General features: G+C 44.1%; 6 protein-coding genes across 10 annotated transcripts; 2 read left to right on the forward strand and 4 right to left on the reverse strand.

Moving 5' to 3' along the window:
* Positions 1-9,913: 9,913 nt before the first annotated feature.
* srp19 (signal recognition particle 19) lies at positions 9,914-18,359 on the reverse strand. Its single transcript, XM_080765991.1, has 5 exons — positions 18,192-18,359; positions 16,561-16,636; positions 15,832-15,903; positions 14,715-14,823; positions 9,914-11,943 (listed from the first exon to the last, which is right to left on the reverse strand). Exons 1-5 carry the CDS (start codon positions 18,227-18,229, stop codon positions 11,816-11,818), a joined length of 423 nt encoding a protein of 140 aa, XP_080622117.1. The 5' UTR covers positions 18,230-18,359; the 3' UTR covers positions 9,914-11,815.
* A 562-nt stretch (positions 18,360-18,921) lies between these two features.
* mfsd10 (major facilitator superfamily domain containing 10) lies at positions 18,922-29,715 on the reverse strand. 3 transcript variants are annotated; one of them, XM_080765585.1, is made up of 13 exons: positions 29,545-29,715; positions 28,794-28,962; positions 27,374-27,470; positions 26,679-26,782; positions 25,995-26,153; positions 25,038-25,226; positions 24,079-24,178; positions 23,513-23,624; positions 22,903-23,011; positions 22,187-22,277; positions 21,220-21,267; positions 21,015-21,104; positions 18,922-20,408 (listed from the first exon to the last, which is right to left on the reverse strand). In XM_080765585.1, the coding sequence occupies exons 2-13, from the start codon at positions 28,941-28,943 to the stop codon at positions 20,305-20,307; spliced, it is 1,353 nt and encodes a 450-aa protein (XP_080621711.1). In that variant the 5' UTR covers positions 28,944-28,962; positions 29,545-29,715; the 3' UTR covers positions 18,922-20,304. The 3 variants fall into 3 exon arrangements, with proteins under 3 accessions (XP_080621711.1, XP_080621710.1, XP_080621712.1); XM_080765584.1 differs by having other exon boundaries at positions 28,794-28,965; positions 29,545-29,714; XM_080765586.1 differs by lacking the exon at positions 29,545-29,715 and having other exon boundaries at positions 26,679-26,750; positions 28,794-28,938.
* A 462-nt stretch (positions 29,716-30,177) lies between these two features.
* LOC308317571 (uncharacterized protein) lies at positions 30,178-47,683 on the reverse strand. Of its 2 annotated transcripts, XM_080766692.1 has the most exons (12): positions 47,581-47,683; positions 45,522-45,589; positions 40,857-45,413; positions 39,546-40,511; positions 39,150-39,439; positions 38,217-38,335; positions 37,127-37,273; positions 36,592-36,844; positions 35,339-35,481; positions 34,044-34,267; positions 32,587-33,346; positions 30,178-32,353 (listed from the first exon to the last, which is right to left on the reverse strand). In XM_080766692.1, the coding sequence occupies exons 2-12, from the start codon at positions 45,522-45,524 to the stop codon at positions 32,226-32,228; spliced, it is 7,590 nt and encodes a 2,529-aa protein (XP_080622818.1). In that variant the 5' UTR covers positions 45,525-45,589; positions 47,581-47,683; the 3' UTR covers positions 30,178-32,225. The 2 variants fall into 2 exon arrangements, with proteins under 2 accessions (XP_080622818.1, XP_080622817.1); XM_080766691.1 differs by having other exon boundaries at positions 39,546-45,413.
* A 1,641-nt stretch (positions 47,684-49,324) lies between these two features.
* Positions 49,325-53,581, forward strand: LOC308317397 (4-hydroxybenzoate polyprenyltransferase, mitochondrial-like). The gene is made up of 8 exons (XM_080766368.1): positions 49,325-49,383; positions 49,898-50,281; positions 50,413-50,579; positions 51,088-51,209; positions 51,811-51,896; positions 51,981-52,114; positions 52,405-52,593; positions 52,986-53,581. Exons 2-8 carry the CDS (start codon positions 49,957-49,959, stop codon positions 53,139-53,141), a joined length of 1,179 nt encoding a protein of 392 aa, XP_080622494.1. The 5' UTR covers positions 49,325-49,383; positions 49,898-49,956; the 3' UTR covers positions 53,142-53,581.
* Positions 53,582-55,730: 2,149 nt separating this feature from the next.
* gldc (glycine dehydrogenase (decarboxylating)) lies at positions 55,731-89,720 on the forward strand. The gene is made up of 25 exons (XM_080765625.1): positions 55,731-56,168; positions 56,333-56,411; positions 61,904-62,039; positions 63,606-63,770; positions 65,936-66,013; positions 66,560-66,707; positions 67,554-67,750; positions 68,310-68,406; positions 69,535-69,640; positions 72,163-72,302; positions 72,919-72,999; positions 73,097-73,194; positions 74,077-74,161; positions 74,299-74,340; positions 77,320-77,462; positions 78,222-78,297; positions 80,959-81,084; positions 81,960-82,109; positions 83,621-83,733; positions 84,777-84,918; positions 85,288-85,399; positions 86,102-86,197; positions 86,455-86,627; positions 87,558-87,638; positions 88,753-89,720. The coding sequence occupies exons 1-25, from the start codon at positions 55,800-55,802 to the stop codon at positions 88,891-88,893; spliced, it is 3,174 nt and encodes a 1,057-aa protein (XP_080621751.1). The 5' UTR covers positions 55,731-55,799; the 3' UTR covers positions 88,894-89,720.
* A 3,405-nt stretch (positions 89,721-93,125) lies between these two features.
* On the reverse strand, positions 93,126-132,527 carry jak2b (Janus kinase 2b). Of its 2 annotated transcripts, XM_080766004.1 has the most exons (22): positions 132,251-132,527; positions 128,998-129,243; positions 124,614-124,737; positions 123,411-123,528; positions 120,966-121,111; positions 116,389-116,680; positions 113,084-113,206; positions 109,620-109,777; positions 109,070-109,181; positions 108,308-108,497; positions 106,721-106,845; positions 104,053-104,275; positions 101,340-101,467; positions 99,880-100,018; positions 98,843-98,997; positions 98,057-98,207; positions 96,851-96,990; positions 95,265-95,454; positions 94,870-94,994; positions 94,353-94,643; positions 93,939-94,052; positions 93,126-93,445 (listed from the first exon to the last, which is right to left on the reverse strand). In XM_080766004.1, the coding sequence occupies exons 2-22, from the start codon at positions 129,227-129,229 to the stop codon at positions 93,338-93,340; spliced, it is 3,384 nt and encodes a 1,127-aa protein (XP_080622130.1). In that variant the 5' UTR covers positions 129,230-129,243; positions 132,251-132,527; the 3' UTR covers positions 93,126-93,337. The 2 variants fall into 2 exon arrangements, with proteins under 2 accessions (XP_080622130.1, XP_080622131.1); XM_080766005.1 differs by lacking the exons at positions 123,411-123,528; positions 124,614-124,737; positions 128,998-129,243; positions 132,251-132,527 and adding an exon at positions 123,183-123,204.
* Between the last annotated feature and the right edge of the window lie 11,652 nt (positions 132,528-144,179).

The following is a 144,179-nucleotide window of genomic DNA, read 5'->3' on the forward strand; positions in this document are numbered from 1 at the left end:
TCTCTCTCTCTCTCTCTCTCTCTCTCCCTCCCTCTCCCCCCTCTCTCTCTCTCTCTCTCTCTCTCTCTCTCTCTTCCATATTCTTCCTTGTTTGTCTTTAGTTCAATGTTTGTTTTGTAAACGACATTGACAATGAAGGGAACAGACGTGCCTCATTACATAATAATTGTTTCTTTATTGTTAAATGGCGTTTAATGTTTGTGTTTGCACCGTTTGTTTCTGTTTCACATCACCATTACATCACCTAATCAATTAACTTGAGTTAGACTTTAATATATTAGTGAAAATAAATAAACAATGGGCCTATAGTAATAAGGAAATAGGCAAGACAAATTAACCTGGATTGTTGACAGAAAGTCGTCATTCCATACCTGAATTAAGAGAGTTACAGTATGCAATCACAGTTGTGAAATGACACTGATGTTGTGCAGCCTATCAGTGGTTTTCAACCTGTGGTCCAGGGACCACCAGTGGTCCTTGAGGTGCAGGTTCCAGGTGGTCCCCAGCTAAATGATGGAGAGTTGGTAACCAAATGGACCCTTATAGATCTCTAACTCTTGATTTAAAGATCCATGCGTTGGAGGCAAAAGAGCATGGCCAACTTTTCCCAATTTTTCAATTATGTTGACTGGAACACATTAAAAACGTATTTCTTTTCACCTGCAAGCTAGCCTGCCTCCTGTTACAGTCTGTCATGTAAGGGTTTTTGAAGCAGCCAACACACAATCCCACTTGGAAAATGTCTGCATATAGAATGAAAGGAAGTTCTGTACACTCCATGTAATCAGAGATGAGGTCGGCTTTGATTGGCACTGCTGTATATAATGAAGACACACAGCAGTATGTCCTGCAGATCGACAAGCATGAAGTGAATGCATCATGGTTAGAGAGCGAGAGAGATCACTGCGTACATGTCCAGCCTTTTCATCTGAATGAACTCGATCCTCTCACAGACTATAATGCATTCAACACTTTAGGTGTGATCAGGTTTATTTCCCAGTGAAAAATATAAAACATCTCATACCATGGGTTTCACAGACATTTGTCCTCACCATTGAGGCCTGGCCTAAGGGATAATTGCGAATGCAGTGAGCACTTACTATGAGACCTAGCAGATCATGTCTGTCTGTCTGTGTGTCTGTCTGTGTGTGTGTGTCTGTCCCGCTATACGTCCAAATATGGAGTGTGTTGCATCAGCAATCACTCAGCTCCATATATGGGCACAAAAGGGGCCAGGTCCACATATACAGTAACAGCGGGACAGACACACAGACAGACAGACATGATCTGCAGGGTCTCAGCTGCGTTCGCTTCCCGCGTTTGCGCGTCTTACTGGTACAATTCTGTATGAGAGACTTAATTGGAGGTTTAAATTAAGGGAACAGAGCGGCATTCCGACGCATCGCCATTCCGACCATTGACTTCTATTGATTGGAATGGCGTTGGGGTTTCTCCACTTTGGTATAAAGACCCCCGCCACTCCGACGATTAAACACACCGCTATTCCGACCCGCTATTTCGACAGCTATGTGTGCATGACGTGCGTGCGTGTTGTGCGTCACTACAAAGTCACAAGGCCGCCCGGCCTATCTGTCTGTGCGTGCCAGACTCCTGGACTTCCTGGACTACATGTCTCAGTAAGACAGCTCTCCCCCCTATCCACAACGAGGAGCAGTGCACCAAATAATTATGGGAATTGTAGTCCAGGAAGGTAGTGAGACCAGTGTCCATGACATCAGAGACAGGCTCACTGCTAAAATCTAAAATATCTAAAACCACATATTACACACATAAATACCTCCAGGAAAGTGATCTAAAGCTTCTAAACGTCATTAACATATATTTTTTTGCAAAAAGGGTGAAGTGTCCCTTTAAATATAGTCACTCATAGATGTTTGCAATGAATTGAAAGTAAATTGAATTGTATTGAAATTATCTTTAAAGTAACTATACTCCGGCATGGAATCCTCTCTCAAATATACCCCCATGGGTGTCCCAAGGTCAGAGGTCACTCAGGTCAGGTCTGTTTAATTATATAACAATTTGGATAGTATCATCTTTTCACAGTACCTTGTGTAACTATGGGTCTTTCATGTGATGTGATGTTTACTCTGTGTAACAGTGGGTAGTGGGTGGGCTATACCGAGTTGCTCACATTGAATTGGCATGCCCGTCTGCCTGCCTGTGTTTACTCAATTGCTGGCTTGTGTTAACACCATGCACCCTCACTCCTCCTGCCCACATCACCCCTCCCTTTTCCCCCTCTCAGCTTTCGAAGTGACCCGCAAGGTCAGTGTTTCTAACATGTTCTTCTGGCCTCTGTATAAGCAACTGGATTTGGCATTCTGTTTAATTGCATTATACATTTAAACACCTGTTCACTATAGCAGCTTGTAGGTCTGCTATTTTTGAAAAAATCGAAGAACCACTGACATAGAAACATAGCTTTTTCAGAAAACTGTCAGGATGTATAGAAGACATTTTTAGAATCTGATCTCAGGTCAGAATGGGATAAATATCTATGGGTTACTTATAACATCAGAAGCAGTGGTGGAAAGTAACTAAGTATTAGTTACATTTACAGTACCCGAGTACTGTACGTATCCCCTCCTATGCCCAGCTTTGTCTGTCAAGAGGTCGGCAAGAATGCACCTATAGACAGGCGTCTCCCATTCTGACCTGAGATCAGATTCATACGAGGTTTCCACTGGACACACTGATGAACACTCTGATGAACCCATTCTGACCTGAGATCAGATTCTAAAAATGTCAGTCGTTCTTCGATTTTTCTAAAAATAGCAGACCTACAAGCTCGTAGCGCGCCACTCGGTGGCGCGCTATGAGCTTGTAGATCTGCTATTTTTCAATAGCTAAAGCACGACATGATGCTGACACCAAAATGGGTTCCCGTTCAGAATGGGTTAAAATGTTAAATAGCTGGTGGATGGAAATGAGGCTTGCGCGTTGGCTTCAACTTGCAGCGTTGGCAAAAGAAACGAAAATGCCACTGGGACGTACAGTATGCACTATGACCCTTAGCAACTACAACATCGTGTATAGATCTAGGGAATTTGGGCCCTTTGAACGTAAACGAATGAAACGCTCAGTGACTGTTTTAATCTCGAATCATGCAGCATAACCCCATCATGCATATAATAATATGACATCTTCATATTTAGAAGCAAACCTCAGGCTTTTTAGGGCAGACTGGTGGTCTGGGACCCTGCAGGGCATTTGGTCATGCATGCACAGCTTGTAATCCAGGCATTGTCCGTGTGTGTGTGTGCGTGTGCGTGTGCGTGTGCGTGTGCGTGTGCGTGTGCGTGTGCACACTGTGTGACATGTGCACGCTCCACAGAAAACTTAGTCTGCATATAAGCCCTTTCAAACACAGCTGTTATTTCCATAATTGTGCTGCAGGGACTCAGGGAGAGAGCGATAATACAGTTTCATATAACTTTCATATATCTGCTAAAATGATAAGCTGGCTGCTGGACGGCAGTCATAGACTTCATTCTTTCAAAGTACATCCAAATCCAACTACCCGGTATATTTCTCATGAGCCTATATGTAGGTATTTTAAACCATTCTGAACGGGAACCCATTTTGGTGTTAGCATCATGTCGTGCTTTAGCTATTGAAAAATAGCAGATCTACAAGCTCATAGCGCGCCACCGAGTGGCGCGCTACGAGCTTGTAGGTCTGCTATTTTTGAAAAATCGAAGAGCGGCTGACATTTTCAGAATCTGATCTCAGGTCAGAATGGGTTCATCAGACCAGTGTGTGTCCAGTGGAAACCTCGTATGAATCTGATCTCAGGTCAGAATGGGTTAAGGACTCTGGGAAGACTCTGTGTGTGTGTGTGTGTGTGTGTGTGGACGGACGCAGGTGGTGATTGTAGGCTCCCAAGGCCTGAAATCACCAGAGACCAAAAGAAGAACATTCTTTACCTCTCTTCTCTTCTCTCTCTCTCTCTCTCTCTCTCTCTCTCTCTCTCTCTCTCTCTCTCTCTCTCTCTCATTTACTGATTTCTCACTCTCTCTTTCTTCCTCTGTCCATTTCTTTCACTTTTCTTTTCGCCCTCCAGCTCTCCTTCTATGGATTTTTCTTCCATTTCCCATTTATTTGATTTTCATTTTTTCAATTCCACACAAACTGTGGGCAAGTAGCTACCCCTAGTGGCAAAAGACTTACATGCAGGTTAGGGGCTTTGTTTAAGGAAAGACAAGACAAAAACAAAATACATACAGACAATTCTTATAAGGATGCACATCAGGCGTGCTTCACAATTTGGAATGGAATGACCCTAAAAAAAATCTAATCATATGAATTTCATTTGAAATTAAACAAAAAAAGGTTACTTTTCAGGATTCAAATTCAAAAACAGCAAAACAAATAAATAAATCAGGATTTCAATTCAAATATAGCAAAAACCATGAGCTTGTAGATGGAAACTATAGTAGGTGGCCCTCTCCATCGTCAAATTACAGCAGATCTGCTAGCTCACAATGTTGTGAGCTTGTAGATCTTCTCCATTCATATATAGGCAATGTACTGTATGTAAGATTAAAGGTTATTATAGCCAGGGTTAATTATTTTTAGATGTGAGAATTATGTCATACTGTGCCAACATGACGGAGATTGGCTATTTTTGCACATTTCTGAATGTAGCCTACATAGAAGAATCTATAACAACTGTATGTTTTATGTTTTATTCAACTTTTCAGCATGATCACAGGTTTCAAAAGACAGGTACGTGCCATTAAAAACACTGAATTATTTTGCCGATCACAAGTATAAAACTTCAAATCTAAAAATGCAATAGCCTATCTAAAAATCTAAATGGTGAAAAAATCATTTTTAAAATCATTTAAAAGTCCGCACATATATGGGATTGGGGGATTTTCTGTATCTCTCAGTTCTGCATGATGGGGTGTCCGTCCAGGTCGTCTCCATTTCTAGTTTGACGTCCAGAGATCCCTTTCCTGAGGGGAGGTATAGCCAGTTCCTGAAGTTCGATTTGAACAGCTTCCTGGCGAAGTCAAGGCATAGGTGGGCGCGCGCACAATGTGAGGGTGCAGAGAGCTCCTGTGTATCCTGACAGTATACCTCCTCAATGTGAGGGTGCAGAGAGCTCCTGTGTATCCGGACAGTACCTCCTCAATGTGAGGGTGCAGAGAGCTCCTCCTGTGTATCCTGACAGTATACCTCCTCAATGTGAGGGTGCAGAGAGCTCCTGTGTATCCTGACAGTAGGCTACCTCCTCAATGTGAGGGTGCAGAGAGCTCCTGTGTATCCTGACAGTACCTCCTCAATGTGAGGGTGCAGAGAGCTCCTGTGTATCCCGAGTACCTCTCTGCCATGCACAATGTGAGGGTGCAGAGAGCTCCTGTGTATCCTGACAGTACCTCCTCAATGTGAGGGTGCAGAGAGCTCCTGTGTATCCTGACAGTACCTCCTCAATGTGAGGGTGCAGAGAGCTCCTGTGTATCCCGAGTACCTCTCTGCCATGCACAATGTGAGGGTGCAGAGAGCTCCTGTGTATCCCGAGTACCTCCGGCCGAGAATGATTCTGCATTTTAGTTTGACGTCCAGAGATCCCTTTCCTGAGGGGAGGTATAGCCAGTTCCTGAAGTTCGATTTGAACAGCTTCCTGGCGAAGTCAAGGCATAGGTGGGCGCGCGCACAATGTGAGGGTGCAGAGAGCTCCTGTGTATCCTGACAGTATACCTCCTCAATGTGAGGGTGCAGAGAGCTCCTGTGTATCCGGACAGTACCTCCTCAATGTGAGGGTGCAGAGAGCTCCTCCTGTGTATCCTGACAGTATACCTCCTCAATGTGAGGGTGCAGAGAGCTCCTGTGTATCCTGACAGTAGGCTACCTCCTCAATGTGAGGGTGCAGAGAGCTCCTGTGTATCCTGACAGTACCTCCTCAATGTGAGGGTGCAGAGAGCTCCTGTGTATCCCGAGTACCTCTCTGCCATGCACAATGTGAGGGTGCAGAGAGCTCCTGTGTATCCTGACAGTACCTCCTCAATGTGAGGGTGCAGAGAGCTCCTGTGTATCCTGACAGTACCTCCTCAATGTGAGGGTGCAGAGAGCTCCTGTGTATCCCGAGTACCTCTCTGCCATGCACAATGTGAGGGTGCAGAGAGCTCCTGTGTATCCCGAGTACCTCCGGCCGAGAATGATTCTGCAAGCCCGTTTTTTGGACTCTTTCCCAGACTTTTAGTCTGGCTGGCAGTCAAAGGAACTGTGCCAGACTGGGGCTGCATATTCCAGCGCCGGGCAGCGCACGCAGCCTGTGTAGATTGAAACCAATTCAGGGTCTTATTGGACCACACATTTCTTCAGGCGACGTATAAGACAAAGAGCTTTCTATTGGCTGAGGTCAACATATGGTCTCTACCTGGATGTCCCTTTTCCAGTTTGCTTGAATGGTGACCCCCCCAGAACCTTTACTGAGTCACACACTTGTGATTGTACTATAGCCAGCTTTATAGTTTAGTTTATTCGCACAATAAAAACAGTACAAAAAAAGGTAACATCAATAAAAGAGAAGTGTGTGCAGGTGAGAAAAGAAACCCAGGGAGGGCTTATATGTGGTTCTCACCAAAGATAATATACAAATAGTAAGACAAAGTAATCAAACATAGGTATGAAAAAAACAACAAGCATTGCAGAGTGCAAATCTCTGCAACGCTAACCTTGCTGTGTCATGACTCATGTTTGTCTTGCTGTGTCATGTTTGTCCTGCTGTGTCATGTTTGTCCTGCTGTGTCATGTTTGTCCTGCTGTGTGTTAATTTCAATTCAGTCAGACAACTCACAAATAGATTTACCAACATTTATTGTAGAATGAGAAAACAAGTGTGCATACATTTTTAGGTCGGACAGCCTACACTGCTCTAGACTGCTGCTGCTGTGTGACAGCTATTCATGTGACTGTATTGCATCCATGTCATTGATTTAGATGTCTTCAATAAGTTCAGTTTGAACTCTGATGCTTACTTATGATGCATTTCATTACATACATACAGTAGTAACAGTACAGTACTAGCCTAAACATGTCAGTACTGAAAAAATGTATTGATTTAGCTATCTTTATAGGAAATGTAATGGTGGTGGTGATGATGATGATAGAATAGTAAGCATATAGCTCTGGTACTCGGAATGAACAGCTTTGATAGCTGTGGCCATTCCTGGCACTTAATAAAACAATAGATGTTGTATCCTTGTGTAAAATTAGGGGTAGGCCTATCTGGATTTATGAGAATCGATTTGCACTGTAAAGTCAAGTAAATCGAGTGCTATAAGTACCATTCATTGTTATTTAGCAATAACAAAATAGCTATACCCGCACACATTCTTCAATGCCACTGGTAAACATAATTCTGGCTTCTATTAAAAAGAAAAGTTTTAATTCTTAGCTAAACTTGCTGATACCCTGTACATTGGCAGTATAGGCAAATAACGATGATGTATACAGCACTGTATACAGTTAATTGATTTAGCGATAATCCTCTCCTCCTGCACTGACAGCAAACAGCGAATAGCTGTTATGACAGGTGAAATTATAAAGCATAATTCAACTTAAAGCTACAGAACTGTGGGCTAATAACATCACTTGCTTCAGTATAATAATGGTGTGTGTGTGTGTGTGTGTGTGTGTGTGTGTGTGTGTGTGTGTGTGTGTGTGTGTATCGTGTAAGCATTTACTGATGTGTGTGTTCATGTGTGCATATAGGCTTACAAAAGGAGCATATAGGCTTACCAAATGACAAGTCTGCAGCCGAGCATACCTCTCACAACAACGCATGAACGTTACGGCGTTTGTGTGTGAGACCCACAACTGACGTCCTGTCATTTGCCTGTCCAGAACACCCTTAAATATACGTCTCACTTAGGACTCTACTACCCTCTACAGACTCAGCCTGCCTGTCTGTCGTTGCCGTGGTCGGCGCGTCTATCATGCGCTGTATATTGACTGGCTGTTTTGATTGCAAACTGTTTTGTGGTGTCTGCGCCCGCACTCTTCACAGTGAATGCCCTGCGTTCTACAATTACGCGCGACATGTCTGCCTACCAGTCCAGACGTAGGCTACAAAACACCTGCCTTGTTTCCTCAGTGTTTCTCTTCTTAGTTCAATATAGGCCTAGCCTACTCCATTGTGGGTTTGAGCTGACGGGCCCTTTTTTGATGTCAACCCAATCAAGTCACCTTAATTCAAGTGGCGGATGCCAAAACCAAATTAAATTAAATCTTATTTAGGGACATATCATGTGATCTACCTGCAAACCCTTTCTAGATCGCGATCTACGCACCTTTTGGGGCACCCCTGGCCTGATAGACTAAAGAAACCCCACTTTGCTCTAGTGACTAGAGTATAATATAACGTAGTGAAAATGTTTATTTTATTTTAATACCTCTAAAAACGTGTAGTCCTACTATTTTCCACCAACATGTTTGTTTCTCGTTGTGGCCACTAGGTGTCTCCCTTCTCCGCCATTAAGACACTTTTAGCCGTTAAGCAGTGAATCACTTCTAATCAGACCCGAATAGTTATGATGATCCTCATGGGGGCTATCCGCAGCCCCGCTCATGATGGCAGTATTAGAAGGATAATTAGATTATTATTAATAATAGCTCATGGTGTCAGTATTAGAAGGATAATTAGATGATTATTAATATTATCTCATGGTGTCAGTATTAGAAGGATAATTAGATTATTATTAATATTAGCTCATGGTGTCAGTATTAGAAGGATAATTAGATTATTATTAATATTAGCTCATGTCAGTATTAGAAGTTCTAATACTGACATCATGAGCTAATATTAATAATAATCTAATTATCCTTCTAATACTGACACCATGAGCTATTATTAATAATCAACTAATAAATTATCCTTCTAATACTTACATCCTGAGCTATTAATAAGACCGTTGATCCAGTGATCAATCACTCATGTATCTCTATGTGGAAGCATGTTGACACCCGTGATATGATGACCATCAGGCCACTTTTATCAGACACTTGGGTTTAAAAGGTTTAACTAGCCAATCTACAGTGACAAGTTGTGAGCTTGTCAGATGAGTAAGACTGCATGGGGCCCAAGGCTATGAGTTTGTAGATCAGCTATTTAAACTATTTTAAATGGGTTTTTTTAAGGCAACGGCAAATAAGTGTTGGGATAAGAAGGGGTAGCACGGGATATAGATTAGCTGGAAATATGTAGTGAACTGTCTAATGTTGGGTGGAGAGAGAAAACCGTTATGATCTGAACAGAAGTCATAAATGCTCTCATTGGATTACGTACTAGCTGGTCTAATTATTTTTTAATCATTTTTATCCCACGATTTTGTAACCCATTTTTCACCCGTGTCAATTATCTAATCCTGGACTCACCCTCCGCCGACCTGGGGAGAGCAACGGACTTGAACTCATGCTTCCTTCTATTCATGAGTGTCCAAGTTGCTCCTTTACACCTGACAGGGGGGAGTTTCCCTGGTTGGACGTAGCGCGTGGAAGGAAAACGTTATTCCAACCAGTTCCTTTCCCCTCCATCAGGCACCCCGGCTGGCCAGGGGGAGGCAGTTTAGAGACCAGGATTACTGCATGTTTTTTGTGAGGGTATACCTACCCTAGGGGACACGGGGATAACATGCAAACTCCACACAGAAAGGCCCTTTCGCCAACCCCTATAGCTGGTGTAATTATAATGAAGTTAAACCCTTTCAACTTGGTATCCATACTTTGTTCGTGTCATAGGCACAATATGTAAAAAAAAATATATATATAACACAATATTTAGAAATATATATAAAACACATGATCTGACACAAACTTTTGTTTGTAATGAAGTTGTTTAAACGGTTCCATCACTCTACTTATCAAGTCTCTCCACAGGTAGTCTCCGTCAAAAAAACAAAAGTTTATTAACAGATTCCCAACATTACATTTGTTTCTTTTCACACTGCTGTCGGAGGCACAAATACACACAAATACGCATCAAGAAAGCAGCCTAGTGCAGGAGTCTCCAACTGGTGTGTAAACAGAGCAAAGCAGCTGTTTAAAACCCAGAAGAGATGCCTGCTTTATAGGCGCTTTCTTGACGCGACAGTGTAGTTGTACCCAAATCCTTTTTCCCCCCCTCCTTCTCCCCAACCCACCTCTCTTGTACAACCAATATGAGTCACTCACATCACACAGGCACACGTTTAACCAAAACACAGATTAGATAATGAAAGTAAAACAGGTGCATTTCTTCCTCTCTGGAAACTGCCCTCGGTTGAGGCAGTGGGTGCTCAGCCTTTATTGAAAATAACTTAACTCATAAACCAACTAAGTGGAAAAAGCGGCACTCCAAAATAAAAGATGCACGAAATGGCTCCGATGCAATTCCATTTGCGTTCGCGAATAAACATGAGAAATTGCATCAGAGCAATCTAGAAGAGATGACAAATAAACATGAGAAATTGCATCAGAGCCAGTCTAGAAGAGATGACAATCTTGGTTCTATTCTGTGGGTCCTGAATCAGTCTTAACATAAAATGGATCATCTTTCCAGTCAAGTAAAAAAACAGAACATTAAAAAGTCAAACTGAGAGTTGTGTGATGTTCTGAGCAGAGTTTTAACAAAATAACCATAAGGATCCATAGAAATAGTTTTTTTTTCCCTTTTTCTTTTAGCTGCCAGTGTTAGTCTGCCATACATCTCTACCGTACAGACAGTCTGGCCTCTAATAGCCTCGATACCCAGGCTTTCATTTCGTCTGCGCGAAAAATGAAAGCCTGGAGGAACGCATTGGCTGCCTTGGTCTAGAAGTGGGAGTCAACGCTTCCGGGTGGGCGTCGCTCCAAATGATGTGACGTAGCGCTTCACTAGGTGGGAGAGGAGTGGCCAGGGCCGACGGACAGATCGGTGAGATCCAATCAGGGCGTGCGCAAATCTCAGCCGCGACCCACCCCTATAGACCAGAAACTTAACACGTTATAGCTCAGGCTAGGCCTCTAACTTCACAATGACGCGGACCGCTCTGGGCGCTTCAAGGAATTCAACAAACGGTTCAACATTTTGGTTAGCTATAGTTGAGTAGTAACTATAGCTAGTTAAATGTGCGTTAAAGTATTATGCAGTTATGTTTAACAATAATGTAACTCTTGAGAGCGTAAAAATGAAACCATTTCATTTTTACACTCTCAAGAGTTAAAGGTTCTCATACATAAGGGGGTCCATTTGGTTACCACCAACTCTGCATCATTTAGCTGCAGGGGGACCACCTGGAACCTCCTCAAGGACCACCGGGTGGTCCCCGGGACCACAGGTTGAAAACCACTGGAGCGAGGTCATGTGTAACACAGACGGCACAGTCGTTCGAGCAACAACAGGTTGATATGTTCGAAACGTAGCGGGGCGTCAATAAACCCAAACATGGTCCCAAAAGCGCTCCTTCGCTTAACAAATAAAAATAAAAATAAAATTGGAAATAAAATAAACACTATTTCTGTGGACACTAAGATGTTTTAACCCATTTTGGGGCGGGAACCCATTTTGGGTGTTAACATTACATTATGCTTTAGCTATTGAAAAATAGCAGATCTACAAGCTCATAGCGCGCCACCGAGTGGCGCGCTACGAGCTTGTAGGTCTGCTATTATTTTTTTTAAATCGAAGATTTGAAAACGACTGACATAGAAACATAGTTTTTTCAGAAAACTGTCAGGATGTATAGAAGGACATTTTTTAGAATCTGATCTCAGGTCAGAAATTCAGAATGGGGTTAATTTGTATTGGAAGTGTTTTTTTTTCCTTCTACTTCTTCTTCTTCTTGCTCTTCTTGCCCTCGCCCTGCGCGGCGCTGCTCTCCCCTCCCCCGCTCTTCACCGTCCTCGTCTTCAGCTTGGGGATCATCTCCGCCACGTAGAGCATGACGTCGGTACCTGATGACATCATCACAACACATCACATGACATGACATCACCACAACCAACACAAACCTGAGATCACAAACACAACAATAACATCTCAAGACGTGAACATTTAACCTAAACCTATATATAAACCGACCTCTTTGCTTTTTTATTTGATTTGATTTATTTAGAAAAGCAATCATAATACATTATAATCAGCGATTCAAGGATTTCACAGTAAAGTCCGAAGACTTATTTCCACTGAGATCCTCTCACACTGAACGGAACAATAATATTTAAAAATACATCACAAACACATAACCAACCAGGGCTGCACAAACCTTTTTGGTCTAGTACTCAGAGGAGCACCTGGAGGAGTTACTTGGTCTAGTACTCAGAGGAGCACCTGGAGGAGTTACTTGGTCTAGTACTCAGAGGAGCACCTGGAGGAGTTACTTGGTCTAGTACTCATACTACTCAGAGGAGCACCTGGAGGAGTTTCTTGGTCTAGTACTCAGAGGAGCACCTGGAGGAGTTACTTGGTCTAGTACTCAGAGGAGCACCTGGAGGAGTTACTTGGTCTAGTACTCAGAGGAGCACCTGGAGGAGTTACTTGGTCTAGTACTCAGAGGAGCACCTGGAGGAGTTACTTGGTCTAGTACTCAGAGGAGCACCTGGAGGAGTTACTTGGTCTAGTACTCAGAGGAGCACCTGGAGGAGTTACTTGGTCTAGTACTCAGAGGAGCACCTGGAGGAGTTACTTGGTCTAGTACTCAGAGGAGCACCTGGAGGAGTTACTTGGTCTAGTACTCAGAGGAGCACCTGGAGGAGTTACTTGGTCTAGTACTCAGAGGAGCACGTGGAGGAGTTACTTGGTGCTCCTAAAATGCGGCGACCCGTCTCGACGGATAGATAAAATAGGGATGCATGAATAACTTATAGCAAAACGATATTTATTGGATAAGTGGGGACTGGGGAGTCAATGGAAAGTATTGCAAGTCTAGATTCATCCCATTATAAAAAAAGATCTAGAGTTAATACTTAATACTTCCTAAGGATAATATGAGCATCAAAGCAATATTTAGATACTTTTATTTTATTTTTTTTAAATAGCCGATCTACTAGCTCACAACGTGTTGCGGAGGCGACACGTTGTGAGCTTGCAGATCAGCTATTTGTTTAACATACGACACGTCGTACGGTGAAGCATACGTCTGGCTTCCCTTTTGTTTTTAGCCGAGGCGACGTACAGTGCACAGTCAACACAGAGTCAGACAGTCAGACACACATGGCTCCTCGGTGCAAAATAAACAGTGTACACTACCCGACTTCACGATAATAAGGGACAGTATGTCGGGACACGCTGTTGTCATGTTGATAAGCTTCAGCAGCAGTGCCAGTCCGCAATGCTTTGCACTCCTCCCACTCCACTATTGTTACGTTAGTTATTAATTGTTTCAACTATGTTGACGTGCTCTTTGCTTTTCTCGTGCTTATCAAAAGCTGGGTGACTGAAGTTCTTTGTCCCTGTATAAAAAGGTGCCGTTCTTATCGGCCAGATTGGGACGCTCACAAGTCACAACATATTTTGCACCACATCTCGCTGCGCTCAGCATTAGTTTGGAGCCAGCCGACGTCATCCAACCACTTTTCCGCAAACACACGTTTTCTGTGCGGTTCAGGTGGTGGTTCCGTTTGGCGTCTCTTTGGAGGTGGTGGTGCTGGAACACCAAAATAGTTACTTAATGGCGCTTTGCTTCTTGGACATTTTGACGAGAGTTTGGCTGTAATACTGTAAGAATAATGTGCCAGGTAACTTTTTCTCCATAGTAAACTCCGTAGCATGGTGAGCATGCATGGATTTGGAAGACTGTTTTTCCAGGCTGTTCTTTCATGACATTTCTTAGACCTTAGATCATGTTTCTGGAAGGTGCTTCTATACTATTGCTAGTTTGAACTAATGGACTCGGAGCTTTGGAGATGGGATATTTTCGGTGCGCACAGCATGCTTTCACAGGAGACACACTGCATGGCTTCTATGGAATCCACATGAGTGAAATGAGTGGTGGTGACAGAGAACTTTAATCCATAGAGATATCCTGACACTGAGCCAACAGTGGAGGGTGAGTTTCCCAACGGTATGGTGGTGACACTCAGCCAACAGTGGAGGGTGAGTTTCCCAACGGTATGGTGGTGACACTCAGCCAACAGTGGAGGGTGATCTTCCCAACGGTATGGTGGTGACACTCAGCCAACAGTGGAGGGTGAGTTTCCCAACAGTATGGTGACACTCAGCCAACAGGGGGCCCTTGAGGGACTTCCAGGGAGTCCCCCAGCTAAATGATAGTTTTGAACCAAATAATGAACCCTTATGGGTCTGTAGAGTTAAATTAACATTGATTTTACAAAATAAATTGGGGGTCCCAGAGATGGAAATGCCATTAAGTGGGGGTCCGTAGGGTTGAGAATCACTGCTAGAGCCGTACAAATCTTCTCTTGTGGGGGTCCCTGGCAGTACACATCTTCTCTTGTGGGGGTCCCTGGCAGTACAAATCTTCTCTTGTGGGGGTCCCTGGCATATATTATGAGGTCCCAGGCCTCCTAGCATTTTCTGGGTTTTTTCCCCCCTATGCATATCCTATTTCTTTGTATTGTTTCATACTGTGCTAAATAAATCAAATACATAATTTCTAATGGGGCGGGGGGGTCCACAGGATAATGAGTATCATTTTGGGGGTCCTTGACGTGAAAACGTTTGGGAACCTCTGTCCAATATATGACCTCTGACCTCACTGACTTACGCGTGGAGAACTTGTCCAGACAGAGGCTGCCGTCTTCCTGCTTCAGTTGAACTCTGACCCTGCCCTTGAACTGGACATCTCTGTTCCACTCCCGAGGATGCATCTTGTTCTGGACACACCACACACACACACACACACACACACACACACACACACACACACACACACACACACACACACACACACACACACACACACACACACACACACACACACACACACACACACACACACACACACACACACACACACACACACACAGTTAACGATGGATATAATGTTTTGTTGAGCAACGAGTACATGTTTTATTATACAAAAAAAATGTGAATATCGTGCAAAAGTTCACTTTCTTCCGAAATCTAATTCAAAAAGGAGAATCTTTCATATATTCTCAATTCATTGCACATAACGTATATTTAAAACCTGTTTTTGTTGTTGGCATACAGCTCATGAAAATAAATAAAAATCCTATCTCAGAATATTTGAATATTTTACAGGACCACTAAAAAGTAAAAACATATTTAATCCAGAAATGTATCTGAAAAGTATATTAATGTATGCCGTCAATACTTGCTCTGGGCTACATCTGAACAAATTATTTCATCAATGGGGCGTGGCATGGAGGTGATCAGCCTGTGGCACTGTTGAGGTGTTATGGAAGCCCAGGTTTGCTTTGATAACAGCCGTGAATTAATTTGTATTGTTCAGTCTCATGTCTCACACCTTCCTCTTGACAATACAACCTAGATTCTCTGTGGGGTTCATGGTCAGTACACCAGTTACCGGTACTAGTAGTTTTAACACAGTAATACCATGGTCGGTACACCAGTTACTAGTAGTTTTGTATTGTTAACATACTGTAGTTTTGTTTTGTTAACATACTGAACCACCATGTGCTGTAAAATATCCTAATAAGACGGTTGTGTTGAGACTCTGGACATGATAAAAAACAAAGTGATGATTTAGGCCATGTTATCTGCATGGTGTTGGTCCACTGACAGTGACATAACTTCACACTGGTTTGACCAATATGGGTTTACTGTGATTATTAGGCAGTACTGCCGTCGCTTCCATGCCCTGAATGATGCCGTTCAAGTAAATCTGTTGTTATGCATACCTCGACATAGACGTTCAGGCCAGCCGCGGTCAGCACATCTTTGATCTCCGCAACCGATGGATTCTCCACCCCCTGGATGAGTGCGCACACACACACAAATATTAAAACATGATGGATTCTCCACCGCCTGAATGAGTGAGTGGATACACACACACACACACACACACACACACACACACACACACACACATCCCAACGTTATCACAGACCTCAGCATCACCACAGCTACAGCTAGGATCGTCACCATCGCTCAATTTTGCTCGATTATAAAGTAGATTTCGAGCCTGTCGTTAATATGTTCTCCCATTACAGAATAGTTCAAAGTGAAGTTTGGTACAATCAGCTGTCAGCACCGAGTGCCGCGCTATCTACAAGCTTGTAGATCTGCAAATTTTTTTTAATCTTGAAAATGTGGCACAAATCATTGGATATATATTCTTTCAGAGATAAAGTTTTTAACTAAAATCTTTGCTTCTGGGGGGGTCCCTGGAAGAACATTTTTTCAGATGGGGGTCAGCGGCCAAATTACAACTTTTGGGGTCCTTGACAGTTGACATGAAATATATTTTGAGAATCACCGACATAGAAACAGTTTTTTCAGAAGACATTTTGTAGAATCGTCCTCAGGTCTAAATGGGTCTAACTGGGATCATAGTAATCATATTATTTTGGTAAAACTGTACGTGGTGCAGTTACAGTATCGCATTAAGTAAACACTAAAAACGGTACCTTCACTGTGGCGATCCTACGGCCTTCTGCTAGCTTCTTCTTGCTGTTAATGTACACTGGATAGATGCAGATGAACCTACACACACACGTGCACACACACACACACACACACACACACGTTTAATACAAGCAAATCGGAAATGCAATTTGAATGAGTCAATGGAGGCATTGGAGGGTATTGCAACTCTAGATTCATCCCATTACAAAAACAAATCTAGTGTTGCGAATTGCGGCAAGAGAGTTGGTAAGCAAATGGACCCTTCTTAGATCTTTACAGTAAGTCTTGAGAGTGTAAAATAGACCTTCACACATGACAACAAAATGTATTTAAATTTGGGTCCGAGAGGCTAAATGTCATCAAAATGGCTCAAAATGCTGAATAAACAATGGACCTTGATGTGAAAAGGGTTGATAAAACCCCTGGTCTGGGCCATAATTATACATTACAGTACATTAGCTGACTAGACAGTCGGACAGATTAATTAGGTAGATGGACATACATACAGTATAATTATCCCTATCCTTTCTGATTAATTGAAAATGGACGACCCTGATGTAAACAAGTCTTAGTAGCAGTTCGGCTTTCGTTTGAAATGTACTACGTATTCTACAAAGAAAAAAAATGCAATCAATCAATCAATCAATCAATCCCCCACACAACAGCAACCATTTCTACTGAGAAAACTGATAATGGAACAGGCCTATAATATAGATGAGCTGTGTAAGAACATATATTACAAACTTAAACACGTTCACGTGAAGGATAAATACATGAATCCTGAAGTATTCGTTGTTTTGCTGCAACCCAGAAGTTAGAATGATGCTTTTTATTAAAAAATCTGTTGATGTTAGCCTAAGATTTAGACTCTCGTAGATGCATTCATCGATTCTGTATGTATCTATGAGAGTAGACCAGTGGTTCCCAAAGTGGGGTCCGGGGACCCCTAGGGGTCCTTGAGAGAGTTCCAGGGGGTCCCCAGATAAATGATAAATTAGGAACCAAATATGGACCCTTATGGGTCTGTAACTCTGAGTGTACAAATGGAACCATTTGTAGACTCTTGAGTTAAATTACCTTTGATGGTCTCAGAGATATAAATGTCATTAAATGGGGGTCCGTAGACTAATTCATGTCAAACTGGGGGTCCTTGAAATGAAAATCGGTGAAAATCTCTGCCAGAGCTGTAAAACTCTTATCTTATGGGGCTTCCTTGGCATATATCTTCTCCAAATGGGGGTCGGCGGGCTAATAATGAGTGTCAATTTGGGGGTCCTTGACAATTGACATTAAAACGTTTGGGAACCAGTGTCTTAAACTAAAGGCTATGTTGATGTTAGTTCCATTTAAACTACCGTACACAACGTCACGACGTGAGTCCAAACGAAAACAATTGGCTTCGTTTAAACTTTAAACTCTCTACTGGAAACCACATCGATCTAACGTATCGACAGACAGTCACCTGGTATCAATAACTGATCCGATATCGATATGTTATTAATGATCGTGTCAGTAATAGGCAGCCTAAATACAGTAAAAAATAAGCCATATTAAAGTGATGACGAGCACGTTAGCTTAGCCACACCGAGGCTAGCAGGCTGTAGCATTTTAAAGATTATAAATGAATACATACCTCTCCTTGTCGGCGGGGTTGGTGGTTAAATGAGCCATAATTAATATTAATATAATTGTGTGGATGTGGTTGTGTTCAGCAGGATGTTTCTTATGGTGTTTAGCAGTATAAATGGTATGTTTCCACACAGACACAGATGTCTCTACCAGGAGGCAGCCATACTTGTTGTTGTCACTGTTGCCAGGTTGTGTGAGAGAAACAAGCAACCAGCAGCAGGTCTATGAAAACAAGCCCAGAAGAAGCAAGTGGGACTTTACTAGGCCAGTTTTTGATTGATTGATTAACAGTTTGCAGAATTACAGTACATTTCAGTCGACACCATAAAGTACTACACTTGTTTACAATTGCAATAGGGCCCACCATTTTCAATTCATCAAACAAAAATGGTTGTGGTTGGTTCCCAAACGTTTTCATGTCAAGGACCCCCTCCTTGACCCCCTCAAGGACTATAAGTATTATCCCGCGGACCCCCATTTGAAAACATTATTCCAGGGACCCCCATAAGAGAATATTGACACGGCTCTAGCAGTGATTCTCAACCAGTTTAATTTCAAGGACCCCCAGTTTGACATGCATTAGGCTACGGACCCCCATTTAATGGCATTACCACGGACATGGCAACAATGAGTGCAACAGTGCAACCGCGAGGTGGGGATCTTCAGCGGGTGTTGACAGAGCCACTATGTGGCGGAACGGCGCAACTACCTTTAACAAAAACTCTAGAAACTGATGTTACAAAAAGTTGTTTATGGAATGCTTGCTTCATTGCTTGACAAATATTTACAGTAGTGAACAATAACGGATTAATTTACATTCATTTGACACATTTCAAGTAGCCTTTTTTTTGGGGTTTGTTTTACAAAGCATTTAAAAAAAACTAAAGAAAATAGGGTTTTATCAACATTTGTGTTAAAATATTTTTCTTATAGAAATAAATGTACCTTTATATATATATCTGAGTACTTTGCAGCAAAATAGGATATGCATAGCATAAATTGGTGATAACATTGCATACTGAAATTACCTACAGTACCAACCAAGCATAGTAAAGATGATTCACAAGTAGAAAAAGAAAAACATTAAATAATCTCCCATCACTTATCATGTGAAGTCAGTGATTAAGAAGAGAGAACAAATATATCTCCCTTGTCTTTGCAAGCAACAAAGACCCACTTCAGTGCTTCTCAAGCAGCTGTAAACATTACTACTGTTTAACAAAGCAACACAACTATGGCATATCTACGTTCTACAATCAATGTGTTTTAACAACCGTTAACCTGGCCTCCCCATTTTGACCATGTCATTATAGGCATAACTTAAGGCATTTTCTTTTCGATGCCAAAAATGTGATGCACTGTGAGCTTGTAGATCAGCTAATGTTCGCTATTTGTCGCATGGTGACGTATATTATAGGACTTAAATAGACTTGTAAGTGATTAAAAACAATATATCCCAAGAATCTTTTGTTCACAGACACAATGAAGAATCGCGATGGTTTTGTTTTAAAACTAGGATTGTTTTCACTAGATTTTGTGGTTAATTTCTGGTGAATTTGAAGATCCCGGTCCCATCTTTTTTTTCTTAATTCAAATACTATATAGTAAAATCCAACATGACATTTAAAAATGTAAAAGAAAATGAACATTAAAAAGCGAGTGACTTTGATACCCGTCTTAACTCAGTCAACGAGGAGACTATTTTTTGGAATATCATTTTCCTAATCAATGAAGCAACTATCAAGCTAACCACACACAACCCAAATATAGAGGGCATTTTTATTTTGCTACACGACATATAGTGAAAATAGCTGATCTACAAGCTGACAACACGCCACATCATACATTTGGAAAAAACAAAACAAAAATCCCCAAATAGGGTCACCAGGGTTAAAGTGGATAAAGGCCAATGCATGCTCCATCCAACAGTGAGGTTCGTACAGGCTTTCCGAAACTAGTTCGGAGAGTCAGGAGTTCTTAGAAATTCGGAATGACGCCAAATGTGTAGTTATATCATCTCCCGTTTCCGAGGAAAGGTTGGGACGTCGGATGAAGCATGACGTATTGGGCTTAAGAAAAAGACAGTGTTGGGCTCTTGGTTAGTTGGCGCTGCCTCCTCAGTCCTCCTTGAGTGTCCTGGCCTTGCTCAGTAACGTTAGGGGTATAACGAAGGAGGCCGAGGTCAGGATGAAACACACCTTGGCCCCGGCTATCCAGTATACTGTCAAAACAAAACATGAGTGGTTACGTGACAGAGGCCACCATCGTATAAGCAAAGCTGCGGCCTGTGCGTTTTATGTTCTACACGGGACTGGGATAATTATTTTATAGTAAGAATCCAAACACCTAGTACCCACCTACTAGTACCCACCTAGTACCCACCGCTGAGCCAGAGCGAAACCCTGGCTTAGCGTGGCCCAGTGGCTTCCAAACTGTGGAACAAGATTGCCTCAACAACAGGGTTTACATTTCTCAATAGAAATAGAAGGAAGGAGACCACGTCCAGTCACTAGTAGTACAGATGTCTGAATTATATTGTATTAACATACTTTACCATGCTGATGAATTGAATACGTTGTTACAATGCAAACAAGGATTTTTTTTGTGTGATTCCTTCTTTTTTTTTTTGTGTGTGATTCTGACTGTACCTCGTGCTGCTTACATGTTACACTAATAAAGAATAATTAAATCACTCAACACCATTCAGATTGCTTAAAATAAATAGAAATGTTGATTGAAAGAAGGATTGCATCTTTGACTCAATTCTCAGAGTTACAAATGGATATTAAAGGAACAATGCAGATTTCTCTGCGTGGGCAGTACTTACCAGAGGATGCGAGGATTGGACCCAGTGCTCTGGCCAACGCCCCCAAGCTTCGTAGGATCCCCATGACTGTGCCTTTTTGATTCGCCGAGCCTGGATCAATTTGCATCCACAGATACATAATTAGTGATAGGTATAAGCCATCCATTTGTATGCAATGCTATGTGTCTATGATGTGCACAATTAACATTCACATTAAGCTTCTTACCGTGGTCGGCAACAAGTGTTGACAGACATGGAACGACAATTGCTGCGGCTAGAACAAGGAAGAAACAAACGACATTAAACACTTAATTAAGCCCTATTAAACGTCATTGCATGACAAATAGCGAAACAGTCGATCCACAAGCTAGGTCGGGGCTGTTTCTCGACAATATAACATGCCCAAAAAAAAGGAAGGGACACCAGGTTGAAAAGTGGTTAAGCAACACAAAACTATGAAAATAATAATAAACTTGAATAATTGAATCTTCAGTTCCATCTAGCGATGAATCATCATCTTACCCGCTTATCTATTCATGCATCTATCTATCAACAAAAGCTCAGGCTGTCAATCTGATTTAACGGCACGATAACCTGATTTTGGTGGTCCAGACAAATATCAGTTGATACATTTTATTAAATTAGGATTAGGAACCCTTGCTGGTTGACAGACGTTCCGGCTGGAAACGTCTGTCCATCGATGTTGCACTCACTTTTTCCTTTGCCCAAAATAGGGTTGCCTAGGTTTCAACTTTGAATGTGACTATATACACTGTAGAAACATCCTCCCTCTCTGTCACAACTTTCATTAATCCTTCTGACAGCTAACCCATTCTGACCGGGCACCCATTTTGGTGTTAGCATCATGTTATGCTTTACCTATTGAAAAATAGCAGATCTACAAGCTCATATCGCGCCACCGAGTGGCGCGATACGAGCTTGTAGCTTGTAGCTGCTATTTTTGAAAAATTCAAAGAACAACTGACATTTTTAGAATCTGATCTCAGGTCAGAATGGGTTCATCAGACCAGTGTGTGTCCAGTGGAAACCTCGTATGAATCTGATCTCAGGTCAGAATGGGCTAAATTACGCCATTCCAACTGCCTGTTTGAACATGTTTCGACCACAAACCACATGTGCTGGGATAATGAAGGCTGACCTCCTCCAGGGCCGCAGACTGTAAACTGACTCACCGAAAGAGTATAACGCCAGGCCCATGTAAAGCATCTTCAAATTCCACGCTAGCCCGATAAGAAGAAATGCTGGAATCAGTGCTGCGATTGCCTGAAAATCAAGAGACGAGGTCCATTAAAGCAAGTGTTCCTGCCATATGTATCATCATGTGTGTATGTGTGTGTGTGTGTGTGTGTGTGTGTGTGTGTGTGTGTGTGTGTGTGTGTGCGCCTGTGTGGCTTCAAACATACTGCGTTCAATTTGTCACTCACTTTTGTCATACAAGTAGCGAAATGTTAGCTCACAATGTGCTGCAATGCACCGTGCTTGTACAGTAGATGAGCTATTTTAGATACGTCACGCATCTATCTATGATGCTTGTCTGGCTTGATGAATGTTCAGTTGACTGAAACGTTACATTAAAACTGTTTAGTAGCCAAAAACGTCAAGACGTCTAATTGCCTATTATGTAATCGGGATGCCACGGGCGTCAAGACGTCTCTCCCTTGGGAATTATTTTTAATTCTTAATTATTATTATTATTTTTCATCCATATTTAGAAAATTCCTCTAATCTGGTGTACAGGTGGTGACATGCACATTACATGCATAATAGAATTACAAATTCTTTCTTTCTTTTATAATGGGAGAATTGGCACTCAGAGCCTAAACTGGTGACCACCAGGTGGCGCTGAAAGAATAATAATAATAATAATCTTTTAAATGACAGCACCTACCATTCGAACAGTCTTAATATGTTGTCCTGGTTTGATTCTGCGAGCATATCCCCCTTGGATTAAAGCCATGCTGATGCCAATGAAGAAAAACATCTTTCCTTGCTGCATGCTGAGGGAAGAAAGCAGACAGGCTCTATGAGATCAATGGTAATAAGTTCAGAACTTGCGACAGAAAACCTAGTTCAAATCCAGGGTAAAAGAGGAAAGTTACATGGTGTCTAATAATATAATAATATTTAAAACATTGAAAAAATATTTAAAAAAATACTAAATCAGTCTGTAACAAGCTAAAAACCAGCAAGTTCTCTTGAAATTGTTCCTTTGAAACTGTGTTGCCTTATTGTAAACTTGCTTGCTGTAGTGGTTATTCATATTTATTGTCATGTCACTTATTGGTGTTTGTAAATCACCTACCCAGTCAACATCAGTCACGTGATGTGACGACTTGGATAAAAGGGAGGTGTCAGATACTAACTATTATCACCTGATGAAGGCCGAAACGTTGTGTGCCTTACTTAACTAATGGTGTTTTAAATGAAACAAAACACCACTGGAGCAGAGCCTGTGTGCGGACTTCTTTCCTCATTCATGTCTAATAATAAGGCCGTACCTTGTGAACTGGAAGCGCTGATGGGTGAGGAAGCTGAGCGTGAACTCCAGCCCAGAGAACAGGAACAGGTAGGTGAAGTAGACCAGGCCCAGTGTCTTTAGCTTCTGCATTCCTGGAAATCCAAAGAGACATCCCTGTTAGTGCCTTATTATTATCCCACCAGGCTAGATAGATAGATACTTTATTTGTCCTTTCGGAAATTTGTTTTGTGCACAGCAGTCATCAGGATATACATAAAACATATACAAACAAACAGGTCACATAGTACATAGACAATAAAGAAACAATGCCAACAGAAGGCCACCAGTCATAGTTCCAAGAGGCATCACATCACACTTTATGCACCGAACTGAGACGGGGCGGGCCTGCTTGTTCATAAGTCCTATACTTATGGGAACAAACGATCTTGAAGCCCTATAGCCTGCAGGGAAGGTACCATGTACTGTCGCCCCTGATGGTAAAAGATGGTATTGGCTGTGTAACGGGCTAAGCGTAAAATTAATTCCTTATCAGTCGAATGGACAGCTATAGCCAACTAAACAAACCCGTATTGCACTGATACTCACGTTCTTTGGAAGGTGGGTCTTCTGTCCTGGCAACAGCAGAGAAATTGAACAAATCCAGGGGGTTCAGGAGGTGCTCAGCATCCTGAAAGCCTTCAGAGACCTGTGACGAAGCAGCTACAGTTATTCAGCAGTGGTTCTCAACACACATGATTTTTTTGGTGGGGTCCCCAGATTACAGTGAAGTGACAATTCAATTAACCCCTTTTAAAATGTGTTGTTTTTATGCAAATGCTGTTTTATGCTGTACTGTTTTCAAATGTAAAGTGCAATGTAAATCAAATGTATTATTATTATTATTATTATTGTCAGAATATAGTGTGTTAACCTTTTGACAAAAACCTTAGTTTTTTTTTTTTTAATATATTTCTTATCCCACGAACCCATTTTTCACCCCTGTGTCAATCGTCTAATGTGATCCTGGGCTCTACACACCCTCCACCAACCTAGTCCCCATATATGGGGGACAAGGGGAGAGCAACGGACTTGAACTCATGCTTCCTTCATGACTGAGTGTCCAAGTTGCAGGTTACACCTGACAGGGGGGAGTTTCCCTGGTTGGACGTAGCGCGTGGAAGGAACACGTTATTCCAACCAGTTCCTTTCCCCTCCATCAGGCGCCCCGGCTGGCCAGGGGGAGGCAGTTTAGTGACCAGGATTACTGCATGTTTTTTTACATGCAAACTCCACACAGAAAGGCCCTTTCGCCAACCCCGCCTTCGGGTATGGGCACTGATGACGTGGAGGATGAAACACAACCGCCAGCACCCACAGCGTCCTGAGCGGGAATATCGTTTTAACCCAAAAATATTCACTTACCCCATCTTTAAATGGTTATGTTGTGCATTGGGATCTGATGATCACTTTGTATTTTTTTAAAGCAGGTGGCTTGCACACATCCAGTTCCTGGCTGGTGCTGGACTAAAGGTAGATACATACATGTTACATGTAGTATTTTTTACCTTGTAGTCTTTGGTGAGGGTCTCTGGGAGAGCGAACCAGATGAAGAGCAGGTCGGCCACACTGAAGGCCAGGGCCAGCAGAGCTGGAGCCTGATAGAACACCTCCCCTTTAGCCGAGCCGGCTGCGAAGTACGCGCCCATCAGCGGACCCGCCGTGAACCCCAAGGAGAATGCGACGCCAATCATGGCCTGGGGACATAATCGTGTAAATACACAGAAAAGAAGGGGAAAATGTACGTTTTAATATATCCTATCGGTGCTATACAGAGTTTTGTTCAGTCCCCGTCTCTCCACCTCTTTAGTGAACAGAAAATTACAGCATACCTATTGTATCCCCAGAGGGGAGAGAAATCAATCACGATATAGGATGAAATTAGTAATATTGAAAGTGTTTCAATATTGGTATCTTGGCCTGAAAATATGTCTTATGTTTGCTAAAGAGCTGGCATGGAGACATGGGGAGTCCCGGTTTACTGAACAAACATTCTATATATATCAATGATTCTTATATCAGAATGTAGAACATAGCTGTATAACTCTGAGTGTACAAAATGGTTTTATTTTTTTGAAAAATATAAAAAGATACTCCTGTGGAAAGGCTATATTATATTACTTATATTGACCCTATAAACAATTTAGTATTATTTAGTATATGTAAGGTTTTGCCCCCTCAAATGGTACCTCGTCAGATAATCCCCACATATCCTACAACAACTTCTGTGAACAGACTTCACTGTAGTAGCTTTTCATAAATTATATAGGCTGTCTGCTTTCATGAAAGTTTATAGTTAGAGAAATTCTAAATCCAGCCGTCTGCTGTCCAGCCTCTCCCACCCCTCACTGGGGACATTTCAAACGAGGAAACGAGGAACGAGGAAAACAGAAACGGGGTGAGTCTTCTTGTTACCTTACTGTGTAATAGCATCTTAACAGCAGGACAAAATAGTGATTGCCTACCATTCCACGGTTCCGTGCCTTGGGACAGGGCAAGTCAGCAACAATAGCGGTGCAGAGGCTGACGTTCCCCTTACAAATGCCACCAATTACTCGGGACAAAAGGAACATGCTGAAGCTCCGCGAAATGGCCCAGACCGCGTAGGAGGACATGAGCCCCAACTGGAGAACAACAACAACACACATGAAGGCACTCAGTTAGAACCAAACAAATTAGGGAGCAAACTGTTCCAGTTTATGCTTATACTGTATTATAAACACACTGGTAGTTCAATACTTCAATTCCATGATTTATTAAATAACTCCATAGTATGCAGTGCTACTTATATTAAGTAAAACTAAAGACTAAGGCTTCACTCACACCTTCACATCTAGCATACATACATGCTACTCGCAACTCCTTGCAACAAAACAAACCACACCAATGCAACTCCTTGCAACAAAACAAACCACACCAATGCAACTCCTTGCAACAAAACAAACCACACCAATGCAACTCCTTGCAGCATGCATTAGTTGCACGTTGCAAGCAATTGCATGTCGACCCTCTGCTGTGGTTAGGGCTTAAAATAAATAGTGTCAACTGCAGCAAAAAATGATGCACTTATGCACTGGTGAACAACTAAAGAATAGTTAGTTTCAGAAGTGGTGTGTTGAATGATTCTGATGTGGCACAGCAGCACTCACTGTGGTCAGGATGAGCAGTGGCCTTCTGCCATGGTGGTCTGACAGGGCCCCCGTCAAAGGTGACGCCAGGAACTGCAGCAGAGAGAAGAGCGATCCAATCAGACCTGAAAAGTAGATTGAGAAGAGTGCAGGAATCCAACTTTAAAGCTCGGAAAGAATCACTTGCAATTCATCATTCAGTAGTTTTGTCATTCTATGAGAATTCTGGGAAATGCTGCGTTTGAGTGCTTCCCTTGATCCCTTCCATCCTATGAGGCACTGGGAAATGCTGCGTTTGAGTGCTTCCCTTGATCCCTTCCATTCACAAAAAAAATCACACCCATGTGAAGTAAGTGGGGGTCCCTGGGGGGGGAGGGAGTTCCAGACCCACAGGAACGCACCCAGAGTGCCGGCCCGAATTCCGGCGAGCCGCCCCTCATCCGAAACGGTTGAGAAATGACAGTTACCGTGTGGGGGTCCCTCTACTGTACCCTCTACTGTACTGTACTGTCACTGTACTGTAATATGTTAATATGTGTGTGTGTGTGTGTGTGTGTGTTAGGTTGCACACAGGTGGTGAAAAACAACCATGCTGTTTTCGTGCTCAGACGCACACACACACAACCACCCACACACAGTCACTTAAGGAAGTGGTTTCACCACTTAAAAATGAAAACGAAAACCTTGAATCGCATTTAGGAGTTCATAGTATATACCTCCAAAAAGGACACTGTTGTATTTCCTGTCCATAGGAACGCCGACGACCTCTCTGAACCAGTCCACCATGCTTTGGAGGGACTGATACACGTTGTCCTGTACAAGACGATAAACAACAACAAAGAAAGCATTTTTACACTGGCCAATATGAACAGCAGCATCATGACTCAGCATTTAGACCGACATAATGTACACACAGCTGATGCTAGAAGTTCAGGACTGAAGATAGATGCTATATGTGCATAATGTATGCTGGTGGTTTACTTGTTCAAATGTTACTTAGGCAGACGTAATTATACTGTTCGCTTGACCACGCATGCCAAGAATGTTATTTAGATAGCATGACAGATGCTAGGCCTAGGTTTGATCTTGATGTTAATACCTTAACTACAGTAGTAGTTACTTTGCAGCACTTATGTGTTTTCTTTACACTCTACTTGCATAACCATTTACTTTGACGTTTTAACGGGGGTTTGTGTCATTTACTCTGATCTTGCACTTTGTAAGAGGAGTGTCTGCAAAATGCCCAAATTGTTTGTCTTTCGGTGACGGTGTTATAATATGGAAGGGGAATAAATGTAATCGACGCGAAGCAACCTACTCTGAAATGTCAAGATGTGATGAAATGTCCCGCTCTGTTCATGTAACTCCTCTTGAGAAACCAAATCTAATCTAACCAAAACTAAATCTGTTGGTGTGGGACGGCTTCTAAACAGAATGTTTTAAATCATGCTCTCTAGCTAGCCCATACATGGGCAAATGGCGGCCACATGCGGCCCCCACTATCACTTAGTGCGGCCTGCCGGTTATTAATAACGTTCTGCAGATTTGAGCAGACGGCTATTTTTGCTACATAGAATGATTAAGTAAAATACAGAGATAAGAGCTAGGTTTCTGCCCGACAGTAATATGCAATGTGGCCCTTTGGAGTGAGTGTGGAAATATAGTGGCCCTCTGGAGTGAGTGTGGAAATATAGTGGCCCTCTGGAGTGAGTGTGGAACTATAGTGGCCCTCTGGAGTGAGTGTGGAAATATAGTGGCCCTCTGGAGTGAGTGTGGAACTATAGTGGCCCTCTGGAGTGAGTGTGGAACTATAGTGGTCTACACACACACTCAGGTTCTCAAAGTGTGGTCAGGGGACCCCCAGGGGTCCTGGGGGGGGGGGGGGGGGGGGTTCAGGGGTCCCCAGCTAAATCGCTGATAGTTAGGAACCGAATGGGTCTACAAATTAAATGGAACCATTCGTAGTCAACTTCTTGTACACTCTCGCTAAATTAACACATAGATTTCAGGGTCCCATAGATTAAAAAAAAGGGTGAAATGGCCCAGGTGTTCTGTGGACTGAGTCATATAAGCTACATCAAACTGGGCCGCCCTGGAAATAAAACAAAAGCTGACAATCACTGCACTGTCTCGAACCTGTGTTTGTCCATAGTGGTCCAGTATGGATGGCAGCAGAGGGAGGATGAGGGTGAAGCCCAGCAGGTCAAGCAGGAGGCTGACGAACACCACCCGGATCACCCTGGATGAGTACGAGACCTCATTCTCTGGGGATTTCTCATGGGACATTCCTTCCTCTGAATACTGGCTTCTGTCCAAAATACAAATAAATAAGGGGGGAGTCAACACAGATTTTATTTTTTATTTATTTTTTATGCTCAATCTTTATATCCTGGTCACTCACAACAAGCTGACAAGACACAGGCTAAATGCTGTATTCATACTCATTATGACCAAAGGTGAAAAGAAAACGTCCTTTTTAACTTCCTTAAAGTCACAACAATGACTAGGTATTGCTCAATGGAGCATGCTGATTGCTCTTGAGGAAGAAGGAAATATTTCAGAAGGTGAGACAGCTACTCCAACTTCTCAATGATACTTTCTTTTCGGTCACATTTAACACTTTAATTGTTTCAGTAAACATGTGGCACTGTCTGTGGCACATTGCACTCGAGTAATCAAGTAATCATACAGATCGATTAAATAATGTGTATTTTATTCAAAAAAATGCTAGAAAAAAAAGAAGTGAGCAATTTAACAGACAATGAATAAAGCTCAAAGTGATCGATATACTGTAACAGAGATGGTGAATGTTTATACCACCATGTACATAATATTAAAACAAAACATCAACTTAATGATACAACGAGTAGGCATTGTTTGTACTCACACAGACGTAGAGGTTTGTAGTGTTATGTAGAGGTTGTAGACTCATCTGATCGCATCCCCAGCTCACTTTTTATGCCTCTCAGCAGGCGTAAAGAGGGTGTCCCTCGACAAAAAGATAACGCAGATCTACAAGCTAGCAACGCGTCCCGGTGCAACGCGTTGTTTAGCTTGCAGATCTGCGCTTCTGGGGCGAGCGATTTTGGACCAGGAAGAAGTGTCCCGTTTCATTTAGGCAGGAATGTGACGTATGCGTAAAGAAACGCCCCCGCTTCAGGGGGAACGCCCATTGGGGATGGCCCGGTCTTACCTCTTATGTGATGTAAAACTGATCAAAATGGCTTTTGGCTTTACATTTTTAAGTTGTAAATATTAATCACTACAATTAACACTACAATATATAATATTCAATATAAACCCCCCTATTGTAAGTTCTTACTGTACTTACACTATGCTGCTTTCAGTTTTATTGCATTTCTCCATCTTTCTCCCAGCATTAAGAACAGTAGGCACTAGGCAGCACCCCTCTCTCTCACACACACACACACACACACACACACACACACAGAAAAATAGGCACTCAATAAAGTATAATTATAACATTTATTACACATTTCAAATAGACAATAGTTGGTTAATTTGCTTATTTGGACTGTATAGGCACCATTGGCAGTTTATTTTGATGAACTTTGCATCTGCAAAATATTGTAGTGTTCAGCCGTAACACGATTTATTAAATTCTGAGTAGTACATGAAGCAGATGTTTCACCTCCTCCGAAGTTTCACCCTAAAACTAGTGATGCACCGGTGTATCGGCCACATAATAAATCGGTATCGGACAATATTGCTGTTATCGGTCAATATCAGTATCAGCAAATTAGACTGACATTAACCCCCATGGCATACAGTATACAGTAGCACTGATGTTTATCTGTAGTTAAGCAGCATATATTTAGCATTGGCTATGTTGGCATGTTGGTTATCTGTAGTCTACCAAGCTGTGGATTCTGAACATGTATTTCCTGCATTGAATTCTCTGGCACAAAAGGGGGAAATAAAAACAAGAAAAACGAAATAAAACATATTGGTATCAGTATCAGCCATCGGCAAAATTGTTATTTTAAACAATCGGTATCGCTATCATTTCCATATCGGTGCATTTCCTACCTTAAACCATTTTAAACATTATAAAACGCACACAGATTATATCAATACAGCTATAACATATGATGGTATTTTAGCTAATGGTTTAGTGAAGTGCATGCATTATAGTAAAGGGGGCTTACTCGTTGGTTCAACTATCATTTTAAACCCAACGATGTTATGGATGTATTTGTATTAGTAAATACACTTTGACATTAGTCTACGTTTAGGGCCGATTCATACTCCTATTTTAGAGCCGAATAAAAGTCGGTTCGGCTCTGTAGAGCCTACAATTTGACGTCATTCGAGGTTCGGGGGGGGGCGGGTACCGTCCTAAAGTCGGCTCTTCGGTGCTACTGAAAATTTCTGACGAGCCGAAATAATTTCGGCATTACAGTGCCGAAACAGCAGTAAAATAGGAGTATGAATCGGCCCTTAGAGTAGCCAATGTATCCCCCTATTTTCTCCCAATTTCTCAAATGAATTCCGCCACAGACATTCGTGTAGCGCCCTACCCTACCGGCTCGTCTGCCAGTCCATCCTACTCGTCCCGTTCCAGTCCTGAATGGCAGGCGTCTCAACCAGCCTCAGACAGTCGTTATCTGTTCTTTCTTCCAGGAAATAAAACGTCTGGGTTTCCGAGGCTAGTAGTTATCTGGCCAGATGAGTATCTGGCTATCTGCAGAAAGATCACCCAGCCGCTGTCCCTCCATGTGAAAATGGCCAATTGTTTTCAAATCGACTCTCGGGCCAAACATACACTGCATCTCTATGACGACGAATGGCAAAAAGCCTACTGTATATATGCAATTTGAAAGTTAAAAGGGGGATGTGTACAAGATGTCATCTCCATCAACCACAGTTAACAGTTAAGCTCATAGTGCGCCACTCGGTGGCGCGCTATGAGCTTGTAGATCTGCTATTTTTCAATAGCTGAAGTATAACATAATGCTTAGTTAAAACACCAAAAGGGGTTTCCGCCCAGAATGGGTTAACCACTTTCAACTTGGCTTAAACTGCTAAAATGGACAATATACAAGTTTCCATTGTGACACGTTGTGAGATTGTAGATCGGCTATTTAAATGGTTAATATAATATGAATAAAGGCTGCTTGTAGTGAAGTAGTTTATGACTTTTATTTTATTCAAGTATTTCTGACATGAACGTGTAAAATGTACCTACATTAAAATGTGTGATACATTGTACATGTACAACTTATCACATAGCACCACATGTTTAACATGTACAATGTATCAGACATTATAGCTTTCCATTTAACCGATTAAACTGTTCATTATAAAATATTTCAAAAAAAAAAAAAGAACGATACTTTTAAATATAAAGCAAACATCATTATTAATATCCACTTGACCAGTCCCATTAACAGTAAAACAGGAAACCAAATAAACAAAACAAATAGAAAATAAATCAAGACAAGAGGTAAGTAAGCAGCACTAAAAGGTCATGTTCAACATCAAAGAAAATGAAGGAAAGTTTATGATCATACTGCAAGAAGACAGACGCAGAGACTCGTCGACAGACTACAGTCCATGTTGCAGGACATGGCGCTCCAGTTCAGCTCCGCTTTTGAGGTATCGTCCACACAGCGTGCACACAAACACCTCCTCCATGACCACGCCGCACACAACGTCACCGATGGAGTCATCTCCTAGAAAAAAAGGTACATATCGTTAAGTGGGACATCATCTGAGGCAGCCATCTTTTAGGAGCGAGAAATCGTTTGGCCGTTGTATTCAATTTGAGGAAATAAAAAGCCTGATTTATACTTAGTTTGCGTGCCTGTGTCGCAAGCCAATCATAACAGCTTGTAGAGTGACTGTTTTTGACGTGCGACACTGCCACACAGCTACGTTTAAATGCTGTGCCGTCAGTGTTTCTCACCGTTGAGTGCAGGAGAGCTGCAAAGGTCCTCATCTTTCTCTTCTCCTTCAGTTTCTGGCAACGCATAACTGTGTTCTCCATAGATTTTCTCATCCACCCGTTCCTGCTGGGCACGCTCCGGAGAACCACTCCACTTGTCCTTTTGGAACAACCTGCCACAGGGTTTGTACGCGTCATCCTTTGGACATGCGTTATAGAGTACATCCTTTGGACATGCGTTATAGAGTACGGGCAACTCCTCGTAGGCGTCAACGAGCTCTTCGTCGGTCTCTCCTTGCTCCTCTTCCTCACAGCTCAGGAACGGGCCGTCCAGGCTCTTGGCGTCGAGCTCCTCGTCTTCTTCACCCGTGCCCCCTTTATGGGTGACGCAAGCATTTAGGTCCACGTGCTCCACGCCGACACCGTTCGTGGCGTCCTCCTCCTGTCCGTGCGTCTGATGAACAGCACTGCTGAACGGCGGTCTCTTGATGACCATGATGGTCTGGTTCATCTCCTGGCCTTGCTTCTGAAACGCTGTTCTGCCGCTCGGCACCGTTCTCAAGAAACTGTCCTCCACTGGAACGTTACGGTTGCACTGTACCGAAGGACTGTCCTCCCTCCTGCACTGTACTGAAGGACTGTCCTCCGGGTGTTCATGTAAGACGCTGTTCTGTTTCGTTGCGTCCTCCACTGCCTTTTTCTTCTGCACTGCCTTTTTAAGAGTCCTGGCCTCCAGGAGGTCGACATTGATTTGTCCCACCAGCTCATGGTTCCTCACCACCTACGGTATGGGAGAACAAAAACAAACCCTCAAATAAGACGATTCACAAATCAGACAGTCACTGAGGAGAGAGGGCAATGAAGTATTAGCATTTCTATTGATGAGATTCAAAGAGAGGTTGAACTTTAGTATGTTAACTTCAAGTCCTCCATAAAGAGCTGGCTGAACAGCAGCTAGACCTAACCATCAAATAGTCGAGTTGTAAGAGGTTGTTTTTACAGTGTTGTCCCCCACAGGGCACTCGGCTTACATACACACTTAAAGGACTAAAATGGAATTACACTCAATCAATAAAACAAAAAACACAATAAATGAATCAACAATAGAGAGATGTAGGTTGTAGTACATAGGCATGCTTTAAGGGCAAATATTCTCCATTATTTAAAAAAGCACTAAGTGTGATTTTCAGATCAATTTCTCAATACAAAGACAGTGAATGGAATTGCTACAATCCGGTACCTCAACCACAGCGCAATGAAGCAATAGACCACATTTGGAATTACAGTATATCATCGTCTGGTAGCTATACAACCTAAGGCTCAAATATTATTCATATTATTATACAACCTAAGGCTCAAACGAAGCTCCAAAATCACTTTGTGAAATCACAGAAGCTTTGGTGCGACTCCCTGAACATTCTTTTCCAAACAACAGGAACCCTTGTCGGGTCGGGAGGGGCCTGAAGGCAACTCCTCACCTGATGCTTATCACACAGGTGTGCCTCCAAGTCGCTGAGCAGAGTGCAGTCAAAGTAGCACAGACGGCACTTATAGGGCTTGAGGTCGTCGTGCTTCAGTGCGTGCAGACGTAGGTTCTCGTCGCTGGAGCTGGTGAAAGTGCACTTGTGGCAACGGAAGACAATGCCCTCGAGGTAACGCGACAGCTTCGGTCGACGAACCTCTATCGGTACGACACGTTCCTCTGTGGACAAGAACACAACAACAGAAAGAGTAGGTGATGTGTGTGCGTCGGGCGCAGTGCTTAGTTTAGACCATTTTTGGTTTAGACTAGTCATTGGTTAGACCAGTCATTAGTCCTACAACTACACCCTATCTAACCTAAACCTAACCTGCACAGTATGCACCCCTGTGCGTCTTGGCAAATGGTGTCCCCAGTCCCACAGGTGTTTCTCACAACTTGTGTATCAGTCGACACCGAGTACCAATCCATAAGTGTCAAAGTGTCAAGTGTCATAAGTGTCAAGTGTCAAAACAAACTAGGACAGTGGTTCTCAAACTGGAGTCAAAGGACCCTCAGGGTTACACAAAATGAGGTTCCATTTGTACACTCTCAGAGAGATGGTGGCCCTTGAAATGAAAAGGTGAACCACTGATCTAGGAATAAAAATGAAAATTCCATTCATAATTGTTAAAGTGCAGCTACGAGTTAGTAAATCAATGTAAATAGTACAGTAAGAGTATAGAACAGTAGTGCAACATAAACTGAAGCGTTCAGAAATATTTCTGTGAATGAAATATCATCTGAAATTATGTGGTATCGGATTGGCACAGCCACAGACCGTCGTACATGCCGATACCAGCATTTTAGGCAGTAACAGAAGCTTCTCCGATATAGAGAGTATGCACATGCATGATTTTCCCATCAGGACACGCCCCCCTCATCTAGACTGAATGCAGGAGGCAGCAAAATGTTGTGTTATTGAACAACAAGCACTTCCAAACTCTGACAAAATAATCAAATGCAGGGCATTTCTTGACAGAAAGTAGCTCGTAACTTTTCTATTGTGGATTTTTATGAAACAAAAAGAGAAAGAGGATAATTCAAGCTTTTCGTACAGCTGCAATGTTGGTGAGTTTAACATTGTTTAATGCAATCAGACAGGACTTTTCTGTTTGGATGAATGGGGGCTGTCAAGGCCAGAAAGTCGTTTTTTTGCCACTCAGTGGGCGTTCCTGCATAACTTCCAGGTACGATGATGTCACGCGCATACCCTCTATTGGCATCGGTATTGAATATCAGGGATCAACTTACCGCGATGAAGCATGACGTGATCGATCATGTTGTTTTTGTTCTTGGACTGGTAAAGGCACAAGGGGCAGCGCAGGTCCTTCTGATGGGTGGGCTTTGAAGGGCAGTTAGTATGTCCCAACTCTATGTGCTTTCCCAGGGTCTTCCTGGTTAACATGGAAGCAAGGCACACGTGACGGATTAGCACACGTGTGTGTAAATGTAAATGCATGTCTTGACCAGTTAAGTGTTGCAAATAGGCTGCATCCTGCATCCTTAAGACGCAATACATTGAGAAAGGACGCAAGGATGTTACCCCCCAGAGGGTCCTGGGACGCAATACTGCACTGTTAACAGAATCCACGTTTAATTTTCTTTTAATTATCCGCGGACACAATAGTTTTGCATGCCCGCATCAGACTTCATCCTACGTTAAACAATACAATCCAGGTAGAAGTCGTCGTAGACACATGGTCGAAATGATAAGAACCCATTTTGACCGGAGATCAGATTCTAAAAATGTCTTCTACATCCTGACGGTTTTCTGAAAAAGCTATGTTTCTGTCAGTCGGTGGCGCGCTATGAGCTTGTAGATCTGCTATTTTTCAATAGCTAAAGCATAACATAATGCCAACACCAAAAGGGGTTCCCACCCAAAATGGGATAACACATGAGCGCCGTCATTTTGTGTAGGCTCAGACCAAAGACCAAATTCTTTAGGGTAACTTGTGCCCGAAAAGAGTTTTTCCAGGCTTGTAGATCTGCACTTAAACGGCCATTGCATCCAGAACGGACGGGGGAATGGTACCGTCTAATGACAATGAGAGACTTTAATTGAGCTGTACATAAATGCATCATACACTGTATTTAGCTCACTGGGTGACCACATAGTAATTAATTTACATTTATTTTGGTGCCATTTAATTTACTTTATATACTGTTCCGTTTGCATATACTTTGCATAATAATACTACAACTGACATTCTCCAGAGCCACATTCACAGCATGGACATTTTCTGGTTTCTTGTTAAATTGGTCAATTATATGTGAGTTACAAACACCAACAACTCCAAATATTGATGTAATGCATACACTTTGACTAAACCAAGACATTTGCTTTCTTGGAAAGGTAGGCGTTCAAACAAAACAGCTGTGTATGTGTGTCTTTATAGTTTTATTTGTATTTATTTATTCAGTTCAGTAAAGAGTTGAATATAGCCAGGGCAGTAACTTTTTTTTACCACAACATTTTACAAACCTCAATGATGAATTCTTACCTGGAGCCAGTGAAAAAGGAGCAATCTTTGCATCTGAGCAGCTTTTTGCCATTATGGCGGTTTAAATAGTGTCGTCGAATACTGGACATGTGTTCGGAGGAAAAGTTGCAGTACTCGCAGCTAAGGAGGCCATCTTCAGGTGGGTCAGTCTTCTGAGGTACAGCGCCCCCTGGAGCCGATGCACTCGCCTGCCTCTTCAACTTGTAGTGGCCCAGCTGCCGCTGGACATCTCGGGGCTCCGCGTACACTGGCTCTGTAATTCAATTGCAAAGCACAGGCTCCAATTACAATTATATTACAGTATATAGCTTCTCAAAGAAAGCACTTCACCCATTTTCAACCTTCTCAGAGGTGAAGCGTGGACAGTTCAGAAAACTTACTCAAATGCCCGTTTGTAAGGGATTCCAGGCTCTACGACACTACATTTTCCAGGAAGAGAGAGACCTCTTCCTGGAAAGTTAGTAGGCTGAAAGGGAAGCCATTGTACTGGCACACATAAATACAAAGGACGCCAGGGGTTAAAAGCGTAACTTGCTTTCAGTAAATTCAGGTTCGTCCGGTGGTTCACTCCAGCAGTTTTCTTCCTGGAGGTCTGCTGTAGGACGAAGCTCCTCTGACGCAGGTTTGGTCTCAGCTCGGTTGACGGTCACATCGACACCACTGCTAGTGTCTCGTGTTTGAGCTACACGGAAAATACATGAGAAGAGATGCAAACATTTGTGACAAAAATAAATAAATACATTAACAATTAACAGCAACACATGAATATAGTGGATTGTATACAGGGGAAAACGTGCCAGAGTCATGCTGTGCGTTATAGATATGTCATAGATGACCGACATCATAAATTACTAATGTCACAGGTTGGCCACATGATGTCTGAGTTCCACATCCCCATGGTTTATATTTTTACTTCCATTAATATTAAATATATTAAATATTAAAATTTAACCCATTTGAGACCAGAGACCAGATTCTGTAAATGCGATCATGACAGTTTTCTGGAAAAACCTATGTTTCTATGTCAGTGGTTCTCAAACTATTTCATATTTCAAGGACCCACAGAATTATCTGTATTTGGCCGTGGAGCCCCATCAGAAAATATGTTGTTCCAGGGACCCACCAGAAACAAATATAAGAGTTAAAAACAATTGCTGTGAAAGAATATATATTCAAAGATTTGCAAGATTTTTCAAAAGTAGCAGATCTACAAGCTCGTAGTGCGGCACTCGGTGCCGCGTTATGAGCTTGTAGCTTTTTTAGCTTTTTTCCAACAGCTAAAGTTTAAAATAATGGTTGAAGTGGTTAAATGCGGAGGTGACACAGATACGTTCACGGCCTCAACGCATTTTGGACGGGAACGCATCTGTGTCACCTTAGCTTTTTTAATGAACGCTTTCCGTGTCATCTCAGCTTTTAACTCAAATCCTTGCTTCTGGGAGGTCCCTGGAACAACATATTTTGGGGTTGGGGTCCGGGGCTAATTACATATACTTCTGGGGGTCCTTGACATGAAATAGTTTTAGAACCACCGATATAGAAACATTTCTGAAAACATTTGAACATTTTGTAGAATCTTGTCTCAGTCCTAAATGGGTTAAAGGGATAAATGAGGGTCTGCTCACCTTGGTGTATCCTGACTAAATGGCTCCTCACCAGACCCACGTGTGCGGTTCGATAAGAGCAGTAGCCACAGTGGTAAGGTCTGGAGGTCCCTGGTCGAAATATGATGTATTTGTCTAAGCTGTTAAGACAACAAATCATGTCAACGTACTGTTCCAAATATGAACCCGAAGAGGCAACTCCACAACCAAATAGTGCATGTTGAATGTTGCATTCATAAATTAACATCTCCCATAATACCTTGCTACAGTAACCTCTGTAGATGAAACCAGTTCAGTGTTAAGATTAAGAATACGTTGGTGTTTAAGCCAAAAGCCAGAAAGACCTAAACTGAAAGGCATCTAGGAAAATGGGTTTTTGTAGGCGATAAAATAAAGCAGAAATCTCTCTTGACCTTTTAAATAAAACGTTAGCCAACAAATCCTGAGTAGTATGCAATATGTGCCATTTTTACAAAGTAAATACATTTAATTACTGAAAGGTCAGAGCTAAAATCCAATTCAGTATTTTCAGCAAGAATTGTGGTCTAGCTAAACCACAGAATTTCAAAATGTGTGCCATTTTATTTTATTTTAATAAATACATACATATTATCATTTACGACATGAGCAAAATTGGGACATCAAGGTTAAAGTTAAGTGATGAATAATTATTACAGTATCTTAAATGAAAATAACTGTAGTGGGTCGCACAAGACTTCAGTTCAAAATATTTATTGCATTTTTAACAGGGACAAACGTTTTGGCTATCCAGCCTTCATCAGTGTGTCCTCACTAGTGCGACCCACTACCGTTATTTTGATATGTTTTGAACGGGTAGCGCACCTACAGTCAGAGTGCGGTGGTCACATGAAGTGTATATTAAATGATAAATTATTATAATTAAAATGAATCTTAAATGAATTAAGATTGAAAGGTTGCAGTATCAACACGTACCTCCCTGAGATCTGCAGAGTGTTGGTTGCATCAGTTGCATGGCTGTGCGCATGCTTTCTCAAACCTGCTTTTTTCGTAAACGTCCGTGGACACTCATTACAAGTGAAAAGCTCTGTGGCTTTGGTGTGTGTCTGTTGTTCTTCCATCTTGGAGGCGCTGGAATGACATGATGGTGGCGATGATGGTGGTGGGGGACTGGCTAGCAGGGTTAACGTCTCTACCTTTGTCACGTTCCATTTCGCCAGGTCCTCAATGGTTTCAAACTCCTGCAAGTCCTCTTGCCTTTTAACCTGAAAAATAAAATGCACGATGCGAAAGAAAATAAGTGGGGGTACCGAGGGTAGTAAAAAATAACTTTATAACTTTAATGATTTGATAGATTTTATGGCTACTTACTTTGAGAGGCTGGGTCGGTGGTTGTTTGCCGCCGTCAACTGGTGTCGTCATCTTCACAGCATTTGCTTTCTCCCAGCACAGACGTCTGTGATCGTCCAGATGGGAGCAGAGCTTTTTTGTGCCTTTGATTTTAAGACTACAGAGGCAACAATGGTACCACTGGCACTCTTGGTACGTGTAGTTCTTTGAATTAAGCACAATAAATTCCACTCTGAAGTCTTCTCTGTGATAATTGGTGAAGTGAACAGCGAGAAACTCGGGCAACCTAAACGTTAGGTTGCACTTCTTGCACTGAGGTCCTTCACCATCCTCTGCCTCTCTGCACTGTTTCTTATCTGGAGTAGGTAAATATTTCTTTAACGCAGCACGGCCATGCATTTTGGTGTAGTGGCCCCAAAGGTAACGGCGAAACTGTCCTGAATAGGCACACAGTTGGCACTTGTATTTTTTCTCCTTTTTCTCCTTGTTCATTGTAGGTGCAGGTGTACTGGATCCACGCGTCAATGTGTTTTTATGCGTGTTATATTTAATGGGGGCAGAAACTCCATGGGTTCGCTTATAGTGCCTTCCAAGATACATTTGTTTGTGAGTTGAAAATTTACACAGGGTGCATGGATAGTAAGTATTCCATGCTTCGGATTCTTTTCTGTGGTAAATGTTTAGATGGCGACGGAGGCCAAGTTTGGTAGAGGCAATGTAGTTTTTGCAGAAATTACACTTCAATGCACCAGTCATTTTGTTTTTGAAAGAGGTAGCCTGCAACGCCGAGCTCTGCATGCTGCGGTACTTGGACAACAGCTGATTCTTCATCACAGTCGACTGCTTTGGAGCTGGTTTGAGGAAGTTTGGGGCGGTCTGATTATGGTCCTGCTCATAGTGGATTTTCAGTTTGTCTATCGATCCTCGCGTCACTGGACAGATTCTACACATGTAGCCACAGAGTTGTGCTTTATTCCCACAACACTCCTTCTCGTTGGGAAACTGCACTTTTGTCTTTTGGAGAATGTCCGTCCTGGCTTTCAACTTAGGGTGCCTCATTTGGCAGTGAGAGAGAACGCCGCGATGTCCCGTGTTGACATAAGCACATCGTGGGCACTTGTAGACCGTTCGGCCATCGGTGAACTCGTTGCTGTCCATTTCATCCTCCTTTTCCTCTTCTGAAAGCGGAGTTTGGTACTCCGGGTGTTTCTTCCCTAAGTGAGTGCGCAGACCATGGCTTTTAAAGAAAAGTGCGGGACAGAAAGGGCACTGGAATGACGTCTCGCGAGAAGGGAGTCCTGTGGGCATGTCAGATTCATTCACATTAAGAACCGAGCCATCTTCTTTGATGGTCCAGGGGTGAACCTCACGGCAGTGGCTCGAGATGCGCTCCAATGAGCTACCTTTGAAGGAACATTCTCGACACGGATACACTTTCGTTTCATTCTTCCGAGACGGTGGTGACGGTTTCTTCTTTTCAAAGGTAGACTTTGTTTTGAAGGAGGACACCGTGGGTCCAACATACAGCTGCATGGCTATGTGCTGCAAGCTAATGCATTTCAGTGCGTGTTTTTGCTGGCAATGCCGGTAGACGTTTGCTGCACTCTTGTGTGAAAAAACGCACCATTCACAGTGATAGCCTGCTGGCAAAAAGCCATCTTTAAAGGCTTTGCTTAAAATTTGGGGGACAGTGTACTTAAGGTTATGTTTCTTAGACAAATGTCTTTTCAAAAGATAGATGTGTGGATTTGTGTATGTGCATTTAGGGCACAAAAGTGACCTAGTCAGAGCAGCTGGCTTTGAGGCCGAAGACAGAAATGATGCATTGTGGCCAGGTTTACTCATTTGTGCCTCCTCATTCCCGCCATACACAAAGGAGGTGCATTTTCCCGCTTGTTCGGCAGGCATTCCCATTTGTGGAATCCGTCCCATTCGTTTGTGAACGTCGAAGGAATAAGAGACCATTTCAGATTCATTTCTCATAACTTCAGGGTGTGTCTTTTTAGAATGGTTCATCATATTTGTCAGTAACTTATTTGGAAAGTTGCACAAGTGGCAAAATAACATGTCCTCATCACCTTCCTCCTCAATGATGGGAAAGGGGAGACCAGTTGAGGTCAATGCCAAATTCTTTGTTGGAGAATTCAATTCTTTAATTTGCGTACGAATCATTGAAGTGTATCTTACAATCTCACCAATTGATGACTTTAGTTTGGGGTGGCTTTTAGTTTGATGGCACAACACACTCTTTAATTTTGGGTGTCCATAGTTGCATTTTTTACAGAAAAACAGGCCTGCTGGCCGTGTACTGCATGTAGGTTTAATTGGGTGTATAGCATCATTTTCATGTTTGCCTACTGGGCTACGTGTAGGCCTACTGCATGTAGGTTTAATTGGGTGTATAGCATCATTTTCATGTTTGACTACTGGGCTACGTGCCTCACCCCAATTGGATGCATTATTCCGTCTTCGTTCATGAACCCCGAGGGAATATGAGGCTATTTCATCGTCAGTAGTAATTACTTCAGGGTGTCTATTATTTAAATGGTCCCGTATCCTTGAGAGAGTCTTGTGTTTCAAGTTGCACATGTGGCAAAAAAACCACTTGTCCTCCTCACCTTTCTTAAAGATGGGAAGGGGGAGACCACTTGAGGTCAAGGCAAAGTTCTTTGTTGGAGATGCCAGAGATTCTTGAATTTGCTTACGAATCATTGAGGTATACCTTAAAACCTCAACCTTAGACCTCTTTACTTTTCCATGTCCCCTGGCTTGATGATTCAGAATTCCCTTTACAGTTTGGTGTGCATAGTGACATATCTGACAGAATAACAGACCCGCTCCCGTTTCACTGAAATCAGTCTGGCATATGGCATCAATTTCATGTTTGCCTGACGGGCTATCTGCCTCACCACAATTGGATGCATTTGAATAAGAAGAACCTGAATTCCGTGCTCGTTCATGAACGCAGAGGGAATACGACATGATTTCCTCGTGAGTAGTAATAACTTCAGGATGTGCAATTTTATAATGCTCCCTTATCCTCCCCGGAGTGTGTCTAAAGTTGCACAAGTGACAAAATAACACTCCTTCCTCACCTTTCTCAATCATGGGAAGGGGGAGACCAGTCGGGGTCAAGGCCAAGTTCTCTGTTGGAGATGTCGGAGATTCTTCAATTTGCCGACGTATCGTTGAAGTACATCTTAAAATCTCATCAGGAGACCTCTTTAGTTTGTGGTGTTTCCGAGCTTGATGGATCAGAATTCTCCCTAAAGTTGCGGCTCCAAAGTGACATTTTTGACAGAACAACAGGTCCGCTCCCGGTGTACTAAGATTAGTCAGGCATGGGGCGTCATTTCCATGTGTTCCTGATGGGCTATCTGCCTCTGCCGGCCAAATCGGTGTCTTCAAATCAGAATAACTCGCTGAAGCCGTAGCTTTATGTTGTGCCCTCTCTTTGTTTACCTTGGACGAATGCATTAAAACGTCAACGGTACTCACTGCATGTCCAACATGCTGCGAGTTGAGATGACCGACGATGCCTTTCATGGTGGGATTGAAATAATCACAAAGATGGCAGAAGAACATTTCAGCTTGTGGTGAATTGAACGAAGGAGGTTTGCCCGCAAATGTGTCAGCGATCGTTTGGCAAGCAATCGTCACTGCAGAGGTTTTACATCTACTCCGGATGGCAGCGGTATGGAGATGTATTTCCTCAGAGTTTCTCTCTGTGATGCCATGTCTGGCCCTTTGATGGCTCCATATCCCTCGAACTGTTGGGTCACTGTAGTTGCAGACCTGACAGAAAAACAGTCTATCTACCTCATTTGGATCCACCTCTTGAAAATTGACACACTTTACAGGAGATTCCACGCACTTGCTCTGGAAAGGCTCGGAAACCTTGGGAGGAGAAATTGCAGGTGCATCTTCTTGTTTCACTACAAAGTCAGGAATAGCCTTTTGATGAGATATTTCGGTTTTGCCTTTAGCTTCCTTTATTCTATAGTCTGAAAACCTAATTTGAGGGGAGACCAGTGATTTGTTGGTTGAACTCACGGAGGCGGAAGCCTCGGAATTCCTTTCAGTGGACACTGGTGGCTGGGTCTGTGATTTGACATGGGCCATTTTAATTTGATCAATACTCACCCCCCTTTCTGGGTGATTCCTTTGGTAGTGAACGAGCATAGCAACTGCTGACATATGAGTGAATGTGCAGTTTTTGCACTCATGTAGCTCCCTATCCAGTCCTTTTGAACTTGGTTCCTTTTGTGGAGGTGTAGCCTTGGTGATTCCGTGCAGTATAGAGGCACTGTTGAAAGAATCTGGCTCAGCAGTCTTGGGACTGGGTGTTTTGTCACATGTGTTGACTTGAGACATCTCCACTGGTGGTATTTCTTTGTCTGGTGTAGCAGCACTCTTGAGAGAACCTTGATCAGGAGTCTTTGGAATGGATTTTTTCTCACATGTGTCGACTTGAGACATCTCTTCTTTTGTTACTATGGGTGCGTTAAATTTACAGTAGATCAGTGGATTTATCACTATGTGTGACGGGTGCCGTTTGTGGCAATGATCTTTCAAGGACTCGGACAATAAAGTTGTAAAGGGACAGACAAAGCATTTGAAACAAAGCGCGTCAGACTGCATTTGGAACACATCTGGGGCCTCTGGGTGGCTGACCCTGTAATGCAGCCGCAGGTCAGCAACGTAAGGATACTCAACTGGACACTCCAGGCAGCGGAACCTAGCGGTCAGATCGTGTGGGTCTTTAATGTATGAAGAGTTACACCTGATGTAAGGGTGGACCTTCTCGTAATGGGTCAACACGTCGTCAGCGACCATGTCTCTGTGTCCGCAGTGCTTGCAAGAGTACATCACAGAGTGGTCTACATTCACCACATCAACAGACTCGTCCAATTCAAGTGTCAGATTATCACCCTCGTCTTCATCTTCGCTGACTTCGAATGCAAAGTTTGAGTTGCAGGGCAACTTTGCTTCAACTGCTGTGCTCTCTGGATTTTCTGTTATTTCCTCATCGGTTTTAGGCCTTTTCTTAGGCGGACTTGCAGAAATGTCTTCATGTGCTCTCTTGCCAATTTCAGTTGAAACAGATCCTTTCCCTAAACTACCGACCATCAAACGTTCACGATCGCGAACTAATAGGTCTTCAACTACGCGGGCTGTCTGCGAAAGGTGCACATTGTTGTAGCGAATGGTGAGATCATGTTGCGAAGTTGCAGTAACCTTAAGGACGCCAGTACTGTCCTGGGCAGTGCCTAGGTGGGGGTCGCGCAAAATCAGAGTTTCCTTGCAGTTACCTGACAGTTTTGGGAGGTCAGGTAATTTCACACTTGTTACAGATGACGGTACCAAGAATTTGGTAATAGGTCCCGATGGCCGTTTGTACGTTTTCAGGTCCGTTGATGAATTGGTGGTGCATTTTGCTTTTGAGGTAGAGGAATTCACTTTTGCCCCAGGTCCATCTTCATGCTGGGGTCGTGTCGTTTTGTTCACAGCATTTTTCTTCGTCTTATTCGAGGCGGCCACTAGGTGGATTCCTGGCCTCCTCGCAATGTGTAGCTTTCCTTTGAGAAACCTCTTTTGTATTTGCAGTGGCTCGACGTTTAGCTTGGGGTGAAACATTCTCTCGTGTTTGTGAACGACCTCCGAGTTAGAACCTGTGAAAGTGCAGTGCCGACATGCTAAGCTTCCCCCTGAAGCGTCGGCGTTAGTGTTGTGTTTGAGGTTTGACGGCAGCGTTTTAGTCTTCAGCGGTGGTATATCGCTGTCCACACCGAGGCCATGCACCTTGCTGAGGTGTTCCAGGAGGAAACCCTTGGATTTGAAGATAAGTACACAGTGGCTACACTGGAATGACTGGCTTGGCAAAGTGGCCTGTTGGGGTGAAAACAAGGACATTCACAAAACGGGTTAATACATAAAATGACAATATAAATAATATACGGAATTTATCAGACATGAATGTAATAAACATCATCATACCATTTTGCATCTTCATTGGCTGTAGAGGTTCAGGCATTAAGAGATACCTAGCAGAAGGGGTCCCTTGCCTGCAAAAAAAGGGAACAGTTTGAGATGTATCGCAGTTCAAGTCCAGTGATGGACCTGAAACGGCCTGGTTAAAAGTCAGTGGTGTAATGCAGAGGTAAAAGCAATAAAGTTACGGTACAATAAAGTGTAGCTTCCCCCAAAAAATGTAAACTAACATTTACATTATAACCCAATAAACCCATTACACCATTTGAATTAAATTGCAGGTTTAACAACTTAACACTGTTCAGGGCAGGAATGAAAAATTAAAGTTGATTATTTACAACAAAATAGAATACTGCCATCATAACAAGTGGAAACGGCAAAAGGGAAGACAGACAAATCATTATAAGCATTCAAACAGTGGGTCAGTGGGTCAAATTTCAAAGCAAGCCATGGTATCAGAGAATATAGTTTCCTACTACACCATCAAAAGGAACTTGGAAACAGGAAGAAACTCTGACAAGAAGGTCTGGCCAAAGCCATAACAGAATCACCAGTGCACTCAATTTCTACTATTGAGCCAGTACAATAACCAATAGTGGTCCTTCTACCCAATGACCACAAGAAATGCATTTCCGGACTACAACCAGCAGTTATACTTAGCCCTTGAATGTCTCTGTTGTCATGATACAGTTAGTACACTTCTATTCCACATAACAGAGCCATAGAACAGTGTCCTTGACTGGTTGCAGCAGCACAACGACGGCATAAATGTGATACATCTGTTTGTACTCGCCCATTAAATAATTCCAAAGACGTGGAGTGAGATAATTGTCCTCTAGTTTCACATCCATGTGAACGTTCTGGCACAATACATGTATTTAGTCAAATATCTCCACTTTTTCACGAGCAGCAGCTGTCCTGGACGGCCTTCTCTCCGGGCGAGGGGCCCGGAATGATCGATGGACTGAATTTACCAACAATTCCTGTTGATTACCACAAAACAAAACATAATGACAAATTGACCGGGGAAGCACAAATGTTTGGGGCATTTGTGCGTCCCCTGGTCAATTGGTGATGACGTTTGTGATGATCAGAGGAAGTTTTGATTAATTCACTCCACATCTTTGGAATTATTTAATGGGCGAGGAGTACAAACGGAGCATTTATCACATTTATGCCATCGTTCTGCCACTGCAACCGCAAGTCAAGGACACTGTTCTATGGCTCTGTTATGTGGAATACTCTTTGATTGAAATATGTATTAACAGTTTGCAGAATTACAGTACCTTTCAAGCACAAACTCAATACAAAGACTGTTAACTGTGAGTGGACGACCCAATTAAGCACTTGTTTACAAGAGGGTCCACCATGTTCAATTCATCATGTACTAACTGTATGTAACAACAGAGACATTGGCTACAGTTATACTCCAACAAACCACTCACTTTGTAAACAAGTACTTTTAATTTTCTGGTTTTATCCTCGTAGCAGTTTCAATCAATCCATTAATCAAGCTTGGTTAAAACAACGTTTTATTAATTAAAATAAATTCCGGGCTGCAAATGCATGATTGAGCAATATGCAAACAATATGCATATGAATTAAGGGATGTGCCTCGATTTTGTTAAGAGTCAAGGATATTTGAGTGACATGACAGGAGTTTTGAGGGACCTAATTATTGGAGGCACGAACGAAATCGCGGATTGTCCCTTTAATTAGGGGCAGAACTAACAACAAGAATGCTCTCGTCTTGTCCTGGGTCACAGTCACGTTGTCACGCACAGACATGGCACAGTTGGCAGTGCATAATAAGCCATTAAGCTTTAAACCCCAGTCTAGAGGCAACTAGGAAGACACGTTTCGTTTAATGCGTGCATCATGTTGTAACCAGTAAAACAGAACGGGGGAGGCAGGCAGAGTGAAACCATTGTGAACACAAAGGCAGAGAGAGAGAGAGCCCCTTCTCCACTGCTGGCCCCGGACCACAATCAACAAAACATCGTATTGAGAAAAAGTACAGGATAGCTCTCTACAGACGTGCAAAAAGGTGCATATGTGTACTTACGGTATCAGTATAATACACAGAAGTGTCTACACGACGCCCTGGGTCAATGTTTTGCACACCATAAACAGCCTGGACACGAAAATCTCCGCCATTTTTCCCGCGAACCTCGCTCTCTGCGATTTATTTATTTCGTACTTCCGCTCAGGGAAAAAGGGAAGCGAAAACTTGAAGATGTCGTTTCCGGCCGGGTTTGCATTTGCACTACAAAATAATTTCCCTGCGGTACGCCACACGGCTTCTCTGCTGCCCACGACTGTTAAATATTTGTATTAAACAGTCAGCTGAAAACTAGCAATAGGCCTACCGTATTCAATTTCATGATGCTAGTTTGTAAAGCTGTAAAGTAACTGCAGCTAATTAACACGCACAGCTTCATTCAATCAATCAATCTACTTTATTTATTTATTTTTTAATTTGGAGGCCTGCACAGGTTGACAGACTGACATACAGTAGTTTAAAAGACCCAATTAAGCATTACACTTGTTTACAATTGTTGTGTTCAATTCATCAAAACATTTAGAGACGTACAAATAGACACTTCTATAATAGACAAAGGACAGAACAGGAATTCATCATAAAAACAGTGTTCCCATACCGGGAGTCGAACCCGGGCCGCCTGGGTGAAAACCAGGAATCCTAACCGCTAGACCATATGGGAATGCATTTATGGTCACAGATTTATGAGCATGAAGCAGTTTTTAGCCCCGAGGATCATGGATGTCTGGAGACCGGTACATCCAGTATCTCAACATGTCTGTTGTTTTTAGGAATGTCTTTTCATACACTGTTCTTTTGTTATTTGGTTTTTATGAAATGAAAGGATCACATTAGAAATGTTAAAAAATAATAATTTATATAATTATAATATTATAATTAAATAGTTTTTTAATATATACAGCTGTAGTAGGCTATAAGCTATATAATGCTCTGTTGTATGACAAAGTATATAAATTAGGGTTATATATGGGTTATAGATCCACATCAGGTATAGGATGCTGCCATTGTTCATCATCATTACATCATTACTCAGTTTAGAGTTAGACTAGTCATTGGTTAGACCAGTCATTAGTGAGCCCCTGCTCCCCTGCTATTTTGCTCCCCTGTATGCCCAGTGTATATTTGTGGAAGTAACAATAAATCTGATTGATTGATTGATTGATTGATTGATTGATTGATTGATTGAAGAATGGTGGTAATAATAATATTATACTTTTATTGTGAAATTCCGAACATCCATGACCGGAGGTTAATGTTTCCCACAATTTCTAACATTTCCAAATGCTTTGGGATTCCATGACAATAATAGAGAGTGACTTCGCTTAAATGACTCTCAACTCATATGTTGACAGAATTCATACTTTGGTCCTTTATGCGTGTTTCGATTAGCCGCTGTTCTTAGCCAAACATAATTTCACCATAATAGTGAAAGTGTTGTTGATATTGGAGTTATGAACCCTGCAGGTTCCACCCCAGACCCCACCAGGCCACCACAGATGTGTGGATCATAGGACCAATAAAAACGGTATGATAACTGTTAGAAAAAAGTATAGCAGTGTAGTGTCTTGGCATATAAGCCACGATGGTTGACATGTGTGAGCTGAGCTCTATCAAAGTAGACTGTCTCCGTCTCCGTGCATGGAAGGTGACACTGCCATCTAGTGGGAAATAAATAAAAACCCTTTCACCCACATGCTGTTTGTTTCGACCCGGACGCAAAACATCACTGCATCGCCACCAATAGTGAGCCCAGTGAGATTATCATCGTCTGCATTATGGAAGCTGTGTCATCCAGATTGATTCACAGTACGTTAACTCAATGGCGGGACCTTTGTAATTCATTATACAAATGAACTATAATCATGTCAATATTTGAACAATAGGATCGTCAATTTTAATAACTGTAGTCTGTCTGAGACTGAGAGTGAATGACCTTACTCGCATATCATGCATTTCAACCCCAACACCCCTATTTTGGGTATAGAATTATAGGTATGATTATAATGCTCAATCATATTGTGATCTTTGTTTGTAGATCTGCTATTCAATCATCAGCCTACAGCAGGTGACAAAGTAGCATATGTATACACCAACACATACACAGGTTACAACACTGTTGTAACACACCTGGCTAAACACAAACACAGCTCGCACACACAATCAAACACCTCTCTTTTTGTGTAGCTGTTCAGCTCAGCTGACAGCACAAAAGATATGCATATTGTAAGCAAAACATTCATGTTGAGAGTGGGACAGGGCTTTCTCTTGAAACGCATTTGGATGTGAGTCAGGGAATTGTTCATTTCGTTTTTTCTTTCAGATGTGTAAAGGTGAACAATTTGGGCCTGACAACGAGAAGAGAGAGAAAACGCCATCATCATGCTTCCTGCTAGGTTGACCTGGCAGTTCACGTTGAATTCCTGCAGAAGAGGACACCATGGCACTTGTCATTACGGTCACCTGTCTGCTCTCTCCGGCTGCACACTCCAGAAGGACAGAAGGACCGGCCGGGGACTCGACTTGGCTCCGAGCACACTGCCAAGAGGTTTCAGTAGCCTCTTGGCAGGCTCTCGTCCAGCAGTCAAACTACCAGAGAAAGCAGGTTACGGTAACAGACAGCTCAGCCTGTCAGCCGCCATTGTGAATTTGGCACCAGCAGCTGTCCGGCCGTACCTTCGGCTAATGAGACTGGATAAACCCATTGGTTTGTACATCCATACTTCCATATCCACCTACTTTCTATTCTATTTGGATACAGTTTTTATAAAGAATGGATGTTGAAGTCGGCGTCACTCTGACATGTGCTCTTGTGGTCTGTGTCTGTGTGGCGTATAGGGACATGGCTGCTGTACCTGCCTTGTACGTGGAGCATCGGCCTGGCTGCAGACCCTGGCTGCCTGCCCCACCTGGGGCTGCTAACATTGTTTGGCACGGGGGCGCTGCTCATGAGAGGGGCAGGCTGCACCATCAACGACATGTGGGACAAAGACATCGATAAGAAGGTATTGTGTTTGTAAGGCACGCTGCCATTGTGTGATCATTCACAGAAAAGCATGACAAAGTTGGCGTCCCTATTTTGGGCATGTTAATATAGGCATAAAATGTTTTTAAATCTGAAATAGATCTACAAGGTTAGCTTTACGTTTATTTCTGAAAATGTTAGGATTGTATGTCATGTCTCTGCCTGGAGTCTAGCTGTGTGTTTGGAGTTAACGTCACAAACTACTGGACCGATCCGCACCAAATATCTTGAGCACAAATTATGCTTTCTTGTTTTTCAAATGTTCAACTTAAAGTTTGTAATGTATGGCACTCAAGTGGGGTGCTGAGCAGTTTGAAAACCTTTTAATTTTGTTATTTATTTAGTTAGCACTACTTTAGTTAGTTTAGTAGTTACAGGTAGTTAGTTTAAAAAAAGAATAGGACTTAGGCGGTGGGTGATTATTATTGTTTGTTATTATATGTTTATCAATGGAGGAAAATGGAATATTGCTTTTGTCTTTATGGCAGGTGTCCAGGACCGCCACACGTCCCATCGCTTCGGGGGAAATCTCTCAGACACAGGCTCTGCTATTCCTTGGAGGCCAGCTGTCTCTTGCACTGGGTGTCCTGCTGTGTCTTAATAACTACAGGTACTCAACTCACATTATTACTACTACACTATGTCGTCGTAGGGTTGACCAGAAAATGTACATCAACATTTATAATTATTTTATAATACATTTTGACAAAGCCAACTTGAGTCACTCATGACAACAAACACAATATTTTGGACCAAACACATAATTACAAAGAAGAAAAACAACAAAAAAGTGTTGTATAAACCTGCCGTTTTTTTCTTCTTTCTAATTATTTGTTCGGCCCAAAAAATTGTGTTTGTTGTCATGATTTGTCACGACAAGAGTTGGCTTTGTCTGCGGCGTAAACGTCTTTAAATAATTACTTTTTGAAATGTCTATGAGGAAAATGTACGGAGAATCATTTCCTGGGCCCTGCGGTAGGGGGCGGGACTGCAACGCTCTATAGTGTATATTATCATGTTCAAGTTCAACTGCCTCCAAAAAAGACAATTTATTTTCACTTAATTCAACAAAGCGTGCAGTTTGACCAGGGGTGGTTCCAACATGTCTCATGTGGTCCCTGCCCAACTTATTTCAATGTAATGCGTTACTCTAATTGTAATTTGCTGCGTAATATAGCGTGACACAATACTTGTCATTGTGTTGTTGACAGTATAGTCCTCGGTGCTGCTTCGATGTGTTTGGTCATCAGCTACCCGTTGATGAAGAGGATCACCTACTGGCCACAGCTTGTATTAGGTAACGTTATGGATTAATTAATGCTTTTTTTTATCGTTTTTGGCTCTCTGCCACTCAAATAAGTGACATTGTTTTCCTTTTAAGGTCTGACCTTTAACTGGGGAGCACTGTTGGGCTGGTCTGCTGTCCAGGGCTCCTGCGACTGGTCAGTGTGTCTCCCGCTGTATTTTTCTGGAGTGATGTGGACACTGATATATGACACCATCTACGCTCACCAGGTAGGTCTTTCATTTTTACTTGATTGATTGCTTGATTGTTTGAATACTGTACAGTTTGTCAAAAGAAGAGCACAGGAAAGTACAGTTCAATACAAGGTCTGTCTGCCAAGAGGATTTAACCCAAGAAAGCCTATGGCTTGTTGCAATTGGGGTCCTTTGTAGTCAATTCACCGAAACATTTAATGACAAATATACAATACTATCAATTATGTAAAAACATCATATAAAAGGAAGAATATGTGGCAATATATAAGCAGTGTTTTCTTCCTTTCTTCCTTGTTGACCACTAGGACAAAGATGACGATGCCCGGATAGGAGTCAAGTCGACGGCACTGAGGTTTGGGGAGCAAACCAAACCATGGCTGAGCGGCTTCATGGTGGCCATGGTGTCAGGGCTGGTCATGGCGGGGGTGAACGCAGAGCAGACTCTACCCTACTATGGTGTGCTTTCCACAGTGACCCTGCACCTAATGCGTCAGGTAGGACGTCTTAATGCCAGACTGCTGACGTGATATTAAAGTGAGGAGTATAGTTCACAGCAAACACAACTTAGCATAGCATAAAGCCTCACTGAGTCATACTGGAGGATGTAAAAATAGGCAATCTAGAACTTCACAACAAGGTTCAAGGTTACTTTATTTTGTCTCCCGAGGGAGAAATCTGTCTTGGACACAAGGACCCACACTGCAGTGTACATAGAGGTACACAGTGCATCTAAATAACACACATGCCGACAATGCATTGCAATGGGTTGTAAGCTTGTAGGTCTGCTATTTTTGTCGAACGTTCAAGTGTGGTAAAATATTAAAATCACTGTCTATTAGTCACAGTGTTTATAGTGATCTAACTATCGCTATTCTTTCCTGTGTAGATCTACACGCTTGACATCAACAAGCCAGAGGACTGCTGGAAGAAATTTGTCTCCAACAGAAACATTGGACTTTTGCTGTTCTTAGGCATCATCACCGGGAATTTATGGAAAGAGAGAAGAGAAACCTTATTACAGGATAAAGCAGCGCAGGTATAAGAAAAGACATTCATTGAAACAAGGGGTCCGGGTGACCTCTTAACCTGGGTAAAATACCTATCTACAGTAACTTCAACATAGCTGGGCACTCCAGCAAACAAACTAAACTGTGGAGCAGAGCTGTGTGTGGACTTCTCTTCTCTTCTACACTCCAGCAAACATACCTGTACATTTGTGAAATATGTGCATCAACCCAATTTATATTATTACAGTAATATTCTAAATCTGTATATGGGGTTATGTACTGTATAATAATTACACATTACATTCTCCTCATACGAAGATGCTTCTGTTTGGTAATGTAATCCTGCTTCACGCAAAACAGTAAACACACTGAGGGAAGTGGGTAAGAGAAGGGATACAGTATACCTTCCTTCCACTCTCCTTCAGCCCTCCGCTGCGTTTTTGTTTTGTTTTGTTGTCCTACTATCAACAAAATACACGTTGTAACAGGAGTTGCCGAAAATGTTAATGTTTCGAGCATAGATACAACATACTACTGTATCCACACATAACAAAAAATGAGAGGGGAGATATATATATAAAAAAAGGAAAGAGGGGTGGGTAGAGGTGGAGGCTGTTGTGCAATATGTTTTGGTGTTGAACAGGGTGTTTATATTGAACCATTTTAAATGCCACTCTCCCTTTCATGTTGTACAATATACTACTGTACACTATTGTGTCAGGTACCGGTATATTAAAAAAAATATATATAAGGATTTGTCAGATTAATATTTTTTGGCCAGCATTTATCGCTTTTTGCCATATTTGCTCTGAAAGTGCTCTGTCATAATATTATGCAAATGCATTCCACACACTCACTTTCCCTGTCTAAACAATTCTGTCCCTGACAACATTCCAAAATCGGTATTTAGGGCAATGTGGGTGCCCCATCAATCAATACATTTCTTCCGAGGAAAGTTATTACATGGAGGAGTCGGTGTCAAAGGAAAGCTAATAGCCTACAGAGGAATTCACTGAACTCACTATAATAGCACACATCTGACGGACAGCCCTGCCCTCAAATCGGGGTCTGCATGCAGTTGAGGTAGTCTGTGATCCACCAAGCCTGCATCACAGGGAGCTTCTCGACTAGATGGTGTGGTTGGATGATGTTGAAGGTCCAGGAGAAATCACATCTTCTCTATACCAATGTTTGCACAGAAGGTCAGCCATGGTTTCAGGACCAGTAGCTCAAAGACTGACCTTCATCACATGCGATGTCAGAGCGGACATGACTGTAGTTGTTGTGGACCTATTAGGGCGTGTGGAAGCGTGCCTTCTTGGGAACTGCATGGGACATTAATGGAGGAAGTTAATTCCAGACATTTTATTACATGTTACGTTTTTCAGGTATTTTAATTAGGCTGCTTGCTGTCTCTCTCTGTTTCCCAGGCATTTTATATTATCACTGGTTGAAAGTATACATTAGTAGAGCCTTAATATGGCGATGGACCAGAGCTATCTACTGAGTACAATTGCCTACTTTATCTTAAGTGTCCATTTTCTGATATAGAAATACATAATATTTCCACTCCACTAGGTAGGCCTACAATGATACATACTCAGTTTATACAATTATTTGACAGCTTTAGTTACCGGTAGTTACTACTTACTTTGAAGATTTAGATAATTTATACAACATATACAACGAATACATCATTATTTATTTACTATTGCAACCGCAGGTCGCCGTTTACTATGAAAACGTGCATTTCCCATCAGTCGGTCCATCACCCCACGCCTCCATATATGGTCACGCATCGTGACATCACGTCATATATGCAGATCTAGGTGATGATAATCCAGTCTTCTCCATGTATGGCTATTCAGGGTTTGATGAGGTCAGTGTCGTCAGCTTCATATATGGAGACGGCCATATATGGAGCGTGGAGCAGGAGCTGATCGACTATCATCACCTGGATCTCCATGAAGTCTGATGAAGATCACGACAATGACCTCATCAAACCCTGTATAGCCTGGGTAGCCATGCATGGTTTGATGTACTATAGATCTGCATATGAGCCGGTCAGCAACTCTACATCTGACCTCACGGACACCAGATTAATAGTTTAACAGAACTCCTGCTTCTCAACTGTGCCGTATTTAAGAAGCTCTCTCTCGCCCTCAGGCGTCTCAGCAGCCTACTTCTTCCACCACTGGCTAAAACAAGCAGTAGCCAGGCAACCAACTGAGCCAATCATAGGGGAGTCAAGTCCCTCTGGGTGATGGGATCACCAAACCCTATCGATCAAGCGGACGTGCACGTGAGAATAAAGTTTAGTAGCCTTCAGTAGCCAGCACAGCAGAGAGCAGAGTCATGCGTGACAGCAGCCGAGCCGGGGCTCGTCACCGCGGCTTGCGCGCCGATTGGCTCTCTCTCGTGCGCTTCGTGCGCGGATTGGCTCGCTCCCGTGCAAGTAGATGGGCGTTTTTTAAAAGCCAAGGCAGTTTGAAGTAGTTGGCAGAAGACTCAAGACTGTGACACAACTCCTCCAGGACGCATCATCACTTACACTCACAACTCTCTCTCTCTCTCTCTCTGTGTGTCAGCAAGCAAGAGAGAGAGTCAGAAAGAAAGAAAAGAAAGAGATTTCTTTTCTTTCATGTCCTGCTTTAGAGATTTGTTTAAATTATATTAAAGATAAATAAACAAAGATGCAGAGCTGTGCCAAGTCCTGGGGGGTTATACTCCTCGCCACCACCACCAGGAGGTCGTTGAATCCCAACGCACCTTGCAGACATCTGGCCTCCTCCTCCAGGGGGAAACTCCAGCCCGTGAGAGCCTCCTCCAGCAGGAGCAGCATCAGGATCCTGCAGCGGCAGCTCCGCGATGCCGAGGCGGCCACCACGACCACCACCGGCGGCGTGAGCGTGACAGCACGCCGGGGTCTCCACGGGAGCTCCGCGGTGTTCTCCTCCAGACAGATCGAGAATCTCCTGCCCAGGCACGATGACTTCGCGGAGAGACACATCGGTCCAGGTGAGAGGGAGAAGAGGGAAATGCTGGACGCCCTGGGACTCGAGGTAAGAAGAACTGGACACTTATTAAAAACATGTCATTTGTTTAGGTTCTAGTGTTGAATCAGAGATACGTGCTGTACAACTTAATTTAATTTATTATTATTATTATTATCATTATCAATAATGTTATTATTGGCCAATTGATTTGATATATACATTGATTTCAGTCGATCGCCCAGTTGATCGAAGACACACTCCCAGCCTCCATCCGTATTCAAAGCAGTATGAAAATGGATGACCCAGTGTGTAAGTTTGTTTTATTTCTTATTTCCATATAATTGAACACGTGTGTGCGACAGAGTTATAGCTATATATGCCCCTCTTTAATATAGCAGAGTCAAATGAAATGGTTTATTGCTCCATATATTGGTGTAACTGTAACTGGGAAACATTATGCCACACTCGATCGTGCTATTTCAGATTTTGTTTAATTTTGTAATAGGTTTCTCCTCATCAGCCTAATTTAAATTTAATATATATTTTTCCACATTTAAAAAAATATATAGTTTCCTCCCCGCATAACACACACGAGGGCATGAAATCACAAGCGTGATGGTGAATGGTCGAAATGTAGGTTGCAGAGCTCTCCTCCATTGTGCGCTGTGTGCCATTGTGCGCTCACGTCTCGTTAAGTCTTTCCTTTGAACATATTTGGAGTTGTTTTTCAGCACCATGAATCTCCTGTGGGGAGGAAGAGCCGGATGCTAATGGGATGGCAACTTACTGGAGTGTAAAGTTCAGCCTCTCTCTCTCTCTCTCTCTCTCTCTCTCTCACTCGGCTCTCCCATGTCTGTCCCAAGTCCAGTTCAATCTGGTTCCAGCAGTTCACATTACATCACAGTCGAACGAGGTCCCTAATATGGTTAATTGACGCTTTGGCACAATGAAACGCAGGTTTTCATTTTTGAGCAGCCCTTTCTTTGGAGCAGGAGTTCTCTCTCAGTCTCAACCGCTTCTATGAGCACTGAACTCCTTCTGTCCAAAAAGGTTCAACTGAAGTGACCCTATATGATTTAAAAAATTAGCTCACAAGGTAATTGCAGTTTTAAAAAGGTATGTAGGCTACTACACATGTAGTGTCCAGTTACAACTCTGTCTCACTTTAGACTCGTCTCACACTTTTGTATAGCCTACAATTGAAATTAATTACAGACCATAATTCTGTACAGAACATAACATATGTTATATATATATTATATATATTTACTGCATTTTAATCGTATTTCCCCTCACAATATTGTGAAACCCCTGCAGTACTGGCAAGTACCCACAGGGGTTGACGAACCTCTGCTTGTGACTGTGAACCCCTAGCTGCCTTGTGAGTGTAACTCTGCAGGGGGTACAAATGGAACCACCTCAGACTCGATATTTAACACTGATTTTACTGTATAACCGTGACCTTTTAGAGGGGCTTGTGAGAACTGTGAAACGTGTTGCAATCGCTGATGTTTTATTGTGCTCAGAAGTAGCACATTCCCCAGACAAAAATAAGTTAGTCGTATATCAGAGACGTATGCCAGGTGCTCTTATCAGTTAGAAAACATTTACGGTGTGCTGTATAACACAGTCAATCTTGGAGTAAAGTGGAATTCAAAAATACTAAAACCCTCCCTTAAATACAAATGCATATTTCATACAAACATAATCCATTTAACTATACCAATACAATGTACATCATATTCCACACATTGCTGATACGGTAATGCGTTATTTTGGCAGCTGTGGCTATTATGGTCATTATGTTCTAATTGTGCAGTGCTGCAGGGTTGACTGTCATAGCATATAATACCTTAAAATAGCGTTGGGTGACGTGGAAAAGAAAATAATGCATCGGTCTTCATGAATGCCATGTAGCGACTTTAGATGTGTCTACTGTCCAAAAAGGAGGTCAGGTACCTTAGGTACCTCCTAAGGGCAGGAGGACAGGTACCTCCTATAAGGGCAGGAGGACAGGTACCTCCTATAAGGGCAGGAGGACAGGTACCTCCTATAAGGGCAGGAGGGCAGGTACCTCCTAGGGCAGGCAGGGTTTCTCAAAGGAGGTCAGGTACCCTAGTGTGCCATGACGCAAGTCCAGGGGTTGCCGCAGAATACCTTTCATAATATTTGGAATTCATCACAATATCACATCAGTTTAACCACCTAAACGCATACTTGGTAAGACGGGATCACCAAACCTCCTTGCCAAAAAAATTGCCGAACTACAAGCTCACCATCACGTGAGCTTGTAGTTCACGTGACACATTGAGAGCTTGTAGATCTGCTTTTTGGGGGGAATGTTCCTCCCAAGAATAGGGATGCTGGGGTTCAAGTGGCTAAATGTCAAGTATGAAGTTATTTTCAACCTGTCGTGATGGAAACTACTATTAATATTATTTTTTGCCTAAAATATTGTATATATAGTTATACATACATTCATGAATCCTCCTGCTGCACGGCTTTCATCATTGAGCAACATCTTTTATAGTTGGTTATATGTGACCATACCATTAACATATTAATATAGATATAACATTTTCAAAATGTCATTATGCATGTGACGTGTCAAACTAGGGGGTTTTCATGCTTCTGAAAACATTCCAAGGCAGCATTGGTTTTGCACAAAAAAACACTCCTTGGGCTAAAAACGGCCATAGCCACATAGCCATAGCCACAGCCCAAATGTGCTGACCTCATCACATTTGTCACATTATGGCCGTTTTTAGCCCAAGGAGTGTTTTTTGTGCAAAACTAAGGCTTGGAATGGATTCAGAATCATGTTTGTAAACTAATGCAACAGTTGATCAAACTAACAAATTGAATCAATTATAATCTATAATCAATTGTTTAATAACATAATCCATTAATAATCAATCCCTATTTTGGGCATGTCAACATGGGCAAAAAAGCTTGAATTTCAAAAACATATTTATAATAGCCGATGTGAGCCTGTACGATAGGCTGTGTTAAGTGTATAAAATATGGTATAAATAAATTAAGTTTATAATCGTTTTTCGACTATTGGATTAACCGAAAAAAGTGCCTTATAGAATGATCGAAAATACAGTTGCAGCCCAGCCCTGCATTCCTTCAGTTACTGTAGTCATACTCTCATAATGCAACGAGCCATGCTGAAGGAACAAACTGGATGCTGTGCCGGCCCGTGCGTTGTTTTTCTTTATTTTTTTCTGCTTGTTCAGCTTTGGAGGGCTTCGCTTTGCAAAGCCAGCGAGGGATTCTCTCTTCAACAATGGATGTGCTGGTTGGTTCTGAATCAGTGCAGTTTTCTCCCCCCCCCCCCCCTGTTTTTTTGTAGCTCTGAGGAACTCTGGGACCGCATGGGAAAACTGTCCTCCCCTGCAGTGACACAGTCACACAGGGGGGTGGGGGGGGGAGCTCACGAGTGTTGAGCGGCTTGTAGATTGGCTATTTTTGCTAGAGTCCGCAAAGTACAGTAGGCTATATAGGACTTAAGTCGTTTAAAACTATATGCAGTACAATGCCCGCCAGGCAAGATCCCCAAAATGGCATTGAATGCTCTCTGTCGCTATACACAGTGGCTAGTGGTGCTAGGTCTTCCTACTAATGGTGAAAAGAAGTATACCTTTCTCTGTTTCGAAAACGGGAGTAGTTTGGGCTCTTGATTCAGAGTCAGACCACTGGTATTGTCCATTCCTCAGTGTTGCTATAGCAGCCAAGACAGGACAGAGGAATCCCAGTGGCTGGGTGTCCATTGGCAGCGCTCCCCTCCAGCACTGGGGAATTAGGTTAAATAACTTCAGCCATCAGGAAAGGACCCGCATGTTGTGGCTGGTCACTGCTATTATATTAAGTTAAAGGAGAATTCCATGCTAGAAGGCCTTCTTACCTTTATTTGTAGTTGTTACGTCCCCCACCAAAGAGGTCCAGGTGTTATTTTGTGCAAAAGTGCATTATTGGCTATTTCCCCTACGATAAGCCCTCAATGAATTGCATTGAATTGAATGGGGCTATGGGGTGTTGTGCTAATTCGCTTATTTCCATCGCTCTAAAATCTATTCTTGTTGTATATATCCTCTGTTCATAATTTAAATAGTATCCCAAGCGGCACACTTTACTACTTATTTAGATGGAAATAAGCCAATTAGCACAAAAACCCAACCCCCATTGAGGGCTTATATTAGGGGAAATAGTCAATAATGCACTTTTGCACAAAATAACACCTGGACCTCTTTGTTGGGGACATAACTACAAATAAAGGTAAGAAGGCCTTCTAGCATGGAATTCTCCTTTAAGAGAAAGATGCAGGGATCTAGCATGTGATATGGAAATGTCACAGAATTATGCTGAATTGGTATGTAATATGTATGTAAGTGTTTTGAATTCATACAATTACTTACAGAGGGCCAAGCAAGGACCCTAAATCACTTTTTTACTATACATGTTTACTCGTATAATGTAGATTCTCAGTTGTATCCCTTTTTCTGTATATTCCCTGTGGGATAAATAATGGTCTGGCTGGTGATTTGAGGGATGTCGTCGTGAGGGTTTTCGGATTTATTTTCATAAATTAGGTGTGCAACTGTGCATGATAGCACATCATTTATTTTTTTATTAAAAATGTTGTTCTTGACTGAATGCAGTGGTGGAAAAAGTACTCAATTGTTCTACTTAAGTAAAAGTATCAATACTGCAATGTAGAACTATTCCGTTAGTCAGGAATTCAACATTTACTTGAGTAAGATTAGAAAAGGATTGGCATCAAAATGTACTTAAAGTAGGCTATACCAAAGGTAGAAAGGTAGGTAGTCGCTCTGGATTAAGAGCGTCTGCTAAATGCCTAAATTGTAAATTGTAAATTGTAGAAAGGACTAGCTATGATGTCCCATTTCAAGTTTTCAAATGTATCTTTGCACTAATAACTTTGGTGGCAGGCCCGTCTAGATGACATCAGGGATCTCCATCCCTGATGATCCCTCCGCCACCCCAGGGATGGCTGATCCCTCCGTCACCCCAGACATGACCATATATGGTCATGCCTGGGGTGATGGACTAACTAACTAAATGACGGGAAATGCACGTTTTTCATAGTAAATGATAAAAATCGACAAAGTCTAATAACTGAAGTTTTCAAAAAAATCTAGTGGAGTACGGGAGGCGGCCTTTTTTCCGACAGCATTCTAGCCGACGGGGCAACGATCCGATCCGCAGCGGGGGGACATTCGCTGTGATGCGAAAAAGCGATGGTCCGACATGCGCTGCTCCCGTGCTTGCGGTTAGGGTTAGGTTAGGATTGAGGTTTCGGATCAATATGCTGTCGGAAAAAAGACCTGCACCCGTGGAGTACAATATTTGCCTCTGAAATGTAGTGGAGTAGAAGTAAAAGTAACCTATTGGAAATTGGACATACTCAAGTAAAGTATAAATAGTAAAATACCCAATTTTTTTAATTAATCCATTTTGGGCGGGAACCCGCCCAAAATGCATGCGAATTCCAGTCGCGTGCCACACAGACAGAGCCCTACTATCAGGTGGGAGTCATGCATGCAGGCAGATGATTTATGATGGGAGAGGAGTTGCTGTTCATTTGTTAGATGTCACGACAAGGCTGGTCTGACTAGTTAATTGCAGGAGGTGCCCCTACGTGACGTGTGTGTGTGTGTGTGTGTGTGTGTGTGTGTGTGTGTGTGTGTGTGTGTGTGTGTGTGTGTGTGCGCTTGCATGCATGCGTATGTGTGAGTACATGCGCGAACATTAACTATTCATTATTATCATTGCAGGTGAGAATGAAGTGTTGGAACATCTCCAAAAGATTGCATCAAAGAACAAACTGTGGAGGTCCTACATTGGCATGGGCTACTACAACTGTTCCGTGCCACCCCCCATTCAGAGGAACCTGTTGGAGAACTCCGGCTGGTAGGTGGCCTTATTTCTACTGACCCCTACTCAGTCTACACTCCCCCCAAATTAATAATAATAATAATAATAATAATAATAATGAATTGCATTTTTATAGCGCTTTTCCAAGTGCTCAAAGCGCTTCACAATGGTTCATTCATTCATACATTGGGAGGTGAAGCGGCGAACAGTCGACGCCAGCGTCCTCACTTCCCACATTCACACACAGACAGTGGCGAGCTGAGCTCAGCTCACACCGACCGACTCACTGGAGGCAATGTAGGGTTCAGTGTCTTGCCCAAGGACACTTCGACATGTGGACAGGAGGAGGAGCCGGGATTCGAACCCGCCGACCCAGGGATCATTGGACGACCTGCTCTACCTCCTGAGCCACAGCCGCCCAATTAAGGCACCATATTGAGGTTTAAGGGTAGTCAGTGTTGACCCTTAATTACAGCAGCATTGATAGCTAACAGGGAGTAGATTAACTTGGTGCAACACGTGCATTTACAGGCCCATGCTACTTATTAAGAACTGCTTTTGGCTACGTTACCAAGTAACGTGCCTTTAATAGGAATCGTATGACTTTCAACTAATTGAGTGGCTACACTGTGAGCCACTGTGAGGGGCACGCTCTCTGACTCACCCAGTCATGCGACGGCACGTTCTGTTCTGACTAATGCCTAATTTACAGTATGCTTCGTCAGTTGACAAACAAGTAATGCAATTTCGACAGAAGAAAACGCAGCACAGCATAAATCATGGTCAAGGCCTCCCTTTCCATTAAACTAAAACCAAACCCTCAAGGTCTCTCTCATGTTCTCGGAAGGAAGTGAACTTTGAGTCACAATCTTTTGAAGAGACATAACAATAATACAGTGTATTCTGCTCCTCTTTGAAAACCATGGAGCTGGCCACACAGGTCTGTGACTCTGCCCTAGTTTGAGAATGATTTTTTTTTAAATAACCACACACTCGTAGCTGCCAATGCCACCCTTTTATTGAGGACACAGAGGAACCAATGTTTTGGGGGCGCCCGCTGGCCTAGTGGTCCAGGCGCATGCCACACATATAGGCTCTGGCCAGTGCGTGAAACATCTGCATTTACTCAGCAGAATTTAAGAAATCGTACGCCTGATCACTACAATGTTTTGCAGAGAGATGCGAAGTTCATCCAAAGAACTGCCTAGTATTGATACTAAAATACTAGTAATGATACTTAAATACTTAAAAAGTGACGCAGTCGGTGACCCAGTACACACCCTATCTGTCCTGTTTGTCACCCCATGCAGGGTGACCCAGTACACACCCTATCTGTCCTGTCTGTAACCCCATGCAGGGTGACCCAGTACACACCCTATATCTGTCCTGTCTGTCACCCCATGCAGGGTGACCCAGTACACACCCTATATCTGTCCTGTCTGTCACCCCATGCAGGGTGACCCAGTACACCCCCTATATCTGTCCTGTCTGTCACCCCATGCAGGGTGACCCAGTACACACCCTATATCTGTCCTGTTTGTAACCCCATGCAGGGTGACCCAGTACACACCCTATATCTGTCCTGTCTGTCACCCCATGCAGGGTGACCCAGTACACCCCCTACCAGCCAGAGGTGGCCCAGGGCCGCCTGGAGTCCCTGCTCAACTACCAGACCATGATCTGCGACATCACCGGCATGTCCGTGGCCAACGCCTCCCTGCTGGACGAGGGTACGGCCGCGGCTGAGGCCATGCAGCTCTGCCACAGGTATACGACAGACACACACACACACGCGTGTCTGTATAACAACAGACACACGTGTTGTTGTGCCACTAACATGTGGAACGCCCTACACTTAAAACAATAAAACAATTCAATCAATCAATTAGACATTATTGTACTTTGTTTGTTGTAGGCACACACACACAGAACCCATTTAGACCCGAGTTAAAAACATTCACTTTTAAATAATATATAATTCAAAGATTTGCGCTACATTTTTACGATTTACTTCAAAAATAGCAGACCTACAAGCTCGTGGCGCGCTATGAGCTTGTAGGTCTGCTTATTTTTCAATAGCTAAATTATAACGAAATGTTTAAAACACCAAAAGGGGTTCCCGCCCCAAAATGGGTTAACCACGCAAACTAAAAACGTTAAAAAAGTTCCTGTTTTTTATCATAGGTGAACATTTGCCGAAATGAGCCGATCTGCAAGCTTACAAAACGCCATAACGCATATAGTGTATGTTGAGCTTGTACCGATTGTTTGGCTATTTTCATCGGTGTAGCGTGAAAAATGAGGGGGGAAAACCCAGGTAATGGGCATAGGGTTTAAGGCAATTGAATGCAAACTAGTGTAAATCAGACAGACTCACTCAGGCTTTAAGCAGACGACACATAATGTTGGCTGTAAAACGGCTACAGAGAGCGGTGATGCCGCACAGAGCTCCATTGTCACCTATGGCGGACTGTTTGGTTTAGCGTTTAGCCCCTTGCTGCTGCGCTCAAAGATCAAACTATTATTTGAACTTTGACCCCGTTTTTCCCCCAGACCTTTTTTTTTTAAAGCGTGTCCGATCAGATTAGAATCAGAGTGCAGTTCACGGCGGCCCTCGTTTGAGACTATAGCTGCTTGCTATACGGTTATTATATGATCTGTCGAGTTCAGTGATGTGTAATGTATATACAGTAGATGGCATATTTGAGTGTCATCTTCTATTCAAATAAAACACTTTCTTTTGGTCTGTAGTAATCCTTTTACATGTAGGCTAAGCTGGAGCGTTTTCTAAAGGTCAATAATGTACTGTGGTAGACTCGTATGTAATGTCTGTGTTCCAATGTTCAATGGAAAGGCATAATAATGAAATCGTCGATCGAAAATGATTTGTCTGAAAATGTATCGTCAAGTAAAATGTCATGATGGTGACAGCCATAGAGTTATAATATATCTAGAGAGAGCGGATGAGAACAGACAGCCCTCGCTATTCATTCAATGGAAGACTGACAAAGTACCCGTCGAGTGTTGATATGATCGGTCGGCTCCTATGATAGTACCCCTCGAGTGTTGACATGATCGGTCGGCTCCTATGATAGTACCCCTCGAGTGTTGATATGACCGGTCGGCTCCTATGATAGTACCCCTCGAGTGTTGATATGATCGGTCGGCTCCTATGATAGTACCCCTCGAGTGTTGATATGATCGGTCTGCTCCTATGATAGCACCCCGGCCCTCGCACTGTTCTTGTGGTACCTCTACATCACAGATTCATTCATGAATTTAACCTAGCTGGGCCCAAGCCCGCCCGCCTGCAGTACCGGTTCTGACTACTACCGTCGCTGGCTTCAACGTTGCCCAGCCGTTCTGGGCATAGACATGTAACGGTAGACGCCTCTTCCGGTTCGAGACGGGGCAAAAAAAAAATCCTGAGGTTCCTTGCAAAACATAGCGGAAGCATGATGACTGAGCCAAGCTTCGGTGTGTCACAGAGCGGATGTTCGGGTCTGACAAGTCCCGGAAAAGATGCGCTGTGATTGGCCAGTATAGTCACACGTATAGTCACACGCCTTCCACACGTCCGGCGCACTTCCGCCCCAGCTTGTCTAAATTGAGCAGTTAAGACGAATAACCATAACCAAGTCCATTGTAATCCAGTTATCCATAATGTATAAATTATAGATAAAAGGGTCAGGTCAGATCGGCCTTTCAGAATAAATGATGGACTTAGACTGTTATTCGTCTCAACTGCTCCGTTGTTCCGCCCTCCCGTCGACACACGAACTGCAGCGGCTAATGAGGCATCTATTATTATTATCTTTTTAATATCTATGGTTCTGGGGGCTCGGCAACAGCCCTAGCCGTCTGTATGACCTTTGCCCCCTGTGTTTCTACCTTCCTGTGACTTTTGCCCCCTATGTTTCTACCGTCCTCAGACAGAACAAGAAAAGGGTTTTCTACATAGACCCGCGCTGCCATCCCCAGACCATCGCAGTGGTGCAGACCAGAGCCAAGTATGTACTGTTTATACTGTATACTACCATCATATCATACATACATCATATGTACTGTACATACTACCATCATATCATACATACATCATATGTACTGTACATACTACCATCATATCATACATACATCATATGTACTGTACATACTACCATCATATCATACATACATCATATGTACTGTATATACTACCATCAACCAAGTGGTGGAAAGAAGTACTCAACTGCGATAAAACGATAACTTGTGTTTTTATTACACAATCGGACTACTTACTCTGACCTTTTTGAAGAACTAAACATGAACTAATCATTGTCACAAAAAAAGAAACTAATGAAAACTTGCAAATCCTCTAAAACTAAACTATAATGAAAAATCCAAAACTATTATAAGCTTGATTCTGGACCACGGTTAATTAAAAGGAAGACAAAAAAAATGCAATGAACTTACTGAAACTAAAATAAAAACTAATGCATATAAGTATTATAATTCTGATCTGGATCAACACTCCCATACTGAAACCTAGTATCTCCCCCCCCCCCCCCCTCTCTCAGCTACATTGGGGTAAAGACGGTGCTGAAGCTGCCTAATGAGATGGACTTCAGTGGAAAGGACGTATGTGGCGTTCTCTTCCAGTACCCAGACACCGATGGCAGGGTGGAGGACTTCACTGCCCTGGTGGACCGGGCTCACAAGGGAGGGGTAAGACCAGAGTATGGAACCGTAATGGACCTGTGTGGTTAGGGCATCTGGTTAGGATGCCTCTCGAGCGTCTCCCTAGGGAGGTCCTCGATGCACGTCCCACTGGGAGGAGACCCCTGGGGGCAGACCAAGGTGCAGATGGATGGATAACACTGGCCTTGGAACGCCTCGGGATCCCCCCCAGGAGGAAGTTACTAATGTTGCTCTGGAGAGGGAAGTCTGGAGCTCGCTGGTGGGAGCTGTTGCCCCCCGCGACCCGAGTACGGATAAGCGGTTGAAGATGGATGGCCCTGTACTGTATTCTCTCAGAGCTACAGAGCTGTATAGAGCGCAGAATTCCTGATGTCACTCGCTCATCCCCTGGTTCCAAGGTGTTCGCAGAAGGTTTTCTCTATGGAGATTAACATTGGGTCATCTTAAAATCGACTCAGAATTAACAAAATAAACAAACTGTCTCAGTGATATTGTCAGGGAGGTGTCTCTGTCTCGTTTACGACAGTCAGTCATATTTGATACCGTCGAAAATGTAACTTATTCGACGGCAGTAACGTTAGCGTTTTCTTGTATTCAGTCGAATCTTCATATTCAGTGAAATCGCCGGGATTGTTTATTTTTCAAACACAGTTCTTATGAGGCGATCTAAGATCCCCCTATGGGGATTATAATTTAAAAAAAGTACACAAACCCCCCCATGGATTTGGCGCCCTCTGCCGATATTGACATCAGACTTTGGTACTAGTCTATAAGCCATTCATTTGGTTCCGAACTATCAGTCTTTTTACCTGGGGATCCCCTGGAACCCCCTCAAGGACCCCTGAGAACCATACCCTCTCCTCCCCCGTCTAGGCCCTGGCCTGCTGTGCCACGGACCTCCTTGCCCTGTGTGTGCTGCGTCCCCCTGGGGAGTTTGGCGTGGACATCGTTCTGGGGAGCTCGCAGCGGTTTGGCGTACCCCTGTGCTACGGAGGCCCGCATGCCGCTTTCTTCTCCGTCAAAGACAACCTGGTCCGCATGATGCCCGGCAGAATGGTCGGAGTAACCAGGTAAGAGACATTAAGGCTCCTTTTGGGAAACGAACTTCTGCAATCATATTTGCGGAGCAAAGAAACAGACATACAGGCGTGTCGAAGTTCATTTCGGCACCTCTGCAATCTGCTGCAACGTTTTGAAGACAGGTTTTCTGAGGTACAAACTATTATCTCTATCTGATAGCACACACACACTTTGTCCACTTGTCTGTCACCAGAAACGGTGAAATCCTCAAGACAAATTATGTCAAAGCACGCCGGAGGTTGTTGCACAAACAAATCCAGCAGATCCAGTTGTCAAAAATGACACCTTTTTCCCAAAAATGTAGAATGCCAAATGACGTGTTTTTCTCCACATTATTTGAATATCCAGCATTTTAAATGATCCGTTCCCCTGCTCAAGGAATCTGACACATCGCATAGTGTTCCATTTTAAACTGTTCTGTTGCCCTGCCTTTAAGGAATGCGACGCACAGTGTTCCATTTCAACATCTCTCTCTGAGACGTCCGTGTATTCATGAGGTTAATGGTTAGTTAGACTGAATGGTAACCGTGTGCTACCTGCTTCTTTCAGGGACGCGACTGGGAAGGAAGTGTACCGCCTTGCTCTGCAGACCAGGGAACAGCACATCCGCAGAGACAAGGCCACGAGCAACATCTGCACTGCCCAGGTAAGACTAAACATACTGGCCCAGGTAAGAGATATACATACTGGCCCAGGTAAGACTAAACATACTGGCCCAGGTAAGACTAAACATACTGGCCCAGGTAAGAGCTATACATACTGGCCCGGGCAGCCAGTTGGTCTGAAGAAATATGCCCTGTTTTCCCTGCTTTCATTATTAGTGATATAAGTAAGTAAGTAAGTAGCCTTGCCGAGCCATAAGGCCCATAGGGCATGAGGAGCCTATTTCCTGTGTCAAGCAGGGAGGATTGAATGAACCCCAACCTCCCAGTCTCAGGGCGGACAGCCGGACACTCTAACCACAAAGCCACTGAGCTGGTACTATTAGTGATATATGGGGAACATAAATGTATATCCGTTTCATCTGCTTATCAATGCAATAGGCTATATATGCACTCACGCCATTTTGGAAATGAAGGCTCTGTTGATCCATTTTAGTCAAACAGAGTCAGGGTGCACTGCTGGCTCACTGGAAACACTCTGCTACACCAGTGGGTCTCAACGTGTCCTTGAGTGGGTTCCAAATGGCCCCCGTATACGGGTGTGTAGCTCTGAGAGTGTACAAATGGACCCGTAAGGATCCATTTGGTTCCATTTGTACACTCCCAGAGTTATTGATGCCCTTGAAATTACAAAGTTTGCAAAAACCACTGCACACTAAATGGAACAAAGCCTTAACCCATTCTGACCTGAGATCAGATTCATACGAGGTTTCCACTGGACACACACTGGTCTGATTATAACCCATTCTGACCTGAGATCAGATTCTAAAAATGTCACAGTCGTTCTTTGATTTTTCAAAAATAGCAGACCTACAAGCTCGTAGCGTGCCACTCGGTGGCGCGCTATGAGCTTGTAGATCTGCTATTTTTCAATAGCTAAAGCATAACATGATGCTGACACCAAAAGGGGTTCCCGTTCAGAATGGGTTAATTAGTAATATTGGTAACACCTCAATATCCTCAGTATCAAATTGGTGCTAATCTGGGTACAGTCTGTCACTTTCATCCAACTCCCGCAGACAATCAAAAGTAGAGCACGTTGGTTTCAACTGAATCGCTACTATTGAAGCAATAATGCACACAGATATTCTCCACCTGTCCCCTTCCTATAGGCCCTGCTGGCCAACATGGCAGCCATGTTCGCACTGTACCACGGACCGCAGGGTCTCAGACACATCGCAGAGAGGACTCACAATGCTGCTTTGATCCTCGCTGAAGGTGAGTGACGCTTTGGTTTTTGTTTGGAACTATTATCGTTCAAGTTCCAGCGGGGCATACTTAGTTTAGACTAGTCATTGGTTAGACATGGGTTAAGGTTAGGTTTAGGTGTGCTGCCCCCGTGGGAGGTTAAGTTTAGACTAGTCATTGGTTAGACATGGGTTAAGGTTAGGTTTATGTGTGCTGCCCTGTGGGAGGTTAAGTTTAGACTAGTCATTGGTTAGACATGGGTTAAGGTTAGGTTTATGTGTGCTGCCCTGTGGGAGGTTAAGTTTAGACTAGTCATTGGTTAGACATGGGTTAAGGTTAGGTTTATGTGTGCTGCCCTGTGGGAGGTTAAGTTTAGACTAGTCATTGGTTAGACATGGGTTAAGGTTAGGTTTATGTGTGCTGCCCCGTGGGAGGTTAGGTTTAGACTAGTCATTGATTGGTTAGACATGGGTTAAGGTTAGGTTTAGGTGTGCTGCCCCGTGGGAGGTTAGGTTTAGACTAGTCATTGATTGGTTAGACATGGGTTAAGGTTAGGTTTAGGTGTGCTGCCCCGTGGGAGGTTAGGTTTAGACTAGTCATTGATTGGTTAGACATGGGTTAAGGTTAGGTTTAGGTGTGCTGCCCCGTGGGAGGTTAGGTTTAGACTAGTCATTGATTGGTTAGACATGGGTTAAGGTTAGGTTTAGGTGTGCTGCCCTGTGGGAGGTTAAGTTTAGACTAGTCATTGGTTAGACATGGGTTAAGGTTAGGTTTAGGTGTGCTGCCCCGTGAGGAGGTTAGGTTTAGGGTGAGGGTTTGAGATGGGTTGTAGTTGTAGGACTAATGACTGGTCTAACCAATAACTAATTTTTTTGATTGATTTATTATTTTATTAGACCATAACAAATGCAAACAGGACATGGTACAGTCAAAGCACATTTATCCAAAAGGACAGCACCGAAAAAAGACCTTGCGGTCTTGTTTCCATTCGGGTCCCAATGCATTCATTCACAATACAATGATGACAGTAATCGAGATACCTCAGTCTAAACCAAAAACTGTCTAAACTAAGTACTGCACCCGGGGCGCCAGCTAAATGGAATTAGGAACTAAATGGACCCTTACTGGTATGTAACTCTCCCTTGAGGGCAACACATACTCCGGTTTTAGGTGGTAACCTACTCACCGCGGTGGTTGGGGGAAAACTACAACATGGTTATCATCTAAAAACCACAATGCGGTCCCACTTGGTCCATTTGGTTCCATTTGTACACTCATGGCTACCTAACCTAATGCATACCAACCAAACTCGGGGTCCTTGAAATGTGAAAGTTTGAGAACCACTGCCCTACTAACTCTAACGTTTTTCTTCCGCCAACCATGTGTGTTTCAGGCCTGAAGAGGGCGGGTCACCGGCTGCACAGTGACGTGTTCTTTGTGTGTTTCAGGCCTGAAGAGGGCGGGTCACGGGCTGCACAGTGACATGTTCTTTGTGTGTTTCAGGCCTGAAGAGGGCAGGTCACCGGCTGCACAGTGACGTGTTCTTTGTGTGTTTCAGGCCTGAAGAGGGCGGGTCACCGGCTGCACAGTGACATGTTCTTTGTGTGTTTCAGGCCTGAAGAGGGCAGGTCACCGGCTGCACAGTGACATGTTCTTTGTGTGTTTCAGGCCTGAAGAGGGCAGGTCACCGGCTGCACAGTGACATGTTCTTTGTGTGTTTCAGGCCTGAAGAGGGCAGGTCACCGGCTGCACAGTGACATGTTCTTTGTGTGTTTCAGGCCTGAAGAGGGCAGGTCACCGGCTGCACAGTGACGTGTTCTTTGTGTGTTTCAGGCCTGAAGAGGGCAGGTCACCGGCTGCACAGTGACATGTTCTTTGTGTGTTTCAGGCCTGAAGAGGGCGGGTCACCGGCTGCACAGTGACGTGTTCTTTGTGTGTTTCAGGCCTGAAGAGGGCAGGTCACCGGCTGCACAGTGACATGTTCTTTGTGTGTTTCAGGCCTGAAGAGGGCAGGTCACCGGCTGCACAGTGACATGTTCTTTGTGTGTTTCAGGCCTGAAGAGGGCAGGTCACCGGCTGCACAGTGACGTGTTCTTTGTGTGTTTCAGGCCTGAAGAGGGCGGGTCACCGGCTGCACAGTGACATGTTCTTTGTGTGTTTCAGGCCTGAAGAGGGCAGGTCACTGGCTGCACAGTGACATGTTCTTTGTGTGTTTCAGGCCTGAAGAGGGCGGGTCACCGGCTGCACAGTGACATGTTCTTTGTGTGTTTCAGGCCTGAAGAGGGCGGGTCACCGGCTGCACAGTGACATGTTCTTTGTGTGTTTCAGGCCTGAAGAGGGCGGGTCACCGGCTGCACAGTGACGTGTTCTTTGTGTGTTTCAGGCCTGAAGAGGGCAGGTCACCGGCTGCACAGTGACGTGTTCTTTGTGTGTTTCAGGCCTGAAGAGGGCAGGTCACCGGCTGCACACACAGTGACGTGTTCTTTGTGTGTTTCAGGCCTGAAGAGGGCAGGTCACCGGCTGCACAGTGACATGTTCTTTGTGTGTTTCAGGCCTGAAGAGGGCAGGTCACCGGCTGCACAGTGACATGTTCTTTGACACCCTGAAGATCAGCTGCAGCGTGGCGGCCAAAGACATCCTGGAGAGGGCCGTGCAGAGACAGATCAACCTCCGAGTCTACAGCGAGGGCGTGGTGAGAGCCGAGTCCATATACTTCTTAGAGATTATTTGATCTATTGGTCAAATCAATTGGTTCGATTAACTGTTGCACGCTTACTCCATCCATACCAATGACCATGTATTCTTATCGGATTGTATGTTCTGTTATGTTCTACTAGCTATAGAGTGTCGCAGTCCCGCCCCCTTTCAGAACGGCGAGTGGCCCAGGAAATTATTCTCCATTCATTTTCTCCATAGGCTTTTCAAAAAGTATTTATTTAAAGACTGTTACGCCGCGGACAAAGCCAACTCGGATCGTGTTTGGGCCGATCAAATAATTAGTAAGAAGAAAAACAAAACAAATAGTGTTGTAACCTACCTTTATTTTCTTCTTTCAAAATTATTTGATCGGCACAAAATATTGTGTTTGTTGTCATGATTTGTCACGATCCGAGTTGGCTTTGTCCGCGGCGTAACAGTCTTTATATAAATACTTTTTGAAAAGCCTATGGAGAAAATTAACGGAGAATCATTTCCTGGGCCACTCGTCGTTCTGAAAGGGGGCGGGCCTGCGACGCTCTATACGGTTTATATTTTTGTCAAGTGGATAAAAGACTGAGATTGTTTTTCTTTGTCTCAAACCCTCCCAGTTGGGCGTGTCCCTCGATGAGACGGTGACCGAGCGGGACTTGGACGATCTCCTCTGGGTCTTTGGCTGTGAATCCTCAGCTGTAGGTTCAGGCCATCACATGCATTTTGCTGCACGAATCGCTTTCATGGCGATTCGTTTTGCCTAATCAAGGCTTTAATTAATCAATGCATTTCCAGGAGTTGATCGCGGAGAAGATGGGCGAGAGGGTGAAGGGAATCCTGGGAGGTCCCTTCAAGAGGACCAGCAAGTACCTGGACCACGCCGTCTTCAACAGGTCTGTCGTAGCGTCGGTTCGTCTGCGAAGTCGCAGCGCAACGACAGACACAATGTACCGTGGTTTTGATAACGTTTGACTCAGTGACACCATTGAGGTGATAGCATTATCAGTGTTATGACTTCAAACACAATAGTAAGACTCTAACGCATGGAATGTCTATTTGTAACTGCGACTCTGTGCCCCTTGAACAGTATTAATTATATTTTATCAGTCACAATCACCATAATGACATACATACAGTACACAAGTTAGATAGTGACTGTTTCATTAGATATTAACCTTGATGGACCATACGGCCACAATCACAGCTTTGGCTCTGTATATTGCACGTAAACAGGGCATTTTCCGGTTGATGGCCTTATTTTTTTATTTAGTGTTAGTTACATTTTCTCTCCAAATTCATTAAGTTATAGAGCGTCGCAGTCCCAATGCGTTTTTCCCATAGACATTTCAAAACGTATTTATTTAAAGACCTTTTAAGCGTCGTACGAAGCAAACTCTTGTCATGACAAATCATGACAACACACACAATATTTTGGACCAAACAAATAATTACAAAGAATTTCGAATTCTTTGTTTGGCCCGAAAAATTGTGTTTGTTGTCATGATTTGTCACGACAAGAGTTGGCTTTGTCCACGGCGTAAACGTCTTTAAATAAATACTTTCTGAAAAGTCTGAGAAAAATGAACAGGATTACTTTTCCGGGTCTCTCGAGGGGGCGGGACTGCCACGCTCTATGACACTTGAGTCATTTTACAATGGGATGGCCACAGCCAGAGGCTATTGGGGGTCTTTGGCATGGAAAGGTTTTGAGACCCCCTGTGTTAGACATTGAGTTAATCTCCCTCTGGACATTTTTTCATCACCCCTCTCTCCAGCTACCACTCCGAGACCAACATTGTGCGCTACATGAAGCGTCTTGAAAACAAGGACATCTCCCTGGTACACAGCATGATTCCACTGGTAAGCTGTGCGTAGCTGGTGTTAAAATGTGCACGCCTCTCTGTGGTACACATAAACCCGACGCCCTGTTCTTTCTCGTACCATATGTCGTATGGCGTATGTCAGCACCTGACCACGGCTGTGCTTCTCCTCTGCAGGGCTCCTGCACCATGAAGCTGAACAGTTCCTCTGAGCTTATGGTAAGTCAGTCCGTCCGTCCGTCAGTCAGTCAGTCAGTCAGTCAGTCAGTCAGTCAGTCAGTCAGTCAGTCAGTCAGTCAGTCAGTCAGTCAGTCAGTCAGTCAGTCAGTCAGTCAGTCAGTCAGTCAGTCAGTCAGTCAGTCAGTCAGTCAGTCAGTCAGTCAGTCAGTCAGTCAGTCAGTCAGTCAGTCAGTCAGTCAGTCAGTCAGTCAGTCAGTCAGTCAGTCAGTCAGTCAGTCAGTCAGTCAGTCAGTCAGTCAGTCAGTCAGTCAGTCAGTCAGTCAGTCAGTCAGTCAGTCAGTCAGTCAGTCAGTCAGTCAGTCAGTCAGTCAGTCAGTCAGTCAGTCAGTCAGTCAGTCAGTCAGTCAGTCAGTCAGTCAGTCAGTCAGTCAGTCAGTCAGTCAGTCAGTCAGTCAGTCAGTCAGTCAGTCAGTCAGTCAGTCAGTCAGTCAGTCAGTCAGTCAGTCAGTCAGTCAGTCAGTCAGTCAGTCAGTCAGTCAGTCAGTCAGTCAGTCAGTCAGTCAGTCAGTCAGTCAGTCAGTCAGTCAGTCAGTCAGTCAGTCAGTCAGTCAGTCAGTCAGTCAGTCAGTCAGTCAGTCAGTCAGTCAGTCAGTCAGTCAGTCAGTCAGTCAGTCAGTCAGTCAGTCAGTCAGTCAGTCAGTCAGTCAGTCAGTCAGTCAGTCAGTCAGTCAGTCAGTCAGTCAGTCAGTCAGTCAGTCAGTCAGTCAGTCAGTCAGTCAGTCAGTCAGTCAGTCAGTCAGTCAGTCAGTCAGTCAGTCAGTCAGTCAGTCAGTCAGTCAGTCAGTCAGTCAGTCAGTCAGTCAGTCAGTCAGTCAGTCAGTCAGTCAGTCAGTCAGTCAGTCAGTCAGTCAGTCAGTCAGTCAGTCAGTCAGTCAGTCAGTCAGTCAGTCAGTCAGTCAGTCAGTCAGTCAGTCAGTCAGTCAGTCAGTCAGTCAGTCAGTCAGTCAGTCAGTCAGTCAGTCAGTCAGTCAGTCAGTCAGTCAGTCAGTCAGTCAGTCAGTCAGTCAGTCAGTCAGTCAGTCAGTCAGTCAGTCAGTCAGTCAGTCAGTCAGTCAGTCAGTCAGTCAGTCAGTCAGTCAGTCAGTCAGTCAGTCAGTCAGTCAGTCAGTCAGTCAGTCAGTCAGTCAGTCAGTCAGTCAGTCAGTCAGTCAGTCAGTCAGTCAGTCAGTCAGTCAGTCAGTCAGTCAGTCAGTCAGTCAGTCAGTCAGTCAGTCAGTCAGTCAGTCAGTCAGTCAGTCAGTCAGTCAGTCAGTCAGTCAGTCAGTCAGTCAGTCAGTCAGTCAGTCAGTCAGTCAGTCAGTCAGTCAGTCAGTCAGTCAGTCAGTCAGTCAGTCAGTCAGTCAGTCAGTCAGTCCGTCCGTCCGTCCGTCCGTCCGTCCGTCCGTCCGTCCGTCCGTCCGTCCGTCCGTCCGTCCGTCCGTCCGTCCGTCCGTCCGTCAGTCAGTCAGTCACTGACGAACGGTTTTCATAGAAAATAAAGTATCGTTTGCTGGGAAAACGCACTTTCCATCTCCATGTAAGCGGGGAAAAAGTGGTGACATCACGGCTCACGTGGGTTCACAACGCATATGTTTATTACATTGATGCGGAGCCGTAGGCGATATTTTTGTCCAGAGTTCCTAGAATGAGCAAAGCGATCCCTCGCCACGCTCATCCTACACATACAAATGTAAAGACTAGAGCGATGGTGAATGTAAAACCATGGTGTGTAAACCAAAAGGCTTGCGATAGGAAGTCGAACAGAACGGTGGTTCTTCTTGTACATGGGTGACTGACTGGTCTATCTGGCAGTCCGTCATCACAGCCACCTATAGCGACCTGGCATGCACATTAAAGTGTTTTCATAATATGTGCACCTTCGTGTAAAAAAGGCTCGATAAAAAATGAGAACGCGACGGGACCTTGCCGTTTTCTCTGGGAGATCGTTCTCATGTAAAAGTAGACGTCATGTGGCTCATAGTTCCGTTTCTGTAGCGTGAGGCTGGCGGCATGCACCACCTGAACATGACACTAGTATGTCACGGGGACTTAACCCATTCTGACCTGAGATCAGATTCATACGAGGTTTCCAATGGACACACACTGGTCTGATTTACCCATTCTGACCAGAGATCAGATTCTAAAAATGTCAGTCGTTCTTTCGATTTTTCAAAAATAGCAGACCTACAAGCTCATAGCGCGCCACTCGGTGGCGCGCTATGAGCTTGTAGATCTGCTGTTTTTCAATAGCTAAAGCATAACATGATGCTAACACCAAAACGGGTTCCCGGTCAGAATGGGTTAACCCCCAATCCAACCACTGATGCCGAGTGCCAACCAGAGAGCCATTGGGTACCATTTGTAGTCTTTGGCAAGACTCGGCCCAATCTCAGGGCGGACACTCAGACGCTATAGCTTAGCATAAAGTGAATAATGAACGCAGTGATACATTTTGTGGGACTCGTTTCTGTCACGGTGTGAATCAAGAGGGTTAGGACCCAAACGCAGGACAAAGGCAGAGAGGCAGAGCAGGCGGTTTATTCACCAAAATCCATACAAGAGGAGAACACTCCAACTGGAAGGAAAACAATATAACAAAATCATAGGAAAACAGTAAGGTACAGCACTACCTAAATACAGAACGTGTCACGGAATGTGACAGTTTCTAACTGTTGACCAAAACTGATGCCAGGAAAGTGAGGAAACAGCATTATGAATCAGCAGAACATGGTGTACCAGGAACTTGGTCAGTTGGTGTGAACTGCTGCCGGATGCCATTGCATTCCTGTTTGATGAGCAGGAAGACAGACAGACAGACAGAGCCTATTTCACCCACACAACAATCTGGCCCATGCTGGCTACTGAAACCTGAACACCTAGATCCATCGACACATCGACTGTGCAATAACACTGGTTTGTGCTATTTTTCTCTATGTATTATATTTAAATGTCTCTCTGTGTGTGTGTGTCTCTCTCTAGCCCATCACTTGGAAGGAGTTTGCAAACATTCACCCGTTTGTGCCTCTGGAACAGGCAGAGGGCTACCAGCAGCTCTTCAAACAGCTGGAGAAAGACCTGTGTGAGATCACTGGCTACGACAAGATCTCCTTCCAGCCCAACAGGTAACCGCAGGCCAGCAGGCTTTCAGGGAACTCCAGCTTCCAACCTTGGTTTGAAGGCTGCAGAGAAGTTAAACAAGCAATGAAGCCACATTTGTCGGTTGCATTGTCGGTGTGAACATCTGCAGAGTGTAGACAACTACAAGTCTCCTCCGATACACACGGAGGTGACAGCCGCACGGGGTGGAGTTTTACCGGGTGGACATAAACGCATGCTTATAGGAACACAGCTATACAGGCTGTAGAAGTCACTAATGCAGCGATCACCCTTCCCTGCTGGATTCCTACACAAAAACACGGCCAATTGTGTCAATTGGAGCGCCTAGCAGAGTTGGAGGCACCGTGGAGGAATGCAACCACAGTCTCCGCGGTGGAGGTGCGCAGTAACCTTAGCGCCGTTTCGACCACATAGCCGCTACGTCCCCGACTCGATTCCAGTTGGAGACCTGAGGGTCACAGCTCTTGGCTGAATGCGGTGAACTTGGCTACCCATCTACTCTATTTGTCACCAGTTACCTTCACTTATCAGCAGCACTGCCCTCATGAATGGCACACCATGCTACACTAGCCTGGAGAGATAGCGGCCAGCTACTCTTTCCTTTTCTCGTTTTCGTCCCTTTCGGTAATGCCTGTGGATTGGCCTTTGAACTGTGCGCGCGCGCGTGTGTGTGTGTGTGTGTGTGTGTGTGTGTGTGTGTGTGTGTGTGTGTGTGTGTGTGTCTGTGTGTGTGCTAAATTAACTGTGTGTTCCTTTCTTTACAGTGGTGCACAAGGAGAATATGCTGGCTTGGCAGCCATAAAGGCCTACCTGCTTGCAAAAGGACAGCCAGAGAGAACAGTAAGTGTAGCACTGGGGGGGGGGGTCATTGAATACGATGCTATGTAGAAGTTAATGAGATAAAGCAGTGGCTTTCAACTGGTTTTGACACAGGGACCACCACCATCCTGACTACGAGAAACCTCAGGTGGATCCGACCATCATAGACCCACCTGACAGTGGGGGTTCATGCCCCATAACATGGGTTTTCAAAGCATTTTAGCAGTAAAGAGCAGAGATATCATCATTTTGGCAAGAAGCACAATTCTTTTTTTGGATACAGCCACATTTGAGTGCCGTTTATAAAAGTATTTTTCTCTGGACCAAAGTTAACAGGACACCGCAAGTCCTCTCTCAAAATATTAGTATTCACATGCAAAAGTAAAATGAACAAAAAGTAAAAGTTCTTTGTCTAGTATAGCTTTGAATACCATGACTAATTATACTATTACAAAGCCACAATGTGTGTAATTTGTGTTTTACTTTCAGTAATGCTGTACCTTAACACCAATAGCCAATGATCTACTAAATAATAAACTCTGGGTTGATGATTAATAATTTGTGAAGCTACTGTGATGCATCTTGGTATAACTTACTAATTGAGAATTACTGTAACATCTTTAAACATGCGCTGTACAGTTTAAATCTCTAGCTCTAATATCTAGATTTGGCCGATTTGATTTAAATGGGCTAAATAGCTGTTAGATTACTAGCTAAACTGAATCGTTAGGCTGCGTAATGTTTTAGACGGCAGTAACCTGCTTGGATAACCATCCTAAATGTTATCACATTGTAACAAATATGCGTAATGTTTTTGGAAATCCTTTTCGTAATTATGGCCTCATAACCATAATGCTGTGCATTTAGTTTTTTTTAATTGGCTTTTGATCGTAGATGGATATATTCTATAACCAGGTTAGCCATCCAGGCTCCTGTGGCTTTATTACAAATTAGAAGTAATGGCTCTTTTTATCTATGAATGCCTGCTTTTTTGGCAGCAGCTTTTCTGGCATGAATTCTAATTGAATATCTGTGACAAAAGCTTTAACAGTATCAGCAGAAAACCAACCATGTCTGCCAGAGAGGTGCCGTCAGACAGCGTTGTTTTATAACAACGCATGGCATGATGGAATAGGTTAGTGTGACCTAGTAGATTTTGAGGCATTTGAGGTCGGGTTACGGCAGGGTTAAGGTTCAAGGTTTCTTTATCGTTACATCATGTGTACAAGTATAGTAAGAGTAGGATTATTTTTGGTCTGGTTCCTCATATACATTGTTGTGGTAGTAACCTCTGTCGAGGCACAGACACACGTAACCACTTTAACTTTTACAACAATAGCTGATCTACAAGCTCACAATGTGTCGCCTCGTGGGAATCTTGTCCAGCACACACAGGCTGCATTTGACCCCAGACAGTTAGGGGGGGGGGGGGGGGGGGATCGCTTGTCTGTTCATAAGCCTGATTACAGTAGCTATTTGGCAATCTGCTGCCCTTGGATCTGTTGCTACGAAGCCATGTCATACTTGGTAGCATCTGAAACAGCCCACAGTGAATGGAGAAACAGTGAGATAAGACTAACTGCAATTTTCTCTCTAATTCTTCTTTTGGAAATGGAGCTTAATAAGTGGTTAATGGTTCTCTCGTAAGCACATCTTGGATAGTCACCGCCTGATCCCTTAAAACAGTCAAGGTCCAAAGCAACAGCCCTTGTTCAAACAGGGGACCGAGAACACCATGTATTTGATCTGCTTTCAAGATGCCATATTTGGTGGTTTTAAGACTTAACCTGCGGAACACAACAGTGTTGTTCCAGTCAGTCAGCGGTCGGCAAACGTTACTCAACCCATGGGTGTCGGCGCCCCACTGTCCTTGTGTGACTACAGTACGTTGCAACATGCCAAAAGCATCAACCTAATATGGGATAAAAAATCAATCGGTGACCCCGCGTGAACTGTCAAATATTCAGTTCCATAGAGCTATTGATTTGCCGGTAGTCTGTTTTCTATATATTCTTTTTCTGTTTCAAAAACCGAGAAGGTCCATATTACAACCAACGAGAGCACTGGACAGCTGTGCTCACAGATAAATAGTCTGTTTGTATCGATAGATAATGTATAACCTTTATTCCGTGGGTAAATTCAGCTGTCATACTTATTCCTTGGGTAAAGTCCAGGTGTCATACATATTGGTAGCTATATTAGCCTAATATTGCTGTTAACCCATTCTGACCTGAGATCAGATTCATACGAGGTTTCCACTGGACACACACTGGTCTGATGAACCCATTCTGACCTGAGATCAGATTAAAAAAAAAAAAAAAAAAATTGCAGATCTACAAGCTCGTAGCGCGCCACCGAGTGGCGCGCTACGAGCTTGTAGATCTGCTATTTTTTCAATAGCTGAAGCATAACATGATGCTAACACCAAAATGGGTGCCCGGTCAGAATGGGTTAAATAGTCAACGCATCTCACTTGAATAATGTTGATAAAACCGCCTTGGAATCGTTGTTGGACCGTGTGTGTGTGTGTGTGTGTGTGTGTGTCAGTGAAATATCGGGTGTTACACACATGCACTAAGTAAAATGTACTAACAGGCCAACAGCGCAGTATCCCAGGTAAAAACGCTGTATATGCAAGAGGAGGTACTGGTGGTTGAATCCGTTCCGTTCTCTCCGCTCCAGGTTTGCCTCATCCCCAAGTCGGCGCACGGCACCAACCCGGCCAGCGCCCAGATGGCCGGCATGAAGGTCCAGGTGGTGGAGGTGGACAAGGACGGAAACATCGACATGACGCACCTCAGGGCCCTGGTGAGCAACGATATCTTTAAAAGAATCACACTCGTGTGAAGTGAGGGGCACTCTTATCATCGTACATCATCATCATCATACGTCATCACATTCCGGCCAATCACAATTGGCGTCCTCACTTTTCTGTCATTCCGGCCATTGCGACCATCACTTGTTATCCTCAAAATACGTACTTGGCTCAGCCAATCAAATCATCGCTATGGGCTGCTCAGCCAATTTCACTCCATGAAGCAATGGCGGACACACAAAATTACCTATATGTGTGTCTCAAAGAATACGTGTCCTATAGAGTAACTATGCACATACATGATTTTCCCATCAGGACACCCCCCCCCTCCTCATCTAGACTGAGTGGCAAAACATTGAGCAGCATGGAGTGTTGGAGTTTGGAAGCGCTCGTTGTAAATCACTCAACCGTCCTGCCGTACCACCTGTTTCTAAATGTCACATAATGCAGGAGGCAGCAAAATGTTGCGTTATTGAAAACAAGCACTTCCAAACTAACACTTAATCAATAATAATAATAATAATCAAATGCAGGGCATTTCTTGACAGAAAGTAGCTCATAGCGTTTCTATGGTGGATTTTTATGAAACGAAAACTTTGCAGATAGAAAGAGGATCATTCAAGGTTTTCGTACAGCTGCAATGTTGGTGAGTTTAACATTGTTTAATGCAATCAGACAGGACTTTTCTGTTTGCATGAAAGTCGTTTTTTGCCACTCAGTGGGCGTTCCCGCATAACTTCCAGGTATGATGATGTCACACACACATAACCTCTATTCTATTGCCACTGTCCACTGTCTTGCTAGGTTTGACCGGCCCTACTCTCAAGGTCAAGGTCAAGGTTCAAGGTACTCTCTCCCTCTCTGGTAGCTGGACAAACACAAGGGGCGGCTGGCGGCCATGATGATCACCTATCCCTCCACCTTCGGCGTGTTCGAGGAGAACGTCAGAGACGTGTGCGACCTCATCCACGAAAACGGTGGCCAGGTTTACCTGGACGGCGCCAACATGAACGCACAGGTGAGGTGACGAGGTGGTGCGATCTTTAGGAGATATTCCAGTTGCTACAGTTCAACCTGGCCTCCCTGTTTTGGGCATGCCTTTATAGGCAAAAACAATTCTGAAATCTTCAAAAATGGCTACGAATTCCAGAGCTACAAGTTCACGGACTTCACGCATCACAATGCAACGCGTTGAGAGCTTGTAGAGCTGCCGTTCGTTGCTATTTTATGTCAAAGTATAACATCCTACATACTTTGTTGACCAGGGTTTCTTAGGTTGCCTTTTTTGTAGGGCGCTAACTTTCCGAAATTACTTATTTTTAATGTTAGTTTAGTTTAGAGCTCTTTTAACAAAAATCGTTTGCGTAGCGCACTAAATGGTGATGTGAGACGTCATATGGCCGATATAAATACAACTCTTAACTAATTCCGTTTCATAATTCATACTAATAACGTCCATGTCTCGTGGAGGACGATGAGGATGATGATACTGTTCAGAAGACAATCGTGTGGCAGCCACGAGTGTGCTCTTTTTCCACTCGAAATTGCTAATCTACAAGCTCTCACAACTAGTCACATTGTGATGCATTGTGAGCTTGTAAATCGGCTATTTTCACCCATTATGAAATTCATGACATGCCCAGAACAGGGACACTTGGGGTTCATGTGGTTTCTAAAGTGTTACAGCTTGCTGAAAGTGACTTTCAGTTGTTGTGGCTAATAAAGTAATTTCTAGTGCATTTGTACACCCTTCAGTGTAATGAACACTTTTACTGTGTGGGTGTGAGAAAGTGCGTGTCAAAAAGAACTAATACTTCGATAAGGGTTTACAGTGGCTATAAGCCAAAAGAAATTGACCTTTGAAGTCTTATGCAGATGAGAGGTCTTACCTCAGGTCTTCCTCTGCCAATCACTGATAGATTATGGACCCCACCCCCTCAAGACCCCACCCCCTTCCCAAGGCCTTTTCTCCTGCACTGATTTTAGCTATAGTCACACGTCTTATCAATTTCTACTTCCAACAAAGAATGTAGCTACTTTGACGTAGACAAGCAAGAGAAGGACGCACACCAGTGTCTGTGAGGTGCTGCTGCGTGGCCTTGGAAAGGAACTACAGAAGTTAAAGAAAAAGGCTTCACACTCAAAGCCACAATGCAAACATTTGTTAAAAAGGTCTTCTTCAGGGAATAATCTAAACGTTATTTTCCTTAATTAATAAATGTTTGTATCGTGGCTACGAGTGTGTGTCCCTTTTCTTTATCTTCTGAATTTTACTTTCATACCAGTTCTGGGGTCATTTTCAATAGCCAGTTAATGCCTTATTATTCTATTCTGCTAATGCCTCATTTGCTACTGCTGAAGGCTTCTTATTTGATCTTTTTTAAATTGTTATCATGATATTGGGACACTGTTATTTTGAGGAACTCACGTATGGCTGGTTTCTGTACGAAAAACAACGTAAACAAACGTGTGCACAGTGAACAGGACACGGGCTCATTGACACTGACCTCATTGTGCTCCATCTTCCAGGTGGGTCTGTGTCGACCCGGAGACTACGGCTCCGATGTTTCTCACCTCAACCTCCACAAGACCTTCTGCATCCCTCATGGCGGCGGGGGCCCCGGCATGGGGCCCATTGGAGTGTAAGTCACTTTCTGGTGTATTCATGGCGGGACGGGGGCCCCTGGCATGGGGCCCATTGGCGTGTAAGTCTGTGTAAAGTTGGCCGATTGGTCAAGGCTCCAGATCGGGGCGTTTCATTTTCTCCCAAACGAGTCTCCCAACAACAATTTACAGTGCAGTATAAATAGTGGAGGCCTTAAACTAAATCAAATAAGACTTTATCAAAATGTCAAAAATGAAAAACAAAAACTTGACGGCAAACTAAACTAATGAAAATAACCTAGGAACTTAAGATACTGAGTGTTTAACGGGCGACACCCTTACAAGACAAGGGCCCTGGCAGCTCTCCCCTAGGAGCTTATACAGCTTGTTGCTCCAAGCCCAACTACTAACTGAATGCCCCTGCAGTCTCCCTCTTATAGGGAGTGGATCGTACCACATGTCTCCCTCTTATAGGGAGTGGCTCGTACCACAAGGCCCTGCAGTCTCCCTCTTATAGGGAGTGGATCCTACCACATGGCATGCAATCAATTAACAGTCTTTAACCCAGCTATACATTCTCATAGCCTATACTAACCTAACATTTAAAGGATGTTGTACAATAGAATATACGTCACATTTCTCACTAAAATATTGCTCTTAACTACAGACAGACAACACACCCCTCCTCCTCTACAATACTTGGCACCCTCCGATTTAGAGAGGCGTGCCTGCACTGATGAGGTGAGGTGACCAATCAATAAATAAACAACACTTAAAATGCATTTCCGAAAGCCGGCCGGCAATGTTAGTCAAATGGAAGCTGCCGTGTACTTAGAAGTGTACATTGTCCTCAGTGTATTATGTATATATGTATAGTATATGTCTTGTTATGTCTCTTATTTTCCAGAAGCGATTACTTTACAAGGGTCTCAGTCTTTCAGAACTCCAGTGCATTCCACCAAACTTCCGGGTGTAGTTTGGCTCCCATGGTGCGGGGAATCTGCCGTCTGGAATTGCATGATAGCCAAAACGACGTCAGTGCCTTTGCCATCTTTTTCATATACCTCGTCGGTCCCCCCAGGAAGGCCCACCTGGCGCCGTACCTGCCCAGCCACCCCGTGGTGCCCATGGACCCGGTCAACAGCGGCAGCTCCCTGGGAACCATCAGCGCGGCCCCCTGGGGCTCCAGTGCCATCCTGCCCATCTCCTGGGCATACATCAAGGTTAACATTTGAAATTTAGGCAATTTAGCACATTAATTTTTTTTACATTTTATTAACCCATTCTGACCTGAGATCAGATTCATACGAGGTTTCCACTGGACACACACTGGTCTGATTAACCCATTCTGACCTGAGATCAGATTCTAAAAAATGTCAGTCGTTCTTCGATTTTTCAAAAATAGCAGACCTACAAGCTCGTAGCGCGCCACTCGGTGGCGCGCTATGAGCTTGTAGATCTGCTATTTTTCAATAGCTAAAGCATAACATGATGCTAACACCAAAACGGGTTCCCGGTCAGAATGGGTTAATTAAAACAAGTTCCGGAATGTGTTTTTTAATTGTCATTGTGTACCTTGTTTGCTCCTGTAGATGATGGGTGCCAAGGGACTGGTTCACGCTACAGAGGTGGCCATCCTCAATGCCAACTACATGGCCAAGAGACTGGAGAGCCACTACAAGATCCTCTTCAGAGGCAGGAAAGGTAAACATGTTGTTAAGATGAAGGTCGTGGCTCCTGATCACGACATGTTGTTAACATGAAGGTCGTGGCTACTGGTCTGTCATGACATGTTAACATAAAGGTCGTGGCTACTGGTCTGTCATGACATGTTAACATAAAGGTCGTGGCTACTGGTCTATCATGACATGTTAACATAAAGGTCGTGGCTACTGGTCTATCATGACATGTTAACATGAAGGTCGTGGCTACTGGTCTATCATGACATGTTAACATGAAGGTCGTGGCTACTGGTCTATCATGACATGTTAACATAAAGGTCGTGGCTACTGGTCTATCATGACATGTTAACATAAAGGTCGTGGCTACTGGTCTATCATGACATGTTAACATAAAGGTCGTGGCTACTGGTCTATCATGACATGTTAACATAAAGGTCGTGGCTACTGGTCTATCATGACATGTTAACATAAAGGTCGTGGCTACTGGTCTATCATGACATGTTAACATAAAGGTCGTGGCTACTGGTCTATCATGACATGTTAACATGAAGGTCGTGGCTACTGGTCTGTCATGACATGTTAACATAAAGGTCGTGGCTACTGGTCTATCATGACATGTTAACATGAAGGTCGTGGCTACTGGTCTGTCACCGGCACACAATTCCGTTTGTTTTCTGGAGCTTGATGTCATGCTTGATGCCGATGTGTGCTTGTGTTCCCACAGGTTTCTGTGCTCACGAGTTCATTCTGGACGTGAGGCCATTTAAGAAGACGGCCAACATCGAGGCGGTCGACGTCGCCAAGAGGCTACAGGATTACGGTAAGACGGGTAGCGCTTACTACGACATAACGGAAAACCCTGCAATGTTAACCACAATCATGGTTCAGAGTACAGTACATTTCCCACCACCGCCAACATGCGTGAACACGAGTTTTTGGCACCGGGTGCTCCAGGTTTCCACGCTCCCACCATGTCGTGGCCCGTCGCCGGTACCCTGATGATGTGTTTTTGGCTCCAGGTTTCCATGCACCCACCATGTCGTGGCCGGTACCCTGATGATGTGTTTTTGGCTCCAGGTTTCCATGCACCCACCATGTCGTGGCCCGTGGCCGGTACCCTGATGATAGAACCCACCGAGTCGGAGGACAAAGCCGAGATGGACCGCTTCTGTGACTCTCTGATGGCCATCAGGCAGGAGATCGCTGACATCGAGGAAGGCAGGATGGACTCTCGCATCAACCCGCTCAAGGTGCAAACACCAGCTTATTGGTTTGGGATGCACTGAACTTTTGAGGAACTGCTATCTTTAGTGCTAATATTTGTGTGTAAAGAAATGGTGCATTTATATCAGAATCAGAATCACTTTATTTAGTCATTTTCCTATATACTTGCATGCAAAAGAACATGAAATATCGTTTCCCCTCAGTTATTGGCAGTGCAACATAAAACCATAGAGCCTATTTAAAAAAACACACGCTAAAAACTAAAGCAAAACATGGACAAACATTTAAAAAGAGCCCCAGTATGTACAGTATGACGTGCAATTCATATGGAAAAGTTAAGAGTTACCAACACCACGCACAACCTATAAATAAATGAAGTGCCATGGTGCTATCCTTAACCCATTCTGACCTGAGATCAGATTCATACGAGGTTTTCCACTGGACACACACTGGTCTGATTTAACCCATTCTGACCTGAGATCAGATTCTAAGAATGTCAGTCGTTCTTCGATTTTTCAAAAATAGCAGACCTACAAGCTCGTAGCGCGCCACTCGGTGGCGCGCTATGAGCTTGTAGATCTGCTATTTTTCAATAGCGAAAGCATAACATGATGCTAACACCAAAATGGGTGCCCGGTCAGAATGGGTTAAAAACAAAACGTTACCAGCACTGTTTTTTTAAAGTGCTGTTGTGCATCCAAAGTGCATTTTGTTTTGTCCAGTTCAGTCCAAGGGTTAGGGTTAGCCTTTATCCAAGGCGCTTCACATAGATTGTGCATTACATTCACCCTTCACACACGACGGTGGAGGAAACCATGCAAGGCACCCTAACCTGCACTTCGGGAGCAATTAGGGGTTCAGTGTCTTGCACAAGGACACTTCGACACCAACTCTTTGAAGAACTATTATCTTTAGTGCTAATGTGTGAGTGTGTGTTTGTTTGTGTGTGTGTGCAGATGTCCCCTCATTCTCTGGCAACCATCACCTCTTCCACATGGGATAGACCTTACTCCAGGGAATACGCTGCGTTCCCTTTGGTGAGTGAACTTAAAGCAGGAGTTCCCTAACGTTTCCATGCCAAGGACTCACGACACGCTTGCGAGCTTGTCGATGTGTTACTGATGACGATACTAATTAAGGCTCTGTTCCATTCAGTGTGCAGTGGCTCTCAAACCTTTTATTTTATTTCAAGGACCCCCATAACTCTGAGAGTGTACAAATGGAATTAAATGGACCTGTGTACCCGTGGTTCCATTTGTACACACTCAGAGTTAGACATCCATACAGGGCCATTTGGAACCCACTCGGACACTTTGAGACCCTCTAGTGCAGTGATACTCAACCTCAGGCCCGCGGGCCACATCAGGCCCGTGGGACCATTATGACTGGCCCACCAATGAAAATCTAAAAAAAAGAAAAAAAAATCTTTAATTACATTATTATAAGTAATACTATTAGAGTTGTACTATTACTCGAACGAAAATAAAAGCTTGGGGGGGGGGGGGGGGAGATGCAATGCAAATGAAAGACATATACTGTGTATCCCTATTCCCTGACATAATTTTATAGCTAAACGGACAGAATTCTATTTTATTTGAATGATGAAACCCAGCTGCCATTAATAGTTGGAAATGGAAATGGAAATTGCGGAAATGGTGGAAATGGAAATTGCGGAAATGGAAATTGCGGAAATTGCAGAAATTGTAATTGCGGAAATTGCAGAAATGGTGGAAATGGAAATTGCGGAAATGGTAAAGTTATCAAGTATCATTAATGTCGTAATTTTATCTACTGGCCCCTGGCCCCTTGCCATTTTTCTAATGTGGCCCACAGGTAAATCTATTTGAGTATCCCTGCTCTAGTGTAGCAGAGTGTTTCCAGTGAGCCAACATACACAATAGCGGCATCCTGACTCTGTTTGACCAGAATGGAACAGAGCCTTCATTAGCGGCACCCTGACTCTGTTTGACCAGAATGGAACAGAGCCTTCATTAGCGGCACCCTGACTCTGTTTGACCAGAATGGAACAGAGCCTTCATTAGCGGCACCCTGACTCTGTTTGACCAGAATGGAACAGAGCCTTCATTAGCGGCACCCTGACTCTGTTTGACCAGAATGGAACAATGTAACACTCCCCTCTTCTCTTTGCAGCCATTCATCAGGCCCGAGACCAAGTTCTGGCCCGCCATCTCCAGGATCGATGACATCTATGGCGACCAGCACCTGGTGTGCACCTGCCCGCCCATGGAGGTGTACGAGTCTCCGTACGAGGAGAACCGAGCCTCCTCGTAGACACCGCAAGCTGCTCCATTTAACCGCAATGGGCTTACTCCTCTCGAACTATTCCGTTGGTCCCAAAAAGGTGCATCTTTGGCACTTCCTGTGTAACAAACTAAGCACACACCGGTGTCCTCCCTCCCCCCAGGAGGACACCGAGGCCTCCCCATCGATACGAACGAACCCCGTGCACCGCACCTCTGAATATCCTACCAAGAGCTTTGTAGTGGTCTCTCCAGACAGACTTGGTTGACTCACACAATCTTTTTTTCCAGATTCTTCCGCCTAAACAAGTGTGTCACATCAGAAGCCAAGCTGACATTCTGCAGAAACTAAAAGGGGACGTCCCGTCTGAGTCTCCACCACCGCACTTAAATAAGTCTTACTGGAAACCAAATTAGCTCGAAAACCTATCTAGGCTTGCCGTTTAGCGAAAGAATAAATTTCTAAAATGTATTTTAAAGACATTTTTTTGTATTTTTGTGAATGGTTATATTATGACAAACAGTTTTATGGCTTCCTGTGCGAAGTGGAGACTCTTAACATTCGGAGATTGTGGAAGAGTTTGTCTGGCTTGAGAGACTTGCTTTGTGTTGATTTACTTTGACTCTATCCATTTAATGCCCTCGGTGCCTCTACACAGTAAAATCCTCAGTGTTAATTGAACTCTGAGTGTACAAATGTAACCACGTGGACCTGTACGGTTCCATTTGTTCACTCAAGAGTTACAAATTAAATTAACAGTGTTAATTTAATGTTGTGTTTATGTTGTACAAATAGCTGCCTCCATTTCCCATTTTGTTTCATCTCTAAGATTGGACTAATCTTAGCGGTCACGTTATCCTGTAGGCTTTTGTTAATATTTGCATCCAAATATTTTGAAAAAGTTTTAATGTTTATTGTGCGCAAGCCTAACAGATAAGGCTAGTCTCAATGTTGTTAATTTTTTTATGTTTGAATTTGTTTGTTTTTTAATCTAAAGTAGTTTTGTTTTAGTACAAAAATAAATTATGTATTAAACCTGTTTGAGCGTTGTGACTCTAGGAATTAAGGCAACACTGCCACTCAGTGGCAATTAGTGGTATATGCAAAAGTCAGCACTTTCAAAACTTAATTCCTCAACCTGACAGGAAAGACCTTTTAATCTTTTACCAAGAATTGTACAGCACAATGTTCTATAAAACAGAACTATGAGATAATTATGCAAGTTCACCTCCTTGATCCACAGGGCAAGTATATCGGTGTATGTAAAAAAAAAAAATACAGAAGTTATTGAGGCTTATCCAAAACCAATAGTGTCCAACCAGCATTACTGATATCAACGCTGCCAAACATACTATATATCGCCACTGTTGGGTGATTTTTGTCTCTGAGGTTTTTTTTTTTTTTAACAAATTATTGAACCACTTACACTTTAAAATAAAAAGGTACATTAGCGGAGCATCACGTTGAGCTTCTACAGCAGGGGCTTCGGGTCTTCCAACATCATACCCCTCACTCAGGCGACCAAATCCCGACTTACGTCCCAGTAGCTACCCTTGATCAGTCACATCAGGGAATGAGCGCAAGGCCACAGAATCCGTTGCTCCGGAACTATCCACACTTTTCCTGGGCTGTGTGTGCTCCAGTTCCTGTCGATTTGATCCAATGAAAGCCAATGGAACTGGTCAGATGACCAATGATATCCAATGAAATAAACAGGAACTGGAGCACACACAGCCCAGGAAAAGTGTGGATACTCTGCCGGTACTGGGAGAACCAAAACCGGCCATTTTCTTTATGTTATTAGATTTTCGCATTTAGACATTTAGCCCAGAATAGGGACATCACATTTATGTGGTTAACCAAAAGGCATTGGAGCTCGTAACTACCCGTACAACCAATTATATGAAAATGATGTTGAAAATGGGTTTAGTGCTACATTAAGCCCTTAGAATCTTACAATATTTGCACAAGACCAATTTTTGCCATTTAGTTTTCTCTCCTTTGCATGAAAGCTCTCGAAACAAATACAATGCATAAATTAACAGCGTTCAATAAAACTGTCATCTTTAATTCGCACACCACCTGCATCACATTGGGGGGGGAAAAAGATAAAAAATAAAAATAGATTTCTTTTTTTTTTAAATCACTTCTGGATATACTTAATTTACACTGACTGCCATCAGTTCAAACATAGCCTGAAATATCATTTTTTTTATAAAAATTATAAAATCTTTTGGACATATGTACATAAATATGTTATTTACAAACGTTAAGAAAACAAACAAGCGCCTCTCAGTTATACAAGTCCATCGTTCTTTAGCTAAGAGAACTAAAGGATGATGGACAGCTAGCCCTGCTAGCTACGACACACGCACACACACACACACACACACACACACACACACACAGCCTAAATTATAGTTTGCTGCAGTTATTTCCAAAAATAGATCTACAAGCTTACAAAGCATTGCGATTCAACACTTTGTGCGCTAGTAGATAAGCTATTTCCGCCGCATGACACGAATGCCACGAATATAAAATAAAGCTTAAATTGGTTCATTTATACACCATCATTATGACAAAGTATAAACCAGGCTCTAGTCCTTGTAGTAGACTGGCTACAGCAGCAGAGAACCCACATCACACGTGTGCACGCACACACTCGTGTTTTTCAGACATGTCAACCACTGAACAGCAATATAATTCTCGCGAGACGAACAGCAAAAATAGGCGACCTACAATACAAGCTTGTGGATCGGCCATTTTAGCTATTTTTTGAAACATTTGGATTTTTATCCCCCCCCCCTTCTGTATGACAAGTTGGGACTTATATCACATTGAGAGCATACGGGGCAGAAAGTGGATGAAAGTAAGTTATGTAGTTTTGTGCAACATTGTTCACAACATTTTTTGGACTACTTCCGTAACAGACAAGGCCACCCGAGGTTTGGGAACACTGGGACCAGAGTCTGCAGTCTCAAAGGTCTCACTATGGGCCATGGTGGCTCACATTCGGGAGAAGGTCTCACTATGGGCCATGGTGGCTCACAGCGGGAGAAGGTCTCACTATGGGCCATGGTGGCTCACAGAGGTAGAAGGTCTCACTATGGGCCGTGGTGGCTCACAGCGGGAGAAGGTCTCACTATGGGCCATGGTGGCTCCCAGCGGGAGAAGGTCTCACTATGGGCCATGGTGGCTCACAGAGGTAGAAGGTCTCACTATGGGCCATGGTGGCTCCCAGCGGGAGAAGGTCTCACTATGGGCCATGGTGGCTCACAGAGGTAGAAGGTCTCACTATGGGCCATGGTGGCACACATTCGGGAGAAGGTCTCACTATGGGCCATGGTGGCACACATTCGGGAGAAGGTCTCACTATGGGCCATGGTGGCTCACAGCCGGGAGAAGGTCTCACTATGGGCCATGGTGGCTTCACAGCGGGAGAAGGTCTCACTATGGGCCATGGTGGCTCACAGCGGGAGAAGGTCTCACTATGGGCCATGGTGGCTCACAGCGGGAGAAGGTCTCACTATGGGCCATGGTGGCTCACAGCGGGAGAAGGTCTCACTATGGGCCATGGTGGCTCACAGCCGGGAGAAGGTCTCACTATGGGCCATGGTGGCTCACAGCGGGAGATGGTCTCACTATGGGCCATGGTGGCTCACAGCGGGAGAAGGTCTCACTATGGGCCATGGTGGCACACAGCGGGAGAAGGTCTCACTATGGGCCATGGTGGCTCACAGCGGGAGAAGGTCTCACTATGGGCCATGGTGGCTCACAGCAGGAGAAGGTCTCACTATGGGCCATGGTGGCTCACAGAGGTAGAAGGTCGCACTATGGGCCATGGTGGCTCACAGCGGGAGAAGGTCTCACTATGGGCCATGGTGGCTCACATTCGGGAGAAGGTCTCACTATGGGCCATGGTGGCTCACAGCGGGAGAAGGTCTCACTATGGGCCATGGTGGCACACAGCGGGAGAAGGTCTCACTATGGGCCATGGTGGGTCACAGCGGGAGAAGGTCTCACTATGGGCCATGGTGGCTCACAGCGGGAGAAGGTCTCACTATGGGCCATGGTGGCTCACAGCGGGAGAAGGCCTCACTATGGGCCATGGTGGCACACAGCGGGAGAAGGTCTCACTATGGGCCATGGTGGCTCACACAGTGGGAGAAGGTCTCACTATGGGCCATGGTGGCACACAGCGGGAGAAGGTCTCACTATGGGCCATGGTGGCACACAGCGGGAGAAGGTCTCACTATGGGCCATGGTGGCTCACAGCCGGGAGAAGGTCTCACTATGGGCCATGGTGGCTCACAGCGGGAGAAGGCCACTGATTTGGGGCTTTTTGTCTTCTCGCTGCACAAACAGGGCACCGCCATGGCAGCCATTAGTGGATGCAGGATACCATGCAGCAGTCCGGCTGTTGAACAGAGAGGACGCCATCTCTCTTTCTCTCTCTCTCTCTCTCTGTGTGTGTCTACATCTCCTTGCTGTCCCTGAACAGGTCGACGCGCAGGGCCAGCTCCTTGAACGAGGGACGCAGGCCGGGGTCGATGTCCCAGCACTCCTGCATTATCTCGTGCATCTGAGGGGGGAAAAAAACCCAAAACGAAACGAAAAGAGATAACATTCACAATCAGATGTCACCGTCGCAGTCACATCTCCGTCACAATTGACACTAAAAACAGCCCACAAGAAAGAGCGTTGTATTTTAACATTTAAAAAGGACACCGTTCCGTTCCGTGCACCCATTTTCAATCTTCTCCCAATGTATTTGGTAGACAACCATCTGTCTCCGCCAATACACCACGTGGACCCAATAATGGGTCCAAACGTCCTAAAAATGGATCCCAAACCCATTGTTTGGGACACACTGCTCTAAGAACACCACTCTGACATCATCGCAGGCTAGCATTAATGTTGACCCCCATTATAATCGTTGACCTTTGAATCATCTCTTCGGGGGAAAGCCTGCCGATCATTCCTTTCCAGATTTAAGAAAACCCAGCCGTCCGTATATGAGTTCACAACAGACATACATACATTCAGTACAGTCAGTATAGTACGGTTTACAATACCTCCACAGGACAGCCCAGGGGTTGAGGCAGCCTGCTGCCTGATTTGAGCAGCTCAAACAGGTGGTAGACGATGAGCTGGCCCTGCTTGTCGTTGCCCATCATCGACATGAAGACCTGGGAAGGAAGACAGCCGTTAAGGTGTGTGTGTGTGCGTGTGTGTGTGTGTGTGTGTGTGTGTGTGTGCACGTTCAGGGCTTCTTTTCACCTCTGTCCCACAACTGTCACAAAATACACTTTTAACTGTTTACAGTGACTGTAAAAAACCATCCCAATTGTTATTCTTCTCTCTAATCTTTTTAGATTTACTTTGCTGGTGAAAGTTACAGGACAGATTTATATTAGTCCCAAACACATGGTGTGTGTGTGTGTGTGTGTGTGTGTGTGTGTGTGTGTGTGTGTGTGTGTTATACTCACAGCAGGAGGGCTGCAGTTCTTGTCGCTGTGTGTGTAGAGCTCATAGAGCACCACACCAAAACTCCACACGTCCGACGCCACGGAGAACTTGCTCTCAGTCAGAGACTCTGGGGCGTACCAGAAGATGGGGCTCTCCCCGGGCTCCTTCACCATGTAATACTCCTTGTCTTGCGGCAGAACTTTGGTGAGACCAAAGTCTCCGATCTTCACCCTCAGCTCGCTCTCCACCAGGATATTTCGGGTTGCCAGGTCTCTGTGGATGTAGCGTTTATTCGACAGGTACTCCATGCCCTGTGTGTAGTTTCACGAGAGGGAGAGAGAGAGAGAGAGCGAGAGCTTGACATGAGGAACTGATCATGATGACCTGGCCATTTCAAACTACAGGACATACTGTGTATGAAATGTCATTATGGGAGGTGTAATGAGTGGTTTGGCGTACCTTACAGATCTGAGAGGTGTAATGAGTGGTTTGGCGTACCTTACAGATCTGAGAGGTGTAATTAGTGGTTTGGCGTACCTTACAGATCTGAGAGGTGTAATGCACCAGCTTCTTGTGGTCTATCCTCTCCCTGTTCTTGATCAGATAGTCTCTCAGACTTCCAAAGGGCAGGTATTCCATGATGAGACGGAGATTCCGCCGGCCTGGGGAGGTAGGGTAGCACAACAACAACAACACAACCATGGTCACCTTCTCCCAATTTAGCCGCTAGGACGATTCACTAGAGAACAGATTCTAAATCCTGACAGTTTTCTGAAAAAGCTATGTTTCTATGTCAGTGGTTCTTCGATTTTTCAAAAAGTAGCAGACCTACAAGCTTGTAGCGCGCCAGTCGGTGGCGCGCTATGAGCTTGTAGATCTATGGGGCGGGGCCTATGGGCCTCAAAGCGTAGCATAATGCTAACACCACATACCTGCGCTGTAGCACACGCCTTTGTACTTGACGATGTTCTCGTGCTGGAGTGACTTGAGGATCTCGATCTCGCGCTCGAAGTCGCGGATGTGCTCCGCCGTGCTGTGCTGGAGCTTCTTCACGGCCACCACCTCCCCCGTGTTGTCCTGCAGCGGGTCGTAGCGGCACATCTCCACGCTGCCGAAGTTGCCCTGGAGGGGGAGACACGTACAGTAGGACATGTTACAGTTACAGTACACTGGAGGGAGACATACCAGCAGGACATGTTACAGTACAGTACTGTCTGGAGGGAGACATACCAGCAGGACATGTTACAGTACAGTACACTGGAGGGAGACACACCAGCAGGACATGTAAGGGCCGATTCATACTCCTATTTTACCGCTGTGTCGGCGCTGTAGTGCCGAAATGATTTCGGCTCGTCAGAAATTTTCAGTAGCACCGAAGAGACGACTTTAGGACGGTACCCCCGCCCCCCCGAACCTCAAATGACGTCACATTGTAGGCTCTACAGCGCCGAACCGACTTTTATCGGGCTCTAAAATAGGAGTATGAATGGGCCCTTACAGTACACGGCCCGGCCCGGCCCACATCACACCTTCTGACCACCAGGGGACGATGCGCCGATATGGAAATTCCTGGCCGAAACCGATGTTTAAAATGTAGCTGTTAACCCATTCTGACCTGAGATCAGATTCATACGAGGTTTTCCACTGGACACACACTGGTCTGATTAACCCATTCTGACCTGAGATCAGATTCTAAAAAAATGTCAGTCGTTCTTCGATTTTTCAAAAATAGCAGACCTACAAGCTCGTAGCGCGCCACTCGGTGGCGCGATATGAGCTTGTAGATCTGCTATTTTCCAATAGCTAAAGCATAACATGATGCCAACACCAAAATGGGTGCCCGGCCAGAATGGGTTAACTGAATAGTGAAATATGTTTATTTAGCTTTTGTTGTTTTTATTTCCTTCCTTATGTGCCAGGGAAACAAATACATCTTTAATACAAGAAATAAATGTTGGGCATCTACGGCTTGGTATAGGCTACAGATAGCCAACGCAAAAGTGTATGCTTATCAACAACAGATAAATATTGGCTATAGTATATACTGCCATCGGTTAATGTCAGTTTTATTTGTGTTTTATTCGGTTAATTAAATTAACCCATTCTGAACGGGAACCCATTTTGGTGTTAGCATCATGTTATGCTTTAGCTATTGAAAAATAGCAGATCTACAAGCTCATAGCGCGCCACCGAGTGGCGCGCTACGAGCTTGTAGGTCTGCTATTTTTGAAAAAATCGAAGAACGGCTGACATTTTTAGAATCTGATCTCAGGTCAGAATGGGTCAATCAGACCAGTGTGTGTCCAGTGGAAACCTCGTATGAATCTGATCTCAGGTCAGAATGGGTTAACCGATATCGGCCAATACCAATAAGTGGCCGATACATCGGTGCATCCCTACTGTTGTGTTATTATACCTTTCAATCCGGGAGCCACTGTACCTCATTAGCTGTTGCTACACATGTAGCAACAGAATAGTTTTATATATACACACCGTATAGTATACACTGTGGCGTTACCTTGCCCAGCTGTTGTAGGAATATGAGATGTCTCTCTTCAAACTGGGCGGGCTCGTGGTTCTCAAAGGCTCCACCGACCCAGACACTGCCCCCTGCTGTCCTGTTGGGCAGGACGTCACTCTCCACCATCAGCTCATAGTCTGCGGAGCACAAAGTATCCATGGTCACCTTCTTCACTCTAATATAGTTATTAGATCGAAAAGACTTGACAGGATGACGTTGTGGATGAAGTTTCACGTTTTCCAGTTTATATAAGGGGAAAAAAAGCGTTACAAGAAAAGGCAATGTATGAATGAATCACTGCATAAGAGGTTTCTCTCGGCTAGTCTGGTCGTTAGCTCGTATCTAACTCACATGTAACAACAAACCTAAAGAAAGAGCGGCTCCTTCACCGGATATCCGGCACAGTGGTACAAAGGCATTATGGGAAATGCAGTTCCAGCAAAACCCCGTAAATGAATATAGCAACAGAAAACAGCTATTCTAAATCAATTCGATCCTTTTAACTCCCAACTGGTTCTTTTTAAACTGTAAATAATAATAATATGAAATAAACAGCTTTTCATGAACATTATGAAATGAAATGTGAAATATGAATAACTATATTCCAAATAGTTATTATAATCTAACCTACATGAAGGTACTAAAATGTTAAGTCGTGTGGCAGCGTCGTGTTATTTAAGGCTGCCATCTGGAGAAAAAAAATGCATTAAAGGGACACTTCACCCTTTTTACAAAAAAATATATGTTAATGACGTTTAGAAGCTTTAGATCACTTTTCTGGAGGTATTTATGTGTGTAATATGTGGTTTTAGATATTTTAGATTGTAGCAGTGAGCCTGTTGTCTCTGATGTCATGGACACTGGTCTCACTAGCTTCCTGGACTACAATTCCCATAATTCTTTGGTGCACTGCTCCTCCTTGTGGAAAGGGGGGAGAGCTGTCTTACTGAGACAACATGTAGTCCAGGAAGGAAGTGAGCCCAGTGTCCATGACATCAGAGACAACAGGCTCACTGCTACAATCTAAAATATCTAAAACCACATATTACACACATAAAGACCCCCAGGAAAGTGATCTAAAGCTTCTAAACGTCATTAACATATATGTTTTTGCAAAAAGGGTGAAGTGTCCCTTTAAGTCGTGTGGCAGCGTCGTGTTATTTAAGGCTGCCATCTGGAGGAAAAAAAAGCATTAAGACTGACCGGGCGTGGAGAGGCTGTGGAGGTCTCGGATGATGGCGCGGAACGAGGGCCTGAACATGGGCTCGTAGTCCATGCAGCCGGCGATCAGGTTGGCCAGCTCCGTCCACTTGGGGGCGGGCAGCTGGTGGCGGTCTTCGTAGAACAGGCTTTTCTGTGGCAGAAGAAGAAGAAGAACAGCGCGTTTACGTTTACACTAGAGCACTGGCACTTTGTGGGGTTTCCTTTATTTTGTGTCTATAAATTATTTCAAAACATTTTCAAAAACATTCCTATAAAAAGCATGATTTAATAGCAAATTGATGGTTTTTTTTTGTAATTTCATGAAGAAATAAAATACTACCAGGGGTCTCTGTAATAATAATAATAATAATAATACATTTTATTTATAAGGCGCCTTTCATTGCACTCAGGGTCGCCGTACAGGTTAAAAACAGTACAAGAACACAGTTAACCCATTCTGACCTGAGATCAGATTCATACGAGGTTTCCACTGCACACACTGGTCTGATGAACCCATTCTGACCTGAGATCAGATTCTAAAAATGTCAGTCGTTCTTCGATTTTTCAAAAATAGCAGACCTACAAGCTCGTAGCGCGCCACTCGGTGGCGCGCTATGAGCTTGTAGATCTGCTATTTTTAAATATCTAAAGCATAACATGATGCTAACACCAAAATGGGTTCCCGTTCAGAATGGGTTAAAAGCAGAACAAAACTAGGGCACAGCTTGCAGCTCACACAGAGTCAAAGGCCTGCCTAAACAATATTTTTGTATTAAAACAACTCACCTTGGAGTTGTCCAGCGCTCCCAGGGGCCTCTCCCCTCCACTGCAGATCTCCCACAGCGTGGTGCCAAAGCTCCACTTGTCTCCCGCCAGGGTCAGACCCCCCGGGGGGTCCTCCAGGCATTCGGGAGGCACCCACGGGATCCGCTCGATCAGGACTGGGCCACAAACGAGACAAAAGAACCAGTTCAAACATCAGGACTGGGCCACAAACGAGACAAAAAGAACCGGTTCAAACATCAGGACTGGGCCACAAACGAGACAAAAAGAACCGGTTCAAACATCAGGACTGGGCCACACACGAGACAAAAAGAACCGGTTCAAACATCAGGACTGGGCCACACACGAGACAAAAAGAACGGTTCAAACATCAGGACTGGGCCACAAACGAGACAAAAGAACCGGTTCAAACATCAGGACTGGGCCACAAACGAGACAAAAAGAACCGGTTCAAACATCAGGACTGGGCCACACACGAGACAAAATAACCAGTTCAAACATCAGGACTGGGCCACAAACGAGACAAAAGAACCGGTTCAAACATCAGGACTGGGCCACAAACGAGACAAAAGAACCGGTTCAAACATCAGGACTGGGCCACAAACGAGACAAAAGAACCGGTTCAAACATCAGGACTGGGCCACAAACGAGACAAAAGAACCGGTTCAAACATCAGGACTGGGCCACAAACGAGACAAAAGAACCGGTTCAAACATCAGGACTGGGTCACAAACGAGACAAAAAGAACCGGTTCAAACATCAGGACTGGGCCACACACGAGACAAAAAGAACGGTTCAAACAATCTCTGCTGAGACTTTATTTTCCGTGAGCTTCGGAGAAATAAAATAAATGTCACACTCCTTGTTCACAATGTTTATACACAAATTGTATAAAGAAAGAAAGAAAGAAAGAAACTAAAAACCCAAAACTAAATGTTAACATAACAAAACACTGCATGCAAAGCATTTCCAGCCAAGTAGATGTTCCATGACCGCCCTCTCCTGGCCAAAGCAGGGAATGACATGGGACAGCAACTCACTCTCTTTGGGCAGCACCGTGATGCCGATCCCCGGGTCACTGAGCTTGATGAAAGGAGGGTTCCCGTTCCTCCGGTCCTCCTCGCGGATCAGCAGGACGTTCTTGGCACAGACGTTCCCGTGAGCGAGGTTCTTCTCCTCCTGCGGACGGACGCAGAGGGACAGAGCGGTCAGTGGAGTAGCCTGAGAAGCACAGCCTATCAGTGGTGGACGAATTACTCAAATGTTTTAGCTTAAAACCCATTTTGACCCGAGATCAGATTAAAAAAATGTCGCTCTTCGATTAAAAAAATATAGCAGATCTACAAGCTCATAGCGCGCCACTCGTAGATCTGCCATTTTTCAATAGCTAAAGCATAACATAATGCTATTGTTATTGCCGTCATCACAATTTTACTATTGTTGTTGCCATCATCTCTCTCTCCGTCTTGCCCTCTATAGAGCACCGAAGTCCTGACGTAACTCGCTCATCCCGACGATTCCCCTGGTTCGCGGAAGTAATTTCTCTATGGAGAATAACATGGGGTGATATTAATATCGTCTACTATAAGCGTTGTGGTCCAAAAATAAACAAGCTGTCTCGGCGTTATTGTCAGGGAGGTGTCTCTGTATCGTTTGCAACAGTCAGTCACTCATATATGACACAGTCTGCTTCTAGCGAAAATATAACTAATTCAGCAGCAGTAACATTAGCGTTTTCTCTCAGTCAGTCGATTCTTCATATCCATATGAGTGAAGCAGCCGGGGTGACATGTTTATTTTTCAAACACAGTTGTTATATGAGGCAATCTAAAATCGCCTCAATGGGGATTTCAATGCAACTAAACAAATACATGAACCTGGGGACTGACGCCCTCTACTGAAAGTGACGTCAGACTTCGGTGCTCTATGTCTTGCCGGTCATTTCTTCCAGTTGGCGGGGGGGGTGGGGTGGGGGGGGGCTCGGGGTGGGACAACTTGGCACTATATAATAATAACAACATGTAATTGAATGTGCGAAAGGCGTCCTACCAGGAAGTGCATGTCTTACCAGGAAGTGCATGTCTTACCAGGAAGTGCATGTCTTACCAGGAAGTGCATGTCCTACCAGCAAAGAGATTCTATATAAAGAGGCGACACTCTCATTAAACCCCATAGTAACAACCAGCGCCCAGTGCCTCCGCCATATTGGTGTGATGACGCAACTTCCGGTTGCTCTAAAAAACATGGGTGCGTTCGCAAATGCTCACCGGGAGCTCACTCTCGTATTAGTTTGCATTGCACAGTGCGCTCTTTCCGAACGCTTCCAAAAAGAGTCTTTGAAGTCATTCTATTCCACTTCTAAGATTATCCTCTCCCGCCGCCATCTTGGTGTGATGACGTCAAAGCGCTACCGATGCGCCATCTAGTGGTGATTCCAAATATTTGAGAGTGTCGCCTCTTTATATAGAATCTCTTTGCTACCAGGAAGTGCATGTCTTACCAGGAAGTGCATGGCCCAGGCCAACTGTTTGGCCACTTCCAGTTTCCACAGGATGTTCACGGTGTTCTTGTTCTTCTTCAGGTACAGGTCCAGAGAGCCGAACTTCACGTACTCCTGCACCATGATGTCTGAAACCAACCAATCAATCAATCAATCAAACCTCACGTACTCCTGCACCATGATGTCTGAAACCAATCAATCAATCAATCAATCAATCAAACTTCACGTACTCCTGCACCATGATGTCTGAAACCAATCAATCAATCAATCAATCAATCAAACTTCACGTACTCCTGCACCATGATGTCTGAAACCAATCAATCAATCAATCAATCAAACTTCACGTACTCCTGCACCATGATGTCTGAAACCAATCAATCAATCAATCAATCAAACTTCACGTACTCCTGCACCATGATGTCTGAAACCAATCAATCAATCAATCAATCAAACTTCACGTACTCCTGCACCATGATGTCTGAAACCAACCAATCAATCAAACTTCACGTACTCCTGCACCATGATGTCTGAAACCAATCAATCAATCAATGAAACTTCACGTACTCCTGCACCATGATGTCTGAAACCAATCAATCAATCAAACTTCACGTACTCCTGCACCATGATGTCTGAAACCAACCAATCAATCAATCAAACTTCACGTACTCCTGCACCATGATGTCTGAAACCAACCAATCAATCAATCAATCAAACTTCACGTACTCCTGCACCATGATGTCTGAAACCAACCAATCAATCAATCAATCAAACTTCACGTACTCCTGCACCATGATGTCTGAAACCAACCAATCAATCAAACAATCAATCAAACTTCACGTACTCCTGCACCATGATGTCTGAAACCAACCAATCAATCAATCAATCAATCAAACTTCACGTACTCCTGCACCATGATGTCTGAAACCAACCAATCAATCAATCAATCAATCAAACTTCACGTACTCCTGCACCATGATGTCTGAAACCAATCAATCAATCAATCAATCAATGAAACTTCACGTACTCCTGCACCATGATGTCTGAAACCAATCAATCAATCAATCAATCAATGAAACTTCACGTACTCCTGCACCATGATGTCTGAAACCAATCAATCAATCAATCAATCAATCAATCAATCAAACTTCACGTACTCCTGCACCATGATGTCTGAAACCAACCAATCAATCAATCAATCAATCAAACTTCACGTACTCCTGCACCATGATGTCTGAAACCAACCAATCAATCAATCAATCAATCAAACTTCACGTACTCCTGCACCATGATGTCTGAAACCAACCAATCAATCAATCAATCAATCAAACTTCACGTACTCCTGCACCATGATGTCTGAAACCAATCAATCAATCAATCAATCAAACTTCACGTACTCCTGCACCATGATGTCTGAAACCAATCAATCAATCAAACTTCACGTACTCCTGCACCATGATGTCTGAAACCAATCAATCAATCAAACTTCACGTACTCCTGCACCATGATGTCTGAAACCAATCAATCAATCAAACTTCACGTACTCCTGCACCATGATGTCTGAAACCAACCAATCAATCAAACTTCACGTACTCCTGCACCATGATGTCTGAAACCAATCAATCAATCAATCAATCAAACTTCACGTACTCCTGCACCATGATGTCTGAAACCAATCAATCAATCAATCAATCAAACTTCACGTACTCCTGCACCATGATGTCTGAAACCAACCAATCAATCAATCAATCAATCAATCAATCAAACTTCACGTACTCCTGCACCATGATGTCTGAAACCAATCAATCAATCAAACTTCACGTACTCCTGCACCATGATGTCTGAAACCAATCAATCAATCAAACTTCACGTACGGGTGCAGTACTTAGTTTAGACAGTACTTAGTTTAGACTAGTCATTTGGTTAGACCAGTCATTAGTCCTACAACTACAACCTATCTCAAACCCTCACCCGAACCCTAACCTCCCACGGGGTAGCGCACCTAAATCTAACCTTAACCCACGTCTAACCAATGACTAGTCTAAACTAAGTAGGCACCCCCAATAGACATTAACACCAACATATCCTGTTAAAAGAAAAGACCCAAAAGCTTGTCCCATGCTGGCAGGTTAAGGTCAAAATGTTTTATTAAAAAAAACAAATGTTTGTGGCTATTCTTGTATGTAAGGGGGGGTTCGTCCTTGGCTACCTATCGTAATCCCACTAAGAATAGCCTTCTGTGGGGCACATTTTAATCACAGCCCACCGTCTCACAGATTAGCAGGTGGCTTGGGTGACTTTTGACATTAAGCTCACAGAGCATGTTGGCGGGAGGCTGATGGGAGGAGGGGGGGGGTATTTAATAATACAAACACGCCCGCCTGCGCGCGCTTGTGTGTGTGTGTGTGTGTGCAGTGCCGTCGCTACCCAAGTAGGGCAACACGCCGAGGGGGGCAACAAAATGTGCCAAAAAGTGCCAAGCCGACCCTCAAAATAACTATTTTCTCTGCGGCTCTGCCGCGTAATGACGAGCGGCCGTGTGTGCGTCCTCACAAACTGAACAAATAGCCGATCTGCATGAGGAATAGCAGCGCTCTCGTCGGGAGGGAGAGGGGGGCAGCACAAATATCCTACGAGTAGGGCAACCAAATGGTCAGCTACGGCCCTATGTGTGTGTGTGTGTGTGTGTGTGTGAGAGAGAGAGAATCACACGTACTTTCTTCCCCGCAGACACACACGCCATAGTTCAGCACCAGGTGCTTGTGGGACAACTGGCTCATCATGCTGGCTGCTTCAAAGAAGGACTCAGAGTAGTTGCGGTGGGCCTGGTCCAACACCTTCATGACCACGTCCGTCTGGTGAACGAGGCCGTAGTCGCCCAGCTCCTTGCGGACGCCTTTGGAGATCTTGGTGAACGTCCCTTGACCCAGACTCTCCATCTGAAACAGGGAGATATTTAATAATAAAGATAGTTAATAATAATTAGATCATCAATGATTAACGTCAACCTGGAAAATCAGGCTCATGTACGGTATGGTTACAGTTATATAAACGCATTAAAGATGGAGTGCCGTGATTTCCCCCCCATAAAACATGACTATGACTAAGACGGCGTTAGGGCGATATCGTGTGAACGCATCCGTCTGGGTGACGGCAGACTGCTGGGCGAGCGCTGTCGCTTTGGCATGTGGGGGGGGCCACAGAGGGCTGCGAATCTTTAGGTGTCCCACGATTCGATTCGATTCCGATTCTTGGGGTGACAATTCGATTCAAAAACGATCTTTTCGATTTTTCCGATTCTCGATTCAAAAAAGATTTTTTTCGATTCTAAAGCAGTTTATTTTATTTTATTAAAAACAATTAAATAGAATTTTAGCATGATCTACTCCAGTCTTCTGGCATGAAAGCAGAGTACATTTAGTAAAAAGCTTGTATAATTGTAAAGGTTTTATCAACTGAATGATTTAAACACACAAAGGTTAAATCCAAGAGTAAGAACATGTCTCATGTATTTAGCTTGCACAAATTTGAACCAGTACAAAAGTTACAAAATCTCTTCTCACTCAATACCAGAACAATACATTAGTATTAAAACAGGTGTAAAATAAATACAATTGGCAGGCTTAGCTTAGCTGGTAGTAAATGCACTATGCAGAAACCCAGGCCATAATGCATTGCATGCATCGATTTTTGGAAAATGAGAATCGATTCTGAATCGGACAGCATTAGAATCGCGATTCTAACTCGAATCGATTTTTTTTGACAGGCCTAGGGCCGCCACACCCACCAGTTCATTAAGTATACCTGGTTTTCACCTTAGCACCACCCACCTGAACCTAAGCCTCGCACACAGCGGTTGATAATGGCGGAGTGGTTAGGTGAGGGGATGAGTTTATTATGGCATTACAGTGGTGTATTTAGATTGGGCCTTTTGACTCAAAGGCTTTCAGCTTTCAGGAAGAAACCAAAAATACACAATATTATAACCACGCCTGGGGGTCTATTTTAGAGTAATGTTAACTCCATAGACACATACAAAACACCTGGGGGTCTATTAGAGTAATGTTAACTCCATAGACACATACAAAACACCTGGGGGTCTATTAGAGTAATGTTAACTCCATAGACACATACAAAACACCTGGGGGTCTATTAGAGTAATGTTAACTCCATAGACACATACAAAACACCTGGGGGTCTATTAGAGTAATGTTAACTCCATAGACACATACAAAACACCTGGGGGTCTATTAGAGTAAGGTTAACTCCATAGACACATACAAAACACCTGGGGGTCTATTAGAGTAATGTTAACTCCATAGACGCATACAAAACACCTGGGGGTCTATTAGAGTAAGGTTAACTCCATAGACACAAAAATCACTGCACTCATTTTTTTTACAATTTTTGGGTAGACAGAGGTATGGGATGCCCCCTAGATGACCAGAGATTTCTGCCTACCCCCTAGATGACCAGAGATTTCTGCCTACCCCCTAGATGACCAGAGATTTCTGCCCCCTAGATGACCAGAGATTTCTGACTACCCCCTATTCAGAGATTTCACAAAAAACTGAACTTCAGAATCAGGACTGTAACTACAGTAGAAAATGTCAAGTTACAGTAGAGATGACAGGAAATGGGCCGAGTAGGGAAGTTACATGCAGCAATTGATCCGGCTGGCAGGAAATCCTACCGGGGGACCCGGGCTGGCCAGGGCAGTTTGTGCCCACGTGGTCTGGCCCTTAACTCATTTTGGGTGGGAACCTTTTGTTGTTTTAAACATTGTGTTATAATTTAGCTATTGAAAAATAGCAGATCTACAAGCTCATAGCGCGCCACCGAGTGGCGCGCTACGAGCTTGTAGGTCTGCTATTTTTGAGAAAATCGTGAAAATATTTATTTCAGAAAACTGGAGGATTTAGAAGAATTTCTCTAAATTTTGAGGTCAGGCCTAAATGGGTCGTTAACCATCCATAGCTCTCCGGTCTTCCAATGCAAGGACTTTGGGCGTGGTCCTTCATATCGGGGACTTGGTTTCCAAGCAGTGATCACGGGGTTAAATAAGAGGTCAAATTCTCAGCCGTTCTCTAGCTCCTACAGTGGGTTTAGATTTGGGTAGGGTGGAGATCTCCGGTCGCCTTGGTACGCACAACAAGAGGCTGCCCCCAATGATGGAGAAAAGTCTCACAACAAGAGGCTGCCCCCAATGATGGAGAAAAGTCTCACAACAAGAGGCTGCCCCCAATGATGGAGCCAAGTCTCACAACAAGAGGCTGCCCCCAATGATGGAGCCAAGTCTCACAACAAGAGGCTGCCCCCAATGATGGAGCCAAGTCTCACAGTCACAACAAGAGGCTGTCCCCAATGAGAGAGCCAAGTCTTACAAATTCCAGGTCTTCCTTCCTGATCTTGTGGAACACCATTTGGCTGATGTTGTGTCGATGTAGCGAAGGGGAGGGGGGGACCTCCGAGGCCTTGTTGCTCCTGCACACCAACAGGCAGGACTTTTCTGTAAGGAGACGCACACGCACGCACACACGCACACACACACACACACACGCACACACACACACACGCACACGCACACACACACACACACACACACACGCACGCACGCACGCACGCACACACACACGCACGCACACACACACACACACAAACGCACACACACACACTTGTAGCCTCGTCATATTTATCGCTGCTAACCTGCCTCTAGCAGAAAAAGTACGATACAAATTATATAATTTACAATTATGATTTTTTTTTGTTTTTCCAACTACTTTCGTCATTTTCTCTATGAAGTTATACCGTTGATTTAAATGCTGTGGACTCTTGGAAGAAAGAGACCCGTATATATAAATAAAAATACAAATAAATAAACAGTTAGGTTTCGTTACTCCCGCTTGTAAATAAGAGCGGGCTGCAGTGGCATGGAACCATTTAAATGGTCAGTGATGCACTACCTTTGTTCCATGTATAATATCCAAGGAATTCACATCATAACCTGCGCTGACAATGATCATGAAAACATATTATACAGTGGGTCGGGTCGCAGACACGTCTTTATGGGCGCCCTTCATAGTTTTAGTTTTTTAGTTTTTTAAATTATGATTGATGAAAATATATTAGCGTCAATTCGTTCATGAATAAAAAAAACAAAATGTAATGATTTTGAAGAAATAAAATATAAATCTAAGCCATTCAATAAATTAGAAAACAAATGTTTAAAAAAAAAAAGTAAATAGTGAAAATAGCCGATCTGTAGATTAGGCCATTTTCACTAGTTTGGGCCCCGGAAGAATTTTTACGTTTCTCTTCTGGGTCACAGTCTAAAAACTGTTTTTGGAACCACTGGCATATATCTGTGTGTGTGTGTGTGTGTGTGTGTGTGTGTGTGTGTGTGTGTGTGTGTGTGTGTGTGTGTGTGTGTGTGTGTGTGTGACCAGACTGAGAGCCTGCCATCGCACAAATTACAGCTTTTCACCAGAGGAGAAAAACCTTTTTTTCAAAAATGAGTTGGCAGACTATTCACATACTAGAGCATGTCTGTAAATATGAAATAAAAGCTTAAACATGTAGCTATAGGTGTAATGTTAGAGTCCACAGAAGACATGTAAATATGAAATAAAAGCTTAAACATGTAGCTATAGGTGTAATGTTAGAGTCCACAGAAGACATGTAAATATGAAATAAAAGCTTAAACATGTAGCTATAGGTGTAATGTTAGAGTCCACAGAAGTGAACCTTTCCAAGCTTGTTTTCTCAACTCGCTGTTTCTTTGCAAGATATTACTCTATAAGCCATATCTCCGAAACTGGTGGGTCAAACTGAACCACCAATATGTCAATTAGAAGCTATATGATTCCCTTTTTTCATATGACATGAAAAAACAAAACAAAAGAACCCTCAGTCAAATTTGGACACGTATATATATATACACACACACTAACGCTACTGCCCTGCTGTAGTACCTTTGGCCTTGGGGGGGCAGCACTTGCTGAACTGGAAGGTGACGCCGTCGGAGCGCACCGTCTCCTTCTGGTAGCATCCCAGCAGCTCCTGCATGGTGCGGAAGGTCCGCTTGGTCCCGCTGAGGTTCAGCTGGCCGGCGCCGGACCGCGTGATCTGACAGTGCTTGTACTCGACGGAGGTGTTGTACACCTGTAGGGGGCGGTGGAGGGCAACATACAACATACTGGCATCGTGTTTCACTTGATGACACATTCTGACCCGAGATCAGATTCTAAAAAAAATGTCTTCTATATCCTGACAGTTTTCTCGATTTTTCAAAACCCCTTTTGGTGTTAGCATTATGTTATGCTTTAGCTATTGAAAAAATAGCAGATCTACAAGCGCATAGCGCGCCACCCAGTGGCGTGCTACGAGCTTGTAGGTCTGCTATTTTTGAAAAATCGAAGAACGACTGACATGGAAGCTTTTTCAGAAAACTGTCAGGATGTAGAAGACATTTTTTAGAATCTGATCTCAGGTCAAAATTGGTTAAGCAAATATACTTTCCACTAGACACTAGACACTGGACACTGGACACTAGACAGTTAACCACATAATAATCATAATCCTGGCCATAATAGATGGACATTCGGCCAAAGACGTTCACATTCACAACGTAGTGCACTGCGAGCTTGTAGCTCGGTTCTTTTTGGGAGAGTTTTTTCCGGTGTAGAGATGGGGCCAAGATATAAGATACCCTGTAGGAGACCCGGTATACGTACCACAACGGGGAAGGTCAGGAAATACTTGTTGAAGTCCTTCGGGCTACATCGCAGGATATAAAACCCTCTCTTGTTCTGGGACTTGTGCAGTCGGTTGGTGGCGAACTCCATTCTGTGAAGAAAGACCACATGAGAGCTGAAAATATAGACTCATCTCAGAGTCGGATACATTCTGCCAACACTTCCATCACCAGGCTGTGATGCTTCCTGTGAAATGACCCGCTTAAAGCTACAAGCAATCACTTTTATCATCAGTGAATACAGTTATGATTTGACCAATCTGCATGGTGGTATGTTAATATTTAATACAGTTGGTTTACCAGCTCTTCCGTTGAGACATTTAGATCCTGTGCTCGGGTAGGTACTTAGGAAACTATGGACCTCTTGTCAAACTACCGGTTGCATGAAGGTAAACAGGCAAAACTCAATGCTCGTGCACGACATAAAAGTAACAGATTACAGATTTAAGCTCCATCTTATCATCGATATGCCCATAACGTCCTGCCAGGCTGAAAGTGGTTCAATTGAACTTCAACTCGGTCAGACTTACGACATGGGGCCGTGGCAATGTGACGCGATGGCCTCCACGAGCCTAGGGGGCGCCACCTCCTTACAGAGGTAGTGGTGGGCGTCTGCGGTCAGGCGGTAGTAGCCGTCGACGAGGGACACGAAGGACAGAGCCTCGGCGAGGCTCGCGAACTCCAGCTCCTGTTGAGACAATGTGACAAGAGAGAAGATGTCAACAGTAACTCCATCTCCTGTTGAGACAATGTGACAAGAGAAGAGGTCAACAGTAACTCCAGCTCCAGACAACGTTCACAAGAAGGTGTCAACAGTAACTCCAGCTCCTGTTGAGACAATGTGACAAGAGAAGAGGTCAACAGTAACTCCAGCTCCAGACAACGTTCACAAGAAGGTGTCAACAGTAACTCCAGCTCCTGTTGAGACAATGTGACAAGAGAAGGTGTCAACAGTAACTCCAGCTCCTGAGACAACGTGCCAGAGAAGAGGCATCAACAGTAATTCCTGGAATTGCTTTAGTCGTGCCTGTGCACACAGAAACCAATTAATTTGCTCTTGGAGCAGATATACACACCATATAATATGCAATCTACAAAAAAGCCTCCTATAGCCGTTCTAAAACGGTTACCAAATGTGGCAACATCAAAATCATAGACAAAACCCTTAATTGGCTTGTTCTTAGAGTCCAGCTGTGTTCTATTCTATGTCAAGTATTCTAACAATGGGACTCAGCCAGTCGGATTCAAGGACCGTCTGCAACTATCCATTTCAGAATGCTCATTTCACTCAGAGAGAGAGCCAAAATAATGTGACTCCCATTTCTACTATACTGTGTATAAGGAGAGGTCTTACCAGGTGATTCTACTATACTGTGTATAAGGAGAGGTCTTACCAGGTGATTCTACTATACTGTGTAAGGAGAGGTCTTACCAGGTGATTCTACTACCGTATACTGTGTAAGGAGAGGTCTTACCAGGTGATTCTACTATACTGTGTATAAGGAGAGGTCTTACCAGGTGATTCTACTATACTGTGTAAGGAGAGGTCTTACCAGGTGATTCTACTACCGTATACTGTGTAAGGAGAGGTCTTACCAGGTGATTCTACTATACTGTGTATAAGGAGAGGTCTTACCAGGTGATTCTACTATACTGTGTAAGGAGAGGTCTTACCAGATGATTCTACTATACTGTGTATAAGGAGAGGTCTTACCAGGTGATTCTACTATACTGTGTAAGGAGAGGTCTTACCAGGTGATCCTACTATACTGTGTAAGGAGAGGTCTTAGCAGGTGATTCTACTGTACCGTGTAAGGAGAGGTCTTACCAGGTGATTCTACTATACTGTGTATAAGGAGAGGTCTTACCAGGTGATTCTACTATACTGTGTAAGGAGAGGTCTTACCAGGTGATTCTACTATACTGTGTAAGGAGAGGTCTTACCAGGTGATTCTACTATACTGTGTATAAGGAGAGGTCTTACCAGGTGATTCTACTATACTGTGTAAGGAGAGGTCTTACCAGGTGATTCTACTATACTGTGTAAGGAGAGGTCTTACCAGGTGATTCTACTATACTGTGTATAAGGAGAGGTCTTACCAGGTGATTCTACTATACTGTGTAAGGAGAGGTCTTACCAGGTGATCCTACTATACTGTGTAAGGAGAGGTCTTAGCAGGTGATTCTACTGTACCGTGTAAGGAGAGGTCTTACCAGGTGATTCTACTATACTGTGTATAAGGAGAGGTCTTACCAGGTGATTCTACTATACTGTGTAAGGAGAGGTCTTACCAGGTGATTCTACTATACTGTGTAAGGAGAGGTCTTACCAGGTGATTCTACTATACTGTATAAGGAGAGGTCTTACCAGGTGATTCTACTATACTGTGTAAGGAGAGGTCTTACCAGGTGATTCTACTGTACCGTGTAAGGAGAGGTCTTACCAGGTGATTCTACTATACTGTGTAAGGAGAGGTCTTACCAGGTGATTCTACTGTACCGTGTAAGGAGAGGTCTTACCAGGTGATTCTACTATACTGTGTAAGGAGAGGTCTTACCAGGTGATTCTACTATACTGTGTATAAGGAGAGGTCTTACCAGGTGATTCTACTATACTGTGTAAGGAGAGGTCTTACCAGGTGATTCTACTACCGTATACTGTGTAAGGAGAGGTCTTACCAGGTGATTCTACTATACTGTGTAAGGAGAGGTCTTACCAGGTGATTCTACTATACTGTGTAAGGAGAGGTCTTACCAGGTGATTCTACTATACTGTGTAAGGAGAGGTCTTACCAGGTGATTCTACTATACTGTGTAAGGAGAGGTCTTACCAGGTGATCCTACTATACTGTGTAAGGAGAGGTCTTAGCAGGTGATTCTACTGTACCGTGTAAGGAGAGGTCTTACCAGGTGATTCTACTATACTGTGTATAAGGAGAGGTCTTACCAGGTGATTCTACTATACTGTGTAAGGAGAGGTCTTACCAGGTGATTCTACTATACTGTGTAAGGAGAGGTCTTACCAGGTGATTCTACTATACTGTATAAGGAGAGGTCTTACCAGGTGATTCTACTATACTGTGTAAGGAGAGGTCTTACCAGGTGATTCTACTGTACCGTGTAAGGAGAGGTCTTACCAGGTGATTCTACTATACTGTGTAAGGAGAGGTCTTACCAGGTGATTCTACTATACTGTGTATAAGGAGAGGTCTTACCAGGTGATTCTACTATACTGTGTAAGGAGAGGTCTTACCAGGTGATTCTACTATACTGTGTAAGGAGAGGTCTTACCAGGTGATTCTACTATACTGTGTAAGGAGAGGTCTTACCAGGTGATTCTACTATACTGTGTAAGGAGAGGTCTTACCAGGTGATTCTACTATACTGTGTAAGGAGAGGTCTTACCAGGTGATCCTACTATACTGTGTATAAGGAGAGGTCTTACCAGGTGATTCTACTATACTGTGTAAGGAGAGGTCTTAGCAGGTGATTCTACTATACTGTGTATAAGGAGAGGTCTTACCAGGTGATTCTACTATACTGTGTAAGGAGAGGTCTTACCAGGTGATTCTACTGTACCGTGTAAGGAGAGGTCTTACCAGGTGATTCTACTACCGTATACTGTGTAAGGAGAGGTCTTACCAGGTGATTCTACTATACTGTGTAAGGAGAGGTCTTACCAGGTGATTCTACTGTACCGTGTAAGGAGAGGTCTTACCAGGTGATTCTACTACCGTATACTGTGTAAGGAGAGGTCTTACCAGGTGATTCTACTATACTGTGTAAGGAGAGGTCTTACCAGGTGATTCTACTATACTGTGTAAGGAGAGGTCTTACCAGGTGATTCTACTGTACTGTGTAAGGAGAGGTCTTACCAGATGATTCTACTATACTGTGTAAGGAGAGGTCTTACCAGGTGATTCTACTGTACCGTGTAAGGAGAGGTCTTACCAGGTGATTCTACTACCGTATACTGTGTAAGGAGAGGTCTTACCAGATGATTCTTGCCGTCCTGCTTGTTAATGGTGACGACCCGGCTCTCCAAGGTGCTCTCTTTGTTGGCCTGTTTGATGCTGATGTCGGTGACATCTGGGAAGTCACACAGGGTCTGCAGCTCCTGAACACACATCATGACATTGGACACATTTATGTCACAATCCTATAATAATATTAAAATGGTGAACATGACGTGCTGAGAGCGTGTAGATGTTCTGTGGTTGTGTGATGAAGTATAACAGCGATTAAGTAATCAGACGAGTCAAATTAGCCCCCATTAAACCCATTAAACCCATTTAGGACGGAACCCCTTTTTGGAGTTTTTTCCGTTCAAGACGGGGAAACCGTTGTTGCATTATATATGGACTGTAGTAACGTATCTATTTTTTGTAATCTTTGAAAAAATATTTGACGCTTTTCAAAAAGCTTAGGTCAGGATTTAGAAAGCATTTTTAGAATCGGTCTAAATGGGTTAAGAGCCAATCAGATCAGAGCAGTGGCGTGGATCGCTAAAACGCTCTTGTCGCCTGCATATCGGTTAGCAGAGCGAGGGGGGGGGGGGTTTAATAGAGCGATGCGCCCGATTGGACGACGGCGTCACAGAGACGTCGACACCCCGCCGTCGCTTGTTATTATATCAGAGCACTAACTGTGCACCGCGACACGCCGGGCCGTGGCGCTGACATGGCTGAGAATTTAACCCGTTCTGACCTGAGATCAGATTCTAAAAATGTCTTCTACATCCTGACAGAAGACATTTTTAGAATCTGATCTCAGGTCAGAATGAAAGTCAGTCGCTTCGATTTTTCAAAAAATAGCAGACCTACAAGCTCGTAGCGCGCCACCGAGTGGCGCGCTATGAGCTTGTAGATCTGGTATTTTTCAATAGCTAAAGCATAGCGTAATGCTAACACCCAAAAGGGGGTTCCCGACCAAAATGGGTTAAGTGCCTTTGTGCTGCGGCATCACGCTGGATTCCATTATCTTGATACTTTAGACTGTGAAGAGAAGAGAGGGCAGAATATTGATCGAAACCGAACAGCCTTTAACCACATGAACTCTGTTCTGTTCCAGGCATGTCATAATAGGGTAGAGCTTCAGCTAAAAGTGGGCAAACGCAAGCAAAAAAAATAATGAAAAATAGGCAAGCGTTTTGGTGAATAATACCCTATCTATTAACTTAAGCTCACAGCAGCAGCAGCACCTTGTGACACATTGTGAGCTTGTAGAACGTCTATTTTACCTTTTTTTGACGTACAAGATTTTGTATCATTATTATTATTATTATTATTATTGGAACATGATGAATGAATCATTATAGATTTATGGAACCTAATTTGTGTTTGTGCTATTATTGGGATTCATGGATGAAATACTAACTTGGCCTCTTCGGTGAAAGTTCGCCTAGAACACTTCTCCCGTTTCGAAAGGAACACACATAAGCAGGACGCGCGTATATATCTTTTTGTCCATAACACGTGTGTTCTCTCCGGTGTTTGTATCCCTGCCTCAGCCTGAAGTGGGAACCAACTTTAGGCAGATTACTCCCAGCTCTCCATCTAGCAAACAATAAGCTATCTGTGGTCACCAGACACATGTTCTCAAAGCTGCCAGCAACTTATACCATTTAGGCCTGACGTCGGAAAAATAAAGTTCGCTCTAGTCAGAAAGAATATATATTCAAAGATTTGTGCCGCATTTTTACGATTTTTCAAAAATATCAGACCTACAAGCTCGTAGCGCGCCACTCGGTGGCGCGCTATGAGCTTGTAGATCTGCTATTTTTCAATAGCTAAAGTATAACATTATGCTTAGTTAAAACACCAAAAAGGGGTTCCCGTCCAGAATGGGTTAAGCCATTACCACAGTAATACGACAGCGCTATAGGGTTCAACACTTAAACTTAATCGAAATAAATGTAAATTATACAAATCAAATACAAATGCATGTATATACCGGTAATCGATTTTATGAACCTGGCTTCTATATTTTTAGGGCATGTCGATGTATGAGCGAAAACTGTCCAAAATCTATAATGACGTCAGGATCCGATCTGTGACCAGCGAGCCATGTGCTGTACTGTAGGTTGGTTCTGATCCCGTCCTGTTCTGCAGTCCTATTGGGTACTGTAGGTTTCTGATCCTGTCCCGTTCTGCAGTCCTATTGGGTGGGAATCTTTGAATCAATGTCTAAAGTGGTTGGAAAGCGAATTGAGCCTAATGCGATCACGGCACTATTTGGACTAATTCCCCCCAGAATGTCACTCTCTTCTTTGGAGGCAGCCTTTGGGTCCTTCGTTACCCTGTTAGCTAGCTAGTAGCTAGATGTTGCTTTGATGTTGCTTTAGGTGGAAATGTCCCCACACCCCATCACACTTGCTTGCTGGGTGAATGAATTCAGTAAGATGTGGGACCCTTTTTTTTAAATATATATTTCCATGAGCTGAACCTCTCTGATATTACTTACTGAGTCTCCAGTCATTTGTTGAATGAACCGTGGCATGTCGGATCGACTAGTACTACCAGTAGTATTTTATTTTATTTTGTATACGTCATAATTTGAAATATAATTGTAAAACTCCGACTAATCAATGTAGTCATATAAAAAAGTAAATTTGAAAATATTAGCATAAATTCGTTCATTTATATATCAATAAATAAAAATGTAATTCAATGTTATTCACTTAACCGAAAAGGTTATCGATAGAATAACCATGGAGAACATAACGTATAGTTGTACATCGTCGCTGTCTGTCTGGAGGATACCATTTAACTAACTTTTCACAATACCAACTTTGATGAGGCAGTATTGCTTTGTGGTTTATTTCATTTCCTGAAAAATCATTTGGACTTCCCGACAGCAGAGATATATGCGTTATAATTGTGGCACTAGAGCCGGGTGGATTTTATAAGTGTCTAGGGACTTTAGGGACTCTGCATTACATGGATGGAGGAGGGTACAAGTTCACTTCAGTTCACTTTGTTTATTTTGGTCATTAAAAACAGATTAACCCATTCTGACCTGAGATCAGATTCTGAAAACGTCTTCGTTCTTCGATTTTTCAAAAAAAGCAGACCTACAAGCTCGTAGCGCGCCACTCGGTGGCGCGCTACGAGCTTGTAGATCTGCTATTTTTCTTCCCGACAGCAGAGATAATATGCGTTAATCGATTTAGTTCGATAAGCTGTCGCAACCCCCGATATTATCAACGCCAGCCCAGTATATACTAAAGCTCAGCCAAAGCGTTATAAGAGGTATACAGTTGAGTCCCGGGACTTGCCCTGGTCGGGTATATACCGGTACCTGTTGGGAGTCTTTGTTGGTGTCCCGGTGCCACTGGATGCCGCCGTTTGCCGTCACCAGGATGGTGGCGGCGCCGCCGGCCGGCTCGCGGACCTGGAAGGTCTCGGCGTAGAAGGCGGGCTCCAGCGCCTCGATGCTGATCAGGTACTTGAGCTTGAGGTCGCGCGCCGTGGCGCGGCACGCGCTGAACTGCTGGATGAAGCGCTTGAACCGGAAGCGGATCCTCTTCCGCGTCAAGAAGTTGCAGCCCTGGATCTGAGCCCGCATGCCTCTGGGCAGGAAGGACTTGTAGCTGGAGAGAGAGAGAGAGAGAGAGAGAGAGAGAGAGAGAGAGAGAGAGAGAGAGAGAGAGAGAGAGAGGAGAGAACGAGACAAAGAGAGAACGAGAGTTCTTCTGTGAATAAAAAAGTACGACTGCACCAGTGTTGTTTTCGTCGACTAAAACTAAGATGAAAAATGTTCGTCGACTACCTTTTTTCCCCACTAACGAAAACTACAGAAACTAAATGAAAACTAAGCTATGGTGACTAAAACTATAAGACTAAATATATCGACAATTTCGTCAAGATATAAAAACTAGACTAAAAGAGGCTAGTGGACAAGAGATCCAGTGTAAGTCATTTTACATTTGAATGCGTGCTGAAAATAGCCGATCTACAAGCTCACAACGCGTTGTGAGCTTGTAGATCGGCTATTTTCAGCAAGTGTAGAATCAGCCATTGCGACGGCATCAAGGCCCGACAAAACACATTTTAGTCGACTAAAACTAGACTAACACTAAAACATTTGAGGTTACTAAAATGTGACTAAAACGAAATGAAAACTATTCAAGAGACTATGACTAAAACAAAAATCTAAACGTGCTGCCAAAAACAACAGTGAACTGCACGCCGTGAAATCATCAGCGTTCATTTATCCACTAAATGTAAACCGCCGATTGAGATCCTTCTCGCCAATGTAGAGAGCAGAGCCAGGAAGCCACATTTAATCCTATAACTGCAGATGTGAGATGTTAACTCTTACTACGTACATGTATTATTAACACTTTTTTCTCAAAGTTGCAAAGTGCTGAACCATCACTGGCATCACTGCCTTGTTGCACGCAGAGATAAACGAGATGTTGTCTATGCGGGTATATTGGTTTGCTCTATTTCGGCAACACAACTCTTCACGTTCAAGCACAGCCACCACACACACACACACACACACACACACACACACACACACACACACACACACACAGGTGGTGAGAGAACATTACTCATTTACTTTCCCAGGTGATCTCGGCTGGGTCACTGAACTAACCACCTTCCAATAACTGTGGTAAAAAATGATTCACCTCAGACAATACTGTACGTTCTTCGTCTTCTATATATATTGTTTTTATTCATAAATATTTTTCAGTATAATGTATGTTTTTAACTCAACTTATTGAATTAAGCTCTTCACCACCGCGTGGAATCGTTCTGCGTTGCTCGATGGAGTGACCCCCAGGCTGGGGTCACCGGAATCAGGATTCATCATGTAATCTGCCTATTGGATTATGGACAGTATATCTGCAGATGTTGGCCTAATTGTGGCACTATAGCCGGGGGGGATTTTATAAGTGTCTAGGGACTTTAGGGACTCTGCATTACATGGATGGAGGAGGGTACAAGTTCACTTCAGTTCACTTTGTTTATTTTGGTCATTAAAAACAGATTAACCCATTTAGGCCTGAAAGAAAGTGTCTTCTAAATCCTGACAGTTTTCTGAAATACCCGTTTCTAGGCCTATATCACTCAATATTTCATGTCAAGGACTCCAAAAATGATCTGTAATTGGACTCCGAGACCCCCCCATCTGAAAATATGTTGTTCCAGGGACCCTCCAGAAGCAAAGATTTGAGTTAAAAACGTTCATTCTGAAGAAATAAAAATCCAAATTTGAGGCACATTTTTTACGATTTTACAAAAATAGCAGACCTAGCACAGACCTAGATGTGCTATTTTTCAAAAGCTAAATTATAACATAATGTTTAAAACACCAAAAGGGGGTTCCCGCCCCAAAATGGGTTAATAACAGTATTAATACAGTGCCTGCTTTGTTTGTTTGTTTTTTCGCAAAAGACACATTTACCAAAAAGGTGTATGCTGAAGCCTAAGCTTATTGTGCCTACAAGAAACCCGATGACCGCTGCCATGGTCTTCATTTGTACCTCATAGTGTGGTAGATAACCCCATGACCGCTGCCATGGTCTTCATTTGTACCTCATAGTGTGGTAGATAACCCCATGGTCTTCATGTGTACCTCATAGTGTGGTAGATAACCCCATGGTCTTCATTTGTACCTCATAGTGTGGTAGATAACCCCATGACCGCTGTCATGGTCTTCATTTGTACCTCATAGTGTGGTAGATAACCCCATGACCGCTGTCATGGTCTTAATTTGTACCTCATAGTGTGGTAGATAACCCCATGACCGCTGCCATGGTCTTCATGTGTACCTCATAGTGTGGTAGATAACCCCATGACCGCTGCCATGGTCTTCATGTGTACCTCATAGTGTGGTAGATAACCCCATGGTCTTCATTTGTACCTCATAGTGTGGTAGATAACCCCATGACCGCTGTCATGGTCTTCATTTGTACCTCATAGTGTGGTAGATAACCCCATGACCGCTGCCATGGTCTTCATTTGTACCTCATAGTGTGGTAGATAACCCCATGACCGCTGTCATGGTCTTCATTTGTACCTCATAGTGTGGTAGATAACCCCATGACCGCTGTCATGGTCTTCATTTGTACCTCATAGTGTGGTAGATAACCCCATGACCGCTGCCATGGTCTTCATTTGTACCTCATAGTGTGGTAGATAACCCCATGACCGCTGCCATGGTCTTCATTTGTACCTCATAGTGTGGTAGATAACCCCATGACCGCTGTCATGGTCTTCATTTGTACCTCATAGTGTGGTAGATAACCCCATGACCGCTGTCATGGTCTTCATTTGTACCTCATAGTGCGGTAGATAACCCCATGACCGCTGTCATGGTCTTCATTTGTACCTCATAGTGTGGTAGATAACCCCATGACCGCTGCCATGGTCTTCATGTGTACCTCATAGTGTGGTAGATAACCCCATGACCGCTGCCATGGTCTTCATGTGTACCTCATAGTGTGGTAGATAACCCCATGGTCTTCATTTGTACCTCATAGTGTGGTAGATAACCCCATGACCGCTGTCATGGTCTTCATTTGTACCTCATAGTGTGGTAGATAACCCCATGACCGCTGCCATGGTCTTCATTTGTACCTCATAGTGTGGTAGATAACCCCGTGACCGCTGTCATGGTCTTCATTTGTACCTCATAGTGTGGTAGATAACCCCATGACCGCTGTCATGGTCTTCATTTGTACCTCATAGTGTGGTAGATAACCCCATGACCGCTGCCATGGTCTTCATTTGTACCTCATAGTGTGGTAGATAACCCCATGACCGCTGCCATGGTCTTCATTTGTACCTCATAGTGTGGTAGATAACCCCATGACCGCTGTCATGGTCTTCATTTGTACCTCATAGTGTGGTAGATAACCCCATGACCGCTGTCATGGTCTTCATTTGTACCTCATAGTGTGGTAGATAACCCCATGACCGCTGCCATGGTCTTCATTTGTACCTCATAGTGTGGTAGATAACCCCATGGTCTTCATTCGTACCTCATAGTGTGGTAGATAACCCCATGGTCTTCATTCGTACCTCATAGTGTGGTAGATAACCCCATGGTCTTCATTCGTACCTCATAGTGTGGTAGATAACCCCATGGTCTTCATTTGTACCTCATAGTGTGGTAGATAACCCCATGACCGCTGTCATGGTCTTCATTTGTACCTCATAGTGTGGTAGATAACCCCATGGTCTTCATTTGTACCTCATAGTGTGGTAGATAACCCCATGACCGCTGCCATGGTCTTCATGTGTACCTCATAGTGTGGTAGATAACCCCATGACCGCTGCCATGGTCTTCATGTGTACCTCATAGTGTGGTAGATAACCCCATGGTCTTCATTTGTACCTCATAGTGTGGTAGATAACCCCATGACCGCTGTCATGGTCTTCATTTGTACCTCATAGTGTGGTAGATAACCCCATGACCGCTGTCATGGTCTTCATTTGTACCTCATAGTGTGGTAGATAACCCCATGACCGCTGTCATGGTCTTCATTTGTACCTCATAGTGTGGTAGATAACCCCATGACCGCTGCCATGGTCTTCATTTGTACCTCATAGTGTGGTAGATAACCCCATGACCGCTGTCATGGTCTTCATTTGTACCTCATAGTGTGGTAGATAACCCCATGACCGCTGTCATGGTCTTCATTTGTACCTCATAGTGTGGTAGATAACCCCATGACCGCTGTCATGGTCTTCATTTGTACCTCATAGTGTGGTAGATAACCCCATGGTCTTCATTCGTACCTCATAGTGTGGTAGATAACCCCATGGTCTTCATTCGTACCTCATAGTGTGGTAGATAACCCCATGGTCTTCATTTGTACCTCATAGTGTGGTAGATAACCCCATGGTCTTCATTTGTACCTCATAGTGTGGTAGATGTCCAGCGGGGTCAGCTGGGTGTCCTTGGCGGTCCTCATCATGTCCAGCACGGCCATCCCCAGGCACTCCTCCTGGGCCTCGTGGGTGTTGGGGATCTTCACCGAGCCACTGACGAAATCACTCCTCCACTGTGTACAGATAATACAAATAATTACAAAGAAGAAAAAACAACAACAAAAAGTGTTGTAACCTGCCGTGTGTGTGTGGTCATGATTTGTCACGTCAAGAGTTGTCTTTGTCCGCTGCGTAAACGTCTTTAAATAAATACTTTCTGAAATGTCTATGAGGAAAATGAACGGAGAATAATTTCCTGGGCCCTGGTGGTAGGGGGCGGGACTGCGACGCTCTATTGAGTCACACCCTTGAAGAGGAAGATGCTGACGAACCTGTGGCCAAATGCGGTGTTACATCATTTAGCCCACGGCACTGCCTTTTGCAGCAGCCTGACACAAAATCAAATCCCTTATGAACCTGGCAGGGGTGAGCGCCAAGTGTCAGTCAGGCTCGTAGCGAAGACATTCACCTTAACCCATTCTGAACGGGAACCCGTTTTGGTGTTATAGCATCATGTTATGCTTTAGCTATTGAAAAACAGCAGATCTACAAGCTCATAGCGCGCCACCGAGTGGCGCGCTACGAGCTTGTAGGTCTGCTATTTTTGAAAAATCGAAGAACTACTGACATTTTTTAGAATCTGATCTCAGGTCAGAATGGGTTAATCAGACCAGTGTGTGTGTCCAGTGGAAACCTCGTATGTATCTGATCTCAGGTCAGAATGGGTTAATAAACCATTAGTGGCGCTTGCCAAAGCCTTTTAGCCGTTAGCCCAAATGACTGGGGTTCCAATTCCACGGTTAGTTAGTTCACCCAGAGTTCATCACCACCAGTCATCGTGGCTTCAAGTTACGTGAATTCAACTACGGCTGACACGAGGCTCACACAAACGCTTCAGGTTGTTTATTTATTCCACCCTCATTTTGAACCAAATGAATTGGTTCAGTTCCCTAAAAGTCGGTTCGGAAATAAAACCACAAAACAAAAACAAAAAACTTCTTCTTGCCCTGAAGTGGGAACGAAAGTGGGTGTGTCGCAAATTCAGGTCGGAAGACGCAGATGTGATATTAATAAACCATCATGAAAAATAAAGAACGAAACCAGCTCTAAAACCAAAGTTATTTCAGTGGAAAAGGGGCGTATAAGCTCATAAATAAATGTTATAGCAATGCCAATTACAAAAAAATAATCATATGAAGTGTACCTCTGTGGTCTGCTTATAGGCAAACGATGACATTCAAGTTTTTTTTCTAAATTTAGTCCAGAAGAGGACATTTCAGTGCCAGTAGATACAACCCCATCTCAGGTCACACTCCCCAGTTCCCTAGGGAGCCTGGCGTTTATCCCATTCTGACCTGAGATCAGATTAAAAAAATGTCTTCTACATCCTGACAGTTTTCTGAAAAAGCCATGTTTTTATGTCAGTCGTTCTTCGATTTTTCAAAAATAGCAGACCTACGAGATTGTAGATCTGCTATTTTTCAATAGCTAAAGCGTAACATACTGCTAACACCAAAAAGGGGGTTCCCGCCCATAATGGGTTATTATAAATACCATATGCAACTAATGTGGCAGAACAGTGGAACATTGACATGGCGCTGGTTCCGTCAAAAGGCTTCATTGTGGAGAAAAGGTCAAATGGCGGATGCGACGCAGCAGGAAGTTCGAGTTTGTTTTTAAAACGCTGCCGTCTAGATTGCCCTAAGTTCACCATCTAGATAAGGCCTGATCAGAACCCAGATCTTACTTCGTGCCAGCTTGACGCCAAAGGAGAAGGGGAGGGGAGGGGGGAAAAGCCTCTTCGCTAGTGGCAAATATATGTCAGCTCTCTCAAGTCAGTGTGGAAATCCACTGGGATAGAGTCTAAAATACAGGGCCTGGCCAGTGCTCTTAACCATTTTGGACGGGAACCCCTTTTTGGTGTTATGCTTAAGTTTAGATATTGAAAAATTGCAGATCTACAGGCTCATGGCGTGCCACCGAGTGGTACAGATGGTACAGATGTTTAATTGCGCGCAGCGCACGCAACGAACAGACTCTTATCAAGCTTTATTCAGCTGATGCATTGTGGATATCGGTGGCCCAAAAAACAAAGCTAAACATTGTGGTTTTAGTTTGTTACAGATCTTCTTGGAGTGTGTGTACCTGAGAGAAGAGGTATGCCATGACGAAGCTAAACATTGTGGTTTTAGTTTGTTACAGATCTTCTTGGAGCGTGTACCTGAGAGAAGAGGTATGCCATGACGAAGCTAAACATTGTGGTTTTAGTTTGTTACAGATCTTCTTGGAGTGTGTACCTGGGAGAAGAGGTATGCCATGACGAAGCTAAACATTGTGGTTTTAGTTTGTTACAGATCTTCTTGGAGTGTGTACCTGAGAGAAGAGGTATGCCATGACGAAGTCGTCCAGGACGGGGCTCTCCTGGCCCTTGGTGACGCCGTATCGGTAGGCCCGGGACGTCCCACCACTGTACCAGCCAGGGAAGTAATACCTGTGGTGTGGAGTGGAGTGACAATCATATTCACTAAGGGTCGATTCATACTCCTATTTTAGAGCCGAATAAAAGTCGGTTCGGCGCTGTAGAGCCTACAATTTGACGTCATTTGAGGTTCGGGGGGGGCGGGTACCGTCCTAAAGTCGGCTCTTCGGTGCTACTGAAATTTTCTGACGAGCCGAAATCATTTCGGCACTACAGCGCCGAAACAGGAGTATGAATCGGCCCTAAGGGGTTCAAAACAACACAAAATGTAGAGAGTATATTGCACATGCATGATTTCCCATCAGGACACACCCCTCCCTCCTCATCTAGACTGAGTGGCAAAACATTGAGCAGCATGGAGCGTTGGAGTTTGGAAGTGCTCGTTGGAAATCACTCAACCGTCCCGCCGTACCACCTGTTTCTAAATGTCACATAATGCAGGAGGCAGCAAAATGTTGTGTTATTGAAAACAAGCACTTCCAAACTCTGACACTTGGAAAAATAATCAAATGCAGGGCAATTCTTGACAGAAAGTAGCTCATAGCGTTTCTATGGTGGATTTTTATGAAACAAAAACTTTGCAGATAGAAAGAGGATAATTCAAGCTTTTCGTACAGCTGCAATGTTGGCGGGTTTAACATTGTTTAATGCAATCAGACAGGACTTTTCTGTTTGGATGAATGGGCTGTCAAGGCCAGAAAGTAGTTTTATCTGTATTGTATTGTGTTTTTGTATGGACGTATTGTTGGGTGCTTGCACATATGCACACATGGCATCAACGCATGGTGTTGTGTGCAGGCACACTACACTTTGTCCTTCTTTTTATCATTCTTTTTTTTAAGAGCCTGCCCAGGGACTACAGATGGAATTTAGCTTCGGCTAACTCTGGCCCCATTTACATTGATGTGAATAACTGTTGATCAATGAGCTTTGTCCCTGTCAAATAAATAAAGTAGTTTTTTGCCACTCAGTGGGCGTTCCCGCATAACTTCCAGGTACAGTACGATGATGTCCCGCGCATACCCTCTATTGGGGGGGAACGTTTTTTTTAAAACACAGGAGAGACAAAGTGAGCGGAATGCAGAGAGTATGCTCACCGTATCCTGAAGAACACGTCCTCCGAGGCCGTCTCGTCCAGCTGGAAGACGTGGTTGGGTGAGAACCAGAGGCCGTCTCGCTCCCTGAACAGGCCGAAGAGGCTGCAGTACAGCGGAGACACGCCTAGAGACAGAGACAACATGGAGGTGGTTAAGAGAGGCTGCAGTACAGCAGAGACACGCCTAGAGACAGACAACATGGAGGTGGTTAAGAAGGAGGCTGCAGTACAGTGGAGACACGCCTAGAGACAGAGACAACATGGAGGTGGTTAAGAGAGGCTGCAGTACAGCAGAGACACGCCTAGAGACAGAGACAACATGGAGGTGGTTAAGACTAGAGGCTGCAGTACAGTGGAGACACGCCTAGAGACAGACAACATGGAGGTGGTTAAGAGAGGCTGCAGTACAGTGGAGACACGCCTAGAGACAGACAACATGGAGGTGGTTAAGAGAGGCTGCAGTACAGCAGAGACACGCCTAGAGACAGACAACATGGAGGTGGTTATAGAGGCTGCAGTACAGTGGAGACAGGCCTAGAGACAGACAACATGGAGGTGGTTAAGAGAGGCTGCAGTACAGTGGAGACAGGCCTAGAGACAGAGACAACATGGAGGTGGTTAAGAGAGGCTGCAGTACAGTGGAGACAGGCCTAGAGACAGACAACATGGAGGTGGTTATAGAGGCTGCAGTACAGTGGAGACACGCCTAGAGACAGACAACATGGAGGTGGTTATAGAGGCTGCAGTACAGTGGAGACAGGCCTAGAGACAGACAACATGGAGGTGGTTATAGAGGCTGCAGTACAGTGGAGACAGGCCTAGAGACAGACAACATGGAGGTGGTTATAGAGGCTGCAGTACAGTGGAGACAGGCCTAGAGACAGAGACAACATGGAGGTGGTTAAGAGAGGCTGCAGTACAGTGGAGACAGGCCTAGAGACAGACAACATGGAGGTGGTTATAGAGGCTGCAGTACAGTGGAGACACGCCTAGAGACAGAGACAACATGGAGGTGGTTAAGACTAGAGGCTGCAGTACAGTGGAGACACGCCTAGAGACAGAGACAACATGGAGGTGGTTATAGAGGCTGCAGTACAGTGGAGACACGCCTAGAGACAGACAACATGGAGGTGGTTATATGGCTGCAGTACAGTGGAGACACGCCTAGAGACAGAGACAACATGGAGGTGGTTATAGAGGCTGCAGTACAGTGGAGACACACCTAGAGACAGACAACATGGAGGTGGTTATAGAGGCTGCAGTACAGTGGAGACACGCCTAGAGACAGACAACATGGAGGTGGTTATAGAGGCTGCAGTACAGTGGAGACACGCCTAGAGACAGAGACAACATGGAGGTGGTTATAGAGGCTGCAGTACAGTGGAGACACACCTAGAGACAGACAACATGGAGGTGGTTAAGAGAGGCTGCAGTACAGCAGAGACACGCCTAGAGACAGACAACATGGAGGTGGTTATAGAGGCTGCAGTACAGCAGAGACACGCCTAGAGACAGACAACATGGAGGTGGTTATAGAGAGGCTGCAGTACAGCAGAGACACGCCTAGAGACAGACAACATGGAGGTGGTTAAGAGAGGCTGCAGTACAGCAGAGACACGCCTAGAGACAGACAACATGGAGGTGGTTATAGAGGCTGCAGTACAGCAGAGACACGCCTAGAGACAGACAACATGGAGGTGGTTAAGAGAGGCTGCAGTACAGCAGAGACACGCCTAGAGACAGACAACATGGAGGTGGTTATAGAGGCTGCAGTACAGTGGAGACACGCCTAGAGACAGACAACATGGAGGTGGTTATAGAGGCTGCAGTACAGCAGAGACAGGCCTAGAGACAGACAACATGGAGGTGGTTAAGAGAGGCTGCAGTACAGCAGAGACAGGCCTAGAGACAGACAACATGGAGGTGGTTAAGAGAGGCTGCAGTACAGCAGAGACAGGCCTAGAGACAGACAACATGGAGGTGGTTATAGAGGCTGCAGTACAGTGGAGACACACCTAGAGACAGAGACAACATGGAGGTGGTTAAGACTAGAGGCTGCAGTACAGTGGAGACACGCCTAGAGACAGACAACATGGAGGTGGTTATAGAGGCTGCAGTACAGTGGAGACACGCCTAGAGACAGACAACATGGAGGTGGTTATAGAGGCTGCAGTACAGTGGAGACACGCCTAGAGACAGACAACATGGAGGTGGTTATAGAGGCTGCAGTACAGTGGAGACAGGCCTAGAGACAGACAACATGGAGGTGGTTATAGAGGCTGCAGTACAGTGGAGACAGGCCTAGAGACAGACAACATGGAGGTGGTTAAGACTAGAGGCTGCAGTACAGCAGAGACAGGCCTAGAGACAGACAACATGGAGGTGGTTATAGAGGCTGCAGTACAGTGGAGACACGCCTAGAGACAGACAACATGGAGGTGGTTAAGAGAGGCTGCAGTACAGTGGAGACACGCCTAGAGACAGAGACAACATGGAGGTGGTTAAGAGAGGCTGCAGTACAGTGGAGACAGGCCTAGAGACAGACAACATGGGAAACGGACATGTTTTCAAGACTGTGTTGTGTGTAGGGATGGGTATCGTTAGGATTTTTGTGAGTTCGGTACCGATTCCGATGGTATAAAATAACGCATTTAGGCCTGACGTCGAAATAAAAAAAATACGTTCGCTCTGAAAGAATATATATTCAAAGATTTGTGCCGCATTTTTACGATTTTTCTAGAATAGCAGACCTACACGCTCGTAGTGCGCCACTCGGTGGCACGCTATGAGCTTGTAGATCTGCTATTTTTCAATAGCTAAATTATAACATGTTTAAAACACCAAAAGGGGTTCCTGCCCAAAATGGGTTGAATAAGAGGTCAAATGTTTATTTAACAAAAAAAGCTCAATGTCAAATTCAGAAATGTATAGTGAATCCTCTCCCTTATTGAGCCATTTGTGGATAATATAGTGATTATTTTAAATATAATATATCTATTCTGTATTTACCCTGCAGGGCAATAGTGTTGTAGGCTACTTCTCTTACTACTGACAATGTCCACACACACACACACACACACGCGCACGCGCACACACACACACACGCACACACACACACGCACGCGCACGCACACACAAATTAGCATCGCTAATGGGGGGGCAGTGCATCTCCGGCCGATAGGTGAGAACGGGTTTGCCGACGTGTGAATGGAGGGTTCATTGAAAAGAAAGGCGGCTTGCATGCTGTGGTTTTGCTAACAGAAATTTGCATGCAGAAGGGCTGCCAGAGTAGGCTATCATTTGTTGTTTTTTTATCGCCACCTCTCTTCAAAGTTAGACTGCGAGCTCTAAACTGACTGGGCCTCTGGACCATATGCCGTGATCGCACGCACGCACGCACGCATGCATGCACGCACACGCACACACACACACACACACACACAGTGAGGCAATTCAGGCAGCAGGGCACAAGACTCCTGTCCTCTCTCTTAAAAGGTTTATTTATTTATTATTTTATTAAAGTATTTATTTGAAGACAGTTACGCCGCGGACAAAGCCAACTCGGATCGTGACAAATCATGACAATGAACACAATATTTTGGGCCGATCAAATCATTAGAAAGAAGGCAGGAGACAACAATATTTGTTTTGTTTTTCTTCTTATACATTATTTGTTCGGCCCAAAACATTGTGTTCATTGTCATGATTTGTCACGATCCGAGTTGGCTTTGTCCGCGGCGTAACCGTCTTTAAATAAATACTTTAAGAAAGGCCTATGGGCAAAATGCATTGAGATTAATTTCCTGGGCCACTCGTTGTTCTGAAAGGGGGCGGGACTGCGACGCTCTATAGAAGCTCATTCGTTGAGTTGGTTCCTCTATGGTTCCCTACTCCTACAGGCAAGCATTCTGATTTGAAATGCGAATTTAGCACAACACCAAGAGGAGCAAACAACAGACAATGCCATATGGGAACACATCCAGACGACATTTGTTTTTAGTTGAGCAAAAGGTCAATAAAGATTTTGCTCAAATGTCAGTCTTGTTCTGTTTATCATCAAACACCCAACATGCCATTACAACAACATGCAGGCTATAGCCCTGTAAATAGTATCATTATACTTGTATTGACCATTGAAGCGTGGCTCTTTGCACAATCCACCATCCCAAGCAGAGCTAACCTATTTCTGTGCTTATAAATAACAAGAGTAAATAAAGGTAGACAGGAGGGAAATAATGTGTGAAGGCGGGCTAGCCTTTTGCAATAAACAAGGCAACACGTTCCCTGACAGGTCTAACTGCGGCTTCTTGATAACCTTATCTTGGGGGACCTGTGTGTGTCCCACAAACGGCACAGACGAATGGGGTTGTAAATCCACTACTCACTGCACTGTTTGGCCGCGTCGATGCACAGCTGCTCGGCCACATAGTCCCCGGGCGCGTAGCCCAGGGGGCTCCGCTCGGCCCCTCCCTGGCTGCTGTGGTAGAGATGGACCCTCAGGACGGACGGCGCGGACGGCTTGGGCCCCGAAGGCTCCTGGTGGTGGGCAGCTCCGTTCTGGTGCACCGGCGGGCAGGTGGGAGATTTTTCTGTGTCCATGGCTGGGATACAGGCCATCGGCAACGTCACACCTTTGTGCAGTTAAAAAAACAACACAAAACAAACAAAAAAAAGAGCAGAAATTAAGCACAGCGATGATCTACAAGCTCATCATGCGGAACAAAGCATGAATTTACCCATAAAAATAGCAGATCTACACGCCGAGAGCTTGTATAGGTCTGCTCTGCTATTCTTGAAAAATCTTTCACATGTGGTGCAAATCTTAGAATATATACTCTTTCTCAGAGCGAACGTTTTTAACTCAAATCTTTGCTTCTGGGAGGTGGTCCCTGAAACAACACATTTTCAGATGGGGGTCAGCAGACAAATTAATATATTTTTGACATGAAATATTGAGAACCACTGATGTAGAAACATGAGGTTTTTCAGGGGAAAAAAATACATTAAAAAAAATACATTTAAAAAAAAAGGTTGCTGGCTTATGCCGACAAATCCAAGCACGTCTACTGTAGGTCATGACGGAGTGCATTACAGAGTGGTGTCCTATATTCCCAACGTTGCGAGCATCTATTATCACAGAGTAGGACACCGAGGGGATCACCGTCTGGTACGAGCATAAGGTTCGACAGTCTGACAGTCATTAGTCAGACACCCTACCGCAAACAAACTATTAGAAGTACAGAAACGTATCGGATTAATATATACGCCACATCAAGGCTTTTATTTTTAGTACACCCTAAAATTATGATACCCTTGAATGACCACTGGGAATTATTTTGGGTAAATCTGGTTCCGGTTTTGGGGTCCGGCCTGATGACTACAAACAAACCGGTGACTACAACATGACGTAATGCATATTGCGCTACCGACCAGATCAGAAACCCAAAAAATGGTATGCAAACTATGCATCCCAGCCAAGCCCCCCCCCCCCCCCCTAGGCCAACGTTGAAGCTGCAAGATGCGGTCAGAGCTGGACTGCAGGCGGGCCCCTGCATTTAGCACGAGGAAACCCTGTGGATCTGGGGTTTAACGTTGAGCGCTCGTTTTCACTTCCGCATTTTGCCAACGGAAAATTTGGAAAATGCGGAAGTAGAGCGTTCATGTGCTTCAAAAACGCCACTGAGCAACTTCCACTGAAATGAAAAGCATTCATAGCCGTTCATTCATAGCAGAATAGCAGTTAAGGTATACCTCTATCCTTTATGGTCCCAGCCCAGGATAAACCAGGCTTGAGACCTCGTTATATAAATCTAGCTATAGCGCTGGCTGGATTCACCGCTGGCAAAACTTCAGCATGCACTCATTGCACTGTAACAAAAAGTCCCTCAAATCAAAGTAGATGCAACACTTCCAATATCTAGATTAAAATGTAAATGTTAAATGTGTATCGTATGCCTGTGCGCCAACCAGCACAGATAGATTAGATACCTTAAACATTCACCTCCATGACAGTGCAAAAAGGTCTAGCAAGACCTTAACCTATCTCCCTGGAAAAAAAGTTACCAGCCACCACTGATAACATTGGGTGTCTCTAAAGATTTCTGTTACCTGCTTCCCGTTACCGGGTCATGTGACCCGAGTAACCAATACATGGCAGCTGCGTGTGTGGCAGCCAATCAGGACTAGGCTTAGAGTATACTGTATATGAATAGAGACGGCACCCGGAGGAAACCCTGAGGCGAAATGGACATAGTGGCCGAATTCGTCATTGCAGCTCGAGCCAGCGCTGGTCCGTTGACTATCATTGCGCACGTTCATGTGTTTGAGGCCATGACACGTGAACGAATGTTTCATACGTGAACGCGCACAAACGGCACAATGATATAGTCAACGGCAGCACGTTCATGTGTTTGAGGCAAATCCATCCCAGAATGCACTCTGTTCCTACACGGAAGGAGGAGTGAAATCGCCTCATGCGCTTTTGAGCAACTTAATGCAAGTGGATGGAAGGAGAACTCGGGTGTCTTCTCTATTCATATACACTCTAAGGGACTAGGTCCTCAGTATGACTAGGTCTTCTACATTTCATGAGCTTTCACCTGACACACAAAAGAGATGACATCGTCCAGATGGTTTTGCACAGACTTCAATGTACTGGGATATTTCTACAATGACAAAATGGTAAGAACTGAGTGGGCTAGACAGCTGTGCTTACTAGGCATATTTACTGTTAAACTAACACACAGTTTGCACACTGTTAAGATTAGCAGTCTTTAAAAGGTCAGTCTCCATGTGTGTCATGCACGCTGCATGCATACAGCATTTGCATAATTGCATTTAGACTGCATGTATCGTTATTCCCAGGCTGACAACAGCAACTTGTTCAGATATAGAACCAAACTTCTCCAGGCCTTGTCACAACTGTCTGACTGTCTATAGCCTACAGGCTAAAAAAACACAAAGGATGAGACTGTGACGTCAAACAACTGGAAGTGTGTATAGCTTATTGGTATGTTGTAACAAGTACATCTTCAAAATAAGTCATTTGCATTTAGCAAAACCGCCACTATAACTATAGCCTACTGTAAATGTGCCTTAACCACGTACAGTACAATGCCCCAACTTCGTAGTACGAAGCGCTCAAAAATAGCCCAATCTAACAACATGCCTCTGTAGTGAATGTGATGTATGAGCTTATAGATCAGTTATTTTTCAAGCATTGAAAGCATTTTCAATATAGCATTTCACATACACAACGCTAATGTGGTGCACATATCATCATACAAGCGTTTCCATTTTATTTTGCTCCATGAATTTATATACAGCACTTCCTGACACATGACGCATGGCTGTGACATCATGAACGAATCCTTCCGAGTCTTTATTCTGGGCTAGCTCAGCTGCAGCTTCCCCTTTTTAGCTTATAGCCTAAAAATATTATCCCCCCCCCACACACACACACACACACACACACACACACACACTGTCACACATACACACACACACACACACACACACACACACAGTAGACTGACTATGCAAAATAAAACACAGATTTTCCACTTTGCTTGACACCTGTCAGATTTAACCGGAGCGTGACATACAAAATGCGTTCGTTGATGCAAGACCATAACTTACTTTGCTCGATTAGCTGCCCCTGCTGCTAGCTAGCTAGCTAGCTAGTAGCCAGAGAGCTGCAGCCTGCCAGTGTGTTGTTGATGAGAGACTGACAGTCAGTCAGGTTATAAACCGTGCGTCCTCCACGAACTCTCCGCGGAGAGATCACACACGCGGATCACTTTATTCGTATTCTTCTTGGCGGTTGTTGAGTTGAGCTCCCGGTCGGTGCATCATCATCCTTGTTTCCATGCTATAACACTGTAGCTAACATGCTACATCACCTCCCTGTTATGGCACAGAGGCAGAGCAGAGACCTGCCCCCTCTGCACTCTCTACAGACAGACAGACGCGCGCGCGCGCACACACACACACACACACACACACACACACACGAAAAGCTATTTCTAGAAGCTGTCTGACTTAATTGGCTTTGGCTGCAATCATCGACCTGACTCACCCTTACTGTATGATACTGTAAGGGTGAGGGAGGGATACAGTCTGTATCTCTGTATTGAAATCATGCCTGACTGACACCGTGCTAAAAAAGTGCTAAAGCAAAGCCTTGTGCAGCAACAATAAACAGGACAGCCTCTCCCACAGACTGGAACTGTGTGTGTGTGTGTGTGTGTGTGTGTGTGTGTGTATATTGTGGGAGGTCGGGTGGGAAATACAACTCAGAGTGCAGTTTCAGGGGTTAGACACACGATGGCGCCCCTTGCTTTATTTCTCCAACAGGTTCAAACAAAGTCAGTTTTCACAAACAGAACTCACACAGTAATATTCTTTGCATGAGGTCCCGGCTCCGAGGCGGGAGTCGTCACTGCAGAGGATGAGAGGGGATGTTAGCATACGGTCAGAGCACAAGGTAAGTACAAAGTTGGGGCCTGAGACACCCGGTCTAGGCAGTCTACCAACTGGACCTTTGTATAACTCTTTCTCTTCTTCTTTTCCAGGTTCCAGAGGAGGCCAGGAGGCTCCCCCGGAGGTAGGTAAGGGGGTGCGTATCTTTCTCTATCCACAAGGCACAGAAGAGTACTTTAGAGTAGAAGTACTCGGATACGGGGTGGTGAGTAATTAGAGTAAAAGTACTTGGTATGGTACCGGGCGGGGATGGTACGGAGGGCCCCTTAGGCTCGGCCAACAGGAAGATACACAAGCATTTATATTCTTATTTCTCTCTATCTACTGGGTGGCCGTGTCGGTACGACAACGGCAGTCAGGGGGTTAACACAAAGTAAGCGCTCTAGTTTCTAACGGTCTTCTTTCACCGGGCCTGGCGGCGCAAGCCAACTTAAAGTCTCTTCAAGGGTGAAATAAACATAACACGGGCCTGTCTTCTTTCACAGGGTGTACGTGACACTTTATCTAGAGCCTGCTAGCTTCCATTAGTCTCTACGGGGTTATCTTCATTCAACAATCTTCAGTGTACAACACCACGGTGACACTCTTCATTCACAGTCTTCATTTAGCATCGACAGGGTGACTTCCTTCATTCACAATCTTCGTTATTATCCTTAGCTGCTCATTTGCCACTATGAGTGCCTCTTCTTAATAACACGGGTGATAGATAGTGAACGGTTTGTCTTACTGCGACCTTATGGAGCTGTGGGGCTGCCGTTTCCATACGGGGGTCCCGTCTTCCGCACTCGTCCCCGATACGAGCCAGGTGGGTCTCCAGTATGCATGCGGCTCTCCGTGTATACTTGTCTATGGGGGGCACACGCTCCTGCGTGTGCTTCCAGCCCCACTCCTACAAGCCTGGTGATGTGAGAATATAAGAGAGCAATTGAGTGGTGATACAAACAATCAAACAATAAACATAGTCCATACGTGAGAGTCCATAAGTGAGAGGAGTGTGGACTTACCATCCAACGCCGAGTGGACGGCATATGCTGCGCGAGCGTCTGTGTGTAGCAGGGATCTGATACTGCTAGGTGCGCAGGCTGTTTATAAAGGGCGCGGCTGACAGGCTGCGGCTGTCCTTAATTGCTAACCAGGGCGGCGGCCGGAATGAGGCGCAGCTGATTTAGAATTGCTCTGGGATAATACACTGAGTCTATGACCCGGCCATGGGCGTGCCTGGTTGTCATGGTAACTCGCCCCTCCCCCTGAGGTGAGACCTGACAGACTCCACAATATGTATATGTATATGTATAGCGGCGCACTATCACAACCTATACATTTTGGCCTATAGGTAATTTCATCTTTTCGTATTCTTCATGTTCAGTTCATTTTCAGTTCTTCATGACCCAATAACATCTCCTGAGGCTGAGATCGATTCGGTATGGGACCTTATATTATTTACCATCTTATTTATCCGTGTTTTTACAAGATGTCATGTCACAGTAGTATTTCTAATACCTGCCCAAAATAGCCCACATCTTGGCTGCTGATGTGGGGATAGGTTATAGCCTGCTATTTCAGTAGACTGTTATTGTTTAATAATGTTGAGTTTTTAAAGTCTTCTATAATATAAATATAAATCGATATAATTAAATATTGTGCCCATTTAAAGAACCACTCGGATTCACAATCGGAACTCTTTATGTTGTTATGCTCATTTGGAAAACAAAATTCTACTTCAAAAGTTGTGGATAGCATACCATAAACAATAAGTTGAAGGGAAACTTCAAGTTATTGCTTCAACTTATTGCTTCAACTTATTGCTTCAACTTATTGCTTCAACTTATTGCTTCAACTTATTGCTTCAACTTATTGCTTCAACTTATTGCTTCAACTTATTGCTTCAACTTATTGCCGGCCTTGCCGCACAAAGACTGTCCCTTAATTGTGTAGAAGAATCACACCCGTGTGAACTGAGTGGTGCAACTATCTTTCCCTCTCTCCCTCTCTCTCTCTCAGGCAACAGTACAGCAACTATCTCTCTTTCTGGCACAACAGCGCCCCCTACTGGTACTAATAGTCATACTCGTGCTCATTAACACATACATAGGCGAACGCATAGGCAGACACATACTGGCGGACACGGACATTGCTGTTCCTTGGAGTGGTTTCACCGCTCAAAAACAGCTACTGAACCTGACAATATCAACGACAAGACAAACAAGATATCAAGCCATCTTTGTACACATTTTGGTGTCGTGTCAAATTTGCACAGGGGCACACAGGGTGGCACACACAGGGGCACACAGGGTGGCACACACAGGGTGGCACACAGGGTGGCACACAGGGTGGCACACAGGATGGCACACACAGGGTGGCACACAGGATGGCACACACAGGGGCACACAGGGTGGCACACGGGCACACAGGGTGGCACACAGGATGGCACACACAGGGGCACACAGGATGGCACACACAGGGGCACACAGGGTGGCACACACAGGGGCACACAGGGTGGCACACACAGGGTGGCACACAGGGGCACACAGGGTGGCACACAGGATGGCACACACAGGGGCACACAGGATGGCACACACAGGGTGGCACACAGGGTGACACACAGGGGCACACAGGGTGGCACACACAGGGGCACACAGGGTGACACACAGGGGCACACAGGGTGGCACACACAGGGGCACACACAGGGTGGCACACAGGGTGACACACAGGGGCACACAGGGTGGCACACACAGGGGCACACAGGGTGACACACAGGGGCACACAGGGTGGCACACAGGGGCACACAGGATGGCACACACAGGGGCACACAGGATGGCACACACAGGGGCACACAGGGTGGCACACAGGGTGGCACACAGGGGCACACAGGATGGCACACACAGGGTGGCACACAGGATGGCACACACAGGGGCACACAGGATGGCACACACAGGGTGGCACACAGGGTGACACACAGGGGCACACAGGGTGGCACACACAGGGGCACACAGGGTGACACACAGGGGCACACAGGGTGGCACACACAGGGGCACACAGGATGGCACACACAGGGTGGCACACAGGGTGACACACAGGGGCACACAGGGTGGCACACACAGGGGCACACAGGGTGACACACAGGGGAACACAGGGTGGCACACAGGGGCACACAGGATGGCACACACAGGGGCACACAGGATGGCGCACACACAGGGGCACACAGGGTGGCACACACAGGGGCACACAGGGTGACACACAGGGGCACACAGGGTGGCACAAAGGGTGACACACAGGGTGGCATACAGGGTGGCACACAGGGTGGCAAAGAAGAACCTAGTTATACAAGTGCATGAACAAGGTGACTCTACAATAAGAAGACAGGCAAATAGCCTACTGGCAGAAAAGGTCATGATAAATTATCAGTCCATCGCTGCCCTCTGGTGGTCAATATTACCATAATAAATACAATGTGTGCATTTTGTCTTACAGTCACAAATAAAGTCAACGTACTACTCTTCAGCAGCAGCAACATAGAATTCACCTCGGCCCCCCATTTATTTTGATTGATCCTGTTACATCCTGACCCGCCGGTTCTCTTTGGAGAGGCTCCTGCAGTACGCCAGAACAATCCTCCATCGACCGAATGAATGACCAGGGAACCCCCTATGGAGATCTTCTTGCAGTCTGGCAGCACCTTATTTTTTGAATAATTTCATTTGATTGTTTGATCGTTCACGATTGTTATGTTTATTGATCCTGTTGTTGTAAGTGTTGTAAGTAAAACTAGTGTTGACTAATCATTGCACACACTACCAGTCTGTCAGAACCACACACCACCCAGCCTGCACACACACCACCCAGCCTGCACACACTACCAGTCTGTCAGAACCACACACCACCCAGCCTGCACACACACCACCCAGCCTGCACACACTACCAGTCTGTCAGAACCACACACCATACCCAGCCTGCACACACTACCAGTCTGTCAGAACCAGCGCATACCAGAACGTTGAAGCCCAGCAGAGGAATTTGCTCTTCCGTCTCCAGTTGGAGGGCAGTTATTTTGATGTGGACAAGTCTCTCGCCATTGTCAATGACACCATTTTCCCTGCCGATGACAAATCTGCAGGCTGCAATCACAATGAGCAAGAGAAAGAAGGCAGCTATAATGATGATCTATACCAGTGACGAGGAGGAAGACGTGATTGAGGATGGTGAAGAGAAAGATGACCACACAGAGCAGCCAAATATTAGCCTGTTGGCTGGACCGGGAGCGGGTAGGTCTGCTATTTTTTGAAAAATCGAAGAGCGACTGACATTTTTAGAATCTGATCTCAGGTCAGAATGGGTTCATCAGACCAGTGTGTGTCCAGTGGAAACCTCGTATGAATCTCAGGTCAGAATGGGTTAATTATGGACAGGTGTGGGGGGAGAATTCATGCACCTACTGTACGTGGATACATGGTTTTTACCAGTAGCACAGAAGAACGAGTAAACGTTTGTATCATGGACTTTATTTCCAGTAAAAGCAAAGCAAAATGAATGCAACTTGTGGACATTGAAATTCTTCATGCCTCTGCATGCGTAAGCCTACACCCATTGACTGCAGGGCGCATCAGTGGGTTTGTCATTGAAATGTTTGAAAGCCGACAAACAGCACTTCTTACACTGCATATATAGGCACAGAAGGCTTGAATTGGTTTAGTTTACTTTCTGTGGCAACACTGAGTTTGAGAGCAAACAGCTCTCAGTCTGTGAGACAGGAGTGCATAAGGACCCAAAACAGCTACAGGCTCATTTTAACAGCATTGCTGTTTTAAAAAAGTAATGAAGGGCTGTTTGGACAACTCACACTCACTGTCTGCACACATATACTGCACAGGACAGGACTTCCTTGCAAAGAGATTTTCTAAATATTAAATTGTGAAATAATATAAATTAAAAAAATATATACATGTCTGAGCCATGGCAGGAATTGGAAACAAAGATTTTATCCCCCCACATAAGAGAATAAAACTCTGCAGGAGAATGCTGGAAACACCAGCATTCACACATACCGGTATATAATTTAAAAATATATATGTCTGAGCCACGGCAGGAATTGGAAACGACTAAGATGTTATCCCCCCCACATAGGAGAATAAAACCTTGCAGGAGAATGCTGGACACACCCGGAGAACAGAACAGAGCTGCAGCAGGACATTAGAGAAGTGGCAAACACAGAGCACAAAGAACTGGGCTTTTAACCCATTCTGACCTGAGATCAGATTCATTCGAGGTTTCCACTGGACACACACTGGTCTGATTAGCACATTCTGACCTGAGATCAGATTCTAAAAATGTCAGTCGTTCTTCGATTTTTCAAAAATAGCAGACCTACAAGCTCGTAGCGCGCCACTCGGTGGCGCGCTACGAGCTTGTAGATCTGCTATTTTTCAATAGCTAAAGCATGATGTAATGCTAACACCAAAATGGGTTCCCGTTCAGAATGGGTTAATGGGATGCTACTCAGATCACCAAATAACAACAAGCAAATAAAATAGATGGTTTTGACATTTATGAATGATCACCCCAAATGAGCTAAACTTACTGAATTACTGAAATGACAAAATCTACCTACTTCTGCTTGAAATGTTTTCCAGGTGTCTACACTTGCCATTGAGAAGGTGATCTCTGTGCAGGCTGACATGGCAGAGAAACTGGTGCCTGGTCTGACTCAAGGAGCCAATCTGGTGCCTGGTCTGACTCAAGGAGCCAATCACAGTTTGGGTGTGCCCTATATAAGCAGCAACTCAGTCTACAGCCCTCACTCAGTTTCCAGCCTTCACTCAGGCCACATGCAGCTCTCACTGAGTCTTCTCTACAACTCCAACCCAGGCAGCCATGTATACTTGAACTATGTAAGACTTTGTTCTGTCTTGATTGTAATTTGCTTTGGTTATGTTTGGTTTGCTTTGCCATATTATGTTGAGTACTCTGCCATAATACAATGTTCCAGTGACTAAATGTTAAGTGCTAATTTGTACCTGATAATTCTGTTGATATGAGTTATATTTGATTTACTTAGAAATCTAATGTCATTCATACAGTTCTTTATTATGTTAATGCTAGTTAATGTCTTTTGTTTGTAGAAACCGTGGCCTAATGGAGAAATAAACTGCCATAGAAGATATCGTTATGATTGTTCTAAAGATGCTTTAATCACAGGTAATGCACCTTGGATATTTTAACATGCTTCAGTTGTACTTATGTAGTAAGAATTATTCAAAGTCTGCAGAGCTAGTTTAGGAAGACTATTCAAAGGAGGGCCAATTCCTGATCAGCTGATCAGTCACATGTTCACTTCATCTGTGACTGATCAGCTGATCAGTCACATGTTAACTCCATGTGATTGGGCGGGGCTATTTAAACGCCCACCTGTGAACTGTCTTCTCCAGCTCATTCAGTCATGCTAAAACTAAAGTGTCTTTACTGCTACTGCTATCAATATTTCTAGCATTAAACTAAAGCTTTTCACTTTTATTTCTACTACTTAACATTAACATGTGCCTCATTTGTAATCGAATACTAGGGACATCATAGCTTCGGATTTACTCTGAAGAACCCATGGTGTTGCCACCCTGCTGTGTACTGTAGTCCCCTCTGAAGAACCCATGGTGTTGCCACCCTGCTGTGTACTGTAGTCCCCTCTGAAGAACCCATGGTGTTGCCACCCTGCTGTGTACTGTAGTCCCCTCTGAAGAACCCATGGTGTTGCCACCCTGCTGTGTACTGTAGTCCCCTCTGAAGAACCCATGGTGTTGCCACCCTGCTGTGTACTGTAGTCCCCTCTGAAGAACCCATGGTGTTGCCACCCTGCTGTGTACTGTAGTCCCCTCTGAAGAACCCATGGTGTTGCCACCCTGCTGTGTACTGTAGTCCCCTCTGAAGAACCCATGGTGTTGCCACCCTGCTGTGTACTGTAGTCCCCTCTGAAGAACCCATGGTGTTGCCACCCTGCTGTGTACTGTAGTCCCCTCTGAAGAACCCATGGTGTTGCCACCCTGCTGTGTACTGTAGTCCCCTCTGAAGAACCCATGGTGTTGCCACCCTGCTGTGTACTGTAGTCCCCTCTGAAGAACCCATGGTGTTGCCACCCTGCTGTGTACTGTAGTCCCCTCTGAAGAACCCATGGTGTTGCCACCCTGCTGTGTACTGTAGTCCCCTCTGAAGAACCCATGGTGTTGCCACCCTGCTGTGTACTGTAGTCCCCTCTGAAGAACCCATGGTGTTGCCACCCTGCTGTGTACTGTAGTCCCCTCTGAAGAACCCATGGTGTTGCCACCCTGCTGTGTACTGTAGTCCCCAGCCTCCGATGCTGCTTTTGTCCATTGAAGATGCCATTCTGATTGATCTAAAGAGGCTTTAATCAAGGTAATGCAGCTTGAATATTAACATTTACACAGCTTAAGCTGTACTTGTGTAGTGAAAATGATTCAAAGTCTGCAGAGCTTGTTCAGGCAGACAACTGAAAGGATGGCCAATTCCTGATCAGCTGATCAGTCACATGTTGACTCCATGTGATTGGGCGGGGCTATTTAAACTCCCAACTCCGCCTGTGAACTCTCTGCTCCAGCTCATTCTTGTTTTAGTCCTGTGGTAAGCTGCTCTGCTCTATGATGGTTTCTGTGCTATATGATCAGGATTTTGCTAATGATGCTAACTTTTACTACAGCAGCCATTGCTAGTTATATTATTGCTGCTTTCAGTCATGCTAACGCTAATGTGTCTTAGTGCTACTGCTAGCAATACTTCTACCATTATAAGATTTTTACATAAGTGTTTTTAATGCTACTACTTAATATGAGGGTTAGCTAACCCTGTCCCTCATTTGTAGTGAATTACTAGGCACATCAGTTGCTAACTTTGCCTTGATTGTTGTAGCACAAGCTAACGCACTCCGAACCCATGATGTTGCCCAATGTAGCACAAGCTAACGCAGCATTCTTTGCTTATGCAGTGCACTCTGAACCCATGATGCTGTAGTCCTGGCCCCAGCCTCCGGTGCTGCTTTTGTCCAGAAGATCTGGTTGTTCTAAAGAGACTTTAATCACAGGTAATGCAGATTGGATACTTTAGAATTTACATAGCTTCACTTGTACTCATGGAGTACGAATGATAAGTCTGCAGAGCTAGTTCTGGCACAACTCAAAGGAGGGCCAAATCTTGATCAGTCACATGTTCACTCCACTCGATTGGGTGGGGCTATTCAAACTCCCAGCTGTGAAATATATGCTAGCTCATTATTGTAGTAGTTCTCCTCTGGTAAGCTGCTCTTTGCTCTGCTCAATTACTGTTTGTGTTATATGATCATGATGCTAATGTTTACTACTACAGCAGCCATTGCTAGTTCTGTTATTTCTGCTCTCAATCATGCTAAACATGTGTCTTTTAGTGCTAGCAATACTTCTACCCATATGCTCCAACGTTGCAGCTGTAGGGCAAGCTTGAATTATAGCCTCTCAATCTGCAAAGCATTTGTTTCATAAAAATACACCGTAGACGTTTTGTAAATGACGTTGAGCTACTTTCTGTTTGGAAGCACTTGTTTTTAATTAATGGGTAGTGCTGCTGCCTCCTGCATTGTGACAATTTGAAACAGGTGGTAGGCATGGCTGTTCAGTGACTTCCAAAAGTACCCGACATTACTTGTAATTTGTATTTTAAATTGCTTTCTAGAAGCGGATGAGATATTGACTCTTCAAACTATTGTGCAGGGACACTTAAAATAAATACACATTTTGATATTGCACTTTTAAATATTCTTAAAAGGATCCCTGGTCAATAAGAAATATGCCTTAAAAAATTATACTTAACCCTCTGTAACGAAAATCTTAAAATGGAAAAACCTTAAATATTGTATTTCTTAGATAAATCTTTCACTCAATAAGAACTGCTCCTGTTGCAAGTTGAATATGTCATATGCATAATATGCTAATACAAAAACAGCTTAATTGATATAAGCATCAAAGCAATATTTTAAGTACTTTTTATTAGCAAGTGCATTCCATAGCGCAGGACCACACATGGACATCACAAACCTGCGACGGGAACAGTTCCTATGTAGTAAAATATTATCTATTTATGAAATAAATAAAATATTTAACGGGTTTATATTTTAGTTATAGATGTTTAGTTATAGTATAATGTTAAGGAATATTTGTCTTATTAGCCAGAGATCCTTTTAAAATGTTTCTATTGTGAGTGATATGGTCAGCTTCTGGTGTCTTTCTTTCTTTCTAGATGGAGATGACCGTAGATGCTGCTGGAACACTGAACCTGGTCTCCTGTGTGAACCACCCCATCCTGTCTGCTAATATGTCCATGTGGACATGAGTGTTTGTATCGAGAGAAGCATGGCTGAAGAGCTTTGCATATCAGTCGTTTCTTGCTGCTGCTGCCAAAGTCAAATTGTGATATCTGTAGTGTTTAGTTCATGGCCGTTTATGAGATGTAGATATAAGTACACCTGACTGGTGGAAATAGCCTTGTGATACATACTGGGTGTGCTCTTTGGTCGTTCACAAAACAAACAAACAAAATCACACAAATCAAGGGATGTCCGACAGTCCGTGTTGGATATTGTCCAACTCCTAATTGCCGATATCAACAGATACCGATTTATATGCAGGCTTTTTCCAGTGGTGGAAACATAACTCAAACTTTTTACTTGAATAAAAGTAGGCTATAAATACTGCAATATAGAAATACTCCGTTACAATTCAACATTTACTCGAGTAAAGGTACAAAGGTTTTGGTATAAAATGTACTTAAAATACCAAAAGTAATTATTAATAATTACTCATTATGCAAAATGTCTCATCTAAAATGATCTAATCTCTCATCTCAAGTTTTCAAATGTATAAAAATATTTTGAAAATAGCAGATCTACAAGCTCACATCTGTCTTATTGTATTGTGAGCTTGTAGATGTGTTTAATGTAAAAGAATAAATAAAGTCAAATTAAGGGTTAGGGTTCATTTTTAATGCCTTTATCGGCCGATAATATCGGACATCCCTAACAAACGTATATCAAATGTGTCAATACATTTCAAAGAATGCCACAAGTGGCACTAAAACTTCACCAATAAAAGAAACATCCACATGTTCCATAAATTAAATGCCACAAAGGTTTGACAAACATGCCGAAAAATTATAAAAAATACGTTTCTTAAACATCTTCTGCCGTATGTCCATAGAACGTCAGCTCTGTTGCAGCAAGCCAGTACAATGTGTCATTGTCTAGGTCACCTAAGCCACGATCACCATTCGGTGGCCGGTATTTGGGGCAAATGGTCATTACGTGTTCCACAGTCTGTAGTGGATCCTCGCATTCACAGTGGGCACTGTCCGAGATGTCCCACTTCTGCTTTGAGGGTTGTCCACTCCTTGCAGGGGAGGTGCTGGCAAAGAACATATTTGGGGTCCTCAATGTATTCCACTGGTCCCTCTGTCTTGCCTTCACCCAGGATGCCTTGGAGGTGTCAGCTGGTGTTGTGTGGAGCAGTTCCTGGGCCTGTGTGGCAAAGGGCACCGTGACTTGGTGTGTGTGTGTGTGTGTGTGTGTGTGTGCTGTGGTGTCTCTGACGACCTTGTGGAGGAGATGGCTGGGATTCACTCGGCTGTGCCTTTCCGGTGAGGGCCAGCGTGGCTGCTTCTCGTCTGACCTCTGTTGGAGTGATTCCAGCGAGAGCAGGCAGTTTGTTTGGGGTGGCCCATCCGGTGTTGAGGGCAGCATCCAGCTTCTTGACATGAGAGCTACGGCTCCAGACTGGGACACAGTACTCGGGTCGTCTGCATAGCCATACTTCATTGATGTTGTTGCAGGGAGGTCGTGGATGTAGCGGTTAGTGTTGAACAGCAGTTACTGGTGTGGAACCGAAAAGCTTCACAAACATGCCAAAAAATTCTAGTTTTTAATCTAGTTTATTTTCAAATAAATTTGTTTTTACTGTTTTGTGAAGCAACTTTGGGTACCTTGAAAAGTGCTATATAAATTGTATGTATTATAAATAAACAGACAGACAGACACAGCAATTGTCGCCACACAGACATCACAAAT

The sequence above is a fragment of the Protomyctophum bolini genome, assembly GCF_963924005.1.
Source record: "Protomyctophum bolini genome assembly, chromosome: 6".
Lineage (NCBI taxonomy): Eukaryota > Metazoa > Chordata > Actinopteri > Myctophiformes > Myctophidae > Protomyctophum > Protomyctophum bolini.

Excerpts from the sequence above, each read along its gene's own strand:
- srp19 (XM_080765991.1), bottom strand. The coding sequence starts at position 18,229 with ATGGCTCATTTAACCACCAACCCCGCCGACAAGGAGAG. Across the intron at positions 16,637-18,191 it reads AACCCCGCCGACAAGGAGAG|GTTCATCTGCATCTATCCAG; the intron begins GTATGTATTCAT and ends GTGTGTGTGTAG. Across the intron at positions 14,824-15,831 it reads GCCTGAACGTCTATGTCGAG|AACAAGATGCATCCTCGGGA; the intron begins GTATGCATAACA and ends TGGTGTGTCCAG.
- mfsd10 (XM_080765585.1), bottom strand. The coding sequence starts at position 28,943 with ATGTCCCATGAGAAATCCCCAGAGAATGAGGTCTCGTACTCATCCAGG. Across the intron at positions 24,179-25,037 it reads CCCTCACCAAAGACTACAAG|GTCTCTGAAGGCTTTCAGGA; the intron begins GTAAAAAATACT and ends GCTTCGTCACAG. Across the intron at positions 21,268-22,186 it reads CCTGGCGTTATACTCTTTCG|CCGCAGCAATTGTCGTTCCA; the intron begins GTGAGTCAGTTT and ends TCCTTGTTCTAG.
- LOC308317571 (XM_080766691.1), bottom strand. Across the intron at positions 37,274-38,216 it reads TTTAGTCAGGATACACCAAG|CTCAAACACGAGACACTAGC; the intron begins GTGAGCAGACCC and ends TTTTCCGTGTAG. Across the intron at positions 34,268-35,338 it reads TCACGTCATGCTTCATCGCG|AGGAACGTGTCGTACCGATA; the intron begins GTAAGTTGATCC and ends TCTTGTCCACAG.
- LOC308317397 (XM_080766368.1), top strand. The coding sequence starts at position 49,957 with ATGCTTCCTGCTAGGTTGACCTGGCAGTTCACGTTGAATTCCTGCAGA. Across the intron at positions 52,115-52,404 it reads ACACCATCTACGCTCACCAG|GACAAAGATGACGATGCCCG; the intron begins GTAGGTCTTTCA and ends GTTGACCACTAG. Across the intron at positions 52,594-52,985 it reads CCCTGCACCTAATGCGTCAG|ATCTACACGCTTGACATCAA; the intron begins GTAGGACGTCTT and ends TTTCCTGTGTAG.
- gldc (XM_080765625.1), top strand. The coding sequence starts at position 55,800 with ATGCAGAGCTGTGCCAAGTCCTGGGGGGTTATACTCCTCGCCACCACC. Across the intron at positions 67,751-68,309 it reads AGAATGGTCGGAGTAACCAG|GGACGCGACTGGGAAGGAAG; the intron begins GTAAGAGACATT and ends TGCTTCTTTCAG. Across the intron at positions 77,463-78,221 it reads ATCTCCTTCCAGCCCAACAG|TGGTGCACAAGGAGAATATG; the intron begins GTAACCGCAGGC and ends CTTTCTTTACAG.
- jak2b (XM_080766004.1), bottom strand. The coding sequence starts at position 129,229 with ATGGCCTGTATCCCAGCCATGGACACAGAAAAATCTCCCACCTGCCCG. Across the intron at positions 124,738-128,997 it reads CGACGCGGCCAAACAGTGCA|GCGTGTCTCCGCTGTACTGC; the intron begins GTGAGTAGTGGA and ends CTCTGTCTCTAG. Across the intron at positions 94,995-95,264 it reads AGGCGTGTGCTACAGCGCAG|GCCGGCGGAATCTCCGTCTC; the intron begins GTATGTGGTGTT and ends CTACCTCCCCAG.